This window comes from Hermetia illucens, chromosome 1 (assembly GCF_905115235.1).
Source record: "Hermetia illucens chromosome 1, iHerIll2.2.curated.20191125, whole genome shotgun sequence".
Taxonomy (NCBI): domain Eukaryota; kingdom Metazoa; phylum Arthropoda; class Insecta; order Diptera; family Stratiomyidae; genus Hermetia; species Hermetia illucens.
The window spans coordinates 10,929,013-11,067,153 of record NC_051849.1 but is presented as its reverse complement, the minus strand read 5'-3'; the positions used below and the strand labels follow the sequence as shown (position 1 = coordinate 11,067,153).

General features: G+C 47.8%; 5 protein-coding genes across 8 annotated transcripts; 2 read left to right on the top strand and 3 right to left on the bottom strand.

The window, feature by feature from the left end:
- The first annotated feature begins 7,530 nt into the window (after positions 1–7,530).
- On the top strand, positions 7,531–36,922 carry LOC119657824. The gene is made up of 3 exons (XM_038064942.1): positions 7,531–8,432; positions 17,531–18,463; positions 36,752–36,922. The coding sequence occupies exons 1-3, from the start codon at positions 7,677–7,679 to the stop codon at positions 36,854–36,856; spliced, it is 1,794 nt and encodes a 597-aa protein (XP_037920870.1). The 5' UTR covers positions 7,531–7,676; the 3' UTR covers positions 36,857–36,922.
- A 10,851-nt stretch (positions 36,923–47,773) lies between these two features.
- Positions 47,774–62,916, bottom strand: LOC119661528. Its single transcript, XM_038070906.1, has 4 exons — positions 62,749–62,916; positions 62,577–62,686; positions 62,156–62,505; positions 47,774–48,250 (listed from the first exon to the last, which is right to left on the bottom strand). Exons 1-4 carry the CDS (start codon positions 62,899–62,901, stop codon positions 47,913–47,915), a joined length of 951 nt encoding a protein of 316 aa, XP_037926834.1. The 5' UTR covers positions 62,902–62,916; the 3' UTR covers positions 47,774–47,912.
- A 20,133-nt stretch (positions 62,917–83,049) lies between these two features.
- Positions 83,050–92,838, top strand: LOC119661458. 2 transcript variants are annotated; one of them, XM_038070816.1, is made up of 5 exons: positions 83,050–83,235; positions 83,302–83,411; positions 83,554–83,693; positions 83,761–83,939; positions 92,412–92,838. In XM_038070816.1, the coding sequence occupies exons 1-5, from the start codon at positions 83,143–83,145 to the stop codon at positions 92,424–92,426; spliced, it is 537 nt and encodes a 178-aa protein (XP_037926744.1). In that variant the 5' UTR covers positions 83,050–83,142; the 3' UTR covers positions 92,427–92,838. The 2 variants fall into 2 exon arrangements, with proteins under 2 accessions (XP_037926744.1, XP_037926743.1); XM_038070815.1 differs by having other exon boundaries at positions 83,054–83,235; positions 83,554–83,939.
- A 5,594-nt stretch (positions 92,839–98,432) lies between these two features.
- Positions 98,433–125,592, bottom strand: LOC119646433. Of its 3 annotated transcripts, none has more exons than XM_038046883.1 (2): positions 125,435–125,520; positions 98,433–100,177 (listed from the first exon to the last, which is right to left on the bottom strand). In XM_038046883.1, exons 1-2 carry the CDS (start codon positions 125,482–125,484, stop codon positions 99,022–99,024), a joined length of 1,206 nt encoding a protein of 401 aa, XP_037902811.1. In that variant the 5' UTR covers positions 125,485–125,520; the 3' UTR covers positions 98,433–99,021. The 3 variants fall into 3 exon arrangements, with proteins under 3 accessions (XP_037902811.1, XP_037902809.1, XP_037902810.1); XM_038046881.1 differs by lacking the exon at positions 125,435–125,520 and adding an exon at positions 112,693–112,854; XM_038046882.1 differs by lacking the exon at positions 98,433–100,177 and adding an exon at positions 119,666–121,400 and having other exon boundaries at positions 125,435–125,592.
- A 6,772-nt stretch (positions 125,593–132,364) lies between these two features.
- LOC119656771 lies at positions 132,365–137,737 on the bottom strand. Its single transcript, XM_038063355.1, has 2 exons — positions 137,577–137,737; positions 132,365–134,099 (listed from the first exon to the last, which is right to left on the bottom strand). The coding sequence occupies exons 1-2, from the start codon at positions 137,624–137,626 to the stop codon at positions 132,950–132,952; spliced, it is 1,200 nt and encodes a 399-aa protein (XP_037919283.1). The 5' UTR covers positions 137,627–137,737; the 3' UTR covers positions 132,365–132,949.
- Between the last annotated feature and the right edge of the window lie 404 nt (positions 137,738–138,141).

Genomic DNA, 138,141 nt, shown 5'->3' with positions numbered 1-138,141 from the left:
CAGCCACGAGTTTTGCTTTTATTTATAGCGCTGCGGGGTCTTCTTTTTGCTGATCTATACTGTGTCTTTATGGCGAGTGCCCCCTCCTTGGCGTGTAAACGCTGTGCCAAACAGCGGAGCTTATGACACTCCCTCCGTATGTGGGCAATTTCTGCCGTCCACCAGTGTATAAAAGACTTGTCGCAGCTGGGTCCCCTCCGGGATATGACAACCTCACGTGCCGTCGTTATCAGGTTCATTACTGAATTCACGACGGTGTCAGCTGCGACGCTACCACCCCCGGAGCACCATCCAGCACCGCTCTACTTGCTCCGAGAGCTTCGATGAACTTCACGATGTTCACCCTTGGGACATTCCACACGCAGGGAGAGTGTCGCATTGGTGCTCGCCAGCAAGTACCGTCAACCATTTCGAACGCGATATACTGGTGATTACTAGGACTCGTCACCCGATTCCGATGCAAAAGTGATGTCGGGAATACTTCCTTCAAAGCATGGGCGCCGAAACATTGGCGTGGATCCAGTGTTTAAAACTACGAGCCCAGTTCTCCCGGCCATTTCCAGAATCGATTTCCCCTCTGGAGTCTAACCGAGGCAATGCCCCATTCAAGCGCCCTGGCATTAAAATCACCGCCTATCAGAATTCGTCCCTCCGTGCCCGAAACGGTGTCCTCCAGAGTATCAAGTCGGCGCTGAAATTCCAGCATCGTCTCGTTCAGCGTCCCTAAACACCGGATCCGGACAAACCCATTTCCCCTGCCTTCGGCCAGAACACGAAGTCGAATGTTGTCCCGAACATAGTTGGCAACGGTGCCCGATAAGTCGAGATGTTATGAGGCCGGGTCCCTGTTTCGGTATTGCTCGCTGATCAGCACTAGATCTGCATTTACTTCCGCAGTGAATTGTGCTAGCAACTGTTGAGCGGTTGCACTCCGGTGCATGTTAATTTGTAAAATACGAATCAGCCCATTCACACACACCGTCCTGAGCCCGCAGTGTGTGCGACACTCTCACCTGATGCGTCACGATCTCTGCAGCGCGCGCGGCTTTCACTTTCATTACAGGTCTTCGCTTGATGACCTACTTGGCCGCATTTCCGGCATGCTGTCCTTCTGTCCGGTCCTTTACAAATTGCTAACGTGTGTCCATAGTCCAGACACCTGTAACACTTGGTGGGGACTGGCTCTGTTCTTGGTTGTAGTTCGGCGGGTACAGTTGGTGTCTCGCTGGCGACTGTCAAGAGCGGAATCTACTCGCATGGCCGCGGGCCTTAGATGGCAAAGGCTTACAACTTGTGCCAAATCAAGGAGGATTTGGCCTGCTTATAACATAGCCAGATCACGAGAGCTTCTGTGCCAGACGCCTGCAAATGTATAAAAGATTACTGCGGTCTGCACGGGGCATGGACCCATAGGGGACCATGCCGCATGCCCGGCATACCACACATTTCGCATTACCGAAGCTGCGGGGAAGGGGGGAGAGATTTCTAGCTGCAACTGCTTTCCTTCGTGAGGCGGCCTGGTCTGATTATGCTTCAGGTTAAAGTTGCATAATTAGGCAAGTCCTCACACGACCTCCGCGTGGTGGCCGCTGGAAACCGTCTTCGGGCGGGCCAAGAGTGTGTAGGGCCGGGCTGGGAGTAGGCTCATCCAACTGACGAGGATCTGCTTGTCTGCTGGTCATGTGTTAGGGGCAAGTAGATCTGGCGGGGGGATGGACTGAAGCAACAGCCCGGGGATCGTCCTCCCTGCACCGGAGAAGGTGCTAATAGGACCCCAAGCCAAGGTGGAACAGCATACGCCGAGGGCTGCGTGGCCAATGGGGAGCTTGGTCTTTAGTATGCGAACTCTGAATACCTTGGGCACCTTCAGTTTCAAATAAGACCCTTACCCTGGTGGCCGGGCCAGCCAGGGTGGACATTCTTCCCGGACTACTCGTGGGACCAAGACATGGACTCAATTAATAAAAAAACCAAAACGACGATAGAAGAGGAGGCGATGATGCCAGGCGCATCATCGGAAGACGAGCTGCTGGCCTCCAGCCAGGAGACAGTGGCCGTCGAGAGCAGTATACTCGGTGCCAGCCGTAGCACTGTTATGCTGAAACCAACCGCAGGGACCTCCCGGAGCGAGGCGTCAGACGGACTAGTGGCTTCTAGCCTGGAACCCACTGCCGTCAAGCTGGGTGTAGCGAGTACCAGACATAGTACTCCTGACCCGAAGCCCTCAGCGTTGGGGGATCCCTCGAAAGCGAAAACCGACAAGAATCGCCGGAAACCGGCTAAGAAGCGAAGGTCCACGGGTGTCCTGCTCAAGAGTCAGTACCAGAAGGCCATGCATATTCTCGGCAAGATTGCCAAGAATAAGGAGGCCGGTACTGTCGACGAGCGGGATGAAAAAGACTTCGCTAAATACCAGGCGATTGTTGATGAATACAACAGCAAACGCTGGGCTGACGAGCAGAAGGCGAAGCCCATCGCTCTAAAACGCAACCAATCTCAAGACGAGGTCGAACAAGATAAAAAGCGGAGTAGAGTGAGCAAGAGCGCAGACGCCAAGCAACATACGAAGGAAATTGTACAGCAACCGTCAGCCGGCGGGCCACGTACTGCGAAGACCTTCAGCGATGTGGCCAGGAGTCACTTATGGGTGGCGCTGGCGGATGGCAATTCTGCTAGCGACAAACTAACGCTGGAGGTGTGGACCAGTGTTGAGGCTAGGCTGTCGGGCATGGTCTATGAACATCTCGTGGAAACCGGAGGCAAACACCCGGGACTCACTCCCCACTTTGATTCATCTCATGTGGTCTGTGGGTTCCACGTAATAGCTTGCATGGACCAGTTCTCTAAGGAAATTTCTCGGCTCGTGCGTCGCCAAGATCAGCGACGCTTGGGAGGGCGTCAAGCTCAAGACTATCCCTTACGACGAGATTCCCAGGAGACCGGTCGCTCGCATTTGGTTGCCGAAGATCCGCATGGAGAAGGACAAGCTGGTCCATTTCCTGCGCCTTCACAACCCCGGGATTCCCATAAACGACTGGGTTGTTATAAAGGAGGAGGAACCTCAGATAAACAGCCAGCCCGTACTACTCCGCATAAACGAGGAGTGCCTGGAGGCACTGAAAAAGGCCGACTACAAAGTGTGGTTCGGAGTCAGGAATGCCAAAGTAAAAGTGTTCCGCTCTGCAAAACCGGACGACGACCTTGACCCAATCGACGCCGCCAACGAGCTGTTGGAGGAGATGACGATCGACGGTCCGACGGGAACTGACGAACCCCCCACGCAAGCAGATCATACTGAGGGTAACGCAGATAAATCTGCAGCACTCGAAGTGTGCCTCGGCTAATCTGCTCGTCTTCCTCTTAGAGGAAGACATCGACATCGCATTAATACAGGAGCCCTGGGTCGGAACCGACCGAACCATCAAAGGGCTCCAAAGCAAATATTTTAATTTATTCCACAGCACAGGAGACGCTGATCAGGCTAAACCTAGAGCATGTATTCTTGCGAGGAAGAGTCTGCACGCTTTCCTGTGCCCGGACCTGAGTTCCAGTGACCTAGTTGTAGTCAAGCTGGAGCAGGTGGGGGCAGAGAACGTGTATATTTCCTCGGCGTACATGGCTCATGACCGATCAGCTCCGCCACAAGAACTACAACATCTGACGAACACCATAACACCAAAGAAAGCCAACCTGCTGATAGGCTGGGACGCAAATGCAAGGCATACGCTTTGGGGCAGCTCCGAAATCAACGAAAGAGGTGAGTCATTCTTTGATTTTATTATTACTTCAAATCTATCGGTGTGTAACAGGGGCAGTACACCAACCTTTCATTTCCCCTGCTCGGAGAACTGTGACGGTTGGGAGGAGGTCCTTGATATCACCCTAATAACCGACAACGGGATTCTTAGGGTGGAGGACTGGAGAGTGTCTAACCAGAGATCCTTCTCTGACCACAGTTGGATACTCTTCAGTCTAGATCTCGCCGCAGAGGTCTCCAAGCCCTTTAGAGACCCCAGGAGGATCGACTGGAGAAGGTTTGGTCAGATAATTAAGAACAAACTCTCCGGTGCGCAAATTGGTAGGATTGGCACGACAGACGAACTGGAGTCAAAGGTCGGGGCTCTGGAGAAGGCTTTTGATACCGCCTTCAAAGTCTCGTGCCCTGCTAAGTACAGCAAAAAGACCCTGCCACCGTGGTGGAACGAAGATCTCTCTAGTCTCAGGAAGTTGACCAGAGAAATCTTCAACATCTGCTACAGGCAAAAATACTGGCAGCCATACAAGGACTGCCTAAAGAAGTACAAGTCGGCCATCAGGATCGGCAAGAGGCGGTCTTGGCTAGACTATTGTCAGAACATTGAAAGCACTAGTGAATCCGCGAGGCTCAATAAGATTCTGTCCAAGGAACATAAGAGTCCATCCTTCCTTAAAAAGTCGGAAGGCTCCTGGACGGAATCTACTAGTGAAACCTTGGAGCTGCTGGTGCAAACGCACTTTCCCTCCAGCGAGGAGGACTGTGAGTCAGAACCTCGCTTGGAGGGTTTGCGGCAACCCCAGCTGTGCGAGACTATCAAATCGGTAATTACCGGGGATAGGATCGGCTGGGCTATAAACAGCTTCTCCGCATACAAATCTCCAGGCCCAGACGGCATAATGCCAGTCATGCTACAGAAGCAGCAGGAAAGGGTTGTGCCGTGGCTTGTTGAGATTTACCGGAGCTGTATCACTTTAGGATACGTACCGCAGTCCTGGAGGCGCGCACGGGTGGTTTTCACACCGAAAGCGGGCAGGCGCGGTCATGAGTCCGCGAAGGACTTTCAGCCAATCAGCCTGACCTCTTTCGTGCTGAAGACCCTAGAACGTGTCCTGGATATTCACTTAAGGACGATTATGGAGAGAACGCTTTTCTCTAAGTCCCAGCATGCCTACCTCAAAGGAAAATCCACAGAAACCGCCCTCCATGAGGTAATTGGCACGGTTGAGCGGTCGCTGCAGTACAAGCAGTATACCCTTGCTGCCTTCTTGGATATAGAAGGAGCTTTCAACAACGTCAGTACCAACGCCATCAAGGAAGCCTTGACCGGTATTGGATTGGAGGGGTATCTCACGCATTGGATTATATCCATGCTGAGTACCAGGATAATCCAATCCGATCTGGGAGGCAACCACTTGACCAGAGCTGTGAACAGAGGCACGCCTCAGGGTGGTGCTATCTCACCGGTGCTCTGGTTAATAGTAATGGACAAAATTTTACGTACATTAGACAGCAGCGGGGTGAAGGTGGTGGCGTATGCCGACGACTTGATGATACTAGTATCTGGGATGTTTCTGTCCATTATGAGCGACATCATGGAAGGAGCGTTGCGAAAGGTGTGCCTGTGGGCCGCAAGATGCGGACTCAGCATAAACCCAACCAAAACGCAACTGATGCTATTCACCACCAAGACAAGGATACCTGAATTCCATCTACCACAGCTGAATGAACAAAGACTGGTTCTTTCCTCTAATGTGAAGTATCTGGGTGTAATCCTGGATCCTAAGCTAAATTGGAGGTTGAACATAGAACTGAGGGTTAAGAAGGTCTGTATAGCCTTCTATGCCTGTAAGAGAACCTTTGCCAAGAAATGGGGTCTTCGGCCGAGGATGGTTCTCTGGATGTACACCGCTGTGGTGCGTCCGATCCTGACGTATGGCTCTATTGTATGGTGGCAGGCTTTGAAGAAGAAATACAATAGAACGAAGCTTAATAGGATTCAAAGAACCGCGTGTGCAGGTGCTACGGGGGCTCTGCAGTCTTGCCCGGCAGATGCTCTCAATGTACTCCTGCATCTCCTCCCCCTTGACCTCCACATCAAATATGTTGCAGCGTGCAGTGCCGTCAGACTACGTGAGTCCGGATGCTGGACAGCGAAGTCCTACGGCCACAGCAACATTCTAGATGAAATACCTCGAGAAATCGGGGCATCCCCACGGACTATGTCACACGCAAGCTGAACTTCACGAGAAACTTTGCTGTGGACCTTCCAACCAGGGCAAAGTGGAAGACCGGCGGCGTGTTGCAAGACTATGACACGGTATTCTTTACGGACGGATCAAAGATGGCCTATGGAGTCGGCGCGGGGGTTTTCTCGAATACACACGGTGTATCCAAGTCGTATGGTCTCCCAGGTTTCACCAGTGTATTCCAGGCGGAAGTACTGGCGATATTGGAAGTCTGTCGATGGCTGGAGCGTGATTCGAGCCCCAAGCGTAACATAGCCATTCTGACCGACAGCCAAGCGACCATCAAGGCCTTGTACTCAACGACGACATCTTCCCGGTTGGTGGGGCAGTGCAGAGACACGCTCAACCATCTGGGCGGCACGCTCAAGATCACTCTCCTCTGGGTTCCCGGGCATAGGAACATAGAAGGGAATGAGCGGGCTGACGGATTGGCCAGGCAAGGCTCTGCTCTTGGCAGTCCCTCGGGGAACACAGTCGGTGTTTCGCTGGCGGCTGTCGGGGGCCGAGTCTACTCGCACTACCTAGCAGCCGCGGGCCTGAGATGGCGAAGGCTTACAAGCTGTGCCAAATCAAGGAGAATTTGGCCTGCTTATAACATAGCCCGATCACGAGAGCTCCTGTGCCAGACGCGCGCAAATGCATTCAAGATTACGGCGGTCTGCACGGGGCACTGGCCCATAGGGGACCATGCCGCTAGGCTCGGCTTACCCTACAACTCGCATTGCCAAAGCTGCGGAGAAGGAAGGGAAACCCTCATGCACTTTCTCTGCGATTGCCCAGCTCTGGCTCGAGTCAGGCTGCGGACACTGGGTAAACCATTCTTTGGGGACCTCAGTGAGATTTCTAGCTGCAGGGTCGGAGAGCTGCTTTCCTTCGTGAATGCTACGGGCTGGCTTTGAAGAACCGAGCCAGCTGGACTCTGCTTCCCTGTTCCTATAACAACAGTCACGGTCTTAGGAGTTTGTGGCATCAAAACGGCGCACCAAAGCGCTAATTGGGCTCCTCGGAGTGGCCACTGATACCTACCTACCTACCTACCTTCCTTCGTGAATGCTTCGGATTGGCTTTGACGATTTGAGCTGGCTGGACTCTACCATCCTGCTCTTATGACCGCAGTTACGGTCTTAGGACTGGCATCAAAACGGAGCACCACAGGGCTAATTGGCCTCCTCGGAGCGGTAGGGTCGGAATTTTTCTTTGATTTTTTCACCGCAAGACCTAACTATGAGTGGTCATCCATTCACTTAGCCATAATCTAAGCAGACCATCATAAGAAGCGTTCCAGAGAGAACGATTTGTAGGCCCTACGATGGATCCCTGCCATTATCTGTTTTTGTCCGGGTGAAAAATGGGCGATTTCGTTAGTATCAGGCTATAGTAGCCCAATAAAATTTGGTGGCTTAATTTTTATCTTTGCGACACTACTGACAGCAAAGCGAGCTTTAAACACTTTGAATATTTGGAACTACATTCCTTCGATGAGCTCTAGTAGCCTGATTTTGGCAGGATTCGGCGATTATTGGAATAATCGTCATTTTTGTTTTGGAAATCGGGATTCACCGACGTACCTAAGTTCCAGTTTTTTTAAAAAAGCTTTTAGAGTTAGTAGATTTTATCATTTCTTGAAAATTCATTTTCATCAAGGAGAAAGCAAAGCTCGTTTAAAGGATAAAATGGCACAATCCGATACCAACGAGGAGAGTTCTTCCGCAAATTTTGAACAGGAGCCTGCATCTATCCCAGACAAATTCGCTCATCTTATCCAAGATTCAGAAGATAATCATGACTCGGGGAAGTCTTATCGGAAAGATGATGGAATTTGTTCGGAGAATAGCTTAAGGAAACGAAAACTTTTTGACGACGTCTTGTGTGTGCTTCTTCAAATTCGAGCACAATTGACTGAAATGTTAAATCCTTCGGAGGGTGATTGGCATCTACGCGGTGGGGGTGGGAATGACCGCAAGTTGAAGCAGTCGAATTCGGAGGAAGTGGAAAACGATGATGATCGCTTGAAAAAATTGATGAAAAAAATTGACAGAATTGAGAATAAATTAAAATATTTAATTGCAAAATTACCTCCAGGAACAAGTCAGGATTCTAGCAAGAAGGAGTCTGCTGCAAAGCTTCGGGAAGAAATAGAGAATTTTCAAAAAAAACTTAGCAGATGCGAAGAGAAAAGGAGAAGATACGATGACTATTATGTACCGTCAAAGAGTGGCCTGCAGACTGCCTCTGATTCTTACTCGAAGAAAACTAGTGCCGATGAAGGGAGGTCACATCCCTTACGACCTAATGCCGCCGAGTTGATGAAGAAAGAGAGACCGGAGACGAAATCCGGCAAGCAAAAAAAGAAGGGACAACGCTACGATTCAGAAGAAACTTTAAGTGAAGCAACTAAAGGAAGGAGGCAACGTTATGATTTAACCAAGGTAATTGATTTGATTTGCAGAATTCCGGTCTCTTAGTTTGTGTCTGCCCTCGCTGGCAGATGCTGGAGAGATTTCAATGATGGGAGGGATTCCAAAGTTGGGATTGGAACTTGTTAACCGTGTAGAAGACTACTCTACCTTGGGACCAAGAAGTCGGTTTTGGGATAGGAGGGTAAGGAGCATTTGAGGGAGCAAATGGGTTTCCAGAAGGTTCTCTTCAACGATCTTGATCTGCATAACCTGGGTAAAGAGTTAGTTGGGATGAAATTTGCTTCGGAAATATTTTCGGCATTATAGCCAGTCGAGTGCTCTTTACCGCATTTATATAGCTAATGGCGTGTCTCCTGGCTCATATCTTTAACTCTGACCTACCCGGTATTTCCAATTTCGTAGGTTCAGGTTTGTTTTTTTTTTGGGCTGCCGTACCATCTCTCCATGTATTACGGGAAGGACAAGCTTACTCCCTGAGGCGACCGGTATCAATAAGACTCCCTTGGAATAAATCGATTGCCTCTAACTGGAAACTATCCAATGGGAACGGTTCACCCTGGATTGTGGGAGATGTTTTTCGACTCCTCAGTCTATATCTGTAGCATCTTCTTAATGATAGGGTCACTGAAGGCGCTGCACACCCTTAATGTCACTAAGCGGTAAGTCTAATTTACCCTCCTCCGATTGTTCTTATATGCTAGTCTTTCTCCCAGACTGGTGCCGCGTATAATAGGGTTGAGCGAACCATTCCGGCCGTTGGTAATCTGTGGCTATATCTTGCACCTCTAGTATTAGGCATCATCCGTGCTAACGATACGCTGGTATTTGGCGCTACGTCACAGGCATGGTCCAGGTGTCCCTTGAAATTTTAGTGTCAATCATCAATATTTAATAAGTCGTTGAAGTGATCATGTGCCCAGCAACACGACTACAAATCGTATTCTTCTGCCTACGATTACTTATCAAGACTGCCTTTATCTTTTGTTCTGCAAGGTCAAGCTGAACCGTCTCCTGCCATGCTTCTAAGGCGTCTCATTCGCATACAGTTGACAAGTCTTCAGGTTGTTTCGCGACGACAACCACAGCTAGATGGTCTGCGAAATCGATTACCGAGGCCTCGTTTGGAAGAGCAAGGACCCCATTGTATCATATATCACGCTTCACAGCATAGCCCTGAGCTCTGTGGTACTCCGGCTGTGAAAGTGTACTGATTAGGCCGACGGAAAGTGCGAATATTTCCTGTATTCACAAGTACCAAGTCTAGCTTTGCGAAAGCTTCGAACAGGATATGACACCTGGTGTTCGTAGTGCGACTGCCCCAATCTACAGCCCACGCATTTAAATCACCGGCTATTATCTTTGGATTTCGACTTTTAGCATTCCTTGGAATTTGGCTATCATCGTGCTTGGGGGGGAGCATAGCAACTATATATGTAGATGCTCGCTATTTTTGCCCTGACGTAACCACCTACTGGAAACTGCATCGCTTCTTAAATGACTTGCCAGTTACATTTGGAGTCCAGGCACCGCTCTTATTATTGCGATAAGGCTCGCTGATTATGGCAGCTTCGATTCCCTTCTCATATATGGTCAGCGAGAGAAGGTCTCGCGCTGCCTCGCAGTGGTTGAGGTTGATTTGTATCAACCTCATTTCTTTACTGCATTCAAAGCTCTCCTAAACACTGGGCAACGTGTCGACAGTTGACGCCCTTTTTCTCCTTGCAAAGCATACATTCAGGCTCATCCTTGCACTCCCTGAACATATGACCTTATCCTTCACATTTTTTGCAACTTTTTGACTTGTCACAATCACCGGTGCATTTCGTCGCTATGTGGTCAAATTGAAGGCATCTAAAGCAGTGCTTGAGGGTTACCTACTCCCTAAGTCGGCAAACGACCCAACCTATTTTTACTTTACCAGCCACCAACAGTTTGTACGCTGCTTTAGCTGGTTAGCTTATAGTTGCCGTTTGCGTGCCTCAGTATGCCTTCCTGAGTACCCTGATTGCGGAATCTTGCAAGCCAAGTGGCCCGAACTGCTTTTCTAAGGCGTCCCGCTTGTTGTTTGTTGTTGTGATTTCATCAATGTTCTTACACTGTATAACCTGCTGCTGCTCCTGTTTTCTGGCCCGTACTTGTGCTTCTTCTCTTAAGGACTTCTCCACTTTGCCAAGGAAATTTTCTACCGTTTTACCCGGAGACTTCTTCAGCTCCAGCATCAAAACCCCTTTTTGGGAGCGTCTGATTCGGTTGACACTTTCTCTAAAGTCAATCGCCTCAGTATCTGCTTTGACCTTCCGGAGGATATCGGTATAAGTCATACCAACTTTTTTCGAGATGATAATCAATTCGGGCCGTAATCTTCCTTTATGGGTCGCAAATTGTTTCGCCAACCTTGGTCCATGCTCTTTTGGCTCCTTTTTGGGGCTTTACCTCCCTTATATCGATCGGGGCCGACGCCGTTGTTTCCACGATTATGGTCACTTTGTTTGCCTTCCACTTTGCCGGTGAGAGGCCTTTTTGCCTTTTCGCGTCCTGCGAGGATGCAAAAGAATCGTTCGCGCCCTCTCTTCTCCTCTTTTCAAGCTTATCACCCTTTGGATTCTGACGGGGTGTCACTTGTGTTGCTTTAGTGACGCTTGTTTTTTTCGAAGCATTTTCTTTTCGTCCTTGGCACCATGGTACAGTGCACGAATGGCTCGGACCATGTTTTTGATGGCCTGGTGAACATTGTGTTTGTCCTTTATGAATTCGGACAACTTATCTTCCAAGTAGGGCAATTATGATTCGTCTGTATTAACACCGCTCCTCCTCCGCTCCAAGTAATCCACCGCCGAGGTGTACTGCAATCAAGGGATATTGACGGCAGGAGCCTGCGTGCCCACTCCCAAAAGTCGCAGATACTGGGGTTTCGAATCCCTACACCGTAAATTTTTCTCTCGTTTCTTCTTCCATATTGGGGACTTGTCCTGGGTATCCTTCCCATATCCATTTTTGTCCACAGGCGGGTATTTTTCTCCAACGCCATGCCCATGCAAACACACCTCCAAATGCGTACAAGTGCATATTCCTACTCATCCACCGAGCATTGCCTTATCCGCACGAAGAGACGCGCCTGGTGAGAGTACTGGCAGCTCGGCACAGATACCCCACTGTCTCTGTCCCACTGTTTTTTTTTTTTGAGGAGGTGGAAATCTTCAATAGACATTGGTCTGAGCACACCAGTGTGTGGGATTTTGACCCACTAAAAAGACTCCTGACTCCCTCCCTGCCCCACGGAACCACCATAAGATAATACATCACGGGTTACAATTAGTTCCCTCTTGCTCAGCCACCTTCTATACGCAGCATACGTTTCGCGCATTTTTTCCTCTCCTCTGTCTTTTGCAGTTTGTTTTGGATAGATAGGATGATTGAGTTCAATCCTCTTGATGTGCTACCATTTTCGGCACCAGATTTTCAGGTACCAGCACCTCTCCTAGAGTCCCCTCTAGATTCCTCCTTTCTTCCACAAATCTTGGACAGTGAAATAACACATGCTCTGGGCCCCCTGGGACTCTATCGCAATTTCGACAGTCGGGTGAGGTCTGCAATTTAAACCTGTGCAGGTATTGGCGATATCCTCCGTGATTATAATTAATCTCACCATGTCATCTGTCCAACCACTCTTTGATGGCAGGCATGAGCCTGTGAGTTCACCGACCCTTTCCCGAGCGTTCCCACCGCTCTTGCCATCTATCTATGGATCTCTCGCTCCCAGCGTTCTTCGTCTGCGATAAGGAAGAGATTGGCTTCGCATTGTATATGTTCGCATCTCATCTGCCAAGATGTCAATGGGCATCATTCCAGAGATGACGAATGCTGCATCATCTGAGACAGTCCAGAAGTCAGAGCATACCCTCAGGGCTGTCTTCCTGTAGACTGCACTCAGTTTGTTAACGTTGGCTGACGTCCGCAACCCCTCCCTCCAAACTGGGGGGGCATAGAGCATGATTGAGGTCACCACCCTGGCTATAAGCAACCAAGAAATATAACGTGGTCATCCCACTTTCGGCATTATCCTTGCCAGGGCGATGCTTGCAGATGGTGATTTGTCGCAAACATACTGCACGTGTTGCCTAGAACTGAACTTCCTGTCTATCACCAGCCTATCATCAGTATTTGATGGCTGGCTTGGAAGTGATATGATTTCCGACTCTAAACAGGCATAATTTCTTTTCCGGCCCTTCCTTTTTTTCCTCCGCAAGTGTCAGACCAAAGCTCTCTAGCCAACTTCTAACAGCACTGATTGCCTTGAGTATAACTCAGCATCTTTGAGATGCTTTGCGACAGCAACCAGCGCTATGTTGTCAGCGTAACTCGCCACCGCGGCTTCCCCCGGAAGGGGAAGGTTAAGTACATCGTTTTACATGATGTTCCACAGCAGTGGGCCCAATACGGAGCCCTGCAGGACACTCACGGAAACAACGTACTTCTGGAGTCGTCATCGCTGTCATACCAGAGCCTACCAGCTAAATAATTGTTGAAAATAGCAGCGAGATAGGTGGGAATGCCAAACTTCGCTAGGGATTTGCGTATTAGATTCCAATTGGCGGAATTGAATGCATTTTTCACGTCCTCGGTTACTACCACGCAATATTTGCTGGTGCTACCCTTTCCGTGAATTGCATCTTCGGCCAAGCAGTAACCAAATTGACGGCATCAATGGCTGATCTGGCTTTATGGAACCCATACTGCCGATCTGAAAGGCCTCCGTGGCTCTCAACAACCAATCCTTTTCGGCTATTGGAATCTGTTATAGATTACTCGTTCGAATAGTTTGCCAGTATTATTTGGAAGTTATATCGGCCTTTAGGATGAAGCTTCCCCCAAAGGTTTGTTTGGCTTGGGGGCTTGGGGGCTTGGGGGCTAGTATTAATTTCAAATTTTTCCATTATGTAGAAAATGCTCCTTCTTCAAGGCATGTAGTGTACGCCGCGGCACACATATTTGAAGCTATTTTCACTGCCGCCTTGAGAGCTTTATTGGGGGTGCTATCCAATCCAGGTGCTTTATTTCCAACAATTTTCTCCGCACCTTCGAGGACCTCCTTTTCACGTACCATGGGAGATTCGGTGGTGTCTATCTCGACAGTGGGAAGATTAGCGGTGCTCACATTCTATGGGGAAAGATCCGTTACTATTCCATTAAGGCAGAGTAGGACAAGAAATTGGTGGGGAGCGTTTGCCTTTGACTTTCGATATTATTGTCTTATAGACGCCACCCCAGGGGTTCTGACAGCTTCCTTACCCAGTCGCTTAAAGTGTTCGCTCTCTCTGCCTCTTCTTTTCCGACCACAGTTAGATACTAGACAGCTACCACACTTCCCCTTGCCCCTCAAGGGGGGAAATCAGTGCGAGTACGCACGATTTCAAATTTTGTCCTTGAGCATGAGCGAGATATAACAAAAATCCGATCAGCTGTGTTTGACATATCGCCCGGACTTGCCAATGTATTGGTGAGATCGGCAAGTTTTTGTTTATGTGTAAGTGAATACGTGAAACAACTTTTTGCTATATGGGTGAGAACGCCGTAGTACCAGAATAGCAAAAGCTCACCGATCTCTCTCTTACCAATACGATTTGACGAAGATTATGCCTTTTCCTTGTTTAGCGTCTCTGATGTGTACAGATAAGCTTCTGCAGCACATACGCAAGTGGGGTCATTTTATTGTGGGTACTGCCTATGGTAGATCTACTGTGTTTCCGACCGCGAGATCATCTCTGTCTTCTTTCCCGACCGCGAGGTCATCTCTGTCTGATGCTTGGACACTTCGCGAAGGCATGCACTAGCGGCATCGATCGGTCCGATCGATGTTGAAGATGTTGGGAAAAAGGACATATTGCCAAGGAGTGCAATAGAGACCCCAAATGCATTTTGTGCGAAGAAAAGGAGGGAAGGGATAACCGGCATATTGCCGGAAGTAGGAAATGCCCAGAATTTAGGAAGGCGTCAACTGCAGTGAAAAAATGAGGTTAATACAAATAAACTTTAATCATTGCAGGGTCGCACAAGATTTGCTTGCGCAGACCACTTACGAATCCGCAATGGAGATTGCTATCATTAGTGAACCGTACAGAAATCTTGACGGTGCTGTATGGGTCACAGATTCGACTGGTGGAGCGGCGATATGGGCGTGCGGTGGTCAAGCCATACAATATAGCATGGGTCAGGCGGCTAGAGGCTTTGTGTGGGCAAAAATAAGCGGTATATTCATATATAGCTGTTACGCCCCACCGAGCCTCACACTGCCCGAGTTTGCAGAACTGTTAGACGATCTTGTTCACGATGCAAAGGGACGGAGTCCAAAGGTGATAGCCGGTGACTTTAATGCGTGGGCTGTCGAGTGGGGCAGCAAAGAGACTAACGCAAAGGGGCGGTGCTTATTAGAAGGATTCGCCCAGTTGGATGTGGTTCTGGCGAACGAAGGCGATATAAACACTTATCGGAAAGGGGGAACTGGGTCAATTGTAGATCTGACTTTTATCAGCCCTGCGTTAGCACGTGACATGTCCTGGCAAGTTAGTGAGGACTTCACGTACAGCGACCACCAGGTAATCACCTTTGAACTAAGGATGGAGCCATAAGGCAGGAGACCCGCACCCCGGAAGCCGAAATCCAGAGGAACATCAGGATGGTCTGCCAAAGCGATGGATGAGCAGACATTCATGGAGGTGTGGCTAGACTTGCCTAGCAAAGCAGGCACCTCAACGGATAGGGCTCTCCATGTCACACAGAGCATCTCTAAACCATGTGACGCGTCGATGCCTAGGAGGTGTTCATTCCCCACTAGAAGACCCAATTATTGGTGGAATAGTGAACTTGCCAATCTTCGATCGATTTGCCACAGAGCCAGACGAACGGCTCAGAGGGCAATAGGTAGGATCGATCAGGGGCAAAAGGAGCATGCCTATAGGGAAGCTCGCAAGAACCTCAAGCTCGCCATCCAGCGGAATAAGAAGGAATGTTTTAAGGGGCTCTGTTCGGAAGCGGACATAAATCCGTGGGGTAGTGCCTATAAAATCGTGACAGGACGATTCAGAGGCCGATCGTCTCCGCAGATCACGTGCCCTATGCTCTTGTTGAAAATAATCCAGGGGTTATTTCCCCAGCAAGAGGGGGGTGCTGACACCTTCCAGCGCCCCCTGAATGTGACGCCGATTCCACCAGTCACCAGGGACGAGCTGCTAGAGATCTGCAGTCGAATAGGCGACAGTAAAGCCCCGGGTCTTGACGGCATACTGAATAAGGTTCTCAACCTTGCCATCAAAAGTAGACCGGATATGTTCGCGGAGCTGTTTGAAACGTGCATGTCCGAGGGTATTTTTCCTGCACCATGGAAGCGGCAGAAGCTGGTACTGTTGCCTAAGGCTGGCAAACCTCCAGGTGAACCGTCCTCCTATAGACCCATATGTCTTCTAGACACTATGGGGAAAATGTTGGAGCGGGCCATTTATAATAGATTACTTCCAGTTGTCGGAGCCAAGGGGGCCTTTTAGATAGGCAGTATGGGTTCCGGAAAGCCAGATCAATCATCGATGCCATTAAAATGGTTACTGGCTTGGCCGAAAATGCAATTCACGGAAGGGGTTGTACCAGCAAATATTGTGTGGTGGTCACCCTGGATGTGAGGAATGCATTCAACTCGGCCAATTGGAACCTTATACGAAAGTCTCTGGCGACGATTGGTGTTCCCACCTACCTCGCCGCTATTATCGATAGCTACTTGAAAGAGCGGACACTCTGGTATGATACCGATGACGGATCCAAAGAGTACGTTGTCGCCGCGGGTGTCCCACAGGGCTCTGTACTGGGCCCACTACTGTGGAACATCATGTATAATGATGTGCTCAAACTTCCGGTTCCGGAGGAGGCTACGGTGGTGGGTTACGCCGATGATATAGCACTGGTTGTGGTTGCAAAGCATCTCGAGGATGCTGAGTTGTACTCAAGCGAAGCAATCAGTGTTATTAAGGCTTGGTTAGAGAGTGCTGGACTGGCACTCGCGGAGGAAAAGACGGAAGCGGTCCTCATCACTAAGCGCCGCAAAAGAGGTTACGCCTGCATTAGAATCGGGAATCGTATCATCACTTCCAAGCCGGCCATCAAATACTTGGGGGTGATGATAGACGGAGGACTTAATTTTAAGCAGCACATAGAGCATACTTGTAAACGAGCATCCACCACGGGTATTTCTCTGACAAGGATGATGCCGTACGTAGGAGGCCCGCGGCATACTTGCAGGCTGCTCATAGCCAGGGTGGTGAGCTCTATCATGCTGTATGCAGTCCCAGTTTGGGGAAAAGCACTGCAGGTTTTAGGCAATACACATAAACTGAGTGCGGTCTACAGAAGAACATCCCTAAGGGTGTGTTCTGCCTTCAGGGCCGTCTCAGACGATGCAGCGTTCGTCATCTCGGGAATGATGCCGATTGATATCCTGGCAACCGAAATGATGAACACGTTTTCTTTCAGTGTCCTAGGTTCGTGGAAGAAAGGAGGAACCTGGAGGAAACTCTAGGTGTAGTGCTATCACCGGAAAATTTTGTCTGAAGAATGGTAGCCTGTCAGGAAGACTGGGATGCGATCAATTCCATGATCGCTGTAATCCAGGAAAAACTGCGAAAAACTGAAGAAGTGAGGAAGACGCGGTTACGAGCCCCGCGGATAGACGGAAGGAGACCTAGCTAAAGTAAGCTAACTCCACCCCGTGATGTAATACCTAAAGGTGGTCCCACGGGGTAGGGGGGAGTCGGGGGTGGTTTTAGTGGGTAAAAATCCCACACTCTGGCGTGCCCAGGCCAGAGTCTTTAGAAGATTTCTACTTCCTCAAAAAAAAAAAGGTCATCTCTGTCTCTTCTTTTCCGACGTGGTCTCTGTCTCTCTCTCTGTCTCTTCTTTCCCAACTTGGTGTCTCTCTCGCTCTGTCTCTTCTTTCCCAACTTGGTCTCTCGCTCGCTCTGTCTCTTCTTTCCCGACTTGGTCTCTCCCTCTATCTCTACTTTTCCGACTTGTTCGGTCTCTTATTTTCCCAGTTGATTTATTAATTTTATTTTATTTCGAATTAGGCTTCCCAGAAAAGGAGGAACTTTCACGATGATTCAAGAACTCAGTCGAAAGAAGTGGTGCGAAATGTTCATAACTTTCATACCGGAGATGATATAACTGAAGACCAAATGTGCATGAAAATGCATAACGCTGCATTTAAAAAATTCGGGCTGCAGAATATGGGGTTTATATACAATAGATACCTGACAGCCAGATATTATCAGTCAGGAGTTCTAGACTATATTCTAATTGAAGAGGATGGTAGAAAAAAGATTCATACTAGATTGAATTACCCGAAAGGACCATACCACAGAGATGACGTAGAAGTACGCTTCAAGCGGATGGAACCCTATCAATGGTGTCATATGGTGTATTATTCCTACCGTACAGGCCAACAGCTTGTTGATCGTATTGCCAACGAAACATGGAAAGAATGGTATCCGAAGCGCTTCTATATGCCATTTGATTATTTTGAAGACAGAAATAGCGAAAAAACAGTTTCTTACGTACCCTTTTCACGCACTGACCCACCATATGAAGACGGCAAAGCATCAGCAAATTTATATTTCTACCACGCGCACATTCTTAGTCCGAGATGCATTCCAATACCAAAAGGAGTCAAGCTCAAAATCAAATTGTCAGCCCAAGGGGATTGGATTGCCCACGGTCCAACAGGTTTCCACTACGTTGACTACTACCATTGTCTGGCTCGATATAATTTTGGCAGCCAAACAATTTACCACTTTAACCAACCTAGAAAATTCCTTAACCATCTGTGGAATGATGTTTTCCTTTTTAAAACTCCCATCGTTAGACGAAGGGCCATGGTTCTTGCCCCTTTAGTTGGAGAGGTCGCTCGCTCGAGAGATAAACGTGTTCGCAGACATCCCCAGGGCGGGTGGTCAGGTGATTTAGTTCAAGGATTCAATGTGAAACAGTTCGATAATCTTATGGTACGTATGAACAAAATGCTTCCAAGTTTCAATTTAAAATGTAATTGGATTTCTGCCAAATTGTATTTGATGCTATAATTTCAGCGATTTGTCTTGCTCTTTTGAATGGTGTCGCACCTGTGAGCATGGTTGCCATAGGCGTCTATGACATAGCCTGCAAAAACAAAAAGCCCTGAATATGTAAACTGCCTTTTAATGCAAGTAGGAAGAGTGCTACGACTACTTAGGCTGACAGCAGATATCATTACCGTAGTCAATACCCCAACATCAAGTAGGCAATGTTCCATGTGTCAATGTTCTGTAGTGATCACGGGAAACCGGGAACTTGACGCTTCAGGAATAAAAGGTATGTGGAGTCACAATCCAACATCAATAGAGCCCCCCTTCTTTCTTCCATTAACATTAACACCAGCACTAATAATAAGTAGGCTCCACTCGTGGTTGTTGAGCCACTCAATAAATTCAAACAATCAAAGATACCATTTCTCGTACCCTTCCTAACAATCAGGTAATTCTCATCAAATTTTGACTAAAACGCCTGAGGACTACTCTACGGTTAAGTTCTTCACCTACACCCTTCCCTCCGAAAAAACTACAAGCCTCATCCTCAGAGGCCTTGACGCTTCTTTCTCACCTGCTTAGATTGTCGAAGAATTGAAGGCGCAAGGAGCCTCCAGCGTGATCAGTGTCAAGCCTTTCGTCACAACTTGGGCGAAGACCATGAATATCCAGTAAGATTTATGGCTGGTCACCTTTGACTCCTCGTTCCTAGCATCAAGGCCATTCAGCACACCTTGGTGCGCTTGGAGACTATCAGAAACAAGCAGGTGTTGCAGTGTAAAAACTGCCAACGAGTGGGTCACGCAGCAACAAACTGCCATCTTTCTTACGGTTGCTTGAAGTATGACCAGGTTCATGGTCCGGGCGAATGCTCCAAAACACCTGAGGAAGCGACAAAGTGCATGAACTGCGGGGGCAATGATCACCCCGTAAATAACCACAATTGTCCGATGTTTGTCCGAGTTGTGGCGAGGAGGAATGCTCAAAAACCCCTTCCTAGTCCTATTCCCAGAACAATCATAAATCCCGCTTTCACACGGCCATCTGTGTCGTTCACAAATGCTGTGCGGAGCAAAAACCCGTCTCTCCCAATATCCCAACTCGCAACTCGCAAATCCTCCGAACATCTCCAACCCCGATTTTCTCGAGTTCGCCAAAAAACCGCAGGAATTCCTGCAAATGTTCAATGCAATGGTCGGTATTCTAACGTCCAATAATGGACGTTAAGATCATTGAGTTGAACATTGACTCGATCAACGGCCGTACCCGCAGACAAGAACTATTTCTTGGCGAGCATAATCTCCATATAGCAGAGGCCCATTTTCCCGAATTTCAACCTTTTCAAAACTGACCGTCCTCAGTCCAATCCTCAAGGCTGAGACACCTGTAGTATGATAGAACGGCAATCCTTATTTCCGACAAACTCCTTGCCAAATAATTGTCCCCTCCACCCAATAGCTTCAAATCTATTGATGTTACCCTTATTTCCTTAGAAATCCAATCTTCCTTGATACCAATGACATCCGTTGTATCAATGTAAGGTCGAACAAGAAACTCCAATATCAACCTCTCCCACTTCAGCCCTGCCGTCCCCTCCCTTCATTTTTTTTTTTTTGTGCGTACACGGAGGTGGGAAATCTTAGAAAGACACGTCCGCCGCAGCTCCGCCGCCCGAACGGCGGAACAACAGCGGGCGCGTGTGGGATTCAGACCCACTAAAAACCACCCCCGGTCTCTCCAGCCCCAGCCCCGCGGGACCACCATTGAGGTATTACTTCGCGGGGTAGGTTTGCTCTTAGGCACTCATCCATCTCCTATTTGCAGCTTTCCTCCTTCTTTGTTCCTTCAGCAATTCCTCCTGCATTTGGATGATTGCGGAGCCAACCGCAAGCCACTTCTCCTCGGACTCTAGCATCTAACCAAGCTCCCCGGGGTCCCGCTCCTGCCCAGCACCTGGTTTAAGCTCGTTCTCTCCATCGCAAATCGTGGGCAGTGAAACATCACATGCTTTGGATCCTCCGGTATGCCATCGCATCTGGGACAGTTCGGAAAATCATCCAACCCAAAGCGGTGCAGATACTGCCTGTAGCAACCACCGTGTCCCGTGAGGAACTGGGTAATGTGGTAGTTGGTCTCCCCATGTTTTCGCTCAAGCCACACCCTAATGTTGGGAATGAGCCTGTGCGTCCACCGAGCTTTCGTAGACTCGTCCCATCTGCGTTGCCAGAGATCAAGCGACTCTGACCTTGCCGCATTTGTACGCTGTGCATGCCCCTCCATATGTCTTGCATTGTACAGGACACTCATTTCTTTGGCCAGAATGTCAACCGGGATCATGCCTGCCACCACCAATACTGCCTCATCTGATGTGGTTCTAAAAGCACTGCAAACCGTCAAAGCCATCCGCCGGTAAACCGAGTTCACCTGCTTCCGTCTCTGAGAGTTTGCAAGCGCCTCTGCCCACACAGGCGACGAGTAGAGCAGGATGGAGCGCACCACTCCGGCTAGCACCAACCTCCAGCAATGTTTCGGCCCACCAATATTTGGCAACATTTTTGCAAGTGCCGTGGTGGCACTGGCTGCCTTTTGGCATGCATACTCTAGGTGCTCCCTAAAACTCAATTTGGTGTCAATTATTACCCCCAGGTATTTGACAGCCGGCTTTGATACGACCGTATGTCCACCGACCTCCACTTTTACAGTATTATTTTTCCTGCGTTTCGTTATCAAGACCGCTTCCGTTTTCGCGTCCGCCAAGGTCAGCCCGGCCTTTTCTAGCCAGGACTTTACCGCTCTCACTATTTCCGTTGCGTAAACCTCCACATCTTCTGGGTGTTTTGCTGCAACAACCACAGCTAGGTCATCAGCAAAGCCGACAATCGTAGTCCCCTCTGGGACGGGAAGAGCAAGCATCCCATTATACATGATATTCCACAACAAGGGACCAAGTACCGATCCCTGTGGTACCCCGGCTGTGACAATGTACTCTTTGGGGCCCTCATCCGTCCCGTACCAGAGGGTCCTCTCTGAGAGGTAGTTTTCCACCAAATTCGCTAAGTATCCGGGGACACCTATGTCAGCCAACGCCCGTTTAATTCTATTCCAGTTGGCCGAGTTGAATGCGTTTTTGACATCCAACGCCACCACGGCACAGCAGCCGCCAGAAATCAGTGCACCTTTTGCCAGGTTTACCACCATGCCAATTGCGTCCACCGTAGAGTGGGCACGTCGGAAACCAAACTGGCGTTCCGACAAACCATTGCTGACTTCGACGATAGGCAGGAGTCTGTTGTAGATGACTCTCTCCATCATCTTCCCCATTGTATCCAACAGCCAGATAGGACGATCCGACGCTGAGTTTCCAGGTTGCTTGCCAGGCTTCGGAAGCAACACCAACTTTTGCTTTTTCCACTGGGCAGGGAATATTCCTTCTTTTAGGCACGCCTCAAAGGTGTTGGCGAAAAGGTCGGGCCTAGTCTTCACTGCCAGTTTCAAAGCTCGGTTGGGGATGCCATCCAAACCTGGGGCCTTGTTATCACCGAACCTACCACATATTTCCCGCAGCTCCTCCACAGTTACAGGCGGTATAATGCCGTCATTTGGCTGGACAAAAACTTGCCTTCCCCTATTTTCGTGGTGAGGGAACAGAGTGGTAACAATCTGTTTCAGGAGGCGCGGACAGGTCACCTGGGGTGATTTCCACAGCCCTTTCATCACCACTCTGTAAGCCTCGCCCCAAGCGTTTATGTCTCCTCTCGACCGTCGCCACCGGGTTTTCCCCTGAGCCTCTGACAAAGCCTCCTTGCCCGAAAACATGCGGCTCGCAAACTTGCGATTTCGTTGTTCCACCAGTAGTTGGGCTGCCTACTGGGGAGCAATCGCCTTCTGGGCATAGTAGCATCGCATGCTTCCGTCACCCATCGAGTGATCTGGGTGGCTTTCTCTCCAGCCGTACCATTCAGGGATATGTCGGATTTGAGCACCGCGGAAAACGTGTCCCCCTCGAACGCTTTCACTGTCCAGCCAAGCATACCGCCCGGCATTTTGCGAAAACTCTTTTTCGAACTCGATCCGCCCTTGATGTCTATGCAGATTGCCTGGTGGTCGCTGTGAGTATAGTCCTCACTGACATGCCAAGCGATTCTACTGGCTAAAGTGGCACTCACGTATGTCAGGTCCACTATAGACCCCAGGCCCCTTCCCCGGAAAGTGTACGAAGACCCAACATTCGCCAGTACCACGTCCAGCTTCGCGAATGCCTCGAGGAGAACACGTCCCCTCACATTAGTTATCCGGCTGCCCCATTCAAGAGTCTACGCATTGAAATTGCCTGCTATTATGATCGGCCAACGTCCTCTTGCATCCAAAACAAGAGCAGCAATCATCCGCTCATACTCGACGAGTGTAGCGCTGGGTGGAGCATAGCAGCTGTAGATGTGGATGCCCGTCACCTTCGCTCTGATGAAGCCCTCCTCCGGGTGCTCCATTATTTCCTGGAAGGCTTGTTCTCCACAAGTCCACAGCGCTGCTTGGCCCGTTTGGTCTTTGACCCAAACGCTACCACCGCGGTTTCGGTATGGTTCACTTAGTATGGCCACATCGACGTTTTTCTCGCGGATGGTTTGCGCGAGTAGATCCTGCGCCGCCTCGCAGTGGTTGAGGTAGATTTGTATTAACCTCAACTGCGATTTGTGCTAAGGGCTCTCCTGTATTCCAGGCACCTGCTGCTGCCTGCAATGTGCCGATGGTCCACACCCTCCTTTCCTTTGCACAGTAGACAATTTGGGTCAGTTCCGCAGTCCTTGCTGATATGGCCTTCCACTCCGCATCTCCTGCATTGCTTTGACCTATCATTTGGGTTAGTGCATGACTTCGCAATGTGACCAAAGCCAAGGCATCTAAAGCACCGTTTTAACGCCACCTGTTCCCTAAGGCGACACATCACCCAGCCTATTCTCACTCTCCCTGCTGCTAACAGTTTGAGAGCGTTCTCCACTGGTAGGCTGATGATGGCGGTTTGTGTTCCCCCATAGGCTTTCCTTAGCGTTTTCACCGCTGACTCTTGTAGTCCGGCAAGATCGAACTGTTTCTCCAACGCTTTGCGAACCTCCTCCTTCGTCGTGATTTCATCTATATCTTTGCAGATTATAGTGATCTCCGGCCTGCTAGCTCTTATGTCGGCTTCCTGCCCTAAAGTCTTCCCGATTTGGCTCAAGAATTTGTCCGCGGTTACATCCTTGGATTTCTTAAGTTTCAACATAAGATCTCCCTTCTACGACCGTCTAATGCGGCTGACGTTGTCTCCCAAATTGGTGAGTTCGGGGTCTGCCTTCACTTTCCTGAGAATGTCGGCGTATGACCCTTCGCCCCGTTTGGAAATGAAAATCACCTCCGGTCTAATCTTCCTCCGATAACTTTTTTTCCGCGGTTCTACCTTCCTCCAAACTTCCGCATCCGCCTTTGAAGGTTCGAACCCTTTTCTCGAGGTAGCCACTCCAGTATTTGCCCTGGTAGCTTCAGACGTACTTTTCATGAACTCCGCCTTTTTGGGAATTGAGTCCTTTTTTCTTTTCGGGGTTTGCTGGCCTGTTGAGTCATTCAGCTTCTCCCGCAGCCTCTTCCTCGGTTTCTCCCCTTTTGTGTTTTGAACCGGCGTTACTTGAGTTGCCTGGTTCACTTTTCCAATCGGCGACTTCCCTACTCGTTCATCCTGGGCCTTGGTGAATGTTCCTGCGCTCCTTTATAAACTCACACAGCTCCATGATCTTTTTACCGAGGGCAGTAAAGGCAGCTCCAGACTGATAATTGCCCAAAACATCGCTCGGGTGAATCGGCGTCAGCGATTCTTCCTCATCGAAGACTCCCGCTATACGCTTCCCACTGGTGGTAGCGATCGTGAGGGCTTGTGCCCACGTGGGAGGGGATCTGCGAAAAATCGAGCTCCTTCTGAACGGATCCATCACTGGAGCCAATTCAAGTTCCTCCCGTACGTTTGTAACATTAGATGCCACAGTAGCCAAGGTTCCCACTACTGAGGCACTGCGGTCGTTGGATATCGACGGCCGGGAGCCCGCTTGCTCACTCCCAAAAACCGCCGACACTGGGTTTCCGAAGCCCTGCACCGTAACTTTATTCTTCTTCTGCTCCTCCATGTTTGGTTTTATTTCTGGGTATCCTTCCCATAGCCAATTTTTATCCACGGGTGGGCGTTTACTTCCCACCTACCCGGCCTGCGCATAAACATGCCCATACACGCACATCTCCGGATGCGTGCATGTGCATGGCCATGACACATTCGCCGAGCATTCTCTTATCCGCACGATGGGACGCGCCTGATGGGAGATTTGGCAACTCCACACAACTCCCTTCATTTAATAAAGGTTATTACCATTCCTACCTCGATCACTTCCTAGTCAGTAGCAGTCTAACTCTCAAACCCAATCCCAATACTTATCCCTTCCTAGAAACAGGCCCCGGTGTCAGTGACCACGATGACGTGGTCTTAGATGTTTCACTGCCACTGCTCTCCAACTTTAGTCCCTGACTTCCAGAAGGCGAACTTGAAACTCATTAACCATACACTTAAATCCAAACTTGAACCTCTCTTCCTCTCTTCCAACGAAAAAGTTTCCAACGATACTATAGATGGGACAGTTCGTCAATACACAGAAGTAATTCAGCAAGTATGTGCGAACTGATATCTTCTCGTTCCCTTAACTACCACAACCTAATTTCTCTCCTAAATGATATCCTTGATGATATCAAATACAGACGGCGGAGGCGGAGGCTATTTAGAAATAGATACTCTCCGCAATCATCTCCTCTCCTTCACGAAATCCTTTTCCTTGACAGGTCAATCCGCGATAGAATTTTAACTCTTTACACCAAGCATCTCCACAAACGCCTCTCCAATATTGAACTGAACCCTGATACCTTCTCGTCTAGGCAAATCCACCCAACGAATCACTATCCTTCCGCAAAATATTTCTACTCTCGAAAAGGTGAACATCCTAACCAACCAGTTCCTTCAGGCACACCATTGCACCCTTCACATTCGTGATAAACACTTCAAAAGTGTTGTAAGCGAATACGTAGAACAACTCCAATCCTCACCAATTTTCTACCGCCCTAGTCCCAACCTGAACCCTTTCTCTCAACCCCTTATCCATCCCGATGAACATGGTGATGGCTCTAGAATCCACTTTGTCAGCCCAAGTTCAGTGGAAGCTGTAATTGCAGCCTTCAAACAGAAAAAATCAGTCGGTCTTGACAAAATCCCTTTCATAGGTTCGAAAAAGTGCGCTCCCAACATTTCTACCACACTTTCCTCTATATTTAACCACCGCCTCCTCAACGCCCACTTCCACACCGATTGAAAAATTGCTCGAATTGTACCCATCCCAAAAAGAACCTTAATCCACTTAATCCTGATTGCTATAGGCCTATCTCTATTCTATCTTCGTCATAGACGAGCACTGTATTTCCAACGACACTGTTCCTGAGTTCCAATTCGCCAAACGAACTAAACACTCGGCTGAGCACATACATCTTGTCGTCAAGACTGATATCCTTCTAGATATCAATCGAAAAACACCCGCCATAGCCCTGTCTCTTTGACCTAAGGACAGCTTTCGACTCCATATGGCAATACGGACTCGCGTATAAGGAGTTGACTCCTCACCCGTGTCCTATCCGAATCCTTCAACACGCGGCCGACCTAACCCTCTATACCGCCACCAAAGACATCTCCCGCGGTGAAGCTCGTCTGAATTCTTATTTAGACGCGCTTTACCATTACTTCACCTGTTGGAAACTCTCCTTGAATCCCGACAAATGCGAGACCATTGTCTTCCATGGGAACATGAGAATGACGCTGAAAATGTGGAGTGACATTAGATCTTTGTCACTCACAATCTACGACGATCCCATCCCTACTGTAAAAGAAGTCACATACCTCGGGGTGACAATGAATTCCCACCTCTCCTACGTCTCGTATATAACGAAGGTAGTAGGCCGTGCAACTTGCATCCTATCCTTAAATACAATATCCCTACTACGAAATGGATTAAGCTGTTTTGTGATAAGCAGGTTATCCGACCACTCCTCATTTTCGGCTTCATTTTCTGGTCTGATTGCTCCCCATCCCAAATGGAATGACTCCGCCTTAAAGAGCGCATGATCTTTCGCCACTGCGCCAACATTTTTAAAAACGAAGATCGTTCCAAGTACATTTCCAACCTGATCCTCTACGCCCCTACTTTTTTCTGCTTAACCCCACGTATAGATGCGTCAATGCCATCGCAATCCTCTTGTCTCCAAAGCCATGCACATCGAAATTGTTGAAGATATCCTTCTTCGTACTCATCTGTTTCCCCAGATCCTCTTATCCCTCCAATCACAGAAAACGTCTTTTTGATCCCCAAGGTAGAGTAATCTTCTACGATTCCCAATTTTTTAAACCTACCCATCATTAGCGCCCCTCCTAGCTTTTAATTCCCATCCCTCTGCACATGTCACCCATCCTCCCATTCCCACCCTGTTTTTAAATATGCTGAACGCTCAGGCCTACGCCATCGTACCATCTCAGGCAGGATCTGCCTCGTCTTCTTTTTCTATCATAGATATTGTCCTTATAGATTTGGGCTGGATCCTCCTCATCCATACGGATTAAGTAGCCCGCCCATTGCAACTTATTCAGCGGGATTCCAGCTACAACTTGACGGTCATGGTATCACTCATAGATTTCGTCGTTATGTAAGATACGGAATTGTCCATCCCAACTACGCCCGATTTTTCGGCAATCGCCGAGGCATAGAAGGATGACGCAGTGCTTCAGAACCTCAGGGACAACTCCTAATAAAAATTTCGGGAGTTTCCCCCACTTCGGCTTAATATCCGAAATACTCTGCAAGACCTGTGAAAAGGAACCTAGGCCATATATTCCGGCCGGTTTTCGCAAGAAAGTAGCTGGTGGTTCATCCCGTCATTCTGCAATAGAGGCTAACACCCCCAAGGACCTGGACGTCTGTACACACGTGAATGCTTCCCGGAAGTCCTTACAACAACCAAATGAGGGCCCTTATGAAGTGTTGAACAGGGGGGGTGGGGGAACACTTCTTTAGGCTTCACGTCGACGGCAGGTCACAGAACATCTGTGTCCAGGCTAAAGCCTTTTGTCCCCGGGGCTGAGGTCTCGGAGAAGAAGGGTGAATGGCGCATGAGATCTGCGCCCCTAAAATTGGCGAGCCAGGAGTCTGGTTTTATCGCGGTGTAGCGTGGAGCCGCTTAAAGGAGATTCGTCCAAGCTACACACCAGGTTGGCGAAACTCACTCGCCTAAGTGGCTCGCCTACCTGTTGACGGCAGGTTGGCAGTCGCGAGGCCGGCGGAGCAACCAATTAGAATAGTCTGCTTGGGTCTGTCAGGCATTTATTTTTGCTTCATGTCAGTCCCTGGGCACGCTGGTGACATTTTTCGCATGGTTGACGGGTGGCGGTGGTTTGGTCCGGCTCGCACGTCGAGAACTCGCTGCGGATTCTCAGGATCTCCTTGCGTGCAGGGGCTTGCAGCAAACTCTTCCCGGCTGACTGTCCTTAGGCCAAGTAGGATGAGAGGCAGGACTTGCGTCGGGCCATTATAGTGGCCCTTAGCGCCCTGTGCCGTCTTTCGAGCATCTCGTTGGGCTGAGAGTGGTAGGCAGTTGACCGGTGGCGTTTGAAACCTAGAAGTTTGCCAAACTCCGAAAAAATGGTTTCAAACTGCATTCTCTGGTTAGTGATGATAATCGCAGGAGTCCATTTTCGAAAAATGGCCTTTTAGGGGAATCAGGCCACCGCGTGAACCTATCGATGATTGTGAGGCAACTTGTCAACCTGAAACTATACGAGTCTCGCAATGGGCCAATGATTTCGAAGTGGATATTGTGGAAGCACTTGGTGGATCTGAGATACACACCCTTTTTCTTTTCTCACATGCTTCGAAGTTGTGCATTTCTGATATGCGATGCACAGTCTGGTCCATAAGAATTGATGTCCTTGTTCATGGACGGCCAGAAATATTTCGCAGTGATTAACCGGTTCATTGCCAGATCGTGAACGGCGTTAAATACGCACTTGCGGAAAGCGGTTGTAATGTATAGCATTGGTCCCTTTCCTGAGGTCTCTCAGTGTAATGTAGAGGTCGAGCCGAAAGTGGGCAACTCCCTGAAAGCGTACTTGAAGTTAGTCCTCAAGCCCTGAAAAACTGCGTCGTCTTTCTGCGTCTCCGCGCGACTGTGGCGGGGATCTTGAGATCTTTTCCAGACACGTGTTAAATGCCAGAGGTAAACAGGCATATGAAACTCAGCTGACGAGAAGATGCTTTATTGGGTTTGTCTTAGGCTTCTGGTCCGCGAGCACTGTGCCTGCCTTCTAAGGGATAGCAAAAGTATTTTATTGTGAGGTATGCGGCTAACAACTCATGATCGTAGGTGCTGTAGTTCCGTTGAGCGGGGTTCAACCGTTTTGAAAAGAAGCTTAACGGCAATGTCTGAGGCATCGACAAAAGTGGTTAGGACCGCATTTTCTTGGGGGTAGTGCCAGGAGCGTGGTGTCCACCAGCTGTTGCTTGGTTGGCTCAAATGCCTGGATAACCGCTGTGGATTACCCAGTCAGTCGAGTGTCTTTGGTTTTCGGCCCGGACAGATGGTTGTTGAGGCTCGATTAATGGTGGGCGGCCTTGGTCAGGAAACAATGTTAGAAGTTTAGCATGCCCAAGAACCTTCTTAGATCCTTGAAGAGTTTTCGCAAGCGAGAGCTTCGAGATTGCTTGCACCTTGTCCACGTCCGCTTGAACGCCATCAGGGGATCAATATTTTGGCCGAGAAGTCTCACCTGCGGTTGGAGTCCCGTATTGTACAGTCCAAAAGTCATCCCGGTGAACTCGAAGGGTTCGAAAAGTTTCTGAATTCGGAATGTCTTCAGGACCTAACAGGGATTTGGTGGTAGGCCTGGACTATATCCAAGGTAGAAAAAATACGGTTACCAGCAAAAGAATGCGCAAAGGTCATAGATGAGCGGTGTGGGATGGAATAGTCTGAGGGTTTAGACGTCTATAGTCGCCACAAGGTCTCCATTCGCCATTTGATTTAGGGACCATGTGGATTGGCGAAGACCAACAGCTATCTGGCGTTCTGACTATACCCTGCTTGAGGAGCTTTTCAAACTTTTTCCGCGCAACAGCGTGCTTCTGCGGTGGTAGTGAAAGAAAGATAGAAGAACCGGTGGTGCTGATGTGGTGCTGAACATCATGTTTTACTCGCTCGGAGAGGTTATGCTTGGTTGCTATGCTGCGGTACTTTTGAAGGAATGGGCGGACGTGTGGGTCGGCAACGTCTTCAAAAATGATGAATAGAGTGTCGGATGGGCAGGTGGAGATCATTCCTGATGACGTAAGGTTGGTTGTAGGTTCAATGAGGACCTGGGTTGCAGATCCACTAACAACCATAGTGGCACGGGAAGTATACGTCCAAAATGGCAGTGCTAACGTCTGCTATAATGAAACGCTACGAATACGTGTGTCGAAGTTCAAAACTCAGGCCTACTTAAATGTTGCCATAAGTGCGAAACGACGATGAATTTGCTGTCGCCAATTTCAAGCTTAATCGATGGTACTTGAATACAGGGAGAACCGAAACCTCAGCGCCTGTGTCAATCAAAAAGTTGCGTCTGCTCAAGGGGGCGTAAACGGAAAGGCGACGTGGGTGTAGTATTGTTGCAGAGGCGGAAAGGCTGGTACACTTTGTGACTTTTTTTCGCGAACACTCGATGGTGTCAGCATATCCCGGTACCTGTTGAGTGTCCTGGCAACCGATTACCCGAGCGCCTATTTCAAGGAGCGGGTCTCGACATGTTTCGCGAGTTTCGTCCCGAATGGAAAGTAGCAACGAAGTACCAATGCGGTCATCGAATGTTGTAGTGGCGCATTGCTCTCGACACCTCACTAACCATGAATGCACTTTAAGAAAAAAACGGTCTGCACTCCGTGACGGCTGGTTTTTAAAAGGGGCAGACTAGTGGTCAGATTTGGCGGTCCTGCCTCACCGCTATTATTATTCTGTTAAGGGAAAGTCGCACCGCGTCCTTGAAGAACTATTGTGCCCCTTTTACTGGTTATAGTGTACCTGTTGATCATAGTATCTCAAGCAGGCCAGTAACCGTTAGGAACTTTAGTATGTTCCCCACTTCCAGAAGTTTCAGCTTTGCATCTGGTATTAAGTGTTCTCCCAGATGTATCGACCTACTTTGCACAAGTGCCGGACACTGTCCCAGGACGTACATAGAGGTTTCGTCCCCCTCCTCACAGAACCTGCAGGCAGTGTCCGTAGATATCCCTAGCTTCCCTAGGTGACAGTTCAGCCGACAATGACCAGTAAGAATTCCCACTATGATTCGGAGGTTCTTTTTGGTGAGGTTTAAGCAATCCTTTGTGCGCATGGGTTCGTATCCCCCAATAAGCACCCTGGACTGCTCCATCCCTGGTAGGCCCGCCTAATATACGAGTAGTTCCCTCAACCGTTTCTCTTCGTTTCTTAGATTCATAGCCATGAAACCGTTTCCGATTCCACAGAAGGGTTCTGGCCCGTGTAAAGGCGTCCCTGCTCCCTTCTTCGCTAGTTCATCCGCTGCCTCATTGCCTTCCAGCCCAGCATGGCCTGGAACCCAAAGTATCCAGACCTTGTTGGACGAGCCGAGTGTATTCAGTCTCTCAAGGCATTCCTATACCAGTTTAGAGTTCACCTGGTTGGACCTAAGTGCCTTGATCGCTGCTTGGCTATCGGTGAGAATAGCTATGTTCTGCCCCCTGTAGTTCCTTTGCAGATTAAAGGAGGCACATTTGTCTATGGCGTAAATTTCCGCCTGGAATATGCTAGTGTACCTGCCCATTGGCTCAAAGTACCAATGACACCGGCACCCGCTCCCTCTGCTGTGAGGGATCCGTCAGTGTACCAAGTAATCAGTTGCTGGTTTAAGCCGTATGTTGCAGCCACGCTCTCCCAGTTTGCCTTGTTACTCCAACGTGTTTCAAACTTCTTATCGAAGTGAAACCTCGTTGTCATGTTGTCCCTCGGTATCAGTAATTCGGGATACCGCCTAGAAAGGATATCAATCTTCCTTTGATTTAGGCAGCTCCCCGCCTCACTCATACTACCGGCCATTCTGAATATTCATCTCCTTGCCTGCATCTGTATGTGCAGATGGAGAGGGGTTAATCCCAGAAGGACCTCCAGAGATGCCGTTGGGCATGTCCTCATGCCCCACTGATACACACGCAAGCCAGCCTTTGGAGCTTATGTAATTCCCCAAGTATTTGACCTCTGTTTCTCGTTTCACCTCCATATCATGTAATGTTATGGCTTTCAGGTGATCCAGCTTACGCCTCCTAGTGAATGGTACTATGGTGGTTTTGGTTGGCTTGATCCGCAGTCCCACCTTCCTGCACCAGGCACTAGTAACCCTTAATCCAGTTTGGATTCTATCACATAGGGTATCTTCATATTTGCCCCTACAGATTAGAACAATGTCGTCCGCCTACCCTGGACTTGTATTCCAGTATTAGTTAACACGTCCAGGAGTTCATCCACTACCATACTCCACATCAGCGGCGATAGTACTCCGCCCTGTGGACAGCCTTGAGTGGTGTTCATGATAATAGAATTTGTACCTGTTTGTACCTCTATTTGTCTGCTTTCTAGCATTTTGCCCATCCCCGAGTGCCAGGGTGTTTCCCACTCCTTTGCGGCTCAGGGCATCCTGTATCTCTGTGTGCGATGTGTTGTCGAATGCTCCTTCGATATCCAAAAACACGCACAATGCAATTTCTTTTGTTTCTATGGCGTCCCGTAGTACCTCTGTCAGCTGATACAGAGCAGTTTCAGTTGACTGTCCTCCCCGGTAAGCGTGTTGACAGTGATGTAGGGGATTACGCTTTAGAACGTTAGTTCTAATATAGTTGTCTATGACCTTCTCCACCGTTTTGAGTACGAACGATGTTAGGCAGATTGGTCTGAAAGATTTAGGGTGAAAAGGATCCTTTTTACCCGCCTCCGGAATAAAGACCACTTTTGCCCGTCTCCATGCCCTTGGTATGTAACCCAGTGCTATGCTCCCCCTTACCACCCTCAGAAGAGACTCTAAGATAATTCCTAGGCCTCTCTGGATAAGTGCTGGGAAAATGCCATCTGCTCCGGGAGATTTCATTGGTTGAAAGGTTCCCACTGCCCATCCTAGCCTAGCTTCTGAGATACCTCTTTTGCTAGTTTCCAGCTCTCTTTCCTTCCCCTTTTTATTCGTTGTTGGGGTGTCAGGCAAATTATTGTCGCCTGCCGCCGAGGGGTAGGACCCCGGGAAATGAGTTCTGAGAAGCAGGTGTACCCTGTCCTCCTCATTCTCGGTGAATGTCCCATCTTCTTTTTTCAAGCAGACAGAGGATATTCCCCTGTCTTTGGCTATAGCCTTGTACAGCCTGGTTGCTTCTGTGATCTGTTCAATCCCTTCACAGAATTCCCTAAAGCTGTTCCGTTTCGCTTCCCTGATGGCGTTGCTATACGCAGTCAGTGCATTTTTATACATCCGCCAGTCCCCGGTTCGTTTTGCCCGGTTAAAGAGTTTTCGTACCTCCGTTCTCATTCTGGCTAAGTTCCTGTTCCACCATGGTACATCCCTTGATGACTTGACTGTCTTGGCCGGACAGCTGGCCTCATATGCGTCAATGACGATTGTGTTGAGGTCTTCCACCACCGTTTCTAATTCTAATTCGCTCCTGATGTCACCGCTCCCTTGAAGGTGGGCAATGTTGTTGCTCAGGTGCATTGTGTAGGATTCCCAATCCGTTCTCTTGGGATTCCTTATTATTCTTTTTATTTCGGAGTTACCCTCAATGTCGAATCTGATTATCCTGTGATCAGACATTGAGGGTTCATCTGACACCCTCCAATTCCTGACCATCTCGTTCATTAGGGTATTTCCTAGAGTTATATCTAGTACCTCTTGTCTGGTGCTGGTCACAAATGTTGGAGTGTTCCCTACGTTGTATATTTCTAACTTATTACTAAGAATAAATTCGAGAAGGTACTCACCTCTACGATTTAGTGTCGCTGCTTCCCCATACTTCGTGGTGGGCGTTGGCATCGCAGCCGAGAAGAAGTGGTAACGCCCTCTCCTCGCAATACTCCGTCAGCTTTGCGACTTGTTCCGGTGGAGCCCGGCTCTCGTCTCCTGGGAAGTATCCCGATGCTACCACTACTTTTCGAGTGCTCCTCCCGGCTTCCAATGAGACTTGGATAGCCACAAGGTCCCCGGTTAAGAACTCTGAAAGACATATGTATTTTAGATTACTTTTGAGAATTATGCAAGCTCTTGGTTTTTCACAAGAGGAGTCCCAAATTACCTGCATGTCTCCTCCTTGCAGACCGCGAATCTGCCCCCGGTACACCCAGGGCTCCTGAGCCAGCACTATTCCAATGTTCTCCTTGGAATTTGCCCTTGCAATCACTGCAGATGCTGCTCTCGCATGGTGGAGGTTTATCTGGGCTATCCTAGTGCTGGCCATTGGCTCCGTTATTGTTTGGAGCTCTTCTCCACTGTCGGAGTGTCACCCTCCTCCTCCGACATGGCGCTTTCCTGCGCGTCGCTGTCCACCCCGAGCCCTAGGAGTCCTAGGTCTAGGTCGTCCAGCTTCTGCTCTTCACTGGGCAGCAGGTCTATTTCCCTGGTTGATCCCGTTCTTTCCGCCTCTATGGCTTCCGCGACTTCTTCAGGGACCTCGGTAAGTTTTCCACCCGATGCCTCCTCCGAGGTCTTTTTCCTTGGCTTTTCCTTGTGCACATGCACGGGTATGTTGCCAAATCGGTAGTTGATATGACAACTCCGACGTTTAATTGCCTCTAGGGATCGGTCATCTACCCCGATCGTGAGGAGTTTACCCTTTCCCTCCACCTTGCTTCTGAAGACTCTCCATAGTCGAGCATGGAGATCTTCATTCTGAGCAATTAGGAGTCTCATAAGGTCTTCTGTTACTATTGCCGCGGCCTTTGGGAGAAAAACTGTCACCATGTGGGCTCCTGGTATATCATCTCCAGCACATGTTGACAGTTCCACCCCTTCCCAGCCTGGCAATCTAGGAATTATGGTTCTGACCCATTCTGCGGTACCTTCCGTCGCGCAGTCCACCAGTATAAGGCCTGGTCGAAAGCGTGTCCCGGTGAACACCAGTTTCGACGTCCAACCCTTGATCATCTGCTTGACGACAAGTTCTTCAATGATTTCCTGTTCCTCCCGAGTGAGTATTTGCTCGGGAAACCTTTTTGGCAGTATGGCCAGTCGAATACCCTTGACCGCACTAGCATAGCTAATGCCGGGCTTCTTGGGTCCTGCCTTCACTCCTGACCTGCCCGGGTTTTCTCCTCCCGTGGGTCCAGGTCTGGGTTTTTTGGGAGCATTCCCTTCATGCGGACTGATCTCTGCTGCTCCCCGCTTTCTCGGCTCCGGTAGAGATGGCTTAGGTCTGTCCTGAGCCTTCTTAAGGGCCTCTTCTGGTTTCAGGCCTTCCTTCAGATAGTGCAGGTACCATTTAACCCCGGCGCCACTGAGACCTGTCTCCTTCCTGACGTCTGTTATATTTATCTCAGACGTGTTTTTGCTGGTCCCTGCTCTTTGAGCAGTGGTGTTCGTTGGCTGTAGTCCACGCAGTATACCAATGCTCACCTTGGATCCACTGCTTGACGTCCCAACTTCTCCCTTCTTGGGTGTAGTCACCTGGCTTTCAGTAATTCGGAGACGTGCCTCCACCTGATTAACCAGTTTTGGTGCGGTACGGGGCCCCGCTTTTTTGGTTTTTGTTTTTTTTTTCCAATTTAGTACTCATTTGATTCCCACGAGTATGGGGGTTAAGAGGTCCGCCGTGCCATAGCCCCCCGTAGCACGGTAAGATCTAACTTACTCACTGAGGCGACCAGGTATCAGTGAGGCTCCGTTCGAATACAGTCAGTTACCCCCGACTGCAAACTATCCAATGGGCACGGTTCGCATGACACCCTGGATTGGGGGAGGTGTTTTTCGACTCCCCAGTCTAGATCCGTAGCGTTTTGTTAATAGTAGGGTCACCTCGTACAGGGTGCGGCTATCACCACTCACTAACGGTCTTGGTAGACGAGAGGCTTGGCCCCTGAAAAGGCACACACCGTCCCAGAGGAGAGACAACTCATCCTTAGAAAAAGATAGGTTGGCCTCAGGGAGCTGTGTTCCGCATCAGTCTATCCTGCAGTACACTGCTTGACCCCTGCTTGACGCCTCACCGCTAGATCTAACGAACTTTTCTCATATAAGTTGAAAAATGGGAACTAGGTTTTTTTCCTTATCCTGTAAATATTTTTATTTTTGCCCGCATACGATCGTTTCGGAGACTACGTGCCTCCTTCCTCAATGCTAGTACTAGCGTATGCGAGGAAAAATAAAAATATTTACAGGATAAGGAAAAAAACCTAGTTCTCTTTTTTCAACTTATATACCAACTGTAAAAAAAAACATGGACACTAATTTCAACTTAGTATGAACTTTTTTCGCCGGGGGCGTCGCTCCAGTACTCCACTGGAGGCAAACTCACGCAACGGCATATTTGATTACAGCGGCGGTCTCCAGAATTCTGTGTTGCTATGGGAAAATATTCATAACCATAATTGACCATAACTGTTACTCTAAAGCTCCAAGCTTTCATCAACTTATGTCTCAGAGTGAAATTATTTGCAATTTGCAATTTGTTTGCACTGATGAAGGGAACAAGTGGTTCCCGAAATATCGGTATTTGCAAGAATAAATACCCACACCAACGAAAAAGAAACAACAAGTTTTATTATTTCAACTTATGTCTATGTATCAAACAAAAAACTTCGTTGACGTACGAGTCAAATACCTTTGCCAGTGTTGATTAAAAGGCGAAAATGGCAATGTACATATAGGTGACGTCTTGAAAAATGGCGGAAAACTTTTATGCCGGCTATGTCATACAATGGAATCTACTATCTCAAAGTGTCTGACGAGTGAGTCGAATCAAATTAAATTTGAACAGAAATCTAGTAATGGTTCGATATGTTGACGACTTTGATTTAGAGCGGTCTTAATTGTTCATTCATAGGATTAGAAAATTTGACCGTATTGAAAAATAGTTTATCAACTTCTTGTTTAATCATTTACAGGCGACTGATACTGAATTTTCAGAGCTCTATACGAAATGGGGAAAGATACATGCAGACTGGGACATACCAAACAAAAGGAGATCGGATGCGGAAGCACAACATTAAAGTGAAACACTGTGTGTACATATATTGTGTAATTCTGGTTTTTAGGCATAAACACTTCTAAACGAATGAATGTCTTCTTTGTTAATATCCAATAAAGGTGGAAAGTAGGAAGATATGGCGCTATTTTGGAGTAGTCCAAATATTTTATTGATATCGTCAACAAATTGATGAGTAAATATCGATGCAGCAAGAATTGAAATAAAGAGAGGCAATGGGCATGCGCTGATGTCTTCCTGCGTGAAAACCCAATTGCACACACTTTTTCATGGATGAAAGGTTTTGCAGATGTTGGTGGCATGAAATATGATACATACAAGGATGAATTTTAGGGAGGGCTTTACAGAAAATAGGATGATCAAACAATCATCCTAAGTGGCCGAAGACGACCTAGAGGGAAGAGCTATCCCAAAACCCAAAAGATATTGGCTAAGTCACCATGAAGGTCTGTCCACAAATACTGAAGCTCCATCAAAGCGCTCGGTTGAAACGTTCTTGCACGCCTCTGTGCTAGCCAGGCCAGGGAATGTGGGAGGTTCTTTGAGCGCTTCAATCCCTCACGTGTCATTTTTACAAAATCAACGTGCCCGGGTCCGCACCGCATCTAAAAATAACCAAACGAAAAAGGGAATTCGCGATGGCCTAACAAAGTAAACCAGAACGCGAGCTAAACCCGGCAAATAAAAAAAATCGCTCGACTGTGCGCGTGTGGAGCCATGAGTCTCCGGACCAGATTGCTACCATCGAGTGGGGCGGGGGGATGGAAAAATCCGCCAATTCTTAAAAGGGGAGTCACATAAAGAAATGAGAGCTTAAAAATGAACCACCATAGCCGGTCCCAAGCCCGGTTGTGAAAGAAGTAGAGATGCAGTCCCGTAAATTACTCACTGAGGAAGCTATCACAATACCTGGCAGTTACGTATAAAATACAAATCCATCTATGAGAAGAAGAAATTTAAGGTCCGGTACGGATAACTACCAGGAGCGTTGCTCCGCCTGCTGCATCTGTTTCGCCACAATCTGTGGCGACCACTTCAGCAGGTTCGCGTATGAAGTGGGTTGAAGAAATAAACCTCCCCACCATCCGCTCCTACTACGAAATAACGGCGGGGGCGGATACAACGCCTTACCGCCCCTTATTGCACCAGAGATTCGTCGAGTGGTTCTCGCAATTCGTGCACTTGACTGTGCAGCGAGTCGCAAACCGCTTTATTACACGCAGCAACACAATCCCGGCCCTCATCAGGGAATGTGTTCGGCTTGAGGTGACCGAGAGTCGATGGAAGCAGATGCGACGGAATCAACAACACCACGCCACCTTGCAAGCAATAGTTACAGTGCTCGCCGAAGCACTCTTCTTCACCGTCCAGCTGAAGTGAGACGAATTCCAAAGAGTATGTATAGAATCCTCGGAAATGGATTCTTTGCATAGACCAGATATTCGCAAGCTCTATGCATCCCCAGCAACTCCGACATTTCTATCTTAAATCAATGGTGAGATTGCATCTCGAATGTGTGCTGATATGTAACTGCTGCAACTACAATCACTTCTGTATTGTGGTGCAGCTATGGCTGTCAGATTGCACGATCAGGGGATTCGCTTTCGCGTTATTGGTTTGTGTGACCGAAGAGATGCATCATGGAAAACTCGTCTGGAACGTCGGCGGGATTGATTTAGGCAGGACATTGTTAGACATCAGATCAGCACTGACAATGCAGGAATGTTTACAGGAACTATGTCTCGGTTACGACGGTATAGCGAAAGTCACTCCAGACATGTTCAGAATGCAACATGTCCGAGGAACCAACGGGGCTTTTTCAGATCTCTCGACGAATCCCAACAGAGCGTCCAGACAGTGCAGTTTTCGGTAACGGAAGCGAAAGAATACTGGGGTGATTACGTAACGTCCATCATTAGTGGAACGGTCAATGCGCTCGAGATCAACAACATTCTGTCCGAGGAGCAGAAGGGCTGCCGAGTTGGGTCAAGGGGTTGCGAAGAGCAACTCATTATCGACTCGGTAGTTGCCGACAAGCCACTACAGGCCAAAGAAACCCCTTTAGTTGCTATATCGATTGCGCCAAGGGTTTTCATAGCGTCCCGCATACCTGGCTAATCGATGTGCTATCTCTGTACCGCACTGATCCGAAACTAATAAAGTTTTGGCGACAGTCATGGAAGGGGTGGCATACGAACTTATCAGTGCATTCATCTGCGGGTGCCAATACCTCGGAGCCTATCCATATATGGAGAGGCATCCTACGTTTTGCATGGCACTGAACCCTCTTTTATCACTACTAAGTGGTACTAGAGGGCATCGCTTCGCCATCAAATATGGCTTACGTGCTGACGCACTTGATGTACTTCGATGACATCAAGTTGTATGCTGGTACTGACGACCACCCGAGTTCTGTTTCGAATAGTATATATGTTCAATCATGATATTCGAATGGAATTCGGATTAGTTAGGTTGCTCTATAAAAGGTCGCGGATGAGCCCTTGGCTATCGTAGGGAAAAATCTCATTAGTGAGAGAATCCGTCGAGAATTCCCCGGAACATCAAACACTTCTGGAGAATGATGTATTTTCTCATGGTTTGAACCAGGCTGTGTGAGCGTCCCAGGACATCAAGGCAAGCTGTGAGGGGTTTCGGTACAATACTTGTAGCTTACAATATTATAGGAATTACAACCACCCGCTCGAGACGCCAGATGTCTTCTCGTAGTTCATAGTTCACCTTCGTCTCCACGTATTTCCGTTTAGTATTGCTATTATGAGAGATAGCAGCATCAATAATATACGCGGATCGAGCCATCTAGTCAACTAACAATACGTCAGGCTTGTTATGTAGAGTATGGCGATCAGTGAGAACTTGCCGGTCCCAAAACATGCAGTAAGCAGAACTATCAAGTACTGCTTGCGGCACGTGTCGGTAAACTAGACATATTCTCGTGATCAGCCCACGCTTGTGTGCAAGGTTTTGGTGAATCACCTGACATACGGTATTGTGCCTTTTCGTGTATTGCACTGAAGCTATTAAAGTGCAGCCAGCAACAAGATGATCCTACGTCTCTAGCGTCGAACCACTCATCCTCCACTGGTCGTTCTCCCCCCGCTCTTTCATTATGAGCTTTTTATAAGCTCGGGTGGCGACAACGCCGTCTTGGTCCAACTTCACCCCTCTCAGAGGATTGAAAGATTCATCGTTCAAGTTAAGTGCAGTCAATCCATAGTCTGCCTTACAGACAGCTGCATGGAAGGAACTCGCCACGTCAACCGCGGCCCTACCTCCGATATCACGGCAGAGTTTAGATGATGCATTCGGAATTTGGACATAGTAGCCCGTATCCACCGCTGGACGTTTACCAGATCGATTTTCGACCATGGAAATATTCCGAATGCATAAGCCAGTGAAGGGATAGCAAATAAAATAAGCGCATTGAGCTTATTTTATTCTTCCTCGAAAGATGTGATTTCAGTACCAGCTTTACATGTCGTAGGAATTCAGACAGCAGAGCATCGTTCAGATTACGACGGCAATTTATTTTTTCGATTTGTTCTTACCGATCCTTTTTACCCCGATTAACTTTATGTGACTGCCTGCGCTGATGGTCTAGTCGAGACTGTCAATCTTGACATTTTTTTCCAGCAAGCCGTTAGTAGATTCCACGTCCGTTCAATGCATTGGCAGAGACTAATTCTCCATGGCGTTCAGAGTTCGTACCTCCGATGTGCCGCCACATCACTTCGCCCCCAGCTGAAACCGAGCGGGTTCAGCGGAGCGAACTCACTACGTGATCTCGCCAATGGGTTCACCGAGTGAATCTGTTGCATTCGGTGGTACATTTAATCGCTTGAGCTCCGTATTTACGATAATACCAGCAAATCGTCGAGGCCGATGAAGGTCTGTGCCGGCGGCCGCTTCAGAAAAGCCCTCGCGTAGCGTCATTTTCGTTCGATGAGCCCATTGGTGGGATCACGTGATCGGTCTGCTACGCTGAACCCCACGAAATGGCGTCCTCCAAAGTGCCCCGCTGGCAAGTCCGTCATCGTCTCATTCGGCGTCAGGCAAACGCTAAAAAACGTTATCCCCAAACACTGAATGCAGACATTCTCTCGGTATCGACTGCGCTAGCAGCTGATGAGCGGTTGCACTCCGGTGCATGTTAATTTGTAGGATGCGGATTCTAGTTCCGTTCTAAAGATTGAACACCGTCCTGAACCTGCATTGTGTGCTCTGCTCTGACGAGAGGCACCACGATCCCTGCAGAGAACGCAACTTTCACTTTCATTGCAGGTCTTCTCTTGGTGACCTTCTTGATCGCATCTTCGGTATGCAATCCTCCTGTCGAGTCCTTTGAAAGTTATGTCCATAATCGAATACCTGAAGCACTTGATGGGGATTGCAAAGCACCCATCCATTTTGATTTTTCGGCTGCTAAGGAGTTTCCTTAAATATTGCTCCGGGACTTCCACAACAGCGAATTTTTGGCCTCATGCATTTACAGAGGTGATACCTATCCGGGCATTGGTTACCTCTGCACATTCACGCTTTATGGCCTTGTCCACTTGGACTTTTTATGTGAGGCAGTGAAGATCTCAAATTTCTTAAGAGAACATGGGCTTTTGACTAGAAACGAGAGCTTTCTCCCCCAATAACCCCTTGAAGGCTTCGCAGAGCGTAACCTTGATAGTCGTCATTGGGCCTAATTCGGGGAGGACTCCTCTTTGTTTTCCGCATGGAAGACACTTCTACTCCGTTGTCTTCGGATTTCATTTTATAGCGAATTTCATTAAGGATTTCCACAAACATCTTGCCTTCCGTCAATTTAATGAGCAGAGCCGACGATCTGGTTCTTCTTCATTTCCCCCGTCTGTTGTTACTAACTTTTGCTTTGCAGCCTCCTTGTATTTTGACAGACGAGTCTCTGGCAGCGTAGCCAGTTGTTCCCTTTAATCAGTCTTTTCCTTCTTTTTTTGGGCCCTGGAAACTACTTGGATAAACTCCTCCAAGCGTGTCTTCCTCTTTCCGCTTTTTCCCCAGTTCACTTTGCAGTGGGCTATCTGCGATCCGTTTTGCAGTTGCACTTCCACTCGGTTCGTATTCGAATCCAACTGCTCAGAGCTTGCAATTCTGACTGGGCTTTTTCGGGAACAGGGACACTACAGGGTATTGGAGAGTTCACCAGCGTATCGTCTGCAAGGGAGTTGACCGCAACAGCCAGGAATGAATGTACCCTTGGGGACAAAGCCCCTAACCCAGTTCCTTGAGGCCTAACCCACATTTAGCTAATCCCAGAACTCAGACCGATCAGCGCTCGCTTGGAGCAAGGCAGTCTACTAACACCGGTTCAATGCACACTACCCGACCAGGTGTCTCCTAGTGTGTCCCAACATGTACCGGCCATTCGCGATTCGCTCTCAACCGAGAGGCTTTCTCATGGCTACTACCTAGAATGTAGGTATACTGCCAGCTGCGGGCTTTTTTTTTTTTTTTGGGGTAAGGTAGGTGAATGCACACAGTGTCGGACTCCCGATTCGGTACGTCATCGGACTACCAACTAAACACCTCCCCATTGTCAGAGAGCTAGCCTGGAACCGTTTGTCACATTACTTCGGGCCAGCCCCCGAACTCTCCCGCTTTGCGGAGCCTTCAAATCAGGGAATTCCTTTCACCAACGGGAGGGGAGAGGAGGAAGGGAACTGTCAGTTCAAGGAACCCCCTGCCATCCGGCTTCTCCACCGGTCGAGTTCTATCTTCTTAACAAAGAGAAGGGCCCGAACGTAATGGGCAACACGGTTCCAGCTATCAGCAGTCCTCAACATCTCTTCCACAATGTTGTCTGGAGAGAGATCCCCTGTGTTTAAATAGAGCTGCTGATGAACCCCATCCCACTTTCCACAAGAAAAAAAATGGTGGTGGGCATCGTCCACAACTCCATTGCAAAACACACAATCCGGAGAACGCGCCTTTCCTATCTTGTGCAGGTAAGACTGAAAATTTCCATGCCCACTTAAAAATTGGGTAAGGAAATAGTCAGTCTCACCATGCTTCCGATTCAGCCACGCACCTAAGTTGCCGATGAGCCGCGCAGTCCATCTGCCTCTAGTTTCATTTTGCCAAGAGAGCTGCCACTCGTCTAGAGTGTGTTGCCGTTCTTCGCGAGCAACCACCTCCCTTGGCTCAGCTCCCTTGCGCTTGTATATGGCCTGACGCTCCCTCGCAAGAAGGGCAACGGGGATAACTCCCGCGATCACCATCACGGCCGGTTCAGAGACGGTGCGGTACGCAGACGCCACCCGTAAAGCTCCCCGCCTCTGTACTTGCGCGAGGCGTCTACGATATACCTCCTTGTTAAGAGCGCCAGTCCATACCTCTGCGCTGTAGAGCAGGGCAGACTGCGTTGAGCTCATCAGGAGACGTCGCCTACTAGACGTAGGACCCAAAGTTTGCCATTAGCCTACTTATCGCCGAAACTCCAGCCGCAGCCTTGTTCGCTGTTTGGATTTGCTCAGAAAAACTCATCTTTGAGTCAAGAGTCAACCCGAGGTACTTTACCGCCGATTTTGACTCGATTATCGACTCGCCGAACGATATGGGACGCAGGGTCGGAATTCTCTTCTTAGTCAGGATGACTACTTCGGTTTTTTCCAGTGCAAGGTTAAAACCATGAGTAGTCATCCATCCGCTTACCCGTCGCATCAATATGCCGAGTCTGCTTTGCGCCTGTTCGACAGTGCGTCCAGCAACAAGCGCTGCGACATCATCTGCGTAGCCGACCAGGCGCGACTCTTCTGGCATGTCGAGTTTAAGCAGACTGTCATAGGTAGCGGTCCAGAGGTCCGGCCCTAGGATGGATCCCTGTGCTACCCCCGATGTGACCGCCATCCACCTTTGACCCTCTAGTGTTTCATAGAGCAGGGAGCGGTTCCTCAGATAGTCCCTCAAAATCCGTAAGAGATAGTTCGGCACGTTGAAGGTATTCTCTAGTGTGCCTAGAATGTCTTTCCATCTTACGGAATTGAAGGCGTTTCTGACGTCAAGCGTTACGAGGAGCACCACCCGTCGAACGGCGTCCACGACCTGCATGACAGCATCAATTGTCGATTTCCCTGCCCTAAAACCAAACTGCCGGGGAGATAAATCTCCGGCAGCCCGTATCGCTTCAGCGAGTCTACTTCTGATGAGCTTTTCGAGCACTTTCCCAGCATTATCAAGCATACACAGTGGGCGATATGAAGACGGCAGTTCGGGATCGCCTTTCCCTTTAGGGATCAGCGCAAGCCTCGCAACTTTCCAACGAGCAGGGAAAATGCCCTCTTTCAGACAAGCGTTGAATGCGCCGAGCAATAGTTCTGGCCGGTGTTGGAATACCAGTTTGTACACCTCTGCTGGAATACCATCGGGTCCTGGCGCCTTCTTGTTTTTCATAGAGAGGACTGCCTGTTCCAACTCTTTTACAGAGAAAAGTGGACAGTCCTCTGCGCTCTCCGCGCCGACGTCACCATCCCATACGGGGTGTGCAGGGAAGAGTGCCCTCACAATGCGGTCCATCTGCTCGGCCTTAAGTGAACAGGGTTTCCGCAGAGCCCCGATTTTTCGGGTTACAAGTTTGTAACCGAGTCCTCACGGATCCCCATTCACCTCGTCGATCAGGTCTTGCCAGCAGCGAGCTTTGCTCTTGTTTATTGCGCTGCGGAGTCTCCTTTTGGCTGATTTGTACTCCATCATTATGATACATGCCTCCTCCCGGTCGCCTAGACGTTGTGTTAAGCGGCGGAGCCTGTGACATTCCTTCCGGAGCTCTGCGATTTCCACTGTCCACCAATACATGGAAGGTTTGCCGCGCCTCGATGTCTTCCTGGGCATGGAGGCTCCGCAGACCGTAGTTATCAGGTTCATAACTGAATTTACGACAGTGTCAGCAGCGGCGCTACCACCCCCAGGAGTACCCTTCAGCGTGGCCCCACCTGTTCCCAGAGTTTCGACAAAATTCCCAGTGTTCACTTTCGCGACGTTCCATACACAGAAAGATCGCTGGGGTGGCGCACACCGAGGGTTTGCGTCCACCACTTCGAAAGCAATGTATTGGTGGTCACTTGCCGAAAAGTCTTCCAGAACTCGCCACCCGTCCACCAGCGACACCAGTGATTCCGATGCGAAGGTTACGTCTGGAATGCTTTCTTCGCAGCCCGGGCGCCGGAATGTTGGGGTGGATCCGGTGTTTAGAACTACCAGTCCTGTTCTCGCCGCCATTTCCAGAATTCGTTTCCCTCTGGAATCTGTGTGAGGCATGCCCTATTCAAGTGCTCTAGCATTGAAGTTACCTCCGACCAGGATCCGCCCATCCGTGCTTAAGATAGCGTCCTCCAAAGCCTCAATCCTGCGACGAAAGTCCGGCATCGTCTCATTCGACGTAAGATAGACACTAAAAAACGTTATCCCTGAACACCGAATCCAGACAAAGCCGTCCCCTCGGCCTTGGGCAAGAACCCCCAGGAGGGTGCCGTCCCGAACCCAGATGGCAGCGGTACCTGATATGTCTGGGTGCCATGAAACTGGGCCCTTGAATTGGTACTGCTCACTGATGAGTACTAAATCAGCTTTGGTCTCCGCAGCGAACTGCGCTAGCAACTCGTGAGCGGTTGCACTCCGGTGCATATTGATTTGGAGGATGCGAATCATGTTGACCGTATCCTAGCTCTTTCCAGTTCTGCTCTGAAAACTGGACACCGCCCCGATCCCGCAGTGTGCGCAATGCTCTCATCAGTCGCGCCGCGGTCCCTGCATAGGACGCAGCTTTCCTTTTCATTGCAGCTGTTCGCTTTATGGCCATCCTGACCGCATTTACGACATGTTGCCCTTCTGTCAGGTCCCCGAGAGTTTGCAGATGTGTGCCCATAGTCCAAACATCTGTAACATTTGGTTGGGGCGGCCCGAATTCGTATCCTACACACTACCCAACCAATTCTTATTTTCCCGCTGTTTAGAAGCTTCCTCGTGTATTGCTCGGCAACTTCCACCACAGCGAGTTTTTGGCCTCGGGAGTTTGCGGGGGTGATACCAATCCGGACATTGGTTACCTCCGGGCATTCGCGTTTGATGGCCTCTTCTACCTCGTTCTTTTCCGTGAGACAGTCAAGGTCTCGGGTTTCTAAAGCACACATGGGTTCCAGGCTAGAAACCAAAGCTTTTTCTCCTAGAAGCCCCTTGACTGCTTCACAGAACGTGACTTTATTTATAGTCTTCGGGCCTAGTTCGACTAAGACTCCACCACCCTTCATTTTACGTATGGAAGACACCTCCGCTCCGTTGTCTTCGGGTTTGATTTTGTAACGGATTTCATTGAGGACTTCCGCAAAAGTCTTGCCTCCCGTCGGCTTAATAAGCAAAGCTGGCGGTCTAGTCCTCCTTCGTCTCCCCACCTTTTCTTTTGGCACTCCGTCCTTCGTGTCCGCCTTAGTTTTAGGCAAATGTTTTTCTGATGGCGCGACGTGTTGTTGTCTTTTGATCCTCTTCGCCTTCTTCTTTTCAGCCCTGGAGAGTACCTGAGTGAAGTCTCCTTCAGATGTCCCTTCTTTCTTTCGTTTTTTACCAAGTTCGCTCTGCAATGGGCTGTCAGCGATCCGTTTGGTACTCGTGGTGTTCTCCTCGGGAAGCGCGGTTGTTTCTGCTTCCTGCGGATTTTGTCTTACTTTCCATGTTCGCCTATAGTATGAAATCCTGTCCAGGAGCTCTTCCAATTCCATTAGCCCGTTTTTCACCCCCTTACCGACGTTTTTCTGAAGGAACGTCGAAGATCGCATGTGCTTCACAACTGCCGCGCATTTTTTAATAAGTCTTTCCTCTTCCGCTTGTGCCAGAGTAATCGACAGTCCTCCCACTCGGCTTATATTCGAAACCATTTTATTAGTTTCGGCAGTTTCCACTGTGCCTCTTTCCCCAATTACAGCACTGTGCTGTATGGTCTGGGTTCCTCTTATCTGTGTTGCAGGTGCTGCATCACTTTCCGAGTCTTTCTCTCCGTCTGCGCGTCCCGATGTCTCGTCGGGTATTTCAGCCCTTGTTGCGTCCTTCGCTGGGCGCTGGGGCGAACGGCGCATTTTCGTGCTGCGAATAAACGCAGCCAGCTCCTTCTCCATTTCCACTATCTCCTCGTTTTGTTCGTTTTTATTCTCCATTTGAGTTGTTTACCAGCGCATCGTGTGCAAGGGAGCGGGCCGCAATAGTCAGGAACGGGTATACCCTCGGGGACACAGCCCCTACCCCAGTTCCCTGAGGCCTGACCTACGCTTAGCTGATCCCGGAATTCACGGACGGATCAGCGCTCGCTCGGGGCAACGCGGTCTACTAACACCGATTCAATGCACACTACACGACCAGAGTCCCGAAGGGGCTGGCTCCTGATACACGCCACAACTACCACCTTGGCAGAGCTAGGCTCACATCACCCCATCGACGTCGACAGGGAGTTGTCGACGACTCCGGGGACTCCCAGTGTGTCCCAGCGTGTATCGGTCATTAGCAGTTCGCTCTTCACCGAGAAACTTTCTCGAGGCTACTACCTAGGACGCAAGTATTATGCCAGCTAGGGGGTCAGAACTACTTGCTCGGGTACCTCGGGGACGCCGCTCCCCGTATCGTAAACGACCCATGAAGGATCGTTGACGATCCCTGAGGGGGCCAGCTGCGGGCTTAGAACTATTTACTCGGGCACCTCGTTGACATCACCACCCGTATCGTAAGCGGCCCTTTAAAGATTGCTGACAAATCCTGAGGTGGCTTCAAGGGCACTTGGCGCCGAACAGTACAGAAGAAGTGCGAACATCTCAGCCGGTCCTTTCGGCAACCATTTATAGCCTACACGCATCCTGAAATTAAAAAATTTAATTTTGCACAATATTTGATAAAAATTTATTAATTTAATTTTTATCAAGGACTGGGACAATTACGGTGGCTACCTTTCTGAGCAACGTGCAAATAAACAGTTGGGCGACAAGGCACCCTAAGATCAATATATTTGGTATTATAGAAAATACACGTTTAGATATTCCCTTTCAGAAAAAAGCAAATGCAATTAGGAAATATAAATTCACACACAAATATGATTTTCGGATGAGAGTTGCGCCAGGTCTTGGTGTACCGGTGTTATTTTGGCCAAAGTGTCGTCTATTGAAATCAGCCACGACATCCAATATGTATTTTTCTGGATCCTCAATGAATTCCTTGTGAAATGATAGTCTTGTAAATATGGCGGTCCGCACCATGTTTCGACATCGATAATTGAAGGACAATATAGCGTACAACTCGTATAAATACCTATAACCGTGGGAGATAAGCGGGGCTCCAGCATAATATCTCTCTTGATGCAAATGTACTCCAAACTCCGGAACGGCTGTGAAATTATTAAACGGCATTAATAGTGAATATCAAAAAAATTGTGAAAATAATTATTGATCGATACGAAGTCCTGGCAATGGGCTCTGTAAAAATGGGGCAGATATCAATCCTTAAATTGATATCTAGTAAACAATCCTAAAATTGTTGATGGCTGCCGGGATAGGTGCAATAATCCTCAAATTATTGTACGCTGGAGGAAGCAAGAAGAAACTACTGGTTTCACTTTACTTTGGCTTGTCCTTGGGTTTATTGCTATCACTTCGTTTTTATAAAAGAAATCTTATAACTAAGCAATTTACAATTTACACATTTTGTTTACATGACCATTTAGCAATTTACAATTGGCACATTTCTGTTTACATGACCTATTGATTCGTTTCTGGCACAAGCGCATGTTCAGCATTTTTCTTTGAACTGCTATTATGTTGACGTAATTACTAATGGCTTGTGCGAAAGTAGACCAATGTGTCGATGCACTTATTAATTTTAGCTGAACTGCTATTATGTTATTTTGTATGATTCGAACAGGCTCCGTGGGAACTTCACGTTCCATACCTTCGTTCCACACAGCTGACTAGATGAAAGTGTGCGTGAAACGTACATTCGATAAACAAATATCCAATCAATATATCGGCCAAAGTTTGAATGTTGACGTCGGCAAAAATTATGTATTTAAACGGCATAGGGAATTGAAAAAACCTATTTTTACCTTTTGCAAAACGAAGACTCATTTTCTGCAATGGCGTAATCATTCGCCTTAAATGGGAAATGGAGTGGATAGAGTCACTTCCCAGCTATAGGAGTCATAATCCCTCTTCTTTGTTTTACCAACAGGGATCCCTTGAAGCCTTTCTGGCGTCCAGGTGATTTTTGACGGCCACTTTGATTTCCACGATTTTGCCACTTACGTCTTTCAAAACGGAGGTTATTCCACTGTTCGCCTATTAGCGACGAAGTTGAAAAGACCAATGTTTCTAAGCTTGTGAGGATTAAGGATATACCGGAAATTCCGTGGCTGGGTAATCTCGAAAAGCTGAACGGTCGTCCTATCGTCAGTACTTCACTTTTGTCCTGCCGCTATCTACTGTGAAAGGTAGAGTCTCAACGCATTTGGATATATTAGCGATACACAAAGTAATAGCCACAGTCCATAAGGGTCTAGGGATGTTGCATGAACCTCATCCCACGTAGTTATATCGACATATTCTACAGAAAAACCACTGCTCACCCGCTTTGACCCCATTGCTCAGCTTTATCTAAGGCCGATGAACGAAGGCTAGGCTAGTCCCTTGAACACCTTAAATAGATACGAATATACATGGGATGAAAATTGATACTTTTTATGGATTTTAAAGGTCAGAGTTAAGGTTCGAAATGCAATATTTTGTTATGAAATATTCGGCACACCGAGTCTTCTTCGTTTTCTTCAGCCTTTGTCCCGTTCACAAGCGGGGTCGGCTCGTCGTGATCGGCTTCGCCATTTGGCTCTATCGAATGCCTGATCTGGGTGAAATCTCGAGGCTTTCAAATCCCCATCTAGCGTATCAAGCCACCATTGTTTAGGTCTGCCTTTTGGTCGTTTACCATCGACTTCGATGCTCAAACCAATCTTTGCAAGTGAATTCTCGTTTGCACGAATTGCGTGACCATACCACCGAAGACACCTCTCTCGCAACTTTTCCACGATCGGTGCAACCCCATAACGATCGTGGATATCCTCATTTCGGATGTGATCTAGACGTGTGACGCCACTAGTCGGCCAACACTCAGAACCATAAAGAGCGACTGGACGGACGACATTGCGGTAAATTTTAGATTTGAGACGTTCGTTGATACGTCGATCACAAAGAACTCCAGTTGTGGAACGCCACATCATCCAGGTTGCGTTAATGCGTGAAGCAATTTCATATCGCAGTTCTCCATTGGCTGAGAGCGTTGACCCGAGGTATTTAAATCGCTCAGATCTGGGCAGATCACTGCCGCTGACAGTGATTGTGCCTGTTTCATGGGGATCGGTCGTCAAAAATTCAGTTTTGTTTAAATTCAAGCTGAGACCGTGTTGCATGAGGCGATCATTCCATTTTTGAACAAGTTGCTCGAGATCATTCTTGCTGTCAGATGCTAGGAAAACATCATCTGCATAAAGCAGTGTGTAGGGCGCTGGACTTTGGATATCCCGTGTGACGGTGTCCATAACAACAACAAAAAGGAGTGGTGAGAGGGCGCTTCCTTGATGAACACCAACAGAGACACGAAGCGGTTTTGATACACCCGTCATACTTCGAACTTTATTTTTCGGATCGTGGTAGAGCAATTGAACCCAGCGCACGAGTTCTTCTGGCACGAAGTGTTGTCGTAAAGCATACCAGATGAGTTCGTGTGGTACACGGTCAAACGCTTTCTCTAGATCCAGAAATGCAATGTAAAGAGGGCGATGCTTCTCACGGTGTTTCTCCATGACTAACCGCGCAGCGTGTATTGCGTCAGTAGTTCCGCAGTTCTGGACAAATCCGGCTTGATTCACGGTTATTTCAACGATGTCGCGAATACGATGGCCAAGAATGCGTTCAAAAATCTTCATGGTATGGGAAAGTAACCGGATCGGACGATAATTTGAACATTCTGCTGGGCTACCTTTCTTTTTCCATATTGGAACAGTGGTACTTTCTTGCCAGTCAGATGGTGTTCTTCCTTCCTGAATAACCCGGTTAAAGAATTCACTGAGCCACAGTGTTGGGTCCCAGCTCTTCGCTTTCCAGAGTTCAGATGCGATGTCGTCAGGTCCTGTTTCTTTCCCAGATTTCATTTGTTTTATTGCCTCCTCGACTTCAGTTGCGCTGACAGTGAAGCCCATAGTGTTTTACGTAGGCACCTGTCGTGAGACTTAATCCTACGGTTCTCTTAAGACACGGATTGATTTTGTGACCACAATCAGAGACCCGCTGAGACAAGCAACAACGGCACCAGTCTATACCAAGTGCATGGCTTAGCATTCATACTGGTGGATGCAAGAATTACCTAAATCTCTACCGAACTATGGAGTACGGCACCCGTGTTGATACGCAAATCCACGTGAGGCCCGAAGGTCTCTTCTCGCTTGAGCATAACCACAACCACCATGAAACTCCCACTAGGGGGGCCAACCGCAAATAACCGAGCTGTCCTCACATACAACAGGAGTTCACCCGAAGTATGTGAGTCCAGGGGCTTTCCCGGTTCACATGGTACCAGTAAGGTTTCGTGACCAATTTGCCACTTCAGATGAGTCCCCGTGCAGACTCGGGTCTGATCGCCCTGATTAGGCCTTTGGAGCCGGCAAACCAAAGTGATTACAGCGTCTCCCGGTGCCACCACTATGGAGGTTCTCCTCGGCCACTTGGTTTTGGTTTGGCCGATAGGGTTGCCGCCCCATCTTCCTCCCCGCCACCTCTGAGCACCAGTTGCGCTGACAGGTGGAACTGCTCCAAATGTCGGCAATGATTGGGGAAGTGGAGGATGAGCAAATTCTTCAGTTGAAATCTGCTCGAAGTATTCTCGCCATCTATACGTCGCGGCTCGACGATCGATAAGCAAAGTACCGTTCTTGTCATTAACGCAACAGAAGTGTTCGATATCCTGTGTGCGTTCATCACGGCTTTTAGGCAAGTCGATACAGATCTCTCTCGACATCCCGAGTGTCCAGTTTATCGTAAAGATTTTTGTAATGGTTCGCTCGGGTGATAGCGACCGCTTTCTTTGCTTCCCGACTAGCATTCTTATAAATTTGCCAATTAGCAGGCGTTTTATCGTCGAGAAATTTGTAGTAGAGGCGTTTCTTTTCAGTGCGTTCCTCACGCTGTTTTATCGGTGGCTTAATTCGCAAGACGGCAATCAACGGCCGATGTTGTGTTGCGATGGTCTCATAGGGAACGACTTTGCAATCAGTGACAGTGGTAAAATGTTGGCGTCTTATGAGAATATAGTCGGTTTGCGTTTTGTTGTTCCCACTAGAAAATGTGGGAAGAAGAGACAATCGTTTGATGAACCATGTATTCATAAGTACAAGGTCATGGGTGTCCGCAAAATCAATTATACGCTCGCCACCCTCATTGCGCGCTCCGAACCCCTTTCCCCCATGGCACCTGTTACCGTCTGCCTTTTCACCCACATGACCATTAAGGTCGCCGGCAATGATTATATAATCGTCAGCAAGCACGTGACAAGTCTTTTCATCAAGAAGTTGCCAGAAGGCATCTTTCTCGGCATCAGGTCGACCTGTCTGTGATGCGTACGCGGTGAAGAAGTGAATAGTGCGATCAGCTGATATAATGGTGAGCTTCATCAGTCGATCATCAAATCGTTCGACTTCTTTAATGCCATCACGGAAACCCTCTGAAACGGCAATGCCAACACCATATTGAGTGTGTGGGTTACCAAAATAGAGAAGTTTGTAGCCATTTTTACCACGTTCGCGTTCAATGTCGCAGCTTTTGGCACCAGACCATCGGGTTTCTTGCAGAGCGCAGATATCAAAGCGCCTTTTCCGAAGGGCTCTTGCGAGTTCCTCGGTCTTTCCAGTTAGGGTACCAACATTTAGCGTACCGACACGTATTTGTTTTGTTCGTTGTGTGCGGACTAACTTGCTTACGTCCTGACGCCGTCCATGCGTCAAGAACCCTTGCCCATTTCTCGACAGGATCGGGGCCCGTCCTGCCGCGTCGACTGAGGTGGACACCTTAGCATTTCTCCGAGGCTTGTGACTCAATCCGATTATCATGTTTGTAACGAGATTGTATGCATTTTCTTGGTCGACAGGTCAGGACAAACCGTGTGTTTGTTAGACGATGGCAAGTTTAAACGAGGCCTGGTCATGGTAATGCTTTCGGACACGTGAACGATGCCAGACAAAACAACATTCGAAGGACATTCATTCTATACCAAAACTGCTCCATTACGTACAACTCCTCCTTCCACTGGATGCCTCCCTCTAGGCACGTTTCCCTCATCAAACGTACTTGTCCGTATATTCTATGGTTGTATGCTTCCCGTGTACACCCGGCAAGCACTGATGTATCTCTTAGTCCACATGTTTCACTCGCGACAATGCCACATTCAAGGAGTAGAAAAATTGGTTTCCGACAGCTCGTTCGTGTGAGAGAGGAGCATGGCCGTGATTCCGGGTTGCGTGTTTAGTTATGTCTTCCTGATTCACCTTTTCCGCTCGCGTCTCCTCACCCTCGTCTCGCGATTTTCCTTTAATGCAGTCATCCTTCGATTTGAATAGTAGGCAAGTTTTTCTTAGGAAAAACGTTCCTGTTCTCATTCGATCCTCTTTCCAGTTGCCATGAGACGAGTCGAAGGGGAGCAGTAGACCAGCCCCGACAGACACCAAACGGAGGGCAATTACTCTTGCAGAGTACCGAGCCCGTCTTCAAATACAGTCCCTAGTAACGGAAGTATGCGCAACAGTTCCGCGACAGCCAAGAGGAAGACGGGAAGTCACGAGGCACTCTTCCTAGTTCAAGTATACAAGCGAAAGCCCAAATGCGGACATCCCTTTTCATGCCAATCCACCCGAATTTTTTTGAGTTGGTTTTGCACGTCGGACAGCCGTAAATGGCCGGTAGATGGAAGACGTCGAATATTTTCTTGCATAACGATGCGGTGACCAAGGGGTGCAAACATTCAAGAGACACATCGCAGACCATCTTCTTGTCTGAACCGCAGCGTTTGCGTATCAGCTTCAGGGATGTGGTGTTGTCATGAAGCAGATTCCGTAGCTCCGTGTACGGGGATTGCTCATGGGACAGCTCATCTTCGCTGATGAAGGCAGCCATTTCGATGGTTTCGATATGGGAGAGAGCATCTGTTACTTCATTGCTTGAGTCAGGAATGAAACGAAAGTCCATTGTAAGCTAAGATATGTAGCTGAGGTGTCGCTGCGAGGGTATGTCAGCGGCTAATGGTCTGTTAACCCAACCAACCAAGCCCTTTCATTTGATATCCCACATGACCATTTTCAGTACCGGCGACTTAGGGAGTGGGCAAGCAAATAGTCTAGGAAAGGAAGCATTTAAAATGAGTACATCACTCCGAAGAACTCCTGCTCCAAAGGCGCTGAATGATCCTTCACAGGCTGGGCATTCGTCAGCTGATAGTGAGGCCTTTATACCTGGTCGGAAGATGTCGCAATAAGTAGTGCTTGATCCATTGAGGAGACGTTCGTCGATCCTGCGATCACCACCAAAGTCAGTGTCATGTCGCTGAGAAATGGAAATCATGGAAGCTCCCGGAAAACTAATATATGCGAAAGTGCACTGGGGGAGCACCACACAGAGAAATAGTGTCTGAATACGGACTAATCATCGTTCGGCCTACTCGAAGCGAAAAAAATATGGATGTCCGAATCCAAAAAAGGGACAAACACAATGTGGACGAGGCCATCAAAAGCCATTCGTGTTCCGTGTAACAGTCCCAAAGACGAAAAAATGTCTCGCCTTCCCAAAATCCAAAGGATAGTAAATCCTCACCAATAAGCGTTCAAACTATTGATGGAAATCGCGGAGTTGTGGGCTGGATGGTTCCGTGCAAGGAGGATCTGTCAATGATCTACAAGAAGACCAGACTTCGTCGGACTTTCGAGGTAGGTTTACGCAGGCTATACGAACCAGCAAGCAAGAATGCTTCAAGGAACAACAACTGACATGCCCGCCTCTTTTTCTTGATATAGTCAGCTGGTTTTTTTTCAGCTCAAACATGAGGTCACCCTTTTGGGTCCTTCGAATCTTGCTGACATTTCCGCCTAGATCTTTTAGCTCGGGGTCAGTTTTGACCTTTTTCAGTATCTCCGCGTAAGATAAAATTCCATTGCTGAAGATTACAATCGCTTCTGGGCGAATTCACACTTTTGCCTTTTTCTTAACTACCTTGGTCCATCCATCTTTTTCATTCCCCTTGGATTTTGTCGAGTCGATTGCCGGAGCTCGCGCCTGGGGGACCTGCTTTCTCTCTTCGGTGCCTTTAGTTCCGTTTTTCGGAACTATTTGTATGGCTTGCTGAGTTCCCAGAGGATCCACATCTCTTTCCTGCACTCTCTTGATTAGGTGTCACTTGGGTCGCCTGTGACACCGTTGGGGCAACAGATTTCGACTTGCCCTTGGAATTTCGTTCCTCCTGCTACGATTTCTTGTAGAGCACTCTAATTGCTCTCATCATATTTTTTATGGCTTGGTGGACGTTGTACTTGTCCTTGATAAACTCAGACAGCTCCACTATTTTTGCACCAAGCTGTATGAAGGGTAATTCCTCTGCTTCAGGGCTCTGCTCTTCATGATTCCTAACCAGATTACTACTTTTAAATAGTCCTTCACATTTGGCATTCGTTGACCTTCCCTCCGTTTTGTCTTTTTGATGTTCGGCATTGGCGGAGATCTCAAAGTTGACGAACTTCTTCTTTTTCCTGGTCCTGGAGTATCTCCTGTTGCTGCTCCTCTTGAATATGTGCGGTCGATGTTGTTGCTGTTTTTGTTGTCCAGCGATCTGCTTTCAATTCATCCTTCTTCGGTTTTGTTTACTAGTGTCCTTGGTAGAGTGGTACTTCGCTTGAACACTTCCTTTTCCAAATCTAAAACACTTGTAGCATTAGATACCACGGTGGCCAAGTTGTCCACCATCGAGGCACTGCGCAGTCGAGGGATATCGACGACCGGGACCCCGCTTGCTCACTCCCAAAAGCCGCCGGTACTAGGGTTCCGAGCCCCTGCACCGTAAGTTTTCTCCTTCTCACGTCTTCCATAGTGGTTTTATGTTCTGGGTATCCTTCCCATGGCCATTTTGGTCTGCACACCAAAGATGAGCAAACACTAGCCAATGCACAGTCAGAAAAAAAAGTGCATGAACACATATTTACACATCAATAGGTATGACCCAATCCGCCAGCTGGGACCGCGCCTGATGGGAGATCTGGCCGCTCCTCACAGGTCCGTCTGTCTGCCTGTCTGTCTGTCCGTCGCACGCATTTTTCTCGGAGACTGTAGCAGCGATTGACACCAAATCACACACCCATACATGCAAAAGGGGGTGTAATTTTTTTTTTCATCAAATATAGTCATGCGGGGTATCAAATGAAAGGTCTCGGTTAGTACTTTTCAAAACTGGGCTAAGTTTTGACATTTGTTGGGAAGGCGGGGAGTTCGGGGGGTCGAAAGTGATCATTTATTGAAGAGGGCCATTTTCAGAAACTGCCAAATCGAAAAATCTGAAAAAAAATCAAAAGGCTGCCACTATATGGTGGCTGGGCTCCGAAATACCTTCAATACCGATATTCGTTCAAATAAAGTTAATAATAGTATATTACTATAATTTTCAGTAATTGGATACAGCCTGTGCGGAGTTGCCAAATCTCCCATCAGGCGCGTCCCTTCGTGCGGATAAGGGAATGCTCGGCGAATGTGCCGGCGGTTTTTGGGAGTGAGCAAGCGGGCTCCCGGCCGTCGATATCCAACGACCGCAGTGCCTCAGTAGTGGGAAACTTGGCTACTGTGGCATCTAATGCTACAAGAGATAATGGTGGAGTGGAAATTAGGTCCACACCGGATCCCTTTAGGAGGAGTTCGAAGCCTGGGAGATCACCACCGAGAACAATGGTTCTTTTTGGTAGTCGAGATTCGTCGCGGGACTCTGAAAGAAATACGAATAGTCCCTTAATCGAGATCATTCCTTGTGGCGAGAGGCGCGAAAGCAAACGGGAACATACCGGAATGGCGTTCGTTACACTCGGGGAACGAATAAATAAACTGTGCGAGTTCATCAAGGAGAGGCGGAATATCCACCAAAATATTCGAGCCTTGATAAGAGGCATTAAACTGTCTTATATCAGGGCACTCGAAGAAAAGAATTCCCAAGCGTCAGTTGGCAAGGTCACAAGGGAAACGCAGGTGACGCCTCCCCGTGATAAAGCAGGCGGGAAGACAGGAAAACGGGCTAGAGACGGTACCAGCGAGCCTCTTGGACCACAGCAAGTCCCGAAGAAGAAAAAAGCCTCTTCACCAAAGAGCCGGCGAGAGTACCCGCGAAAGTCGGTAATCTTACGATTCCAGCCACAACACCTACAAAAGTGGAAAAAACCAACGCCCGGAGGCCCGAACAATGGACTAAGGTGAGCAACAAGAGGAAAAAGGACAAAAAGAAGCTCCGCCCGGAAATAATAATTATTTCCAAGAAGGGAAATATGTCCTATGCCGACATCCTCCGAAAGGTGAAGTCAGACCCGGAATTGAAGGATTTGGGGGATAGTGTGAGCCGTATCAGGCGAACACAGAGAGGGGATCTGATGCTGGAGTTAAGTAAATCCGCCGACAAGTCGGCCGATAACTTCCGCGGGAAGGTGGAAAGTGTACTTGGAGAGGAAGCTGAGGTAAGAGCTCGGAAACAGGAGATAGGTTGAATGCAAGGACCTAGATGAAGTCACCTCACGGGAGGACATCTGTGCTGCGCTAAAGCAGCAGTTCAACCTTGGCGATATAGACCAGAGTGCCATAAAAAGGATGAAGAAGCCATATGGTGGCACACAGACCGCTATTATTAGTTTGCCGGCGGAATCAGCTATTAAGTTAATTACCGCGGGCAAGGTAAGAGTAGTTTGGGTCGTGTGCAGGCTCAGGGAGCAAATCTCTCTAAAGAGATGCTTCAGATGCCTCGATTTCGGCCATTTTGCGGGGGCATGCACTAGCCATTATGATAGGTCGAGGAGTTGCAGGAAGTGTGGGGAAGAGAGCCACCTCATCAAAGATTGCACCGGAGATCCACGGTGTATGTTATGTAGTGGGAAAGAGGGCGTGGACGGCCGCAATATGCGGGAAGCAGCAGATGTCCGGTATATAGGAGGGAGCTGAACCGCACAGGCAAATGAGATTGATACAAATCAATCTCAATCACTGTGAGGCAGCTCAGGACCTGCTCTCGCAAACCATTCGAGAGTCGAATGTCGATGTCGCGGTTATTTGCGAGCCGTACAGAAACGAGCTCTTGGGCGGTGGATGCATCTGGCAACGCGGCAATCTGGGCGTGCGGAAGACAGGCCATTCAGGAAGTCATGGCCCCCTCCGGCAGCCGGTTTTATAAGGACGAAGGTCAACGGTGTCCATATTTACAGCTGCTACGCTCCTCCTAGTGCAACCTTAGCACAATATGAGGAGATGTTAGACAGTCTGGTGTTGGATGCTAGAGACCGCAGCCCTAAAATCATTGCGGGCGATTTCAACGCGTGGGCCCTGGAGTGGGGAAGCCGATCGACGAACACCAGAGGTCAAATTCTGTTTGAGTCATTTGCGGAGCTGGACACCGTGCTGGCCAACGTTGGATGCGTGCCCACCTTTCGAGGAAGAGGGTCGGGTTCGATCGTTGACCTGACATTTGTTACCACTTCACTGGTGAGGGAGATGGCTTGGCAAGTGATCTTCCTCCACATTGGGAACCGGGGAAGCAGTCAACGACGCTCTGGCGGTTGGCTGGTCTATCGGAGCTTTCGACGAGGAGACATTCCTGGCCGCATTGGAGGGAGCCCATGATCCGGATGGAACAGCGGTGGAAAGGGTCACACAGCTGTCTCAGCGTGTAACCGAAGCATGCGACGCTACGATGCCACGACGACGTTTGCACCACGGCAAGAGGCCACACTACTGGTGGAACACGGCGATCGCTGCCTTGAGATCCTCTTGTCTCTGAGCGAGGAGACTTTCCCACAGGACAAGGGGAAGGCCGGAGCACCAGGAGCGTAAGGAGGAATACAGGGATATGCGAAGCAACCTTAAGAAGGCCATTCGGAGAAGCAAGCGGGAATGCTACCAGAAGCTCTGCATGGAGGCTAATACGAATCCGTGGGGTACAGCCTACCAAGTTGTAATGAAGAAGATCCGCGGGCGAAAATCACCTCAGGTGACATGCTCACGGCTCTTGTTGCAAATAATTGCAACTCTTTTCCCGCAGCAGGAGCAGGACGAAAGAGAACCCCAACTGGCAGCTCAGCAGGACGTCTTCTCGATCCCTGATGTTACCGAAGAGGAACTTTGGGAAATCTGCAGACGTATTGGGGACAGCAAGGCTCCGGGATTGGACGGAATTCCGAACAGGGCTCTGAAGGTGGCGGTCAAGGCCAGACCAAGGTGGTTCGCAAGCACATTCGAATCGTGCATGGCGGAAGGAGTGTTTCCCGCCCAGTGGAAGAGGCAGAAGCTGGTCTTGCTACCGAAGCCTCGAAAACCACCTGGCGTGCCTTCTTCATATCGTCCTATTTGTCTCTTAGACACCATGGGGAAGATGTTGGAGAGGGTGATATACAACAGGCTGGTCCCGTTCATCGAGCTTGCGGGTGGTCTTTCAGAGTGGCAATATGGGTTTCGGCGAGCCCTTTCTACGGTCGATGCAGTAGCATAGGTCGTGGAATTGGCTCGAAATGCAATGGCCATAGGCAAATGCTGTGCTCTGGTAACGCTGGACGTCAAAAATGCTTTTAACTCAGCCAACTGGGGCTGGATTAAGGGCGCCATGGCCAAACTGGGTGTTCCTAGCTACTTGGCTCGGCTCATCGAGAGTTACTTTTCGGACAGACTTCTCTGGTACGAGACGGACGACGGGCCGAAGGAGTACATTGTGACAGCAGGTGTGCCTCAAGGTTCTGTATTGGGACCGCTGCTGTGGAACATAATGTACGACGGAGTGCTTGGCCTTCGCGTGCCGGAGGAGACAACGCTGATTGGTTTTGCGGACGACTTGGCGGTAGTTGCAATTGCAAAGCATCCCGAGGACGTGGAGCTTTATGCAAATGAAGCCATTCATACCATCAAGTCATGGTTACGAATGGCCAAGCTGGACCTGGCGGACGAAAAGACGGAGGCGGTCCTCATTACCAACCGTAGGAAGAACAACACTGTTACCATCCGGGTTGGTAATCGTGAGGTCGTCTCAAAATCGGTTGTCAAATACCTGGGGGTGATGATCGATGCCAAGCTGAGTTTCAAGGGACACTTGGATTATGCGCGAGAGAATGCAGCAAATGCCAGCTCATCCCTTGCAAGGATGATGCCTAACGTGGGAGGGCCGAAGTATAGTCGCGGGAGTGGTGAGGTCGATCCTGCTTTACGCGGCCCCTGTCTGGGCGGGAGCGTTGAACCACGCTGTCAACCGGAGGAAGATATATTCGGCATACCGGCCAATTGCGCTAAGGGTGTGCAGCGCATTTAGGACGGCGTCGACGGAGGCAGTGTGTGTTATCGCAGGAATGATCCCTATAGATCTTCTAGCGAGCGAGGCACACTGGCTCCACGAAAAACGGAAGGAAAATCCAGCCAAGGTGAATGCGGATTTCCGAAAAGCCATCAGGAGAGAGTTGTGTGGCAAGTGGCAACAACGATGGGATAACTCCGACAAGGGCAGGTGGACCCATACATTGATCCCGTGTATCGAGAAATGGGTCAACCGAAAGCACGGAGAATTGAATTACCACCTGACACAGTTCCTTACGGGACACGGTGGCTATAGGAAGTACTTGGATCGCTTCGAATTGGACGAGTCTCCCAACTGTCCTGAATGCGGTGCTACACTCGAGGACCCGGAGCACGTTATGTTCCATTGTCTCAGATTTCTGCAGCAGAAAAGGAGGTTGAACAACATCTTAGGGGCGGACATCGAGCCCTCGAACCTGGTGGAAGAGATGTTGAAGTCGGAGGAAAACTGGATGGCGGTTAATGAGGCAGTAGCCGTGGTGCAGACAACTCCTGGAGTTGGATCGAGCTCGGAAGGCGGCGCGACGGAGACGTGAAATGGACGAGCTGGTATAGCGAACCAGAGCCTCCCCCGCGAAGTAATACTTCACGGTGGTCCCGCGGGGAGGGGCGGAAGAGTGGGGGTGGTTTTAGTGGGTGTGAATCCCACACACTGCTGCAACCTGGCGCAGCAGCGTCTTTCTAGCATTTCCACCTCCATCCATACAAAAAAAAAAAAAAGTAATTGGCTACAGAACCCCCCCTCCTTAAATTCATCCTAGCACCACGATGTTTGCAGCTATGTAGGCTATATTATAGCTTGATTCTGCCAAATTTGGTGGAAATCGCGCTATTACTAACAAAGTTATAATAGGTCAAATTTCAAGATTTTGAATGTCAATATCACTCGAAAGTGAATATTTTCACAAAATATATGCGTATATTACGTGTTTCGTACTATTTGAAATGAAGTGTTGATTTTTATAAGTGTCTTTCATTCCACGACACTTTACTGTAAATGTGCTACAGCGCAAAGACAAACAGAAGATACGAAATTACAAACTTTCAATCGATAGTGAAGATAAATATCGCCTGTAATTGTGTTTAGTTACTGATGAATTAAATTTAAATAAATTCCTACTCTAAACTTATTTTTTGGTGTTGTTTAAACATAAACAGATAAATCAATATGTTTACGGACAATAACTTCTGAAAATTAGTTAAAATAGTACTAGATAAATTGAACATTTGAAGATCAATCAGGCATGCACGGCAACTCTCAGGCGGAAGAACGAGACGGACGAAAGGAAACAGAACGAGTCAGAGCCTCAGCATGAGTGTCTACTTTGAGAGCTGTTGCAACACTTGCTCACAAAGGTGCAATCAAGAATTAGAACCGATCTCAATAAAGAAGCATTCAATTACAATAAGGACACTTTTTGTACCATATTCAGAAATAAAATTCATGCTTTCAAATGGGATGGTTTAGAGCGGAATTTGGTAAAATGTGGTGATTTAAAATCCACAATTCAAATGAAAGGACAAGTGTATCATCGGATTGATCCACGCAGTACTGAAAGAAAATTTGTCGTTTTTGCAAGTCTATTATAAAACGGAAATAATAGTGGTTTAGGCACACTACGGTCAACATTTCTACTTACTCACGCATAGATTATCATATCGCAAACGCATAGCAAGCGGGAACATTTGACGGTAACAAAATCGATCTCGATCAACGATATCAGCTTCAAAAATGGAGGGAAATGCCTGGGTATCAACATTTTTTGTAAAAATGAAAGTATCATTCGGCTCTACTTCGTGCTCAGGAATAACTGGAATTAACCGAAATATATCTTCATAGTCATTTTCCGTTAAATTTGACTTGAACATCGCCACATTGTTCTGTGTATTTGAAGCCCAAAAATTTGGGTGTAAATATATTTGCACCACTGCTGCAGTCACGAATTGCGTTTTGATTAAATAAGATTGTGGAGCACCCAAGAAATTACCCCTGAAATAATTAACAATGATAATCCAGAAAAAAACAACATCCTCCGTACTATGTACCAGCTCACTACTTACCATTCGTCGTAAAGACATGTCCCTGCGCCCAAAAACCAACCATCCCTTCTCACTATAGTAATGAAACACTGAACTTTAGGTCCACCTTCATCCAGATATAGCAAGAAGCCCTATATCGTCAAATAAAGGATATACACAAACCAGTGGGCATAGTCTTAATCGAAACACTCACAGATATCATATCCAAATTTTCCAGAGCATGTTCAGGAGCAAAAGAAACGTGAAGATTTCCAAATCCTACAAGAAAAAGGATTATTACTGTGGACAGTTCCATTTTCAAGACTATAAGGACGATGGATCCGATGAAAAAAGCATTGACATTCATTGGTGAATATATCGCAGCTTACTAGTGAAGTCTCATAATTTGCACCTTAATTGAAATTACAGTGGAATCTCTGGAACCTAGCCACCAAGGGATCGAAGCAGCAACGGATTTGGGAGATACATGGATACATGGAATGTTAAAGGAAAACGACTCTGCTTCATAAGTACCCTGTGATCAAAACGAACCGGAAATTTTAAATTCAAGCGAACCCTGCATGGCAAAACCGGTTATTTTTAAGGTTTTGTGTAAACACAAAACCTTATTAAAATCGGTTTACTGTCTGTCTGTCTGTATTTTTTTTTTTTTTTTTTTTATGGATGGAGGTGGAAATCTTAGAAAGACACTGCCGCGCCAGGTTGCAGCAGCGTGTGGGATTCTCACCCACTAAAACCACCCCCACTTTTCCCTTTTTCCTTCCCCGCGGGACCGCCGCAAAGCATTACTTCGCGGGGTGGACTGCGCTTTACGCGACCACGCCTTCCGTTCTTCGCGTCCTCCTTGCGCGCTCCGCTCTTGCCAGTTCCTCTTGTATTCGTTTGATGGCGGTGTTCACCGCACACCAGTTTCCCTCCGATTTCAACATTTCCCCGACGATGTTTTGCGGGCTTAGAGTGGTTTTCAGGGAGTCTTCCAGACTCCTCCTTTCTGAGAGAAATCGTGGACAGTGGAACATAACATGCTCCGGGTCCTCAGGTGTGCAACCACATTCAGGACACAAGGGAGAATCGTCCAGCCTGAATTGGTGCAGGTACTTCCTGTAACCGCCATGTCCTGACAGGAATTGCGTCAGATGGTAGTTAATCTCACCGTGTCGTCGCTGGATCCACTCTTCAATACGGGGAATCAAAGTGTGGGTCCAGCGACCCCTCTGCGAGTTATCCCACCGTTTCTGCCACTTCTCCAGCGACTCCCGCCTTGCCGCCTTTCGGCATTCTGCATCCTTTTCAAGAGGATTCATCTTCCTTGTCTCGTACAGGCAGCGTGTCTCACTTGCCAGAATGTCTATCGGGATCATTCCCGCAATAACACACGCTGCCTCGCCTGATATTGTTCTGAAGGCGCTGCACACCCTTAGCGCCACTAAGCGGTAAGTCATATTCACTCTACTACGATTACTCTCACACGCTAATGCTTCCTCCCAAACTGGTGCCGCGTATAATAGTGTGGAGCGAACCACTCCGGCTACAAGTAATCTGCGACTGTACCTTGGACCTCCAATGTTAGGCATTATCCGCGCTAATGATACGCTGGTATTTGCCGCTTTCTCACAGGCATAGTCCAGATGTCCCTTGAAATTGATTTTAGCGTCAATCATCACCCCTAGGTATTTGATAACCGGCTTCGAAGTGGTGACGTGACCACCAACGCCAATATTAATCGTATTCCTCTTCCTACGATTGGTAATCAAGACCGCCTCCGTCTTTTGTTCCGCAAGGTCAAGCTGAACCATCTCCAGCCGCGCTTTTATGGCGCTAATGGTTTCGTTAGCGTACATTTCCACGTCTTCAGGTTCTTTCGCGACGACAACCACAGCTAGATCATCTGCGAAACCGATTATCGTGGCCTCCTTTGGCACGGAAAGGACAAGGACCCCATTGTACATGACGTTCCACAGGAGAGGACCCAACACTGAGCCCTGTGGTACTCCTGCGGTGACGGTGTACTGCTTGGATCCCTCATCCGTGTCGTACCACAGTGTCCTCTCCGAAAGGTAACTGTTGAGGAGCTTAGTCAAGTAACTAGGGACACCCGTTTTAGCCAGTGAACTTTTTATCCACTCCCAGCTTGCGGAATTGAACGCATTTTTGATGTCCAACGTCACTACGGCACAGCATTTTTTAGACGACATTGCGTCTCGAGCCAGCTTCAAAACAACGTCTACGGCGTCGATCGTTGAGTGGGCTTGACGAAATCCAAATTGTCGCTCCGATAGTCCATCCTTGTATTCGATGATAGGGAGCAGTCTGTTGTAGATGACCCCTTCGAGCATCTTTCCTGCCGTGTCGATAAGGCAAATCGGTCGATATGATGATGGGTGTCCTGGGTGTTTATTCGGCTTTGGGAGCAAAACTAGTTTTTGCCTCTTCCACCGGTCGGGGAAAACTCCTCCTATCATGCATGTTTCAAACACGCTGATAGACCAGTCGGGTCTGGTCTTAACAGCGAGTTTAAGGGCGCTATTGGGAACAGCATCCAGACCGGGTGCTTTGTTATCACCAATTCTCCGGCAAATTTGCGTAAGTTCCTCCTCAGTTACCGCAGGTATGGTGTAGACGTCGAGTGCTCGCTTGTGTTGTTTGCGCTCCCCTTTATCCGGGGGGAAGAGCGCCGTCACGATATCGAGCAGAAGATGCGGACAGGTCAATTGTGGTGTTCGCCCTCTCATCTTCTTCATAACTATCCTGTACGCTGTTCCCCAGGGGCTTTGGTCTGCCTCTGTGCAAAGCTCCTTGAAGCATTCTCGCTTGCTGGTCCGTATAGCCTGCTTAAGCTTACCTCGAAGGTTCACATATGCTAGCCGTTTCTCGTCGAAGTCTGGTGTTGCTCTAGATCGTTGGCAGATCCTTCTAGCACGAAAACATGCATTCCGTAACACCGCGATCTCTTCATTCCACCAATAGTTTGAGCGCCTTTTTGCGAGAACTCGTCGCCTCGGCATAGCAGCGTCGCATGCTCTTGTTATGCGTCCCATCATTTGCTCTACCTTTTCCGTAGCCGCACCACCGGGACTTTGGCCTCCCAATAGCATCTCTATGAATGCATCCTCCTCAAGCCCTTTCACGGACCAGCCCCGGTTTCCAGCCTCACGGGAACACGTATCGATGCATGGCCCATATTCGATCTGGAGGAAAATCGCCTGGTGGTCGCTGTGAGTATAATGCTCACTGACAAAGCATGTCATTCTCCTCGCCAATGTGGTACTTACAAATGTCAGATCGAATATTGAGCCCGACCCTGTCCCACGAAAAGTGGAAACGTTTCCCGTGTTGGCAAGCACCAAATCTAGCTCCGCGAAAGCCTCGAGCAGGATACGGCCCCTGGCGTTCGTAGTGCGACTGCCCCAATCAACGGCCCACGCGTTGAAATCACCAGCTATGATCTTGGGGTTTCGACTTCTTGCATCCGAGACTAGCATACCTAGCATTCCTTCGAATTCTGTTATCGTCGCGCTTGGTGGAGCATAGCAACTATATATATATAGATACCAGCTATTTTTGCCCTGACGAATCCAACTTCTGGAAACTCCATCACTGATTTCCACATGCCCATATTGCCGCCTTGCCAGTTTCATCTGCAGTCCAGGCACCGCTCTTATTGTTGCGATAGGGCTCGCTGATTATGGCAGCTTCGATTCCCTTCTCATAGATGGTCTGCGAGAGAAGGTCTTGCGCTGCCTCGCAGTGGTTGAGGTTGATTTGTATCAACCTCATTTTTTTACTGCATTCAAGGCTCGCCTAAACACTGGGCATCTGCTGCTGCCTGCAACGTGCCGACAGTCGACGCCCTTTTTTTCCTTGCAGAACATGCATTCAGACTCAGCCTTGCATTCCCTGAACATATGGCTTTCTCCCCCACATTTTCTGCAATTTTTTGACCTGTCACAGTCACCGGTGCATTTCGCCGCTATGTGGCCGAATTCCAGGCATCTAAAGCAGCGCTTAAGAGATACCTGCTCCCTGAGTCGGCAAACGACCCAACCTATTTTTACTTTCCCAGCCGCCAGCAGTTTGAACGCTGCTTCAGTTGGTAAGCTTATGGTTGCCGTTTGCGTGCCTCCGTATGCCTTCCTCAGTCCACTGATTGCGGAATCTTGCAAGCCAAGTGGTCCGAACTGCTTTTCTAAGGCGTCACGGATATCCTCCTTGGTCGTGATTTCGTCAATGTCCTTACATTCTATGACAAGCTCCTGCTTTCTGGCCCGTACTTGAGCTTCTTCTCCTAAGGACTTCTCCACCTTGTCGAGGAAATTTTCCACCGTTTTGCCCGGAGACTTCTTCAGCTCCAGCATCAAGTCTCCTTTCTGGGAGCGTCTGATTCGGCTGACGTTTTCTCCAAGGTCCATCAGCTCAGGATCGGATTTGACCTTCCTAAGGATATCGGCGTAAGTCATATCCCCTTTTTTGGAGATGATGATTAATTCGGGCCGTAATCTTCTTTTCTGCGTCGTATTTTTCCTTCCGCTAACCTTGGTCCATGCTTCCTTGGTCCCTTTTGAAGGCTTTGCCTCCCTTGGGTCAATTGGAGCCGGTGCCGCAGTTTCCACGATGTTGGTAACTTTGTTTCCCTTGCCTTTTTGCCTTTTCGCGTGTGTGTGAGGATCCGAAAGAATCGTTCGCGCACTCTCTACTCCTCTTTTCAAGTTTACCGTCCTTTGGATTTTGAGGGGGTGTCACTTGTGTTGCCTGGGTGACGCTTGATTTCTTTGAGGCGTTTTTTTCTTCCTTGGCACCATTGTATAGTACCCGAATGGTACGCACCATGTTTTTGATGGCCTGGTGCACGTTGTGTTTGTCCTTAATAAATTCAGACAACTCTACTATTTTACCTCCGAGTAGGGCAAACGATGATTCTTCCGGACTCTGACATAGCTCCTCCGCTTGGTTTCACATTGGGCGCTTACGTACTTATTAGCCTTCCGAGAGCTTCCCTGATTTCCTTCCTTCATCAAGGTTGATTTCGGAGGAGATCGCACTATCGTCGAGCTTCTCTTAAATGGATCAACCACTAAGTCCTGCGACATGTTTCGACCAGGTGTAGTTACCCCGCTATGGGCTAATAACTGACTTGGGTTTTGAACAGGCGTTCTCGGGAGTGATGTACGCCTTTTAAATGCCTCTTTCTCCAGGCTACTTGTAGTATTTGATGCAACGGTGGCCAAGCAATCCACCACCGAGGCACTGCAGTCGAGGGATATCGACGGCCGGGAGCCTGCTTGCCCACTCCCAAAAGCCGCCGGTACTGGGTTTCCGAAGCCCTGCACCGTAATTTTATTCTCCTTCTGTTCCTCCATGTTTGGTTTTATTTCTGGGTATCCTTCCCATAGCCAATTTTTATCCACGGGCGGGCATTTACTTCCCACCTACCTGGCCTGCGCATAAGCATGCCCATACACGCACACCTCCAAATGCGTATATGTATGTACATATTCCTACGCATCCGCCGAGCATTCCCTTATCCGCACGAAGGGACGCGCCTGATGGGAGATTTGGCAACTCCGCACAGGTCTGTCTGTCTGTCCGTCACACGCATTTTTCTCGGAGACGGTTATAGCGATTGGCACCAAATTTGGTAGAAAGGTGGGAACTGTGAACGCTCACGCATACGGTGAATTACATCCTTTTACGTTGAATTTACATGCAAAACGGGGGTGTAAAATTTTTTTTCATCAAATATAGTCATGTGGGGTATCAAATTAAAGGTCTCAGTTAGTACTTTTCAAATCCGATCTTAGTTTTGACATTCATTGGAAGGGTGGGGAGCGCGGGGGGTTGAAAGTGATCACTTCTTTAAGGGGGCCATTCTCAGAAACTACTAAACCGAAAAATCTGAAAAAAATCAGGAGGCTGCCACTATATAGTGCCTGGGCTCCGAAATACCTTCCATGCCGATATCTGTTTAAATAAAGTTAATAACCGTATATTACTACAATTTTTTGTAATTGGTTAGAAACCCCCCTTAAGTTCATCCTAGTACCATGAAATTTTGCAGTGATATAGGCTATAATATAGAGCATGATCTTATCAAGTTTGGTGGAAATCGCACTATTACTAACAAAGTTATAATACTTCAAATTTGTTGCTTCTTTGAAAATTGAAGACTATGAATGTCAATATCACCCGAAAGTGGATACTCTCACATAATATATGGATATATTACGTGCTACATACTAAAAAATACACAAAACCTTTCGTATCTGAAGCGTCCAGCTTCCGGTTTCTCGACTTGTTTAAATTTGTGCCACCTTCACTGACATACATGTCAATATTTTAGCGCAAAACCATTCTTACAGTGCAGCCCCCGCCCTCACCCTCCCTCTTTTCTTAATGTCCTCAGATATCCCACAGTGTCTCTACCTTTAACTTTAGAAGAGCTTATTGTTGTTTTGCTTAAGGGGGTCATCCCGTGTGAAGGCCGTTTTTTTTGCCTTTCTTTGAAAAATTATTTTGGAGGACTCCATTGCAGAGTTTGAAAAGAGTACACATATCAAGGAAGATACGGCGTTGCTGTAGGGAGGGGAGATTGAGGGTGCGGAGTCGTGACGGATAATCAACCCGTGGAAGGTTCTTTTTGTAAAAGAGGGTCCGGGTGAATTTGCGTTGTACAGCTTCAAGAGCGCGGCCGTCACGGATGCGGTAGGGGGACCAGACTACAGAGCAGTATTCAAGGATGTTTTTGACAAGGGAATTGAAGAGTGTTAAGGAGGGCTGGATTGAGGTAAAGTCGGACGAGGAACGTAGGATAAAACCAGACATTTTGGAAGCTCTATTGATGATGTCAACGAAGTTTATCGTCGAATATTACACCCAGGTCTTTGAAGGAGGTCAGTAGTGAAAGGGGTTGACCACTGAGAGGATAGGAAAAGGATGATGCGGAGGGTTTCAGGGAATAGCGCATCCAGTGGCATTTGTTGACATTCAGTGTTAGCTTGTTGATCGAACACCAACGGGCTAAATTATCAAGGTTGGATTGTAAGAGAGCACAGTCCAATAGAGACGAAACAGAGGCAAACAATTTAAGGTCGTCTGCGTAAAGCAAATACGGACAGGTGAGGATGGAGGCGAGGTCATTGATAAAAAACAGGAAGAGTAGGGGGCCAAGTGTAGAGCCTTGGGAAACACCAGAGGAAGGAGAGAAGGAACGAGATGAGTGACCATGAAAAGAAACTTTGCAGGAACGGTATGAGAGATAGGAGGAAAGCCAGGAGATGACTGAGGGAGGGAAGTCTAGCGAAGAAAGTTTAGAGAGGAGAATGTTATGGTCAATGGTGTCAAAGGCTTTGGAGAAATCAGTATAAACAGCATGTACCTCCTGTCGTGAATTCAAGCGTTTAGCAACAAAGTTGGTAAAGACCAGAAGATTTGAAGCCGTTGATCTATGTTTCATGAAACCATGCTGCTCTTTGACAATGAGGTGACCGAAGTGCGCGGTCAACCAGTCGTTGACGTATCTTTCTAGGATTTTGGAGCAAGAGGAGAGAAGGGAAATGGGGCGGTAGTTCACAGCAAGGGAAGGGTCTCCGCTCTTGAAGATAGGAATGATAAGGGTCTCTTTCCAGAGACGGGGAAAGTAGCATTCGTCTAGACTTTTGTTGTAGATTATACACAGGGGGAGGGAAATGTGTTTTCTACAGTTAAGGAGGAAGAGATTAGGAAGCCCATCGGGGCCAGGTCCGACATTGGGGTCAAAGTTACCAATGAGGAACTCAACCAAGGAAGGCATAAGGAGAGGAATGGCTAGTGATTCGGAGGAGTCTGTGGTTATGAAAGGTGTAGAGGGTGAAGGGCTCGATGGAAAAAACACTGAAGAGAAGTAGGTGCAGAGAAGGTCGCAGGATTGTTGTGGGGAGTTGGCAGTGGAGTCTGGGAAGCTGATAGAAGAAGGGATTGGGTTGGATTACGAGAGTTGCGAGCGTGAGACCAAAAGGGTTTTAAGTTACCGCGGGCAAGGGCGGCTTCAACAATGGTCTACGACAAGGGGATGCGCTATCATGCGTCCGCTTTAACCTGGCCCTCGAGAAAGTGATCCGTGATGCTGAGGTGAATGCAAGAGGTACGATCCTCTTCAAGTCCACCCAACTACTGGCCTATGCTGACGATATCGACATCATGGGAAGAACCACTCGAGACGTACAAACTGCCTTCATCCAGATCGAGCAGGCGGTAATCGGCGCGAGATCTTGGGCTGCACATCAATGAAGGCAAGACAAAATATATGGTGACAACGTCAGCACCGAAGACGAATCAACCAACAACATCAAACCGCACTGGTCAAACACAAAGAAGAATAAAGATAGGAGAATACAACTTTGAGACCGTTGACAATTTCTCCTATCTAGAGTCGAAAATCACAACCGATAACAACTACGATGATGAAATCCGCGCACAGTTGTTGTCAGCCAACAGAGCCTATTTCAGCTTACAAAGACTGTTCCGCTCGAAACGTCTCACCATAGGGTCAAAGCTCTTACTGTACAAGACAATTATCTTGCCAGTCCTCATGTATTCCTCCGAGATTTGGGTTCTTAGCAAGAAGAATTGCGAACTCTTGGCCGCGTTCGAGAGAAGAATCCTCCGAAGAATTTTTGGCCCCATACATGAGAATGGACGATTCCGTAGCCTACACAATGACGAAATCTATGAGCGATACCATGATCGTCAGGCTGTGGATAAAATCCGACTCAATAGGTTACGGTGGGCGGGTCACTTAATCCGTATGGATGAAGATGATCCCACCCGGAAAGTCTATAAGGGCAATATCTATGGTAGGAAAAGAAGACGAGGCAGACCCTGCCTAAGATGGAGCGATGGCGTGGGTCAGGACGCCAGACAGCTTTTAGGGATATCGAATTGGTGGACCTCCGCGCAAAACCGGGATGTCTGGAGTTCTTTATTAAGGCAGGCCTAGACCGGATACCGGTTGTTGCGCCGTTGATGATGATGAAGGGCGATTTCGACGCTTAATAGGTACCTTTCACGCGCTTTTCTGACCATTGATTTCACAGTAGATCGTATAGCCTTAAAATGAGCAAGGTCGGCGTCATTTTTAGAAGCCCGAAACTTCTTCCTCAGTGTATGTTTCAAGCGAATGTTAATATGAAGTTCCGTTGTGAACCAAGTTGGGAAAGAACGTAGGCAGGGAGGGGAAGAAGGGACATAACAGGAGAGGAGATCAGAGAGGATATTGTAGAAGGTGTTAAGAGCTTGATCACACGATGAATTACTTAATATATGTACCCAGTTGAAAGACGCTAAAGCTGAGTTAAGACCGTCAAAATTGGCTTTGAGGAAGTTGAACTTAGTGGGTTTACGCTTGGTTTTGGGTTTTGAACGAGGGAGCTCCGCTTCAAATTCAACCGCGTGATGGTGAGCGTCGGTTTTTACATACGCGGATGTGCCAGGAAATAAAGAGAGGTGGCGCTCGGGGAGGTTGGAAAGGAAGAGATCGAGAGTGCGGCCCAGGGAGTTTTTGGTGGTATTGAAATTCAGGGCAGAGCAAGTATACATAAAGGAAGAAAGTGGGAGGGAAGAATGGGAGAGGTTGTTGGAAGGAATTGGAAGACTAGGATGATTAGGCCAGTTGAGCATGGGAAGGTTGAAATCTCCACAAAGGAAGAAAGGGAGGGAAGGGAATCTGACGGTAAGGAGTTCAGACAAACTGTCAAACAATTCTTCATACAGATGAGAAGGGCTAGCACAGGGGACATATACACAAGAAACAATGAACGAGAGGAAGTTGAGCGGGGAGACACGAAGAGCAACACAATCAAAAGGAAAGCCAGAGGAGGAGAAGACCAGTTCAGCGGGGAGTGAATCTGATATCTCTAGTATATGTGATAAATTTTTCAGTTTGATATCGTAGCTAATTTTCGGAATACGTGTTAATTTATGCACCCATCTCCAAAAAGAAGGTGTTTTTCTGCTGCCACGCTGGAGGGCGCTGTGTTCATCTGAGGAAAAAAAACTAAACGGCATTTTAATGTGGACAATATTCCACGGTCCGCAAACTAGGATAATTAGAAAATATTAAAAGGTAAATTTTTGGTGGGATTTTAAACTTAATTTTTTGGATTTTGGTGTTTTTTTGCGGCTTTTTTTATGAATAAAAAAAAACTACCCGTCCGATTGCATTTATCCTAGTTTATGGACCGTAGAAATATGTACTAAAGAGACCGTGAAAATTTCAAAGAATTTGGTTGGATAGATTTTGAGCTATGGTGGCAGCCGATTTTCAAGATGCAGTTTCGAGAAAAACACATTTGAAAATTTAAATGTGATTATCAACAGTAAAATTTTAACTCACCATTAATCTGCTACACCTAGTTCATAGAGAGTACCCTCCGTTTCTTCAAAAAAGTCTTGTAAGGCCGATTGTTGCTCTCTGGTTTCAATTTTGGCTCTTTTAGCGAGGTCAGTCGATCGTCGTTCGGACCGCCAAATTTGCGCTTCATTACGGCGATCGGCATAAACCTGACATATGAGACCAACTTGACATCCCATTGTCACTAGGGTTTTAAGAATGCCATTGAATCCTTCATTGAAAATAATTACAGCCAGAAAAATGGCTATTTCTACGACCTTGGCCCCAGAACGAAGGTGTTTAGCAGCGAAATTTCAGATCAATGCATTTAACGACTCATTATTATTCTGGGTCTCTGCTCCTAAACATCTGTTCAAGATATCATCTCGTGACAAATCTTCGTAGATTGGTTTGATGACTGTTCGAACTTCTTCAGTCAAAGGTGCCTTCTCGTGGTGAAAACTATCCAGTTCTCCTTTAGCTTCCGCTTTGCGCCATTTGCACCAACTGTCCTCGCCTACTGGACAATTTTGATGCTGAGGATTTTCGTCTGTAGAACATTTATGGAAGAAAGTTGCCCAAATTTCTTGCTTCATTCCTCCTATCGAATTTGCGTGTCGACGAATAGCCAGCCCAAAAAATATAGTGAGGTCCTTATCAGTAAGTTTTCCAGCCCCTTTTCCACCAATGCCTTTGCGATTCTTCTTTGCAATTCTAAGCTGTGTTCCCATTCTTTTCTCGACATGTCCTACGCATTCCTTTTTTACTACTACGTATATTTTATTATTTGCAGAAATTTGCAGAAATACCGAAGAAAACTCCAGCAAAATCCAATATTCAATATACAAAACTTGTCACAATTGGAACATCCATGTTCATGCTTGCTAAAAGTTTCTTTGCTGATGTTGATGCGAAGTCCTTTTTCTGCTCTGACAACTATCGATTCCCATGAAATACTCGTTTTTTAGTGCGAGCATGACGTTGAACGTTAAAGTGATCTCCCTTCGTACGATCCATTTAAAAAATCACTGAACACACAACCAGCACAATACTTACAACAAAATATAACTGAGTATAGCTTGAAAGCCTTTCAGTGCTCACTCTAGACTGGATTTATCCTTTTTATTCGAAACAGCAAATAAGTTTAGACAATTGATTGGTTTTCCATCTTTTTATATTTATACTTGTGTTCGAATTTATAAGGCTCAGGTAAAAAAACTAACAGATAAAAAAAGATTCGATGCTCTTTCTCATCGAGTATTCTAGCCGCGGCTGCAAACTCCTTACCTGTTTAATCCTGTAATTTCTGAAGGACTCGGAATATCGGAAAATCCCTTTGCCCACATATTCTCCACTATATATAGATACAATTCATATAAAAAAAAATCGATTTCTCCAACCCGACACACGGGATGACCCCCTTAAACACAAGTGAACATCTGCCCCTGATGTTGACAACATCACTTATCAATATGAAGCCCTCTCGGCTCTGCTACAGGAGTTTGACCTCCTGTGGTGAAATTTGATCTCACCTGAGAATTGGTCCATTATTCGGGTGGTACCTATCCCTCTCTTAACGACCTTATCGAACTCAGCTCTTAACGACCTTATCGAACTCATTAACTTGTGGAGTAAAAAAGTAGAAGGGGAGAGGTTGTTGAAAGGAATTGGAAGGCTAGAATGATTAGGTCAATGGAGCATGGGAAAGTTAAAATATCCGCAAGGAAGAAAGTGAGGGAAGGGAATGTGATAGTATGAAGTTCAGAGAAATTGTCAAATATCATAATTCTTCATACAGGAGAGAAGGGCAAGTACAGGGGACGTATACACAAGATACAATGAACGGGAGGAAATTGGGCGGGGAGACGCGTAAAGCAACACAGTCAAAAAGAAAATCAGACGACGGGAAGACGAGTTCGGCGGGGAGTGTATCTTTTATTGCAGTTTGGACCCCATCGCCGATGGGCTAACGAGATGCATTTCAGTCCCTGTCACAGCGCAAAGTGGAGTACCCTTTGAAGAGCTCGGAGTTTAATATGGCATCGTCCAGCCAGTTGGACAGAGATGGAGGAGATACAGATGTCATGGTGTTGCTGACCCCGGTTTTAAGTCATTGAAATTCAAAAAACTATTATCTGTCACGCATCGCAAAAGTTAAATTTTCTGAACTTTTTTGCGTGCTGCATTGCACACTGGACTTGTTGTATATTGCCTCATACTAGTTGGTGTAATAAACTTCATTTGACAGCTTTCTCGCTCCGCACGCACGCAGCCGTTCCGGTGTTGTCGAGCGGTTTTTTTTTATTTTCCAGGTTTAGTTCGCGTTCTGGTTTATCTCGTTAGGCTGTCGCGAATTCCTTTGTTCGTTGAGATATTTTAAGATCCGGTGCGGACCCACGTATCGGCATAGACACGTTGATTTTGTAAAAATGTCATGTGAGGGATCCAAGCGCTCAAAGGATCGTTTGATCATCCTATTTTCCATAAGACTCATTACAGGATCCTTGCGGCACTCCAAAAGATACCGGCAAGAGATCGGGAATCTCATTTCCAACACTGACGTAAAAGTGTTTATCCTCAAAGAAACTGATGGCAAGTCTGATCATCGAGATTGGGAATTCGTACTTAATTAGTTTATAGATTAGTCCGTTTACCCACACGGAGTCAAAGGCCTTTTCTAAGTCCAAAGCACATGCTACCGTATGTTTATTGTCGACGTTAAGTCTGCTCGCGACAGTATCGTGGAAGTAGTTCAGGGCGTGCTGTGTTCCGTGTTTGGCACGGAATCCGAACTGTTGGTCTGGAATTATGTTATTGAGATTGCAATACTGGACTAACCCGACTGTCCATGCTCTCTCAAAAAGTTTCCCTAAGTTTGATAAAAGTGAAACGGGTCTGCAGTTCCCAGGTTCCTTGGAGGCACCTCTTTTTCGAATGGCTATAATTTTGGCTATTTTCAAGTTAATGGAAAATAGCCATTATTAATGCTGTTGTTAAAAACTGAAAGTAGGAATTTAATGGAAGCTACCAGAAGGTTTTTAAGACGAAATTCGTAACTCCATGTGGCACTGCTGACTTTTTACCCCTAAGGTTATGAGTAAGAAATTTGCCCGAATCAGTAGGCTTGTTGGAAGGGTTCTTGGCTGAAAATGACGTAAGTCGGTAGCAGTTCCTGGAAATGAATTCTCTGACTGTTAAATCAACATTCGAAGTAAGAACCGTTCTGTTTCGCGCTTAACCTCTGTGCACCCCTACCAGATAAGCAGTGTCGAAGAGAGAGACAATGGCGGGTTTTAATGCAGAGCTCACAATTTGGCAAGGCCTTAAGAATGTGGCCAATGGCGTGGAGTAACCCTCCAGATAAAGTTGCCTCATGAGTGGATTGGGGTGATTCTCCGTTCTTTCGAAGAATCTTTCTAACAGGTTAAGAGCGAACTCTCGAAGAGGTTTAACTTTTGCTCGCCTGTACACTTCGGCGTTGCGGCCGCACTTCTTGGTTTTCCAATTGTACGACACGTCGACGCAGTGTCTCAAAATTTTGCGCTAGAAGGACTCGCACTTCTTCATAGCTTTGATCGAGCAAGAGATCTATGTAGGGGCTCCGTAGCAAAGAATCGGTCTTATGAGGACTTTGTGTATTGTCAGTTTAGATTTAGTGCCAAGTTCTACTCTTTTACGAAGAATAGAGTAGATTTTACTCAATGCACCGCGTGCTCTGCTGAGAGCAAGATTAAGGTGGGGGTCGAATCGTAGGTGTTCATGAAATAGCATTCCCAAGTATTTCATTTGTTGTGAACTGTTTACTACGGTATTCCCGATGCGTAGCTTTAAGCGCTTGGCTTTTCTGTGGATAGATCTAGATCCCAAGTATCTGGATTTTCTCCGAAGAGTAATAACCTGTGTTTTAGCCTCGTTGATTTTTATCCCCCAGGTCTGGTAGTACTTGCAGAGATCTGTTAAGTATTTCTCTATAGCATTAGCTGCCTTACCAGATCGGAAGCTCGACGAGAAGATAAGCGCGTTGTCAGCGAACTGTAATAGTTCTGTGTCGCTCTCTGGGATTGGAGCGTCGGCCGTGAAAATGTTGCAGAGTGTAGGTCCTGAAATGGATCCCTGCGGTATTCCAGAAGTGACCGGTAAGAGATCGGAAGAATAATTTCTCACGCTGACGTAAAAATGCCTATCTTCGAAGAAACTTATTATAAGTCTGATCACCGGGATAGGGAAATCAAGACTGATTAATTTGAAGATGAGTCCGTTGACCCACACGCAATCAAATGCCTTTTCAAGGTCTAATGCACACACTACTGTGGGCGTGTTATTGACGTTAAGTCTGCTACTCACTGAATCGTGAAGGTAGCTTAGTGCGTGTTGGGTCCCGTGCTTTGTCCGGAACCCGAATTGATGGTTCAGAATAATGTTTTTCCGATCGCAATGTTGGTCTAATCCCACTGTCCATGCTTTCCCGAAGAGCTTGCCCAAGTTGGAGAGGACAGAGACGAGCCTGAAGTTTTGTGGTTCCTGGGAGCCGCATTTTTTTTTTAATGGCGAATATCTTTGCTACTTTCCAAGTAGTGGGAAAGTAACCTTTATTGATGCAGTTGTTGAAGACTGCAAGAAGGAACTTCATTGATGCCATCTGGTCCGGTATTGGTGATGGTATTGTTGGAGGTGGAGGTCCACTTAGGCCAGAGGCTTTTTCGTGGCTTAGGTATAAGAAACGCCTGGTTTAGACAAACTTTGAGACAGTTGCGTTACTTCCTGTTTAGTCTGTTGTGTCTAGTTAATTTCCCGAGCCTTGAACCCATCTTTTCGGGCTAGCATATCTTTGTATGTCGTAACTTCAAACCATTGACGGATTTTTGAAGTTTCTGGAAATGCGGTTCCAGTCACTTGAAGCGTTAGGGGTGAAGGCCAAGAATTTCAACGAAAAACAGAGACCGTTAAAAGCTACTCGAGCATTGATATTTGTAGTGTCATCAGCATGTGTTCTTTGCGAGGAAGATTTTTCAGCAGACTCCTTCCGAGAGGATACTTATTGTCCGAAACAATCATCTGTGTATTCATTATTATCAACGGCGCAACAACCGGTATCCGGTCTAGGTCTGCCTTAATAAGGAACTCCAGATATCCCGGTTTTGCGCCGAGGTCCACCAATTCGATATCCCTAAAAGCTGTTTGTCATCCTGGCCTACGCTATCGCTCCACCTTAGGCAGGGTCTGCCTCGTCTTCTTTTTCTACCATACATATTGCCCTTATAGACTTTTCGGGCTGGATCATCCTCATCCATACGGATTAAGTGACTCGCTCACCGTAACCTATTGAGCCGGATTTTATCCACAGCCTGACGATCATGGTATCGCTCATAGATTTCATCGTCATGTAGGCTACGGAATCGTCCATCCTCATGTAGGGGACCAAAAATTCTTCGGAGGATTCTTCTCTCGAACGCGGCCAAGAGTTCACAATTCTTCTTGATAAGAACCCAAGAACCCAAGTCTCCGAGGAATACATGAGGACTGGCAAGATCATTGTCTTGTATAGTGAGAGCTTTGACCCTATGGTGAGACGTTTCGAGCGGAACAGTTTTTGTGAGCTGAAATAGGCTCTGTTGGCTGACAACAACCGTGCGCGGATTTCATTATCGTACCTGTTATCGGTTGTGATTTTCGACCCTAGATAGGAGAAATTGTCAACGATCTCAAAGTTGTATTCTCCAATCTTTATTCTTCCCGTTTGGCCAGTGCGGTTTGATGTTGTTGGTTGGTTGGTTTTCGGTGCTGACGTTGCCACCATATACTTTGTCTTGCCTTCATTGATGTGCAGCCCAAGATCTCACACCAATTACCGCCTGCTCGATCTGGATGAAGGCAGTTTGCACGTCTCGGGTGGTTCTTCCCATGATGTCGATATCGTCAGCATAGGCCAGTAGTTGTGTGGACTTAAAGAGGACTACCTACCTCTTGCATTCACCTCAGCATCACGGATCACTTTCTCTAGGGTCAGGTTAAAGAGGACATATTATAGGGCATCCTCTTGTCGTAGACCGTTGTTGATGTCGAATGGTCTTGAGAGTGATCCTGCTGCTTTTATCTGGCCTCGCACATTGTTCACGGTCAGCCTAGCCAGTCTTAATAATTTCGTCGGGATACCGAATTCTCTCATGGCCGTGTACAGTTTTACCCTGGCTATGCCATCATAGGCGGCCTTAAAGTCGATGAAAAGATGTGCAACTGATGTCCATGTTTCAACAGTTTTTCCATCACTTGCCGCAGAGAGAAAATGTGACCTGTTGCTGATTTTCCCGGAGTGAAGCCTCTTTGGCACAGGCCAATGATGTTCTCGTTGTCAGCTGTCAGGCATTGATTGACTGTCCCACAACTTGAGTATAAGTTTATGAACCTTCTTCTTTTTCTTCAGCCTTTGTCCCGTTCACAAGCGGGGTCGGCTCGTCGTGATCGGCTTCGCCATTTGGCTCTATCGAATGCCTAATCTGGATGCAATCTCGAGGCTTTCAAATCCCCATCCAGCGTATCAAGCCACCGTTGCTTAAGTCTGCCTTTTGGTCGCTTACCATCGACTTCGATGTTCAGACCAATCTTTGCAAGTGAATTCTCGTTTGCACGAATTGCGTGACCATACCATCGAAGACGCCTCTCTCGCAACTTTTCCACGATCGGTGCAATCCCATACCGATCGCGGATATCCTCATTTCGGATGTGATCTAAACGTGTGACGCCACTAGTCCAACGTAGCATCTTCGTCTCCATTACCGCGAGACGCCGTTCATTGTCTTTTATGGTCGGCCAACACTCAGAACCATAGAGAGCGACTGGACGGACAACATTGCGGTAAATTTTAGATTTGAGACGTTCGTTGATACGTCGATCACAAAGGACACCAGTTGTAGAACGCCACTTTATCCAGGTTGCGTTTATGCGTGAAGCAATTTCATAACGTAGCTCTCCATTGGCTGATAGCGTTGACCCGAGGTATTTAAATCGCTCAGATCTGGGCAGATCACTGCCGCTGACAGTGATTGTGCCCGTTTCATGGGGATCGGTCGTCGAAAATTCAGTTTTGTTTAAATTCAATCTGAGACCGTGTTGCATGACGCGATCATTCTATTTTTGAACAAGTTGCTCGAGATCATTTTTGCTATCAGATGCTAGGAAAACATCATCTGCATAAAGCAGTGTGTAGGGCGCTGGACGTTGGATATCCCGTGTGACGGTGTCCATAACAAGGACAAAGAGGAGTGGTGAGAGGGCACTTCCTTGATGAACTCCAACAGATACTCGAAGCGGTTTTGATACACCCGCCATACTTCGAACTTTACTTTTCGGATCGTGGTAGAGCAATTGAACCCAGCGCACGAGTTCTTCTGGCACGAAGTGTTGTCGTAAAGCATACCAGATGAGTTCGTGTGGTACACGGTCAAACGCTTTCTCGAGATCCAGAAAGGCAATGTAAAGAGGGCGATGCTTCTCACGGTGTTTCTCCATGAGTAACCGCGCAGCGTGTATTACGTCAGTAGTTCCGCAGTTCTTGACAAATCCGGCTTGATTCATGGTTATTTCAACGATTTCGCGAATACGGTTGTCAAGAATGCGTTCAAAAATCTTCATGGTATGGGAAAGTAACCGGATCGGACGGTAATTTGAACATTCTGCTGGACTACCTTTCTTTTTCCATATTGGAACAGTGGTACTTTCTTGCCAGTCAGATGGTGTTCTTCCTTCCTGAATAACCCGGTTAAAGAATTCACTGAGCCACAGTGTTGGGTCCCAGCTCTTCGCTTTCCAGAGCTCAGATGCGATGTCGTCAGGTCCTGTTGCTTTCCCCGATTTCATTTGTTTTATTGCCTCCTCGACTTCAATTGCGCTGACTGGTGGAACTGCTCCAAATGTCGGTAATGATTGTGGAAGTGGAGGATGAGCAAATTCTTCAGTTGAAATCTGCTCGAAGTATTTTCGCCTTCTATCCGTTGCGGCTCGACGGTTGGTAAGCAAAGTACCGTTCTTGTCATTAACACAACAGAAGTGTTCGATATCCTGTGTGCGTTCATCACGGCTTTTAGCAAGTCGATACAGGTCTCTCTCGCCATCCCGAGTGTCCAGTTTATCGTAAAGATTTTTGAAATGGTTTGCTCGGGTGACAGCGACCGTTTTCTTTGCTTCCCGGTTGGCATTCTTATAAATTTGCCAATTAGCTGGCGTTTTATCGTCGATAATTTTTTTTTTTTTTTATTTTGTAGAGGCGTTGAGGCGTTTCTTTTCACAGACCTTCATTTCAACATCATCATTCCAAAGCCAAGTATCTCGGTTGATGTACCGCTTACCCGGCTTGGTGAAACCGAGGGTTGCAGAGGCCGCTTTGTGGATCGTGTCTTTCATTTGGTTCCATGATTCTTCCACATTCGTAATGGTTGGCAATCGTATGAGTGAGACCGTTTCTTCGTTCTTCTCACCAAATCGCCACCATTTAATGCGCGGCGGGCCAGTGCGTTCCTCACGCCGTTTTATCGGTGGCTTAATTCGCAGGACAGCAATCAACGGCCGATGTTAAGGTGCGATGGTCTCATAGGGAACGACTTTGCAATCAGTGACAGTGGTAAAATGTTGGCGTCTTATGAGAATATAGTCGATTTGCGTTTTATTGTTCCCACTATAAAATGTGCGAAGATGAGACAATCGTTTGATGAACCATGTATTCATAAGTACAAGGTCATGGGTGTCCGCAAAATCGACTATACGCTCGCCACCTTCGTTGCGCGCTCCGAACCCCTTTCTCCCATGGCACCTGTTACCGTCTGCCTTTTCACCCGCATGACCATTAAGGTCGCCGGCAATGATTATGTAATCATCAGCAGGCACGTGACAAGTCTTTTCATCGAGAAGTTGCCAGAAGGCATCTTTCTCGGCATCAGGTCGGCCTGTCTGTGGTGCATACGCGGTGAAGAAGTGAATAGTGCGATCAGCTGATATAATGGTGAGCTTCATCAGCCGATCATCAAATCGTTCGACTTCTTTAATGGCATCACGGAAACCCTCTGAGATGGCAATGCCAACACCATATTGAGTGTGTGGGTTACCAAAATAGAGAAGTTTGTGGCTATTTTTACCGCGTTCGCGTTCAATGTCGCAGCTTTTGGAACCAGACCATCGGGTTTCTTGCAGAGCGCAGATGTCAATGCACCTTTTCCGAAGGGCTCTTGCGAGTTCCTCCGTCTTTCCAGTTAGGGTATCAACATTTAGCGTGCAGACACGTATTTGTTTTGTTCGTTGTGTGCGGACTAACTTGCTTACGTCCTGACGCCGTCCATGCGTCAAGAACCCTTGCCCATTTCTCGACAGGACCGGGGCCCATCCTGCCGCGTCGACTGTTTATGAACCACTTATTGTAATTGGTCGCCCCCATATTTAACAAATTCGGCTGTAATTCCATCGGATCTTGGTGACTTGTAAACCGATGAATTGCATGGACTGTTTCTTCCATACTTGTCCGTCGTCTTCAGTTGACGGGACCTTCAACTCGCCGATTTTATAGTTGTTCAATAGTTCATCAAAATACTCAACTCATCGCTCCAATATGCCCATTCTGTCGGAAATTAGATTTCCCTCTTTGTCTCGGCAGGATGAGCATCCATGTCTGTAAGGCTTCATCCTGCTGACTTGTTGGTAAAACTTGCGCGCCTGGTGCGGTTGCTCCCTGTACTTTTCGAGTTCACAGACTTGTTGGTTCTCCCAGGCTTTCTTTTTCCATCTGTGAAGTCGCTTCTCCGTTCGCTAGAGTTCGTGATAAGTCTCCGCGGGTGTCCGCGTCCTTTGAGAATGCAACATTATTCGGTATGCAGCATTTTCTCGATCCGTTATTGCTCCGTTGTTCCGTTTGCTTCTTCTACTGCTAGCTCCGAAATGCCACGTCTGTTCGTGACCGCTGTCCCGACTGAACTGGTCAATGATCACAGGGCTAAGAGTGGGGACAAACCACAAAATTGAATTCAGACGACGTCTCACAGACGTCCCGTCTGTAGTTACGGGATAAACTTGGGCCTAAAGTAAGCGAATTCCTGTTCAAATTTAACTTATTCGAGTTTCTTAGCTATCGCAGGAGCTGAGTGATCAAGTTTTCAATGTGACTTTTCCTTAATATCCCGAAGCTTTCAATTATTTATTATATTTTAAATTTACCGCCCAAACGTTGTGCTTTTAGCTTTCAAAATGAATTTGTCTTTTGGAATAATTATTTTCTTCATTGCATACGGAAATATGGAGTATACTAAGGTTCATATTGAGGACTTTTTCGAGCTGATAGTGAGTATCCGATTTCGAATGAAGAAACTTTTATTACTTCAAGAAAACTACGTGGCATCATTATAGGGAATGATGACATATAAGAGCGCGTGCGGGAATATAACCCAATGTTTCATTACGGCTATAAATAATAGAGGATTATTCGTAAGCGCAGCGTCATGCGTGTATGACCAGTGGTAAGCATTGGCAACCAGGTATGCTTATTGTGCCAGCTCGACTGGTCGCGTCGTCGTCCTTATTGTGCTGCAGGACTACAATACTGAGAATCATACTTGTGGTCTTCGAATACCAGCAGGACCCTAATATATCTTTTTTTAGGGGAAATTACCTGCACTCTCCAGATTCTTTCTTCGTAAAAACAGAAATTGATAATGAAGCAGAAAAAGAGCCGTTGCCGTATACATACTACAGGATAGCGATTTTGGCAGTCTATCCGCATCCGAACTATTCGTATTTAAGTGAGCACGACAACGTGGCGGCAATCATATCGAACTATTCACAAGGCGATTTCGAGCATAATTACAGATGCATCCCAGGAATTCCTAAGGAAGACTTTACGCCGAAGGATCCTTTTATTTTTACGATGGATGTTAACACCGAAGATTCTCCATTGTTGTCTAAAGCTTTCGTTCTGGACAAATCACAGTGCTGCTATCCATCTGGCCCAACTGATCTGCGCCCCGAGGATAAGCCATTATGTATTAGTAAGTGCTTGTTTATATGTTACTTCCGAGTTATCACAATCTCGGCAGATGCCGGATATTACCTAATACTAGCAAGCATTTAGGCTCGGACGATCCTACCTACTTCAAAACTAAAAGGACGCTGGGGGTAGTGGCCGGTGGTCAGGCTTGTTGTGTAGAGTATGGCGATCAGTCAGAACTTCCCGGTCCCAATACATGCTGTAAGCAGAACTATCAGGTACTGCAAAAAGCAATGCTCTATTACCACACGAAAACCCTTTTTATCCATTTTCTTCAAATGTTGATTCACTCTATATGCTCTATCCCACAAACTAATAGTTTGACAGCTGTCAATTTTGTGGATGTGTCTTCTGAAGGTTAGACCTAACTATAAAAATCATGCGGATTATGGGTACTTTTTTTTTTTCTTTTGAGGAGGTGGAAATCTTCAAAAGACAGACCACCAGCATGTGGGATTTTTTTTACCTACTAAAACCACCCCCGACTCCCTCCCTGCCCCGCGGAACCACCATAAGGTATTACATCACGGGGCGGAGTCAGCTCACTCTAGCTTAATCCCATTTCTTCTATACGCGGCGCACGTGACCGCGTTTTTCTCCTTTCCTCTGCCTTTCGCAATTTATCTTGAATTGATGCGATCATGGAGTTGACCGCATCCCAATTCTCTTGATGTGCTAGCATTTTCGGTACCAGATTTTCTGGTACCAGCACCTCTCCTAGAGTCTCCTCTAGGTTCCTCCTTTCTTCCACAAATCTCGGACAGTGGAAGAATACATGCTCTGGGTCCTCTGGGACTCCATCGCAATTTGGACAGTCGGGTGAGGTCTCCAATTTAAACCTGTGAAGGTATTGGAGATATCCTCCATGTCCCGTGAGAAACTGCGTGAGATTATAATTAATCTCACCGTGTCGTCTCTCCAACCACTCCTTGATGGCAGGAATGAGCCTGTGAGTCCACCGACCCTTTCCCGAGCGTTCCCACCGCTCTTGCCATCTATTTATGGATCTCTCCTTCTCAGCGTTCTTCGTCTGGCTTCGCATGGTATATATTCGCCATCTCATCTGCCAAGATGTCAATCGGCATCATTCCACAGATGACGAATACTGCATCATCTGAGACAGTCCTGAAGGCAGAGCATACCCTCAGAGCTGTCCTCCTATAGACTGCATTCAGTTTGCTAGTGTTAACTGACATCTGCAACGCCTCGCTCCAAACTGGGGTCGCATAGAGCATGATTGAGGTCACCACCCTGGCTATAAGCAACCTAGAGGTATGCCGTGGCCCTCCCACGTTCGGCATCATCCTCGCCAGGGCCATACTAGCTTTGGATGATTTATCACAAACATACTGTACGTGTTGCTTATAGCTGAGCTTTCTGTCTATCACCACCCCCAAGTATTTGATGGTCGGCTTGGAAGTGATGATATGATTCCCGACTCTAACACAGGCGTAATTTCTCTTCCTTCGCTTCGTGATGAGGACCGCTTCTGTTTTTTCCTCCGCAAGCGTCAGACCAGAGCTCTCTAACCAGCATTTGACAGCACTGATTGCCTCGCTTGAGTATAACTCAGCATCTTCGAGATGCTTTGCGACAACAACCAGTGCAATGTCGTCAGCGTAACCCACCACTGTGGCTTCCTCCGGAAGGGGAAGATTAAGTACATCGTTGTACATGATGTTCCACAGTAGTGGGCCCAATACGGAGCCCTGCGGGACACCCGCGGAAACGAGGTACTCCTGCGGTCCGTCATCAGTGTCGTACCAGAGCCTCCTTTCAGTTAAATAACTATCGACAATTGCGGCGAGATAGGCGGGAATACCAACCTTCGCTAGGGATTTCCGGATTAGATTCCAATTGGCCGAATTGAATGCATTTTTCACGGCCAGGGTTACTACCACGCAATATTTGCTGGTACTGCCCTTTCCGTGGATTGCATCTTCGGCCAAGCCAGTAACCAATTTGATGGCATCAATGGTTGATCTGGCTTTGCGGAACCCATACTGCCGATCTGAAAGGCCGCCTTGGCTCTCAACTACCGGGAGTAATCTATTATAGATTACCCGCTCTAGCATTTTCCCAACCGTATCCTCAAAAGACATATGGGTCGGTATGAGGATGGTTCACCTGGATGTTTACCAGGCTCAGGCAGAAGCACCAACTTCTGCCGCTTCCATACCGCTGGAAATATTCCCTCGGACATGCACGCTTCGAACAACTCAGCAAACATGTCCGGCCTGGATTTCACGGCAAGCTTAAGGGCCTTATTCGATACTCCGTCCAGACCCGGTGCTTTATTGTCTCCTATTCTGCCGCAGATCTCCAGGAGCTCGTCTCTGGTGACTGGCGGGATTGCCGTCACATTCAGAGGTGGTTGGAATGTGTCGGTGTTCTCCTCTTGCTGGGGGAATAACCCCTGGATGATTTTCAACAAGAGGGTGGGGCACGTGATCTGCGGAGACGAACGGCCTCTAAATCGTCCCATCACGATTCCATAAGCTCTCCCCCACGGATTTACGTCCGCTTCTGAGCAGAGCTCCCTAAAGCATTTCCTCTTGCTTCGCTGGATGGCGAGCTTGAGGGTTTTACGGGCTGCCTTGTAGGCGCACTCTTTCTGCCCTTGATCGACTCTACCTACCGTCCTCTGAGCCGCTCTTCTGGCTCGGTGGCAGGCTGATCGAAGGCCGGTCAGTTCATCATTCCACCAGTAGTTTGGTCTTCTACGGGGGAATGCGCACCTCCTAGGCATGGACGCGTCACATGCTTTGGCGATGCATTGAGCCAGATGGACAGCTCTTTCCGTAGAGGTGCCTGCTATATCAGGTTGATCTAACCACACCTCTAAGAAGCTCTGCTCATCCAAAGATTTTGCAGACCAGCCTGAAATCTTTTTCGGTTTCGGGCATGATAGCTCTTTGCCCTGAGGTTCGATACATGTCTCAAAGAAAACTGCCTGGTGATCGCTGTGGGTGTAGCGTTCGCTGACGCACCAGGACATACCACGCGCCAGCGAAGGGCTGACAAAAGTCAGGTCTACAATCGAGCCTGACCCCCCTTTCTGGAAGGTGTTTACAGCACCTTCGTTAGCCAAAACCATGTCCATCTGCGCGAAAGCTTCTATTAAACTGCGCTCCCTAACATTTGATTCTCTGCTACCCCACTCTAGGGCCCAAGCATTGAAATCACCAGCAATCACCTTTGGACTTCGTCCCCTTGCGTCGAGAACAAGATTATCAAGCATTTGCTCGAATTCAGACAGTGTCAAACTTGGTGGGGCGTAGCAGCTGTATACATATACACCACTTATTTTCGCCCACACAAAGCCACTGGCTGCCTGACTTGCAGTACATTGTATGGTCTGTCGACCGCAAGCCCATATCGCCGCTCCACCAGTCGAATCTGTGACCCATACGCCACCGTGACGGCTTCTGTACGGCTCACTTATGATGGCGATTTCCATCTCTGATTCGAAGGTGGTCTGCTCAAGGAAATCCTGAGCGACCCTGCAATGATTGAGGTTTATCTGAATAAACCTCATTTTCTTATTGCAGTGAGCGCCTTCCTAAATTCCATACATTTGGCACTTCCGGCAATGTGCCGATTATCCTTCCCTCTTTGGCTACGCACAATAGGCATTTGGGGTCTCTATTGCACTCTCTGGCAAGATGGCCTTTCTCCCCACACCTTCTGCATAGATCGGACCGATCAATGTTGCTGGTGCATGCCTTGGCGAAGTGCCCAAACATGAGGCATTTAAAGCACCTCTTTAGTGAAGTTTGCTCCCTTAAACGGCAAACAACCCATCCAATCCGAACCCTTCCGGCAGCTAACAACATCTGCGCTGCCTCCGCTGGCACTCGTATGGTGGCCGTTTGAGTGCCACCATAGGCTTTCCGTAGACCGACAACAGACTCCTCTGTAAGTTCTTTCAACTTGAACTGCTCCTTCAGAGCAGTACAAATTTCTCCTTTCGATGTAACTTCATCGAGATCCTTACATTGTATATAGATCTCATGTTTTTGGGCACGCACTGCGGCATTCTCCCCAAGTGAGTCCTTCACCCGAGTGCGAAAGTCAACAGCCTTGCCCACGCTGGATCTTTTCAGCTCGAACATGAGATCCCCTTTCTGGGTCCTTCGGATTCTGTTCACATTTCCGCTCAGATCTTTTAGGTCGGGATCAGCTTTGACCTTTTTGAGTATCTCCGCGTAGGACAGATTGCCCTTACTGGAGATAACAATTACATCTGGACGGGTTCGCAATGCTTTTTCTTTCGCTTTTTTGCTCGTAACCTTAGTCCATCCATCGTTTTCGTTCGTCTTGGGCTTCGCACCGCTGGTCGACTTTTCTACATTCGCTGTACGCTTTCCTCCTTCAGAGCTATTAGTGCTGGTTTTCAGAGTTTCCTGTCCGCCTTTTTTTCTCTTAGGTGCCTGCTGATTATTTGAAGGATCCCCCTCTTTTCCCGTACTTGTTTATTTCGCCGTGTTTCGATGGTAGTACGGTTAGGTGTCACTTGGGTCGCTTGTGACACTGTTGGTGCAGCGGGGTTTGGCGTATCCTTAGTATTCTTTTCCTCCATCTGCGATCTATTATAGAGGACTCTAATGGCCATCACCATATTCTTTATGGCTTGGTGCACGTTGTGTTTGTCCTTGATGAACTCGGACAGCTCAACTATTTTTGCCCCAAGCTGGATAAATGGTAATTCCTCCGGATCGGGACTTCGCTCCTTATAAGCCCCGACAGGGTTACTCCTTTTATACGCTGTTTCACTTTTGCCAGTTATTGATCTTGCCTGTGCTTTTTCCTTCATCACCTTTAGCATTGGTGGAGATCTCAAAGTTGATGAGCTTCTTTTGAATGGATCCTTATCTTGTTCCTGGAGCACCTCTTGCTGTCGCGCATCTTGAACATATGCTGTGGGTGTTGCTACAGTTTTTGTCGTCCAACGATCCATCTTCAGTTCATTCTTGGTTGTTCTTGCTACTGGTGTTCTCGGTGAGGTCGTACTTCGCTTGAACACTTCCTTCTCCAGATCCAAATCACTTGTAACATTATATGCCAAGGTGGCCAAGTTGGGGTCACGCCTGATGGGAGATCTGACAACTCCTCACAGGTGGATTGTGGGTACTTGGATTCCCATTAAATTAAAACACTGGCTTCGTACGCTGTGTGAGGAGTGGAAACGCGACACGATAGTCATGACAAGAGTCCATGTGTCTTCTGTCAGAAATAATCCTTGTATGGATCGGCATGACTTCCCCTGCAGTTAGATGTTGTGGGGATCGCTGCCGCGTTCCCACAGTAGCCCCCCACTCCGGATGCGCGCAAGAGCTACCTCTGAGTCAGTGTAAGCCACGAATCTAATGGGGATATCCCCCAGGCTCCGTTTCACGTTCCGATATAGCTCCGTCAGTAACATCACACTTTCTAGCTCTAGCTTTGGAATGGTACTTATCCCAGACTGCCCGATCCTAGCCTTTAATGGGGTGACTCGTCCCTTGGCTGCCAGTAACCGCACGACTTATTCCTCGCCGACCTTCACCCGACTGTAAATTACTGCAGCATGCCCCAGAAGCATCACTGAATCCCACCAGCTCCGTGATGTTGTCTAGATTTCCACACCCATATCCAGTCTACCTTTGGACCCGCATTTGATTGAGATAATCCAGGCAAGAAAACGACTTCTCGAACTGTACCTGCGCACTCTCCACGATCTTCAATCCGCAATTTCATGTCGACAGGGAGCAGCCATCCGATGGGATCTTATAGAGAAGCCGCTATGCTCAAAATTTGCCTCTTTGTAACTGCCGATTTTCTGTCCATTTTTATGGTGTACTGAAAACCATCCTCCCGGCGGTCAAAATCCAGGCCCAAAATCTTTAGCTCATTTCCCGCCTTCTCCAGGTCGACGTATGCATCCACCTGCCGTGCCACCTCCACATTTTCCAGTACCTCTTTACAATTAGCAGCCCATTTAGTCAAGGGTAGCTTACCTTTTTCTAATGTTTCCGATACCTTCCTAATAATATCCCTGTGGTGTCTTCTACAATAGAGGCACCATAGAGAAGATCGTCCATATAAAGCGCGTTTTTAATGACTCATTTCGTGTCTTCGTCATCCGTGGCCACATGGTGAAATGTTCTAATCGTTTGCCATGGGGCACAGTCCACTCTATAAGTGATGGTCTTCAAAGAGTATTCTTTTATAGGCCCCTTGGGATGATCCCTCCATAAAATGCGCAGCTTCAGCCGCTCCTCTGGAAGCAGCTGAATTTGCCGAATCATCTTGGTTATGTCACCAGAAAACACATACTCAAACTTTCAAATGTGGGTGACGATATCGATGGAGCTTCGGACCAGAAAAAATGATCTGGTTAAGGCTGATACCGTCGGAACTTAGACTCGAGGGATTGAACACGTTCCTGAGTTTCCTCGTAGATGCATCTTTACGGATGATACTCAGGTAAGGGATATAGTACACCTCTCCACTAGTGTCTTCGGAACATCTTCCATGTGGTCCAAGTCTCGATATTCCTTCATAAGCTCGTAAGATTTTTCCTTGAGGTTGGGGTCTTTAAGCCACCGCCTTTACTGCCCACAAAAATGTCGAACCGCTTTATGGAAAGAGTTCCCCACTTCGATTTTTTCTGGACGCCAAGCAGTGGGTACGACATAGCGACCATCTTTTTCCACCCACGTGATTTCCACATTCGTGCTTTGCCTGCGGAGCCGCAACTTCTGGACCAGATCCTCCGCTACATAGCAGCTATGGCTCCTTTGATCTACCAAACAGCGGACTGTGACAGCGCGTCCATCCTTTGCCCTGATCTTTACCATCGCTGTTGGAAGAACTGTACTGGAGTAAGCCATAGCAGACGAATTCTCGGCGTAATGTGATGTGCTTTCTTCTGCAGAAGCTTTCTCCCGCTGATTCTTGTCTGGGTGCAGCACTGTTCCGTGTTGTCCATGACAAATTTCGCATTTGAGATGCTTCAGCTTGGGGCAACCATCCTCCCTCCAGTACTTGTGGGACGCACAAAGGATTCATAGCCGGTAGTGGTGTAACATCTCAATTTTGTTTTGACTGTCCATAAACTCCGGGCATCGAAGAAAACGATGTTTCCCCACGCAAATGAAGCTGCTTCTTCCTATCGTCGCTCACCTTTACAACCAGGATAATTTCCCGATGTGACTTCTTTTTACTGAAGTTATGCTCCGTTTTTCCAGGACTGACACCCTCGGAGAGAGAGGACATAATTATGAACCGGTTCTTCAAAAACTGATCCAACTCATCTAAAGTTAGGGGCAGTTTAGGATCCCTTAGGGACGAGTCGAACTCGTTTCGGGTTGGGATATATTCATTTTCCTGGTCAGGAGGAAAGGAATAAAAGGAGCGCCTTCCTCGCAGTTGAATCCGGCTTTCTTCAGATTCTGGGTTTTCGATCTCATTCTATCCAGACCTTCCCCGATGGTGCTGCTATACTTTTTGGAAGCTAGGGGAAGATCCCTAAGGGTCCCAAGCCCTTTCATAAATTTCCCCATACACTCCCAGATGCTCTACAACCCGCTTCGCATCACCCTTCAACTTACTTTGCAACATCATCCATCTCTCTGCCTTTCCAATTTCGGACCCGAAGTATTTCTGGCACTGGTGGGCTGGACCGAGGGCGACACCACTGATTCTAAGATGGCCATCTCTCACCTGGGTGCCTTTCCAAATCATAATCACCACGAGGTGGCTGGTACTCACTTGTGTCCCGGCGGGCGCAACCGCGTCCATCCCGGTGGTCTGTACTTCCTTGTAATCTAGGTTCGAACTCAGAGACCCCTCGCACTTCCTCACTCGGAGCCGATTTTGCCTGAGTACTACGCCCGGTCTTTCCTTGGTCAGGACTTATCCTCGAGCTGCCTGCTTTTTGACAGTGCACGTCGGCAGGGTAGAGGCTGCTCCCTTTTGACGATGATGTCATCATACACTCGAGATGTTGTTGTTTGGCTTTCGCGAAGGCCTCAATCATTAGAGACTGGTTGCTCTCCCGAAAGTGCACTAATTCATGGGGAGCATGCTCCCTGAAGAGGAGATGGTGGTCCTCAAAGAAATCCTGATACGTCTCTCGGATTTCCTTCCACATAGATTCGAATCAGTCCCGCGTTCTCTTCTCTTGCCTGAGTTTCACTGAAGATTCCCTCAAGGCTTCCACTTTATTAATTCGTTCTTGTTGGGTGTTGATGATGGCTTGGAAATCTATTCTAATTTTGTTAATGCACGGAGTGGGGGTGATGGGGGGAGGTACATACAATATATATTTTTTAAAACTATATCAGATGGAGAGCTGAACTTGATCTCCCAAAAACAAGTCCACACAAAATCAAACACTGAACGCGGAATTGACCTCTCGAAAACACCAAGTCGTCAGGCATTGATTTCCAAAATCAGTACCTAAAAATGGAATTTCATTATTTCACAGCCGTTCCTGACATAGAAAGCAAGCTGTATCGAGACCGACGTTATGCCGGAGTCCCGCTTTTATCTCAAAGACCATATTCTAACATTTCGTACTACATCTATGGCCTATTGTCCTTCCATCATGCTTGTGGAAAGCGCACTTTCTTATTTACAAAACTAAAATTATATGAGGACTTCTTGAATAATCCGAGAGAATATATCAAACGGTGGAAACGCAGAGCTAGTGAAGCAACGTGGCGGAATGCTTTTGTTTTGAAAGAATTTTTTATTCTTGGAGCGCATATTATAAACCGGATCCTGCTGTCGAAAAGGTTCTAATGTTTATTTCGTACTAATTTAAGCCAGTATATGCTCTGGGACAAATTTTATATTATATTTATGTTGCACACATTTTGGCGATAATAAATTAATTTTATTTGTTTATTTAAGTTGCCTCGTTTTCTATTCTTCTTTATATTCTAGCCCTGCCTCACAATCTGTAAAGGGGCCGTTCCTCTTCCACTAGACTCCTTCACTCTGGAGTTATCGCAATAACGATGGTTATTTATCAAACAAATTTATTAGAACAGAATTATATTGACAAAAACGATACAAGCGTTTTCTTTATCGGTATGTATAGTTGAATCGCGCCAAGGTTGTGAAGCGGTTCGACTGTGGGAATTCATATCAATGGCAGCGCTACAAGGATGCGATAGTTAAACTTAAAAAGTCTTCATTGGGGTTGATGTCCCATAGTGTTATGGCGACCAGCGTCATCTGTCATCGCAACTGAATTCCGCACCACACATAAACATTTTCCGAACCTTCCCTTTTCCAGTGGTCCCATAACCGTCATCGGGTAACCCTCAAAGCTTTCTTTGACCTACGATGCCACCCACGAACCCTTCTCGTTTAAATAATCATCGGCGATAGCCACGCGACGACTACCATAGATTGCTACTCGTAAGTGAAAGTTATAAATCACATTAAATATACACTGCTAAATGTAAAACTGCATACTCCGTTCCCGAAGCTTGGGTTCCTGGCTTTTACCTTGTTGTTTTTTCTTGAACTTGGCCAGGTATCCGTCTGCACCAAATTGTAATGAAACGGGCGACACAACGAACCAAAAGTATTGACCTTTCTTCCTGTCTGAATGGTTAAACAGGCGTAAGAGCCTAACAAATGCCCAAGTACCTAAAAATCCGTTTAAGTCTCACCTAATCAAAATGTTTTGTTACACTTTGGTGCGACAATTGGAGGGGAAACGGCGTTCTCTCTACCATCGTATGGATAATTGATAAATAATCCTGGAGCACATCAAAGAACATCTCGAGAAATTGGCCGGCAGAGAGCAGGCTGGTTTCCGCTCTGGAACCTTTTCCATTGACCACATCAATACCTTACGACAAATGATAGCGCAAAATGTCAAATGCTGCACCGAGGTAAAATCTCAGTAAAATGTTGGGTCCAAACCAGAGTTCGCCAGGTTTGCATCTTCTCCCCGATATTATTTCTTATGATCGGTGACTTTTTTCAAGCTGCCCTCCCCGAAGAACGCCAAAAAGTTCAATGAATCATGACATCTTTCCTCAAACACCTTGACTACGCTGATGACAAATGTTTGCTCTCTCATCAGGCCACGAACCTTGGTCAAATGGCTATGGATCTAGCAAAAGATGCAAATAAAGCCAAACCGAAGATAAGCACCAACAAAACTAAGTTCTCATTCAGACTGGTCACCCCACCCTTAGGATTGGTTTGTCCAAAATTTGGATTTGCAGCTCATCGCATTGAGATTGTTTTGTGCTAGTATTCTTTCAGTATTGCGAGAGGGGGGGGATAAAAAACCATTGATGGACATATTATGTCATTTGCCTTCCATTTCTATCGTGAGAAAGCATATTCTCTTGAAGAAAGTATTTGCTGTGTTGTTACATGGGAGGTGGCCGCCATTTTTTTTCGGAAATTCTAAACTTTCATCAATCTCTGTTGTCATGTCATTCTGATTTGAGTCAATAATAAGTGAATAACTACCCCAACGAATATGGAAGATACTCGGGCAAAGGCAGAAGTGCCAATAGACCACACATTGAGGAAGGCAACAACTTAATTTCCGGTTATGCCATGTAATGGAACCCATTATTCCAAAGATCACCTACTATTAGGACGTCCTGGGACTACTTGGCAAAGAACAATGAGGGGGGGGGAGTGGAGTGGAAACACATTGTTAGAAACAGCCAACGATGGTGTATAGTACTGGTTGACACAACATGCCCCAAGTATTTTTTTTTATTCGTTAGGTGAATGCTTTTACGCACAGAGTGTTGAGCTCCCGGGACAGTACGCCATCGGACTACCAACTAACCATCAACTTGTCATCAGAGAACTAGCCTGGAACCGTTTCACACATTAATTCGGGCCAGCCGGTTAATGCTCTCCCGGTTACTGGAGTTTCAAGTCAGAGAATCCCTTTCACCAACGGGAGGGGAGAAAGAGAGTTGTTAGTTCAGGAAACCCCCATGTCATTTGGTCCCTTCGACGGTCGAGTTCAATCTTCTGCGCAATAAGAAGAACCCGAACACAATGCGCGACACGACCCCAACTACCAGCCCTCCTCAGCTCCCCTGACAATGTTGTCTGAAGAGGGCTCCCCTGTGTCTCCATAAAGCGGCTGACAAAAGTCATCCCACCTTTCACAAAAGAAAAAGGTGTGTTCAGCGTAGGAAGCAACACTGAAAACCTTCATACCCAGCTGCAGCCCAATACCCTGCTGCTTTGATTTCCTCGAAAAAGTTCATCTTCGAGTCGAGCATTAAACCATTGACTTTATAGTCAACTCGCCGAACGATGTGGGACGCAGGGTCGGGGTTTTCTTTCTGGTCAAGATGACTACTTCGGTTTTCTCCAGCGCAAGGCTGAAACCATCCGTTCGCTTAGCCATCGCATTAATATGCCAAGTCTACTTTGCGCCTGTTCAACAGAGCGTCCAGCAATAAGTGTCACAACGTCGCCTGCATGACCGACCAGGCGCGATCCTTCGAACGTATCCAATTTCAGCAGGCTATTGTTGGAAACGTTCCAGAGGTCTGACCCTAGGATCCCTGTGGTACTCATGACTTGATTTCCATCTGCCTCAGGCCCTGTAGTCTTTCAGATAATCGGAGATATAGCTTTGCACATGGAATGAGTTTTCCAGTGTGCCTAGAATATCTGTTCATCTTATGGAATTGAAGGCATTTCTGACACCAGGCGTTATGAGGAGCACTATCCGTCGTGACCGGCGGCTGTGTGCCTCGGCTCGATGAGCCGCACCCAAAACCTCCATGAGGACATCCACCGTGAATGTCCCTTCTCTGTACCCGAACTGAATTGGCAATAAATCCCCGGCAGCGCGAATCGCTTCAGCGAGTCTACTCCAGATGAGCTTTTCGACCACTTTCCCGGCCATGTGAAACATACACAGCGGTCGGTATGCAGACGGAAGTTCCGGGTCTCCTTTCCCTTGCTGATCAGCGCGAGTCTCGCTACTTTCCAGCGAGAAGGAAAAAGGCCCTCTTTCAAGCAAGCGTTGAACACCCCGAGCAGCAAGTCTTGACGTTGTCGGAGCTCCAGTGTTTGGACTTCCGCCGGGATACCATCAGGACCTTGTTTTTCATGGTGAGAACCGGTTCTTCGAATTCTCTCATTGTAAAAAGGGAGCAATCCTCGACCCTTTCCGCGCAATTGACATCAACTCGCATGGGATGCCTGGGAAATAATGCACGTAAAATGGTCGTCCATCTGTTCGGTATTTAGTATGCAGGGCTTCTGCAGAGTCCCAATTTTCCAGTTAACAAGCTTATAGTCAAGTTTTTTTTTTATTTGTCGCCCCTCGCATGGGAGCCTCACACACTATCTTTATCAAGTTCATCGCTGAGTTTACGACAGTGGCAGCTGCAACGCTACCACCACCCCTCGAAGCGTCCTCAAACGTGACTCTCCCTGTTCCCAGACATTCGACGATTTCCCCGATGTTCACTCTCGTGACATTCCACACGCGAGGGGCGCCGGACTGATACACGCCGGCAAGTAACGTCAACTACTTCGAAGACGATTCACTGGGATCATTTGCTGAGACGTCTTCCAGGACTCGCCACCGATGAAATCAGAGATTCCGATGCAAAAGTGATGTCAGGGATGCTTACTTCGCAGCCTGGGGGCGAAATGTTAGTGACGAGCCCTGTTCTCGCCGCCATTTCCATGATCCATTTCCCTCGGCAATCTGACTGAGGCAAGCTCCATTCAAGGGCCCTGGCATTAAAATCACAGCTTACCAGGATTCGCCCCTCCGTGCCCGAAACTACGCTCTCCCGAGCATCAAGCCGTCGCCGAAAGTCCGGCATCGTCTCATTATCCCTAAATACCGAATCCAAACAAACCCATCCCCTCGGCCTTGGGCAGGAACACCAAGTGGAATGACACCTAAACCCAGATGGCAACAGTACCCATGAAGTTGAGATGCCATGGAGATTATATTACTCGCTGATTAGCACGTGATCCGCTTTTACCTCTGCAGCGAACTGCGCTAGCAGCTTGTGAGCGGTTGCACTCCGATAAATTTTAATTTGTAGAATGCGGATCATGCTATTCGCGCCCTAGCCCTTTCTAGTTCCGCCTTAAAAATCCGATATCGTCCTGAGCCCACAATGGGTGCAACGCTCTCACAAAACACGCCCCAATCTCTGCAGAGAACGCAACTTTCGCTTTTATTGCATCTCCAGCATGCTGTTCTCCTGTCGGGTCCTTTGCAAGTTGCCGACGTGTATCCATAGTCCAGACACCTGTAGCACTTGATGGGAATTATCCGCATTCGTACCCAGTTTTGATTTTCCGATTGCTAAGAAGTTTCCCTGCATATTGCTCGGGAACTTCCACCACAGCGAGTTTTTACCATCGAGCATTTAAAGAGGTGATACCTATCCGGCCATTCACGCTTTTCGACCTCCTCCACTTCAACGTTTTCTGTGAGGCAGCCACGATCTCGGATTTCAAGAGCACAAATTCTAGGCTATAAAAAAGAGCCTTCTCCCCCAGTAACCCCTTGACCTCTTCACAGAACGTACTCTTTCTAGTCGTATTTAGGCCTAGTAAGACGGGGACTCTGCCACCCTTTGTTTCCGCATGAAAGACACTTCTACTCCATTATCTTCGGATTTCATTTTGTAGCGGGTTTTACTACGGATTTCCGCAAACGTCTTGCCTTCCGTCAGCTTAATGAGCAGAGCCGACGGTCTAGTCCTTCTTCGTTTCCTCGTGTTTTCTGCTACTAGCGTTTGGTTTGTAGCCTCCCTATCTTTGAACAGACGAAGCTCTGGCGGTGTAGTCAGTTCCTTACTTTTATCCTTACTTTTATCCTTCTTTGCCTTCTTTTTTTGGGGCCCTTGAAACTACTTTGATGGAGTTTCCTTCAGGCACGTCGTCCTCTTTCTGCTTTTTCCCCAGTCCGCTTTGCAGTGGGCTATCTGTGATCCGTTTGGCAGTGTTCTTAACGGGAAATGCGACTGTTTCTACTTTCCACGTGTCTTCCGCTGATGTCCACGTTCGCCTGTAAAAGGAGATGCGGTCGAGTAGTTCCACCAGTTCTATCAGCTCCTTTTTGACGCCTTTGCTGACATTCCTCGTTGACGGCCGTACACGCGCTTCACCTTGGCCACTGCCGCGCATTTCCTGATGAGCCCTTCCTCTTCGGCTCTTGTTAAGACGGCCGACTGCAGTTCTAATCAGTTCGTGTCCGAATCCGCTTGCTGGATCTCACGGATGGATCAGCGCTCCCCGGGGGCAACGCGGTCTACTAACACCGGTTCAATACACACTACCCGACCAGGGTCTCGAAGGGGCTGCCACCTTGGTAGAGTCAGGCTCACATCGACGTTGACAGAGAGCGGGGCGTGTACCAGTCGTTCGTGGTTCGCTCTTCACTGAGAGGTTTTCTCAAGGCTGCTGGTACACTGTCAGCTAGGAGGGCCAGAACTACTTAATAAAAAAAAATGAAAGCAGAAAGTAACTAAAACTTTACAGATAATTTCATTCCATGAAACCAAGACATTAACTCCCATTAACAATCAATATTGGTTAGTAAAGCTTTTAAGTTCTACTCATGCTTGCCAGCATGTAGCGTGTTCAGCACGTAGCGTGATCAGTGCATAGCGTATCAGGCAAAAAAGTATTCTGTCATTCATATTTACAAGCAGTCAGCGTAGCGTATCCGCACAGAGACTGCACAGCACATGTCAGAATTTTCAGAGAAAATATTTCTGCTGTGCAGATTACACTATCTGCTGTAAACGTTTAGTGTCTGTAAGTATGAACACATTTCCTCGACATGTCTAGATCAATGTTTTTTCGTGAGCCTGGTGAATGTTTGTGGCGGTCAAGTAATTCGAATAATAACGTTCAGTTTTCAGATTGAAAATGGACAACGAAGCAAGCATTGATTTAATTGATTTAATTGATTTTTGGGTTACTCTTTTTATACGACGACTATACTCGTACGAATACTTTTGTCTGAATGCTTTTGTCTATAATATGTCTGATACGCTACGTGCCGTGTACGTTGTGTGCTGGTAAGTATGAATATTGCTCAATATGTATCAGTTTTCTTCCATTCTGCAAATCACCTTCATCTGATTGATGAGGCTCTGTAGAGTCTGCTGCGCCGACCGATCGGCGCGATTTTGCATGTTGGTCAACGGAGGGAGACGACCACTGACCTCCTTGATATGAAAGAAGTTTCCTTGGGTGTTAATCCGGCGAATGTTTGCTTGGACGTCTTGTTGTTCTGGTCTTATGACGAGACCACCTTCAGCGTACTTCGTGCAAAGTATTTTCAGAGTTTCTCCACACTCCTTGCTAAGCAATTCAAGGTATGATACCCGGCTCGAGTACTTATTCGCGGCTGCATTTAACGATTGTTCCAACGCCGTGTTATATTTCCCACAAGCTGCAATCTTTTTCTTCGCCATGTTGCCTCGACTCTCAACGCACTTCTTCAGATCATCCAACGTTTCTGTCAGATCCGTCCTAGCCATGTCTAATAATGGAATGAGCAGAGCAACATCGCCGACTACCACATCGACAGGTGCAGGAGGGGGCGGCGGCGGTGGTAGTGGTTTATTTGGGTCATCTGGAACCGCGTGTTGATCGTCAGGTGGATAAGGAACTACTGGTGCTGGTAGATTTGGTGGTGTCTTGTCCGGCGACCAGACCCAATCATTCTCCTGCACATGCCAATCTGGAGTTATCCCGTTTTTTATGCTATATTGTTCTATGCCTCTCACCATAAAGAAATGCTGCAGGTGCGTTCGATACAACCAGCCAAAATCACTTCCAATATATGTCCTGCCGATATGTCTCACATATGGATGGTAATGCGGCGTTGACTGCATGTAACTCGCTTCAAATCTGCTATCGTTCCACTGTTCATCGGTTTCAAGCTCTTTTGCTTTCAATTTATCGAGAGTGATGGTAGGCCCCATGGCTTCATAATTATACCACTCGCATTTATTCATAGCGTTAAAAACAACATCAATACGATAACATTTATCTAAATCAAACGACCACCAGGTTTTGTCATGGTCAGAGCTGGCTAGATGGCGTCTTCGGTGACCTCTCCCTATTCCTTTATCATTGTCTTCCGCGCTGCCATAGTCCCGTATATACATCCTATCGTTATAGCCGCCTTTCCATCGACTAGCCCCGGTTGATTTTTTACACCACCACTTCTCGCCGTATCTTTTTAAGTCATTTCTGAAAAGAGAAACAATATCATCAGTGCGGCTTGACCTACAGATAAGCGTTAGTCAAACAGCTAAAGTCTAATGTGTCTTAAGGCAACCCTGTCGGCCGAGTCACCACTAAGAAGAACCTCAAAGTGATGACACCGGCAAACGCTATATTCACGTTGACTTGCTGGTCATGATGCAGTAGGCGAATGCTACAAGACCTTGGGCGATCAGATCTGAATGTGCACGGCGACTAATCTGAAGTGGCTTCAGCCTCACCACAGGGAACCGAGATAACCCTCCGAGTTCATTTGTCTCAGGAGAATTCATTGGGGTTGTGGTTATTGTCAACATCGCGGACTGAGTTACTTCTGGTCTCAAGCACTCCTGAATTCAGTAGTCAGAATCCCGACCCTGTGTTCCATATCGATCGGCGAGTTGACAATAGAGTCAAAACCAGCGGTTAAATACCTGTCGCCCTGTCTCAGAACCAGCAGTGATGGTGATCGCGGTAATGATCCCCCCTTGCCAAGGAGAGTAAAGTAATCTACAGGTGGAAGGGCGAAAACTTAAGAGAGGTGGTTGTCCAACTCTCTTGGCAAAAGGAGCTAAGAAGCAGATGGACAGCGTGGCTCATCGACAATTTAGACCCGTGGCTCAACCGGACGTACGGTGAGATTGATTACATCCTTACCCAACAACAAGGCGACAGGTCTTGATCCTGATGATGGTATCCCGCGGAAGTTTACAAACTGGTGTTACGCCAACGGCCAGATTACCTGCTCGGGGCGTTTGACGCCTGCCCGAAGGGAGGCATTTTTCCTTGTCGCTGGTAAGTGGCGAAACTAACGCTAATCGACTACATTAACTTTTTTGCCAAAGTCACGACAGGAAATACATATTTTTTACACTGGCTTTGCTAAAGCCTTCGACACTGTAAATTACAAGATAATTCTGGCCATACCCACCTCTCTCAGCGTTCCCACATCACTTGTATCATGACTTGCCTCTTACCTTTTGAATCGATCCTGTCGCGTTTCTTGTCATGGTTGCAAAAACCATTCCTTCACGCCCTCCTCTGTCGTCCCGCAGCCGCCTCCTATTCCGACTACCTTAAGTTGTTTTCCGCTTTCATTCCATCCATTCCTTACCATATCAGAAGTCCACTCAAGACCTCAGAATCATCTTCGACAATCAGCTCCACTTCCACATTCATTGCCTCGAACTCGCCAATCGAGTAACAAAATTGTCAGGATTTACACTTCGCTCCTCCTCTGATTTTGAGTCCATCCAACCCCCCTAACTCTTTTCAACTCCCTCGTGAGAAGCACCCTCGAATATTGCACGTGATCTGGCGACCCTCTCGTAACTGCGATTATCTTGTCCTTGAAAACGTGCAACGTAAATTCATCAGTTCCCTCTGCCTCCTTCCCATAACAGCGTAGAACCTAACTTGGGTGGATGGACTATTCAGCCTCTAACGACATCACGTGGGGTTCTGCATCTTACAACTCGCACCGCAGGCATTTTCAACGTGCCTATCGTGGAACTCGAAATCTATTTCCATTGACTATTGCAGCCCGCTCCCTTGCACACGATTCGCTGAATAAATCTAAACCAACAAAAAAAAATCAATCCAACGAAATAGCAGGGAAGGAGGAAGAGCTGAGTGCGTTTGGGCGCAGCACAAAAATGCGGCATTCGCCGCAGCGATCAACGAAAGACCCAACGAGGGCTGACATACCCCATTGTGACACCGAGACGCCCAAATAAAGAGGAAGCCTTACCAAATGGCACAACTGACAAGGCAGGGATGGTAACTCCAATACCCTGTAGTGGTGCCCCAGTTCCGAAAAAGCCCATTCAGAATCACCAGTCCTGAGCAGGTGGATTCGGACCCGAACCGAGCAGAAGTGCAATCGACCGTTCAAGCTAGAGCCGAAGAGGAAAGGCTCAACAGGAAATGAGCAGCAGCGGTGAAGCGTATGCGGTCCGCAACAATTCTCCAGAGGAACGTCAACAAAGGCATCAAAAAAAGTGGCTGATGAGACTGGAGGAATTGTTGGACCGCATCTCCTTCTACAGGCGAACGTGGAGAGCAGTGGAAGACGATTCGAAAGCAGAAGCAGCCACACTCCCCGCTCAGAACACTGCTAGCGCCAAACGGACCGCATATAGCCCACTGCAAAGCGAACTGGGGAGAAAGAAGAAAGAGGAGGACGTGCCTGAAGGAGATTTCATCAAAGTAATATCCAGGGCCCAAAAGGAGAAGGAGAAGGCGAAGGAGGATAAAAGGGAGCAACTGACGAAGTCGGATACCAATCGACTCAGCTGTGAATGAGTACCTGAGTTAAATCAGGGTAATAATCTCGGGCGAACGCAATGCTGACCACATTGCCTCCTACAGTCTATTATAGTGTACCGTTACGGTCTTGCATGAAGTGTGGATTGGATTGGATTGGATATGGATTGTTGTGCCAACGATTATTATTATTATTATTAACTGACTACGCCGCCAGAAATCCGTCCGTCCAAAAACAAAGAGGCTGCAAACCAAAAACCAGTAGCAGAAAAGACGAGGAAACAGAGAAGAACTAGACATTGAACCGACGGAAGGCAAGACATTTGGCGAAATCCTTAGTGAAATCCGCTACGGAACGAAACCCGAAGACAATGGAGCAGAGGTGTCTCCCATATGGAAAACGAAGGGTGCCAGAGTCCTTGTCGAGCTGGGCCCGAAGACGATTAGCAAAAGTATGTTCTGCGAAGCGGTCAAGGGGTTATTAGGGGAGAAGGCTCTTGTTTCTAGCCTACAGCCAATGTGCTCTCTAGAAATCCGAGATCTTGACTGCCTCACAGAAAAGATCAAAGTAGAGGAGACCATAGAGCGTGAATGTCGCGAGGTAACCAATGCCCGGATAGGAACCAGCTCTGTAAATGCCTTCGGGCAAAACACAACACCAGGATGCCACTCTTGAAAGGAAAGGATCGCCCAGGGCATCAACGGCTAAGGACAGACCAAAGCGTTATCGGTCTACTGACGATCCCAATTCTTCCGTTCAAATGGCTGCAAAGAGGGCTCGGCCAACAACGGTCAAGTTTTCGTTCGCAGCTAACGTTATCGAGACTAATGGATGGATTTTGCATGACGACACTAATACATTCGGTGACGATGCCGAGCAGTGCGAGCAGCTTAGGAGGAACCTCTTTCTAGTTGTAAGAACTGCAGCCTCGCAAGGGACTAAGCTTCGCTTTGAGTCGGTAGGTATAGACCGTAAAATGTTACGGATGTACTTTTCAGACGAAAGCACGAACGAAACAGTACTGCTCCTCTTTCAACAATGTGTGGGAGAGTGCGTGACCCTGAAGAGAGTTTCCGAGCTGCCATCGTGTAAAAAGTGCTTTCTCTGGCTTCCAGAAGAGGAGCCCAATACACGTAAGACAGATTGGACGATGTACAAAAGAAAGCTTCCAGAAGAGGAGCGCAATTCAAGTAAGGCAGATGAAGTGACGTACAAAACAGAACTGACTGCTCGGAGACGCATCAAATTCACTACTGGAATTGAAAAAAACGACCCAGATGATCACAATTAGCACGAGAGAAGCTTTCAAAACGAGCTGTCCACTCAAGACGCCAAAAAGGAGTAAGGCACTATGATGGAATTCATACTCGACTATGGAGAGTCTTCAGAAGCAAGGTGGAGGGAAAGGGTAAACTCCTCACGATCGGGGTAGACGACCGATCCCTGGAGGCAATTAAAGGTCGGAGTTGTCATATCAACTACCGATTTGACAACATACCCGTGCACGTGCACAAGGAAAAGCCAAGGAAAGAGACCTCGGAGGAGGCATCGGATGGAAAACTTACCGAGGTCCCTGAAGAAGTCGCGGAAGCCATAGAGGCGGATAGAACTGGATCAACCAGGGAAATAGACCTGCTGCCCAGTGAAGAGTAGAAGCTGGACGACCTAGACCTAGGACTCCTAGGGCTCGGAGTGGACAGCGACGCGCAGGAAAGCGCCATGTCAGAGGAGGAGGGTGACACTCCGACAGTGGAGAAGAGCTCCAAACAATAACGGAGCCAATGGCCAGCACTAGGATAGCCCAGATAAACCTCCACCATGCGAGAGCTGCATCTGCAGTGGTTGCAAGGGCAAATTCCAAGGAGAACATTGGAATAGTGCTGGCTCAGGAGCTCTGGGTGTACCGGGGGCAGATTCGCGGTCTGCAAGGAGGAAACATGCAGGTAATTTGGGACTCCTCTTGTGAAAAACCAAAAGCTTGCATAATTCTCAAACGTAATTTAAAATACATATGTCTTTCAGAGTTCTTAACCGGGGACCTTGTGGCTATCCAAGTCTCATTGGAAGGCGGGAGGAGCACTCGAGGGGCAGTTGTAGCATCGGGATACTTCCCAGGAACGAGAGTCGGGCTCCACCGGAACAAGTTGCAAAGCTGACGGAGTATTGCGAGGAGAGGGCGTTACCACTACTTCTCGGCTGCGATTCCAACGCCCACCACGAAGTGTGGGGAAGCAGCGACACTAATCGTAGAGGTGGGTACCTTCTCGAATTTATTCTTAGTAATAAGTTAGAAATATACAACGTACGGAACACTCCAACATTTGTGACCAGCACAGACAAGGGAATCCTACGCAACGCACCTGAGCAACAACATTGCCCACCTTCAAGGGGGCGGTGACATCAGGAGCGAATTGGAATAAGAAACGGTGGTGGAAGACCTCAACACAATCGTCATTGACGCATATGAGGCCAGCTGTCCGGCCAAGATAGTCAAGTTATCAAGGGATGTACCATGGTGGAACAGGAACTTAGCCAGAATGAGAACGAAGGTACGAAAACTCTTTAATCGGGCAAAACGAACAGCTTTAGGGAATTCTGTGAAGGGATTGAACAGATTACAGAAGCAACCAGGCTGTACAAGGCTGTAAGCAAAGACGGGGGAATATCCTGTCTGCTTGAAAAAGGAAGATGGAACATTCACCGAGAATGAGGAGGACAGGGTACACCTGCTTCTCAGAACTCATTTTCCGGGGTCCTACCCCTCGGCAGCAGGCGACAACAATCTGCCTGACACCCCAACAACGAATAAAAGGGGAAGGAAAGAGAGCTGGAAACTAGCAAAAGAGGTATGCTCAGAAGCTAGGCTAAGATGGGCAGTGGGAACTTTTCAACCAATGAAATCTCCCGGAGCAGATGGCATTTTCCCCAGCACTTATTCAGAGAGGCCTAAGAATTATCTTAGAGTCTCTTCTGAGGGTGGTAAGGAGGAGCATAGCACTGGGTTACATACCAAGGGCATGGAGACGGGCAAAAGTGGTCTTTATTCCGAAGGCGGGTAAAAAGGATCCTTTTCACCCTACATCTTTCAGACCAATCTGCCTAACATCGTTCGTACTCAAAACGGTGGAGAAGGTCATAGACAACTATATTAGAACTAACGTTCTAAAGCGTAATTCCCTACATCACTGTCAACACGCTTACCGGGCAGGACGGTCAACTGAAACTGCTCTTTATCAGCTGAGAGAGGTACCACGGGACGCCATAGAAACAAAAGAAATTGCACTGTGCGCATTTTTGGATATCGAAGGAGCATTCGACAACACATCGCACACAGAGATACAGGATGCCCTGAGCCGCAAAGGAGTGGGAAACACCCTGGCACTCTGGATGGGCAAAATGCTAGAAAGCAGGCAAATAGAGGTACAAACAGGTACAAACTCTATTATCATGAACACCACTCAAGGCTGTCCACAGGGCGGAGTACTATCGCCGCTGATGTGGAGTATGGTAGTGGATGAACTCCTGGACGTGTTAACTAATACTGGAATATAAGTCCAGGGCTACGCGTACGACATTGTTCTAATCTGTAGGGGCAAATATGAAGATACCCTATGTGATAGAATCCAAACTGGATTAAGGGTTACTAGTGCCTGGTGCAGGAAGGTGGGACTGCGGATCAACCCAACCAAAACCACCATAGTACCATTCACTAGGAGGCGTAAGCTGGATCACCTGAAAGCCATAACATTACATAATATGAAGGTGAAACGAGAAACAGAGGTCAAATATTTGGGAATCACGCTAGACCAAAAATTACTCTGGAAGACACATGTCGGAAGCACTTGTCGGAAAGCCACGAGGGCTCTGATGACTTGCAGATCCATACCAGGAAAAAAATGGGGTTGCAGCCCGAAGATACTACTTTGGATATATACTGCAATAGTAAGGCCAATGATTACCTATGGAGCGGTAATCTGGGCAGAAAGAACCCAACTCAGCACACAAGCCAGGGAATTACATAAGCTCCAAAGGCTGGCTTGCGTGTGTATCAGTGGGGCAATGAGGACATGCCCAACGGCATCCCTGGAGGTCCTTCTGGGATTAACCCCTCTCCATCTGCACATACAGATGTAGGCAAGGAGATCAATATTCAGGATGGCCGGTAGTATGAGTGAGGCGGGGAGCTGCCTAAATCGAAGGAAGATTGATATCCTTTCTAGGCGGTATCCCGAATTACTGATACCGAGGGACAACATGACAACGAGGTTTCACTTCGATAAGAAGTTTGAAACACGTTGGAGTAACAAGGCAAACTGGGAGAGCGTGGCTGCGACATACGGCTTAAACCAGCAACTGATTGCTTGGTACACTGACGGATCCCTCACAGCAGAGGGAGCGGGTGCCGGTGTCATTGGTCCAAGGGAAATGTACTTTGAGCCAATGGGCAAGTACGCTAGCATATTCGAGGCGGAAATATACGCCATAGACAAATGTGCCTCCTTTAATCTGCAAAGGAACTACAGGGGGCAGAACATAGCTATTCTCACCGATAGCCAAGCAGCAATCAAGGCACTTAGGTCCAACCAGGTGAACTCTAAACTGGTATGGGAATGCCTTGAGAGACTGAATACACTCGGCTCGTCCAACAAGGTCTGGATACTTTGGGTTCCAGGCCATGCTGGGTTGGAAGGCAATGAGGCAGCGGATGAGCTAGCCAAGAAGAGAGCAGGGATGCCTTTACACGGGCCAGAACCCTTCTGTGGAATCGGAAACGGTTTCATGGCTATGAATCTAAGAAACGAAGAGAAACGGTTGAAGGAACTATATTGGGCGGGCCTACCAGGAATGGAGCAGTCCAGGGTGCTTATTGGGGGATACGAACCCATGCGCACAAAGGATTGCTTAAACCTCACCAAAAAGAACCTCCGAATCATAGTGGGAATTCTCACTGGTCATTGTCAGCTGAACTATCACCTAGGGAAGCTAGGGATATCTACGGACATTGCCTGCAGGTTCTGTGAGGAGGAGGACGAAACCTCTATGCACGTCCTGGGACAGTGTCCGGCACTTGTGCAAAGTAGGTCGATATATCTGGGAGAACACTTAATACCATATGCAAAGCTGAAACTTCTGGAAGTGGGGAACATACTAAAGTTCCTAACGGTTACAGGCCTGCTTGAGATACTATGATCAACAGGTACACTATAACCAGTAAAAGGGGCACAATAGTTCTTCAAGGACGCGGTACGACTTTCCCTTAACAGAATAATAATAATAATGATGGAATTCAAGTTTGGCGAAACAGAGGAGAACGACATGGGTGATCCATAACCGAGCTCTAGAGTCAGCCGCTGGCAGGAATCGGTACAAAGAGGTGCAAAAAGTTCTAAAGAAGAGCAGAAGGTCGGCCAAACGATCATCATGGAAACTTTTAATTCTACGATTACAGATCGGAAGGTACACAGATAATCACTTGGATTCTTCACATGCTAGACTGGGGAAAGATCCACATGATCAGCCAGGCAAGATGTCTGAGTGATTGTCCACATGGAGGGGTTCTCTCTCTCCTATATTATGACTCCTGGTTATGAACACTTTGCCACGACGAATACACCACTGTATGTAATCCACAGCTGATGAATCCGTAATGAACTCTCGGTGAACGCTAGGGACACTGGATTAGTTATGTTCACCAGGAACCCACCTTAGCAAAGGCGGAAATCCAGCTGGTACAACTGGTTAATTGTTTAGGAGTACATTTCGACTCCAAGCTAACGTGAAAGCACTATATCCAGGAACAATACGTGACATCCTGCAGATTGCTCTGGTGCTGCAGGACTGCGATAGGTAAGCCCTGGGGACTTTCACCAAAACGGCTTCATTGGATGTATACATCCATAATAAAAACCCTTTTTGACATATGCGTGCATGGTCTGATAGCCGAGAGCAACAGGGAGCTGCTGACGCAGATTCAGAGGCTCGGTTTCCTAAGTATTGTTGGAGCAATGAGTAGCAGCTAATGACGCATATAGGCTTGATACTATTGGCGCCAATCATACGGTCATGCGTCCATCTTGAAATTTCTTGGCAAACATCAGGTGGATCTGGTGCCCGCTGATCATATGGCTTCCAGATTCGTTTTCGAGCAGGCACACTCTGTCATAATCACCAAAAGAGAAAAATGGTCGATAAATAGCCACAAGTCTTTTGGGATTACAGACTTAAAAATTGGGTCAGTCATGGAAAACGGATCTGGCGCAGGAGTGTTAGGCTCGACCTCTCGGAAAAATGACGACCATATTTATTTATTGGAGACAGAAGAATGTTTGCGGCAAAAATAAGGGAGGGGAATCAATCGAATCTGTTCCGACAGACGGGCAGCATTATCAGCACTAAACAGCAACGATATATCGAGCTAGTTGTTGTGGAATTGTCATCAGGTGCTACTGAAACTTGGCCGACTGAACGAAACATTCCTAATGTGGGTGACAGGACACTCAAACATCGCGGGTTCTGCATCCGCAATGGTGGAACCAGAGCCAAATTTTGGTATCCGGCCCTCTACTGTCATGGCTGCTCTGAAGGGAAAAGAGAAATTTTATTAGTAGGGCTTTTAACGAGACACTGCCCCCTTCAACTACCACATGAAAAAATTCAGAGTGCCGGAGTCTCGGCCATATTCAGCCAATGTGAAGAGGAGGAATAGAGGGCCCGGCACTTCGTATGCATTTTCCGGCCTCCTCACACTTCAGACGAAGATACTTTGGAAAGGTTTTCTTCAACGAAGAGTTTGCGCATTCTCTGTCTCTGGAGAATGATCTCAGATTCGAACATCGAAGGCGAGAGGTCGGTTAAAGGACAATATCCGGGGATAGTACAATGGGCCTAACAAAGTTCTGAAAGCTTGGAGCTGCGCCTCACCCCACTAAACTAAACTGACTAAATATCCGGGAGTCTGGCCGAAAATTATCTTTCAGAGAAAACTTGCTGGTACGGAATCGATGATGACCCCAAAGAGTACATCGTCACAGCGAGGCTTGCTTCTGGATTTCCTGCGAGTGAATATTATATATAATGGTCGGAACATGCTGCGTTTGAGCCATTTAAGAGGAGCTCGACGATCCTGCGATCTGCTCCGAAATAACGTCGACGAAGGAAGGAAACCAGGGAAGCTCCCGGAAGGCTAATAAATACAGATGTGCCCAGTGGGAAAACCAAACAGAGGAGCAGCGTCAGAATCCGGACGAATCGACGTTTGCCCTACTCGGAGGTAAAATAGTGGAGTTGTCTGAATTTATAAAGGACAAACACAATGTGCACTAGGTCATCAAAATCATGGTCCGTATCATTCGTGTACTGTATAATAGTGCCAAGGAGGAAAAAAATGCCTCGAAGAATTCAAACGTCACCCAGGCAACACAAGTGACACCCCGTCGAAATCCAAAAGGCGGTAAGATTGAAAGGAGGAGTAGTGGGGGCGCGAACGATTCTTTCAGACCCTCACAGGACGCGAAAAGGCAAAAAGGCCTCTCGTCGGCAAAGGGGAAGGCAAACAAAGTTACCAAAATCGTGGAAACTGCGGCGCCGGCTCCAATCGACCCAAGGGAGGTAAACCCCCAAAAAGGAACCAAGGAAGCATGGACCAAGAAGAAGATTATGGCCCGAATTAATTATCATCTGCAAAAAAGGTGATATAACTTACGCCGATATCCTTAGGAAATCCGATCCTGAAATTACGGGCCTTGGAGAAAACGGCAGCCGAATCAGACGCACCCAAAAAGGAGATTTGATGCTGGTACTGAAGAAGTCTCCGGGCAAAACGGTAGAAAATTTCCTCGGCAAGGTGGAGAAGTCCTTAGGAAAAGAAGAGCAAGTACGGGGCCAAAAAGCAAGAGATCGTTATACAATGTAAGGACATTGATGAAATCACGACCAAGGAGGATATCCACGACGCATTAGAAGAGTAGTTCGAACCACTTGGCTTGCAAGATTCCGCAATCAGGGGACTGAGGAAGGCATACTGAGGCATGCAAACGGCAACTATAAACTTACCAACTGAAGCAACGTGCAAAACTGCTGGCGGCTGCTAAAGTTAAAATAGGTTGGGTTGTTTGCCGACTCAGGGAGCAGGTGTCCCTCAAGCGTTTTTTTAGATGCCTGCGGCGATGTGCGTTCCTGCGGAGCTGAAAACCAGGGCTGGTCCGTGAAAAAGTTTGAAGAGGATTTACTCATAGAGGTGCTACGTGGTAGTGCGGCTACAAAAAAGGTAGAGCAAATGATGGGACGCATAACGAGAACATGCGACGCTGCTATGCCCAGGCGGTTAGTCATCGCAAAAAGGCCCTCAAACTATTGGTTGAATGAAGAGATGGCAGAGTTACGGGATGCATATTTACGAGCTAGAAGGATTTAGCAACGATCTAGAGGAAGAGCGGACTTCGACGAGAAATGGCAAGTATATGTGAACCTTCGAGGTAGGCTTAAGCAGGATATACACACCAACAAGCGGGAATGCTTGAAGGAACTTTGCGCAGAGGCAGATCAAAGCCCCTGGGGAACAGCGTACAGGATGGTTATGAAGAAGACTTGCCCGCATTTCTTCTGCTCGATATCGTGATGGCGTTCTTCCCGCGCAAACAACACAAGCAAGCATTGGACGCCTACATCATACCTGCGGTAACTGAGGAAGAACTGGCGCGAATTTGCCGGAGGATTGATGATAACAAAGCACCCGGTCTGGATGCTGTTCCCAATAGAGCTCTTAAACTTGCTGTCAACACCAGGCCCGACTGGTTTATCAGCGTTTTTAAAACAAGCACAGTAGAAGGAGTTTTCCCCGACCGGTGGAAGAGGCAAAAACTTGTTTTGCTCGGAAGCCGAATAAGCACCCAGGACACCCATCATCATACTGATCGATTTGCCTCATCGACACGGTAGGAAAGATGCTCGAAAGGGTCATCTACAATAGACTGCTCCCTATCATTGAATATAAGGATGGAGTATTGACTAAAACGGGTCTCCCTAGTTATTTGACTAAGCTCCTCGGCAGTTACCTTTCGAAGAGGACACTTTGTTACGACACGGATGAGGGATAATATGAGGGATCCAAGCAGTACACCGTCACCGCAGGAGTACCACAGGGCTCAGTGTTGGGTCTTCTCCTGTGGAACGTCATGTACAATGGGGTCCTTGTCCTTCCCGTGCCAAAGGAGGCCACGATAATCGGTTTCGCAGATGATCTAGCTGTGGTCGTCGTCGCGAAACAACCCGAAGACGTTGAAGTGTACGCTAACGAAATTATTAGCGCCATAAAAGCGTGGCTGGAGATGATTCAGCTTGACCTTGCGGAACAAAAGACGAAGGTGATCTTGATTACCAACCGTCGGAAGAGGAATCAGGTTAATATTCGTGTTGGTGGTCACATCATCGCTTCGAACCCGGTTATCAAATACCTAGGGATCAAATCAATTTCAAGGGACACCAGGACTATGCATGTGAGAAAGCGGCAAATACCAGCTTATGATTAGCGCGGATGATGCCTAACATGGGAGACCCAAGATACAGTCGCAGATTACTTGTGGCCGAGGTGGCTCGCTCCACACTATTATACGCGGCACCAGTTTGGGAGGAAGCATTAGCGTGCGAGAGCAATCGGAGGAGGGTAAATATGACTTACTGCTTAGTGGTGCTAAGGGTGCGCAGCGCCTTCAGAACAATATCAGGCGAGGCAGCGTGTGTTATTGCGGGAATGATCCCGATAGACATTCTGACAAGTGAGACACGCTGCCTGTACGAGACAAGGAGAATGAATCCTCCTGAAAAGGATGCAGAATACCGAAAGGCGGCAAGACGAGAGTTTCTGGAGAAGTGGTAGCAATGGTGGAATGACTCGCAGAGGGGTCGCTGGACCAACAATTTGATCCAGCGACGACACAGCGATATTAACTACCATCCGACGCAATTCCTGTCAGAACATGGTGATTAAAAGCAGTATCTGCACCAATTCAGGCTGGATGGTACTCCCTTTTGTCCTGAATGTGGTTGCATACCTGAGGACCCGAAGCATGTTATGTTCCACTGTCCACGATTTTTCTCAGAGAGGAGGGTTCGGAAAGACTCCCTAAAAACCAACCTATAGAAGGAACTTGAAAAAGCGGAGCATGCAAGGAGGATGCGAAGAACGGAAGGGTTGTTCGTTTAAAGCGCAGTTCAATTGCTTCACGAAATATATACTTACCCGTCTGGCATTTTGTAAGTCTCGAATGTACAGGCCATGATTCCAACCATTGTGCTGGGTTGTAATTTCTAAAAATACACAAATAAAACTAGAGAAGAAACTTTTCGCTAAAATTTGCCTATCAATATGCAGACTTCACTGTCATTGATTTTTTGTTTTAGTCAAAAGGAAAAGTAATTTAGGTAAATTGATTTAATAATCAATTCTAAAATAGATAAACGCAAAGTAAAAGTTGTCAAAGTTTTAGGTAAGGTGCCTACTCTGGCAAATCTTTGCATGTTGCCTCGAACATTTTCTAATTTGAATTAAAGATTGGGACTTTTCGAAATGATAATTTCCGAGATGTCACAATCTCGGCAGATGCCGGATTTTACCTAATACTAGCACTAAGTGCCAAGCATTTAAGCTCGGACGATCCCACCTAAAAAGAAGAAGAGATCCGCGCATAGTTGTTGTCAGCCAACAGAGTCTATTTCAGCTTACAAAAACTGTTCCGCTCGAAACGTCTCACCATAGGGTCAAAGCTCTTACTGTACAAGACAATGATCTTGCCAGTCCTCATGTATTCCTCGGGACCTTGGGTTCTTAGCAAGAAGAATTGCCAACTCTTGGCCGCGTTCGAGAGAAGAATCCTCCGAAGAATTTTCGGCCCCCTACATGAGGATGGGCGATTCCGTAGCCTACGCAATGACGAAATCTATGAGAAATACCATGACCGTCCGGTTGTGGATAAAATCCGTCTCAATAGGTTACGGTGGGCGGGTCACTTAATCCGTATGGATGAGGATGATCCCACCCGGAAAGTCTATAAGGGTAATATCTATGATTGAAAAAGAAGACGAGGCAGACCCTGCCTAAGATGGAGCGATGGCGTAGGTTAAGACGCCAGACAGCTTTTGGGGGTATCGAATTGGTAGACCTCCGCGCAAAACCGGGATGTCTGGAGTTCCTTATTAAGGCAAGTCTAGACCGGGTACCGGTTGTTGCGTCGTTGATGATGATGATCCTACCTACTTAAATTATAAAGGGGCGCTGGTGGTAGTGGCCGGTGTGTTACGTCAACATTATTTTCCTGGCCGCTTTCGAGGTTTGAATATTGAATGAATATTTAATATGCACTCGTTGGCGGTCTGGTCTGGTTATGCTTCAGGTTAAAGTTGCATAATTCGGCAAGTCCTCACACGAGCTCCTCGTGGTGGCCGCTGGAAACCATCTTCGGGCGGGCCGGGCCGGGCTGGGAGTAAGTTCGACCAACTGACGAGGATCTGCTTATCTGCTGGTAATGTCTTAGGGGCAAGTAGATCTGGCGGGGGGATGGGCCCAAGCAACAGCCCGGAGATCATCCTCCCTGCACCGGAGAAGGTGCTAATAGGACCCCAAGCCAAGGTGGAACAGCAAACGCCGTGGGCTGCATGGCCAATGGGGAGCTTGGTCTTTAGTATAAGAACTCTGAATACCTTGGGCACCTTCAGTTTCAAATAAGACCCTGGTAGCCGAGCCAGCCAGGGTGGACATTCTTCCCGGACTACTCGTGGGACCAAGACATAGACTCAATTCTCAAAAACCGAAAGTAAAAAACTACGATAGAAAAAGAGGGGGTGATGCCAGGCGCATCATCGGAGGACGAGCTGCTGGCCTCCAGTTAGGATACAGTAGCCATCGAGAGCAGCACACTCGGTGCCAGCCGTGGCACTGCTGTGCTGAAACCAACCGCAGGAACCTCCCGGAGCGAGGCGGCAGACGGACTAGTGGCTTCCCGCCTGGAATCCACTGCCGTCATGCTAGGTGTAGCGAGTACCAGGCATAGTACTTTTAACCCGAAACCCTCAGCGTCAGGGGATCCCTCGAAAGTGAAAACGGACAAGAATGTCGGTCGCCGGAAACCGGCTAAGAAACGAAGGTCCACTGATGTCCTGCTCAAGAGCCAGTATCAGAAGGCCATACATATTCTCAGCAAGTTTGCTAAGAATAAGGAGGCCGGTACTGTACAATAGCAAACGACTGGCTGACGAGCAGAAGGCGAAGCCCATCGCTCTGAAACCCAATCGATCTCAAGACGAGGTCGAGCAAGATAAGAAGCGAAGCAGAGTGGGCCAGAGCGCAGACGCTAAGTAACATCCGAAGGAAATTGCGCAGCAACCATCAGCTGCCGGGCCACGAACTGCGAAACTCTTCAGCGACGTGCTCAGGAGCCACTTACGTGTGGTACTGGTGGATGGTAATTCTGCTAGCGGCAAACTAGCCCCGGAGGTGTGGACCAGTGTTGGGGCCAAGCTGTCGGGCATGGTCTATGAGCATCTCCTGAACACCGAAGGCAAACACCCGGGACTCATCCCTCACTTTGATTCCTCTCGGCTGGTCCGTGGGTTCCACGTAATAGTTTCCATGGACCAGTTCTCTAAGGACTTTTTCGGTTCGTGTGTTGCTAAAATCAGCGACGCCTGGGAGGGCGTAAAGCTCAAGATCATCCCTTAGGACGAGATTCACAGGAGACCGGTCGTTCGCATTTTGCTGCCGAAGATCCGCATGGATAAGGACAAGCTCGCCCAATTCCTGCGCCTTCGCAACCCCGGGATTCCCATGGACGGCTGGGTTGTTATCAAGGAGGAGGCACCTCAGACAAACAGCCAGCCTGTACTACTCCACATAAACGAGGAATGCCTGGAGCCACTGAAAAAGCCCGACTATAAAGTGTGGTTCGGAGTCAGGAATGCAAAGGTAAAAGTGTTCCGCTCTGCAAAACCGGACGAGGACCTAGACCCAATCGACGCCGCCAACGAGCTGTTGGAGGAGATGACGATCGACGGTCCGACGGGGACTGACGAACCCCCCCATGCAAGTAGATCATACTGAGGGTAACGCAGATAAATTTGCAGCACTCGAAATGCGCCTCGGCTAATCTGCTTGTCTTCCCTCTCTACAGGAGACCTTGGTCGGAGGCGACCGAACCATCAAAGGGCTCTAATATTTTAATTTATTCCACAGCATAGGAGACGCTGATCAGGATAGACCTAGAGCATGTATTCTTGCGAGGAGGAGTCTGCACACTTTCCTGTGCCCGGACCTGAGTTCCAGTGACCTAGTTGTGGTCAAGCTGGAGCAGGTGGGGGCAGAGAACGTGTATATTTCCTCGGCTTACTTGGCTCATGACCGATCAGCTCCGCCAAAAGAACTACAACATGTGACGTACACCATAGAAACAAAGAAAGCCAACTTGCTGATAGGCTGCGACGCTAATGCAGGGGTAGCTCCGAAATCAACGAAAGAGGTGAGTCATTCCTTGATTTTATTATTACTTCAAATCTATCGGTGTGTAACAGGGGCAGTACACCAACCTTCCATTTCCCCTGCTCGGAGAACTGTGACGATTGGGAGGAGGTCCTTGATATAACCCTATTAACCGACAATGGGATTCTTAGGGTGGAGGACTGGAGTGTCTGACCAGGGATACTTCTCGGATCACAGTTGGATAATTCTCAGTCTAGATTTCACCACAGAGGTCTCCAAACCCTTCAGAGACCCCAGGAGGATCGACTGGAGAAAGTTTGGTCAGATAATTAAGAACAAAATCTCCGGTGCGCAAATTGGTAAGATTGGGACGACAGACGAACTGGAGTCAAAGGTTGGGGCTCTGAAAAATGCATTCGATACCGCCTTTAAAATCTCGTGCCCACTAAGTACAGCAAAAAGGCACTGCCACCGTGATGGAATGAAGATCTCTCTAGCCTCAGGAAACTGACCAGAGAAATCTTCAACATCTGCTACAGGCAAAAATACTGGCAACTATACAAGGACTGCCTGAAGAAGCACAAGTCGGCCATCAGGACCGCCAAGGGGCGGTCTTGGTTCGACTATTGTAAGAACATCGAAAGCACTAGTGAATCCGCGAGACTCAGCAGGATTCTGTCCAAGGAACATAAGAATCCATCCTTTCTTAAAAAGTTGGAAGACTCCTGGACGGAATCTTCTAGTGAAACCCTGGAGCTGCTGGTTCAAACACACTTTCCCTCCAGCGTGGAGGACTGTGAGTGAGAACCTTGCTTGGAGGGTTTGAGGCAACCCCAGCTGTGTGAGACTATCAAATCGATAATTACCGAGGATAGGATCGACTGGGCTATAAACAGCTTCTCCGCAAATAGATCTTCAGTCCCAGATGGCATAATGCCAGTCATGCTACAGAAGCAGCAGGAAAGGGTTGTGCCGTGGCTTGTTGAGATTTACCGGAGCTGCATCACTTTAGGATACGTACCGCAGTCCTGGCGGCGCGCAGGAGTGGTTTTCATACCGAAAGCGGGCAGGCGCGGCCATAAGTCCGCGAAGGACTTTCGTCCAATCAGCCTAACCTCTTTCGTGCTGAAGACCCTAGAACGCGTCCTGGACATTCACGTAAGGACGATTATAGAGAGAACGCCTTTCTCTAAGTCCCAGCATGCCTACCTCAAAGGAAAATCCACAGAAACCGCCCTCCACGAGGTAATTGGCACGGTTGAGCAGTCGCTGCAGAACAAGTAGTATACCCTCGCTGCCTTCTTGGATATAGAAGGAGCTTTCAACAACGTCAGTACCAACACAATCAAGGAAGCCTTGACCGGTATTGGATTCGAGGGGTATCTCACGCATCCATGTTGAGTACCAGGATAATCCAGTTCGATCTGGGAGGCAGCCACTTGACCAGAGCTGTGAGCAGAGACACGCCCCAGGGTGGTGCCATCTCACTGGTGCTCTGGTTAATAGTAATGGACAAAATTTTACGTACATTGGACAGCAGCGGGGTGAAGGTGGTGGCGTACGCCGACTAGTTAGTGATATTAGTATCAGGGATGTTTCTGTCCATTATGAGCGACATCATGGAAGGACCGTTGCGAAAGGTCTGCCTGTGGGTCGCAAGATGCGGACTCAGCATAAGGCCAACCAAAACGCAACTGATGCTATTCACCACCAAGCCAAGGATACCTGAATTCCATCTAACACGGCTGAATGAACAAAGATTGGTTCTTTCCTCTAATGTAAAGTATCTGGGTGTAATCCTGGATCCTAAGCTAAATTGGAGGTTGAACATAGAACTGAGGGTTAAGAAGTGCTTTATAGCCTTCTATGCCTGTAAGAGAACCTTTGCAAAGAAATGGAGTCTCCGACCGAGGATGGTTCTCTGGATGTACACCGCTGTGGTGCGTCCGATCCTGACGTACGGCTCTATTGCATGGTCGCAGGCTTCGAAGAAGAAATACAATAGAACGAGGTTTAATATGATTCAAAAAACCGTATGTGCAGGTGCTACGAGGGCTCTGCAGTCCTGTCCGGCAGATGCTCTCAATGTACTCCTGCATCTCCTCCCCCTTGACCTCCACATCAAATATGTTGCAGCGTGCAGTGCCGTCAGACTACGTGAGTCCGGATGCTGGGCAGCAAAGCCCTACGGCCACAGCAACATCCTAGATGAAATACCTCGAGAAATCGGGGCATCCGCCACGGACTATGTCACACGCAAGCTGAACTTCACGAGAAACTTTGCTCTGAACTTTCCAAACAGGGCAAAGTGGAAGACCGGCGGCGTGTTGCAAGACTATGACACGGTATTATTTACGGACGGATCAAAGATGGCCTATGGAGTCGGCGCGGGGGTTTTCTCGAATACACACGGTGTATCCAAGTCGTATGGTCTCCCAGGTTTCGCCAGTGTATTTCAGGCGGAAGTACTGGCGATATTGGAAGTCTGCGATGGCTGGAGCGTGATTCGAGCCCCAAGCGTAACATAGCCATTCTGACTGACAGCCAAGCGGCCATCAAGGCCTTATACTCAACGGCGACATCTTCCCGGCTGGTGGGGCAGTGCAGAGACGCGCTCAACCATCTGAGCGGCACGCTCAAGGTCACTCTCCGGATTGGCCAGGCAAGGTTCTGCTCTTGGCAGTCCCTCGGCGAATACAGTCGGTGTTCCGCTGGCGGCTGTCGGGGGCATAGTCTACTCGCACTACCTAGCAGCCGCCGGCCTGAGATGGCGAAGGCTTACAAGCTGTGCCAAGTCAAGGAGAATTCGGTCCGCTTATAGCATAGCCCGATCACGAGAGCTCCTGTGCCAGACGCGTGCAAATGCATTCAAGATTACGACGGTCTGCACGGGGCACTGGCCCATAGAGGACCATGCCGCCAGGCTCGGTATACCCTACAACTCGCATTGCCGAAGGTGCGGAGAAGGAAGGGAAACCCTCATGCACTTTCTCTGCGATTGCCTGGCTTTGGCTAGAGTCAAGCTACGGACACTGGGTAAACCATTCTTTGGGGACCTCAGAGAGTTTTCTGGCTGCAGGGTAGGAGAGCTGCTTTCTTTCATGAATGCTATGGGCTGGCTTTGAAGATCCGACCCAGCTAGCCTCTGTTTCTCTGCTCTCATAACAGCAGTACCGGTCTTAGGAGTTTGTGGCATCAAAACGGCGCACCAAAGCGCTAATTGGGCTCCTCGGAACGGCCACTGATACCTACCTACCGTACCCACTTGCTGGATCTCACAGACGGATCAGCGCTCCCTCGGGGCAACGCGGTCTACTAACACCGGTTCAATACACACTACCCGACCAGGGTCTCGAAGGGGCTGCCACCTTGGTAGAGTCAGGCTCACATCGACGTTGACAGAGAGCGGGACCCCCAGCGTGTCCTGAGGTGTACCGGTCGTTCGCGGTTCGCTCTTCACTGAGGTTTTCTCAAGGCTGCTGGTGCGCTGTCAGCTAGGAGGGCCAGAACTACTTACTCGGGCACCTCGGGCGGGTCACTCTTCATATCGTGAACGACTTGTTAAAGGTCGCTAACGACCCCTGAGGGACGAAGGGGTTTAAGGAAACCATATACAGCCCCAACGAACCGCTGGCAGTACATTTCTCCTCTACTGTAAAATTAAGTAGCAACAGACAATATACTGCAAAACCTTCCAATTTGCTGAAACTCAGACGTTCTAATAAAAAAAAATGAAAGCAGAAAGTAACTAAAACTTTACAGATAATTTCATTCCATAAAATCAAGACATTAACAATCAATATTGGTTAGTAAAGCTTATAAGTTCCACTCATGCTTGCCAGCATGTAGCGTGTTCAGCACGTAGCGTGATCAGTGCATAGCGTATCAGGCAAAAAAGTATTCTGTCATTCATATTTACAAGCAGTCAGCGTAGCGTATCCGCACAGAGACTGCACAGCACATGTCAGAATTTTCAGAGAAAATATTTCTGCTGTGCAGATTACACTATCTGCTGTAAACGTTTAGTGTCTGTAAGTATGAACACATTTCCTCGACATGTCTAGATCAATGTTTTTTCGTGCGCCTGGTGAATGTTTGTGGCGGTCAAGTAATTCGAATAATAACGTTCAGTTTTCAGATTGAAAATGGACAACGAAGCAAGCATTGATTTAATTGATTTAATTGATTTTTGGGTTACTCTTTTTATACGACGACTATACTCGTACGAATACTTTTGTCTGAATGCTTTTGTCTATAATATGTCTGATACGCTACGTGCCGTGTACGTTGTGTGTTGGTAAGTATGAATATTGCTCAATATGTATCAGTTTTCTTCCATTCTGCAAATCAACTTCATCTGATTGATGAGGCTCTGTAGAGTCTGCTGTGCCGACCGATCGGCGCGATTTTGCATGTTGGTCAACGGAGGGAGACGACCACTGACCTGCTTGATATGAAGCAAGTTTCCTTGGGCGCTTATCCGGCGAATGTTTGCTTGGACGTCTCGTTGTTGTGGTCTTATGACGAGACCACCTTCAGCGTACTTCGTGCAAAGTATTTTCAGAGTTTCTCCACACTCCTTGCTAAGCAATTCAAGGTATGATACCCGGCTCGAGTACTTACTCGCGGCTGCATTTAACGATTGTTCCAACGCCGTGTTATATTTCCCACAAGCTGCAATCTTTTTTCTCGCCATGTTACCTCGGTTCTCAACGCACTTCTTCAGATCATCCAACGTTTCTGTCAGATCCGTCCTAGCCATGTCTAATAATGGAATGAGCAGAGCAACATCGCCGACTACCACATCGACAGGTGCAGGAGGGGGCGGCGGCGGTGGTAGTGGTTTATTTGGGTCATCTGGTACCGCGTGTTGATCGTCAGGTGGATAAGGAACTACTGGTGCTGGTAGATTTGGTGGTGTCTTGTCCGGCGACCAGACCCAATCATTCTCCTGCACATGCCAATCCGGAGTTATCCCGTCTTTTATGCTATATTGTTCTATGCCTCTCACCATAAAGAAATGCTGCAGATGCGTTCGATACAACCAGCCAAAATCACTTCCAATATATGTCCTGCCGATATGTCTCACATATGGATGGTAATGCGGCGTTGTCTGCCGGTAAGTCTTTTCAAATCTTTTAGCGTTCCACTGTTCATCGGTTTCAAGCTCTTTTGCTTTCAATCTATTGAGAGTGATCGTAGGTCCCCTGGCTCCACCATTATACCACTCGCATCTATTCATAGCGTTAAAAACAACATCAATACGATAACATTTATCTAAATCAAACGACCACCAGGTTTTGTCGTGGTCAGAGCTGGCTAGATGGCGTCTTCGGTGACCTCTCCCTATTCCTTTATCATTGTCTTCCGCGCTGCCTTGGTCCTGTACATACATCCTATCGTTATAGCCGCCTTTCCAGCGACTAGCCCCGGTTGATTTTTTACACCACCACTTCTCGCCGTATCTTTTTAAGTCATTTCTGAAAAGAGAAACAATATCATCAGTGCGGCTTGACCTACAGATAAGCGTTAGTCAAACAGCTAAAGTCTAATGTGTCTTAAGGCAACCCTGTCGGCCGAGTCACCACTAAGAAGAACCTCAAAGTGATGACACCGGCAAACGCTATATTCACGTTGACTTGCTGGTCATGATGCAGTAGGCGAATGCTACAAGACCTTGGGCGATCAGATCTGAATGTCCACGGCGACTAATCTGAAGTGGCTTCAGCCTCATCACAGGGAACCGAGATAACCCTCCGAGTTCATTTGTCTCAGGAGAATTCATTGGGGTTGTGGTTATTGTCAACATCGCGGACTGAGTTACTTCTGGTCTCAAGTACTCCTGAAATCAGTGGTCAGAATCCCGACCCTGTGTTCCATATCGATCGGCGAGTTGACAATAGAGTCAAAACCAGCGGTTAAATACCTGTCGCTTTGTCTCAGAACCAGCAGTGATGGTGATCGCGGTAATGATCCTCCTTGCCAAGGAGAGTAAAGCAATCTACAGGTGGAATGGCGAAAACTTAAGAGATGTGGTGGTCCAACTCTCTTGGCAAAAGGAGCTAAGAAGCAGATGGACAGCGTGGCTCATCGACAATTTAGACCCGTGGCTCAACCGGACGTACGGTGAGATTGATTACATCCTTACCCAACAACAAGGCGACAGGTCTTGATCCTGATGATGGTATCCCGCGGAAGTTTACAAACTGGTGTTACGCCAACGGCCAGATTACCTGCTCGGGGCGTTTGACGCCTGCCCGAAGGGAGGCATTTTTCCTTGTCGCTGGTAGGTGGCGAAACTAACGCTAATCGACTACACTAACTTTTTTGCCAAAGTCACGACAGGAAATACATATTTTTTACACTGGCTTTGCTAAAGCCTTCGACACTGTAAATTACAAGATAATTCTGGCCATACCCACCTCTCTCAGCGTTCCCACATCACTTGTATCATGACTTGCCTCTTACCTTTTGAATCGATCCTGTCGCGTTTCTTGTCATGGTTGCAAAAACCATTCCTTCACGCCCTCCTCTGTCGTCCCGCAGCCGCCTCCTATTCCGACTACCTTAAGTTGTTTTCCGCTTTCATTCCATCCATTCCTTACCATATCAGAAGTCCACTCAAGTCCTCAGAATCACCTTCGGCAATCAGCTCCACTTCCACATTCATTGCCTCGAAGTCGCCAATCGAGTAACAAAATTGTCACGATTTACACTTCGCTCCTCCTCTGATTTTGAGTCCATCCAACCCCCCTAACTCTTTTCAACTCCCTCGTGAGAAGCACCCTCGAATATTGCACGTGATCTGGCGACCCTCTCGTAACTGCGATTGTCTTGTCCTTGAAAACGTGCAACGTAAATTCACCAGTTCCCTCTGCCTCCTTCCCACAACAGCGTAGAACCTAACTGGATTTATGCACATTTTCTAAACTTTCCTTCCCTCCGAAATAACGTCGACGAAGGAAGGAAATCAGGGAAGCTCCCGGAAGGCTAATAAATACAGATGTGCCCAGTCGGAAAACCAAACAGAGGAGCAGTGTCAGAATCCGGACGAATCGACGTTTGCCCTACTCGGAGGTAAAATAGTGGAGTTGTCTGAATTTATAAAGGACAAACACAATGTGCACTAGGCCATCAAAATCATGGTCCGTATCATTCGTGTACTGTATAATAGTGCCAAGGAGGAAAAAAATGCCTCGAAGAAATCAAACGTCACCCAGGCAACACAAGTGACACCCCGTCGAAATCCAAAGGGCGGTAAGATTGAAAGGAGGAGTAGTTGGGGGCGCGAACGATTCTTTCGGACCCTCACAGGACGCGAAAAGGCCTCTCGTCGGCAAAGGGGAAGGCAAACAAAGTTACCAAAATCGTGGAAACTGCGGCGCCGGCTCCAATCAACCCAAGGGAGGTAAACCCCCAAAAAGGAACCAAATCGGTCAAAAACTTGTTTTGCCACCCAGGACACCCATCATCATACCGACCGATTTGCCTCATCGACACGGTAGGAAAGATGCTCGAAAGGGTCATCTACAATAGACTGCTCCCTATCATTGAATATAAGGATGGAGTATTGACTAAAACGGGTGTCCCTAGTTATTTGACTAAGCTCCTCGGCAGTTACCTTTCGAAGAGGACACTTTGTTACGACACGGATGAGGGATAATATGAGGGATCCAAGCAGTACACCGTCACCGCAGGAGTACCACAGGGCTCAGTGTTGGGTCTTCTTCTGTGGAACGTCATGTACAATGGGGTCCTTGTCCTTCCCGGAATCGGTTTCGCAGATGATCTAGCTGTGGTCGTCGTCGCGAAACAACCCGAAGACGTTGAAGTGTACGCTAACGAAATTATTAGCGCCATAAAAGCGTGGCTGGAGATGATTCAGCTTGACCTTGCGGAACAAAAGACGAAGGTGATCTTGATTACCAACCGTCGGAAGAGGAATCAGGTTAATATTCGTGTTGGTGGTCACATCATCGCTTCGAACCCGGTTATCAAATACCTAGGGATCAAATCAATTTCAAGGGACACCAGGACTATGCATGTGAGAAAGCGGCAAATACCAGCTTATGATTAGCGCGGATGATGCCTAACATGGGAGACCCAAGATACAGTCGCAGATTACTTGTGGCCGAGGTGGCTCGCTCCACACTATTATACGCGGCACCAGTTTGGGAGGAAGCATTAGCGTGCGAGAGCAATCGGTGGAGGGTAAATATGACTTACCGCTTAGTGGCGCTAAGGGTGCGCAGCGCCTTCAGAACAATATCAGGCGAGGCAGCGTGTGTTATTGCGGGAATGATCCCGATGGACATTCTGGCAAATGAGACACGCTGCCTGTACGACACAAGGAAAATGAATCCTCCTGAAAAGGATGCAAAATACCGAAAGGCGGCAAGGCGAGAGTTTCTGGAGAAGTGGTAGTAATGGTGGAATGACTCGCAGAGGGGTCGCTGGACCAACAATTTGATCCAGCGACGACACAACGATATTAACTACCATCCGGCACAATTCCTGTCAGAACATGGTGATTAAAAGCAGTATCTGCAAAAATTCAGGCTGGATGGTACTCCCTTGAGGACCCGAAGGACCCGAAGCATGTTATGTTCCACTATCCACGATTTTTCTCAGAGAAGAGGGTTCGGGAAGATTCCCTAAAAACCAACCTAAGCCGCAGAACATCGTCGTGGAAATGTTGGAGTCGGAGGAAAACTAATTTACGGTGAACTCCGCAATCAAAAGAATGCAGGAGGAACTTGAAAAGGCGGAGCACGCAAGGAGGATGCGAAGAACGGAAGAGTTGTTCGTTTAAAGCGCAGTCCACCTCGCGAAGTAATGCTTTGCGTCGGTTTCACGGGGAGGGAAGAGGGAGAAAGTGGGCGTGCCTTTAGTGGGTGAGAATCTCCCCCCCCCGTCTTTGTAAGATTTCCACCTCTATCCATAAAAAAACGACAGACAAACAGACGGACAGACAGTAAACCGACTTTAATAAGGTTTTGTTTTAAATAAAACCTTAAAAATGATGGGTTGAAAGAAGATCGCTGGCTACATCTGCCGGAAAGGCACCACCGCAGAAGCTACTCCAAGCTATGGATTCCATCCATTCATGTGCAAATGACTTATCCATCCAAGGCTCAGAGAGAACAAGCCCTGATCCCTGCAGATAGGAGCAAAAACAATTGAGTCTCACAAGGCCAAATACAACGTGCATCAAATTGTCAAAGATATTCTCCAGGGAATCATCAGGCGCCTAAGAGAAAAAAAGACACACTAGTACTTCCGGAGAAGGAAACTAAAAGTTCGGAGTAAAGAAAGTCCTTGTCTAACCGCACAGGAATTGAAGACTTCCGGATCTGCAATAGATTCCTAGTAGAGCAAACACTTGTAGGGCATGACTGAATGAACCCGAGGCGCTCCGACTGCAAAGACTTCCCAGTAGCTTCAACTAAGGCCAACCCAACCACGATTGGCAATGCATCTGTTCTAACAACTGCTTCACGAAGTATATACTTACCCATCTGGGATTTTGTAAGAAGCGTACGTACACAACATAGCCCCAACCATTGTGCTGGGTTGTACTTTCTAAAAATACACAAAAAAAACTAGAGAAGAAACGTTTCGCTAAAATTTGCCTATCAATATGCAGACTTCACTGTCATTGTTTTTTTGTTTTAGTCAAAAGGAAAAGTAATTTAGGTAAATTGATTTAATAATCAATTCTAAAATAGATAAACGCAAAGTAAAAGTTGTCAAAGTTTTAGGTAAGGTGACTAGTCTGGCAAATCTTTGCATGTTGCCTCGAACATTTTCTAATTTGAATTAAAGATTGGGACTTTTCAAAATTATAATTTCCGAGATGTCACAATCTCGGCAGATGCCGGATTTTACCTAATACTAGCACTAAGTGCCAAGCATTTAAGCTCGGACGATCCCACCTAAAAAGAAGAAGAGATCCGCGCATAGTTGTTGTCAGCCAACAGAGTCTATTTCAGCTTACAAAAACTGTTCCGCTCGAAACGTCTCACCATAGGGTCAAAGCTCTTACTGTACAAGACAATGATCTTGCCAGTCCTCATGTATTCCTCGGGACCTTGGGTTCTTAGCAAGAAGAATTGCCAACTCTTGGCCGCGTTCGAGAGAAGAATCCTCCGAAGAATTTTCGGCCCCCTACATGAGGATGGGCGATTCCGTAGCCTACGCAATGACGAAATCTATGAGAAATACCATGACCGTCCGGTTGTGGATAAAATCCGTCTCAATAGGTTACGGTGGGCGGGTCACTTAATCCGTATGGATGAGGATGATCCCACCCGGAAAGTCTATAAGGGTAATATCTATGATTGAAAAAGAAGACGAGGCAGACCCTGCCTAAGATGGAGCGATGGCGTAGGTTAAGACGCCAGACAGCTTTTGGGGGTATCGAATTGGTAGACCTCCGCGCAAAACCGGGATGTCTGGAGTTCCTTATTAAGGCAAGCCTAGACCGGGTACCGGTTGTTGCGTCGTTGATGATGATGATCCTACCTACTTAAATTATAAAGGGGCGCTGGTGGTAGTGGCCGGTGTGTTACGTCAACATTATTTTCCTGGCCGCTTTCGAGGTTTGAATATTGAATGAATATTTAATATGCACTCGTTGGCGGTCTGGTCTGGTTATACTTCAGGTTAAAGTTGCATAATTCGGCAAGTCCTCACACGAGCTCCTCGTGGTGGCCGCTGGAAACCATCTTCGGGCGGGCCGGGCCGGGCTGGGAGTAAGTTCGACCAACTGACGAGGATCTGCTTATCTGCTGGTAATGTCTTAGGGGCAAGTAGATCTGGCGGGGGGATGGGCCCAAGCAACAGCCCGGAGATCATCCTCCCTGCACCGGAGAAGGTGCTAATAGGACCCCAAGCCAAGGTGGAACAGCAAACGCCGTGGGCTGCATGGCCAATGGGGAGCTTGGTCTTTAGTATAAGAACTCTGAATACCTTGGGCACCTTCAGTTTCAAATAAGACCCTGGTAGCCGAGCCAGCCAGGGTGGACATTCTTCCCGGACTACTCGTGGGACCAAGACATAGACTCAATACTCAAAAACCGAAAGTAAAAAACTACGATAGAAAAAGAGGGGGTGATGCCAGGCGCATCATCGGAGGACGAGCTGCTGGCCTCCAGTTAGGATACAGTAGCCATCGAGAGCAGCACACTCGGTGCCAGCCGTGGCACTGCTGTGCTGAAACCAACCGCAGGAACCTCCCGGAGCGAGGCGGCAGACGGACTAGTGGCTTCCCGCCTGGAATCCACTGCCGTCATGCTAGGTGTAGCGAGTACCAGGCATAGTACTTTTAACCCGAAACCCTCAGCGTCAGGGGATCCCTCGAAAGTGAAAACGGACAAGAATGTCGGTCGCCGGAAACCGGCTAAGAAGCGAAGGTCCACTGATGTCCTGCTCAAGAGCCAGTATCAGAAGGCCATACATATTCTCAGCAAGTTTACTAAGAATAAGGAGGCCGGTACTGTACAATAGCAAACGCCTGGCTGACGAGCAGAAGGCGAAGCCCATCGCTCTGAAACCCAATCGATCTCAAGACGAGGTCGAGCAAGATAAGAAGCGGAGCAGAGTGGGCCAGAGCGCAGACGCTAAGTAACATCCGAAGGAAATTGCGCAGCAACCATCAGCTGCCGGGCCACGAACTGCGAAACTCTTCAGCGACGTGCTCAGGAGCCACTTACGTGTGGTACTGGTGGATGGTAATTCTGCTAGCGGCAAACTAGCCCCGGAGGTGTGGACCAGTGCTGAGGCCAAGCTGTCGGGCATGGCCTATGAGCATCTCCTGGACACCGAAAGCAAACCCGCGGGACTCATCCCTTACTTTGATTCCTCTCAGCTGGTCCGTGGGTTCCACGTAATAGTTTCCATGGACCAGTTCTCTAAAGACTTTTTCGGTTCGTGTGTTGCTAAGATCAGCGACGCCTGGGAGGGCGTAAAACTCAAGATCATCCCTTAGGACGAGATTCACAGGAGACCGGTCGTTCGCATTTTGCTGCCGAAGATCCGCATGGATAAGCTCGTCCAATTCCTGCGCCTTCATAACCGCCGGATTCCCATGGACGACTGGGTTGTTATCAAGGAGGAGGCACCTCAGACAAACAGCCAGCCTGTACTACTCCACATAAACGAGGAATGCCTGGAGCCACTGAAAAAGCCCGACTATAAAGTTTGGTTCGGAGTCAGGAATGCAAAGGTAGAAGTGTTCCGCTCTGCAAAACCGGACGAGGACCTAGACCCAATCGACGCCGCCAACGAGCTGTTGGAGGAGATGACGATCGACGGTCCGACGGGGACTGACGAACCCCCCCATGCAAGTAGATCATACTGAGGGTAACGCAGATAAATTTGCAGCACTCGAAGTGCGCCTCGGCTAATCTGCTTGTCTTCCCTCTCTACAGGAGACCTTGGTCGGAGGCGACCGAACCATCAAAGGGCTCTAATATTTTAATTTATTCCACAGCATAGGAGACGCTGATCAGGATAGACCTAGAGCATGTATTCTTGCGAGGAGGAGTCTGAGTTGTGGTCAAGCTGGAGCAGGTGGGGGCAGAGAACGTGTATATTTCCTCAGCTTACTTGGCTCATGACCGATCAGCTCCGCCAAAAGAACTACAACATGTGACGTACACCATAGAAACAAAGAAAGCCAACTTGCTGATAGGCTGCGACGCTAATGCAGGGGTAGCTCCGAAATCAACGAAAGAGGTGAGTCATTCCTTGATTTTATTATTACTTCAAATCTATCGGTGTGTAACAGGGGCAGTACACCAACCTTCCATTTCCCCTGCTCGGAGAACTGTGACGATTGGGAGGAGGTCCTTGATATAACCCTATTAACCGACAATGGGATTCTTAGGGTGGAGGACTGGAGTGTCTGACCAGGGATACTTCTCGGATCACAGTTGGATAATTCTCAGTCTAGATTTCACCACAGAGGTCTCCAAACCCTTCAGAGACCCCAGGAGGATCGACTGGAGAAAGTTTGGTCAGATAATTAAGAACAAAATCTCCGGTGCGCAAATTGGAAAGATTGGCACGACAGACGAACTGGAGTCAAAGGTCGGGGCTCTGAAAAATGCATTCGATACCGCCTTTAAAATCTCGTGCCCCACTAAGTACAGCAAAAAGGCACTGCCACCGTGATCGAATGAAGATCTCTCTAGCCTCAGGAAACTGACCAGAGAAATCTTCAACATCTGCTACAGGCAAAAATACTGGCAACTATACAAGGACTGCCTGAAGAAGTACAAGTCGGCCATCAGGACCGCCAAGGGGCGGTCTTGGCTCGACTATTGTAAGAACATCGAAAGCACCAGTGAATCCGCGAGACTCAGCAGGATTCTGTCCAAGGAACATAAGAATCCATCCTTTCTTAAAAAGTCGGAAGACTCCTGGACGGAATCTTCTAGCGAAACCCTGGAGCTGCTGGTTCAAACACACTTTCCCTCCAGCGTGGAGGACTGTGAGTGAGAACCTTGCTTGGAGGGTTTGAGGCAACCCCAGCTGTGTGAGACTATCAAATCGATAATTACCGAGGATAGGATCGACTGGGCTATAAACAGCTTCTCCGCAAATAGATCTCCAGGCCCAGATGGCATAATGCCAGTCATGCTACAGAAGCAGCAGGAAAGGGTTGTGCCGTGGCTTGTTGAGATTTACCGGAGCTGCATCACTTTAGGATACGTACCGCAGGCCTGGCGGCGCGCAGGAGTGGTTTTCATACCGAAAGCGGGCAGGCGCGGCCATAAGTCCGCGAAGGACTTTCGTCCAATCAGCCTAACCTCTTTCGTGCTGAAGACCCTAGAACGCGTCCTGGACATTCACGTAAGGACGATTATAGAGAGAACGCTTTTCTCTAAGTCCCAGCATGCCTACCTCAAAGGAAAATCCACAGAAACCGCCCTCCACGAGGTAATTGGCACGGTTGAGCAGTCGCTGCAGTACAAGTAGTATACCCTCGCTGCCTTCTTGGATATAGAAGGAGCTTTCAACAAAGTCAGTACCAACACAATCAAGGAAGCCTTGACCGGTATTGGATTCGAGGGGTATCTCACGCATCCATGTTGAGTACCAGGATAATCCAGTTCGATCTGGGAGGCAACCACTTGACCAGAGCTGTGAGCAGAGACACGCCCCAGGGTGGTGCCATCTCACTGGTGCTCTGGTTAATAGTAATGGACAAAATTTTACGTACATTGGACAGCAGCGGGGTGAAGGTGGTGGCGTACGCCGACTAGTTAGTGATATTAGTATCAGGGATGTTTCTGTCCATTATGAGCGACATCATGGAAGGACCGTTGCGAAAGGTGTGCCTGTGGGTCGCAAGATGCGGACTCAGCATAAGGCCAACCAAAACGCAACTGATGCTATTCACCACCAAGCCAAGGATACCTGAATTCCATCTAACACGGCTGAATGAACAAAGATTGGTTCTTTCCTCTAATGTAAAGTATCTGGGTGTAATCCTGGATCCTAAGCTAAATTGGAGGTTGAACATAGAACTGAGGGTTAAGAAGGCCTGTATAGCCTTCTATGCCTGTAAGAGAACCTTTGCAAAGAAATGGGGTCTCCGGCCGAGGATGGTTCTCTGGATGTACACCACTGTGGTGCGTCCGATCCTGACGTACGGCTCTATTGCATGGTCGCAGGCTTCGAAGAAGAAATACAATAGAACGAGGTTTAATATGATTCAAAAAACCGTATGTGCAGGTGCTACGAGGGCTCTGCAGTCCTGCCCGACAGATGTTCTCAATGTACTCCTGCATCTCCTCCCCCTAGACCTCCACATCAAATATGTTGCAGCGTGCAGTGCCGTCAGACTACGTGAGTCCGGATGCTGGGCAGCAAAGCCCTACGGCCACAGCAACATCCTAGATGAAATACCTCGAGAAATCGGGGCATCCCCCACGGACTATGTCACACGCAAGCTGAACTTCACGAGAAACTTTGCTGCACTTTCCAACCAGGGCAAAGTGGAAGACCGGCTGCGTGTTGCAAGACTATGACACGGTATTATTTACGGACGGATTAAAGATGGCCTATGGAGTCGGCGCGGGGGTTTTCTCGAATACACACGGTGTATCCAAGTCGTATGGTCTCCCAGGTTTTGCCAGTGTATTTCAGGCGGAAGTACTGGCGATATTGGAAGTCTGTCGATGGCTGGAACGTGATTCGAGCCCCAAGCGTAACATAGCCATTCTGATTGACAGCCAAGCGGCCATCAAGGCCTTATACTCAACGACGACATCTTCCCGGCTGGTGGGGCAGTACAGAGACGTGCTCAACCATCTGGGCGGCACGCTCAAGGTCATTCTCCGGATTGGCCAGGCAAGGCTCTGCTCTTGGCAATCCCTCGGCGAATACAGTCGGTGTTCCGCTGGCGGCTGTCGGGGGCCGAGTCTACTCGCACTACCTAGCAGCCGCCGGCCTGAGATGGCGAAGGCTTACAAGCTGTGCCAAGTCAAGGAGAATGCGGTCCGCTTATAGCATAGCCTGATCACGAGAGCTCCTGTGCCAGACGCGTGCAAATGCATTCAAGATTACGACGGTCTGCACGGGGCACTGGCCCATAGGGGACCATGCCGCCAGGCTCGGTATACCCTACAACTCGCATTGCCGAAGGTGCGGAGAAGGAAGGGAAACCCTCATGCACTTTCTCTGCGATTGCCCGGCTTTGGCTAGAGTCAAGCTACGGACGCTGGGTAAACCATTCTTTGGGGACCTCACGAGAGATTTCTGGCTGCAGGGTAGGAGAGCTGCTTTCTTTCATGAATGCTACGGGCTGGCTTTGAAGATCCGACCCAGCTAGCCTCTGTTTCTCTGCTCTCATAACAGCAGTACCGGTCTTAGGAGTTTGTGGCATCAAAACGGCGCACCAAAGCGCTAATTGGGCTCCTCGGAACGGCCACTGATACCTACCTACCGTACCCACTTGCTGGATCTCACAGACGGATCAGCGCTCCCTCGGGGCAACGCGGTCTACTAACACCGGTTCAATACACATTACCCGACCAGGGTCTCGAAGGGGCTGCCACCTTGGTAGAGTCAGGCTCACATCGACGTTGACAGAGAGCGGGACCCCCAGCGTGTCCTGAGGTGTACCGGTCGTTCGCGGTTCGCTCTTCACTGAGGTTTTCTCAAGGCTGCTGGTGCACTGTCAGCTAGGAGGGCCAGAACTACTTACTCGGGCACCTCGGGCGGGTCACTCTTCATATCGTGAACGACTTGTTAAAGGTCGCTAACGACCCCTGAGGGACGAAGGGGTTTAAGGAAACCATATACAGCCCCAACGAACCGCTGGCAGTACATTTCTCCTCTACTGTAAAATTAAGTAGCAACAGACAATATACTGCAAAACCTTCCAATTTGCTGAAACTCAGACGTTCTAATAAAAAAAAATGAAAGCAGAAAGTAATTAAAACTTTACAGATAATTTCATTCCATAAAATCAAGACATTAACAATCAATATTGGTTAGTAAAGCTTATAAGTTCTACTCATGCTTGCCAGCATGTAGCGTGTTCAGCACGTAGCGTGATCAGTGCATAGCGTATCAGGCAAAAAAGTATTCTGTCATTCATATTTACAAGCAGTCAGCGTAGCGTATCCGCACAGAGACTGCACAGCACATGTCAGAATTTTCAGAGAAAATATTTCTGCTGTGCAGATTACACTATCTGCTGTAAACGTTTAGTGTCTGTAAGTATGAACACATTTCCTCGACATGTTTAGATCAATGTTTTTTCGTGCGCCTGGTGAATGTTTGTGGCGGTCAAGTAATTCGAATAATAACGTTCAGTTTTCAGATTGAAAATGGACAACGAAGCAAGCATTGATTTAATTGATTTAATTGATTTTTGGGTTACTCTTTTTATACGACGACTATACTCGTACGAATACTTTTGTCTGAATGCTTTTGTCTATAATATGTCTGATACGCTACGTGCCGTGTACGTTGTGTGCTGGTAAGTATGAATATTGCTCAATATGTATCAATTTTATTCCATTCTGCAAATCAACTTCATCTGATTGATGAGGCTCTGTAGAGTCTGCTGCGCCGACCGATCGGTGCGATTTTGCATGTTGGTCAACGGAGGGAGACGACCACTGACCTGCTTGATATGAAGCAAGTTTCCTTGGGCGCTTATCCGGCGAATGTTTGCTTGGACGTCTCGTTGTTGTGGTCTTATCACGAGACCACCTTCAGCGTACTTCGTGCAAAGTATTTTCAGAGTTTCTCCACACTCCTTGCTAAGCAATTCAAGGTATGATACCCGGCTCGAGTACTTATTCGCGGCTGCATTTAACGATTGTTCCAACGCCGTGTTATATTTCCCACAAGCTATAATCTTTTTTCTCGCCATGTTACCTCGGTTCTCAACGCACTTCTTCAGATCATCCAACGTTTCTGTCAGATCCGTCCTAGCCATGTCTAATAATGGAATGAGCAGAGCAACATCGCCGACTACCACATCGACAGGTGCAGGAGGGGGCGGCGGCGGTGGTAGTGGTTTATTTGGGTCATCTGGTACCGCGTGTTGATCGTCAGGTGGATAAGGAACTACTGGTGCTGGTAGATTTGGTGGTGTCTTGTCCGGCGACCAGACCCAATCATTCTCCTGCACATGCCAATCCGGAGTTATCCCGTCTTTTATGCTATATTGTTCTATGCCTCTCACCATAAAGAAATGCTGCAGATGCGTTCGATACAACCAGCCAAAATCACTTCCAATATATGTCCTGCCGATATGTCTCACATATGGATGGTAATGCGGCGTTGTCTGCCGGTAAGTCTTTTCAAATCTTTTAGCGTTCCACTGTTCATCGGTTTCAAGCTCTTTTGCTTTCAATCTATTGAGAGTGATCGTAGGTCCCCTGGCTCCACCATTATACCACTCGCATCTATTCATAGCGTTAAAAACAACATCAATACGATAACATTTATCTAAATCAAACGACCACCAGGTTTTGTCGTGGTCAGAGCTGGCTAGATGGCGTCTTCGGTGACCTCTCCCTATTCCTTTATCATTGTCTTCCGCGCTGCCTTGGTCCTGTACATACATCCTATCGTTATAGCCGCCTTTCCAGCGACTAGCCCCGGTTGATTTTTTACACCACCACTTCTCGCCGTATCTTTTTAAGTCATTTCTGAAAAGAGAAACAATATCATCAGTGCGGCTTGACCTACAGATAAGCGTTAGTCAAACAGCTAAAGTCTAATGTGTCTTAAGGCAACCCTGTCGGCCGAGTCACCACTAAGGAGAACCTCAAAGTGATGACACCGGCAAACGCTATATTCACATTGAATTGCAAGTCATGATGCAGTAGGCGAATGCTACAAGACCTTGGGCGATCAGATCTGAATGTGCACGGCGACTAATCTGAAGTGGCTTCAGCCTCACCACAGGGAACCGAGATAACCCTCCGAGTTCATTTGTCTCAGGAGAATTCATTGGGGTTGTGGTTATTGTCAACATCGCGGACTGAGTTACTTCTGGTCTCAAGTACTCCTGAAATCAGTGGTCAGAATCCCGACCCTGTGTTCCATATCGATCGGCGAGTTGACAATAGAGTCAAAACCAGAACCAGCAGTGATGGTGATCGCGGTAATGATCCCCCCTTGCCAAGGAGAGTAAAGCAATCTACAGGTGGAAGGGCGAAAACTTAAGAGAGGTGGTGGTCCAACTCTCTTGGCAAAAGGAGCTAAGAAGCAGATGGACAGCGTGGCTCAACCGGACGTACGGTGAGATTGATTACATCCTTACCCAACAACACTAACTTTTTCACCAAATGTCTAAAGTCACGACAGGAAATACATACTTTTTATTTACACTGACTTTGCTAAACCCTTCGACACTGTAAATTACAAGATAATTCTGGCCAAACTCACCTCTCTCAGCGTTCCCACATCACTTGTATCATGACTTGCCTCTTACCTTTCGAATCGATCCTGTCGCGTTTCTTGTCATGGTTGCAAAAACCGTTCCTTCACGCCCTCCTCTGTCGTCCCGCAGCCGCCCCCTATTCCGACTACCTTAAGTTGTTTTCCGCTTTCATTCCATCCATTCCTTACCATATCAGAAGTCCACTCAAGTCCTCAGAATCACCTTCGGCAATCAGCTCCACTTCCACATTCATTGCCTCGAACTCGCCAATCAAGTAACAAAATTGTCACGATTTACACTTCGCTCCTCCTCTGATTTTGAGTCCATCCAACCCCCCTAACTCTTTTCAACTCCCTCGTGAGAAGCACCCTCGAATATTGCACGTGATCTGGCGACCCTCTCTCGTAACTGCGATTGTCTTGTCCTTGAAAACGTGGAACGTAAATTCACCAGTTCCCTCTGCCTCCTTCCCACAACAGCGTAGAACCTAACTGGATTTATGCACATTTTCTAAACTTTCCTTCCCTCCGAAATAACGTCGACGAAGGAAGGAAATCAGGGAAGCTCCCGGAAGGCTAATAAATACAGATGTGCCCAGTCGGAAAACCAAACAGAGGAGCAGTGTCAGAATCCGGACGAATCGACGTTTGCCCTACTCGGAGGTAAAATAGTGGAGTTGTCTGAATTTATAAAGGACAAACACAATGTGCACTAGGCCATCAAAATCATGGTCCGTATCATTCGTGTACTGTATAATAGTGCCAAGGAGGAGAAAAATTCCTCGAAGAAATCAAACGTCACCCAGGCAACACAAGTGACATCCCGTCGAAATCCAAAGGGCGGTAAGATTGAAAGGAGGAGTAGTGGGGGCGCGAACGATTCTTTCGGACCCTCACAGGACGCGAAAAGGCCTCTCGTCGGCAAAGGGGAAGGTAAACAAAGTTACCAAAATCGTGGAAACTGCGGCGCCGGCTCCAATCAACCCAAGGGAGGTAAACCCCCAAAAAGAAACCAAATCGGTCAAAAACTTGTTTTGCCACCCAGGACACCCATCATCATACCCGATTTGCCTCATCGACACGGTAGGAAAGATGCTCGAAAGGGTCATCTACAATAGACTGCTCCCTATCATTGAATATAAGGATGGAGTATTGACTAAAACGGGTGTCCCTAGTTATTTAACTAAGCTCCTCGGCAGTTACCTTTCGAAGAGGACACTTTGTTACGACACGGATGAGGGATCCAAGCAGTACACCGTCATCGCAGGAGTACCACAGGGCTCAGTGTTGGGTCTTCTTCTGTGGAACGTCATGTACAATGGGGTCCTTGTCCTTCCCGTGCCAAAGGAGGCAACGATAATCGGTTTTGCAGAGGATCTAGCTGTGGTCGTCGTCGCGAAACAACCCGAAGACGTTGAAGTGTACGCTAACGAAATTATTAGCGCCATAAAAGCGTGGCTGGAGATGGTTCAGCTTGACCTTGCGGAACAAAAGACGGAGGCGGTCTTGATTACCAACCGTCGGAAGAGGAATACGGTTAATATTCGTGTTGGTGGTCACATCATCGCTTCGAACCCGGTTATCAAATACCGAGGGATGATGATTGACGCTAAAATCAATTTCAAGGGATACCAGAACTATGCTTGTGAGAAAGCGGCAAATACCAGCTTATGATTAGCGCGGGTGATGCCGAACATCAGAGACCCAAGATACAGTCGCAGATTACTTGTGGCCGAAGTGGCTCGCTCCACACTATTATGCGCGGCACCAGTTTGGGAGGAAGCATTAGCGTGCGAGAGTAATCGGTGGAGGGTAAATATGACTTACCGCTTAGTGGCGCTAAGGGTGCGCAGCGCCTTCAGAACAATATCAGGCGAAGCAGCGTGTGTTATTGCGGGAATGATCCCGATAGACATTCTGGCAAGTGAGACCCGCTGCCTGTACAACCAAGGAAAATGAATCCTCCTGAAAAGGATGCAGAATACCGAAAGGCGGCAAGACGAGAGTTTCTGGAGAAGTGGTAGCAATGGTGGAATGACTCGCAGAGGGGTCGCTGGACCAATAATTTGATCCAGCGACGACACAGCGATATTAACTACCATCCGACGCAATTCCTGTCAGAACATGGTGATTACAAGCAGTATCTGCACCAATTCAGGCTGGATGATACTCCCTTTTGTCCTGAATGTGGTTGCATACCTGAGGACCCGAAGCATGTTATGTCCGACTGTCCCACGATTTTTCGCAGAGAAGAGGGTTCGGGAATATTCCCTGAAAACCAACCTAAGCCCGCAGAACATCGTCGTGGAAATGTTGGAGTCGGAGGAAAACTGATTCACGGTGAACTCCGCAATCAAAAGAATACAGGAGGAACTTGAAAAGGCGGAGCACGCAAGGAAGATGCGAAGAACGGAAGAGTTGTTCGTTTAAAGCGCAGTCCACCTCGCGAAGTAATGCTTCGCGGCGGTTTCACGGGGAGGGAAGAGGGAGAAAGTGGGCGTGCCTTTAGTGGGTGAGAACTAAAAGTTCGGAGTGAAGAAAGTCCTTGTCCAACGGCACAGGATTTGAAGACTTCCGGATCTGCAATAGATTCCTAGTAGAGCAAACACTTGTAGGGCATGACTGAATAAACCCGAGGCGCTCCGACTGCAAAGACTTCCCAGTAGCTTCAACTAAAGCCAACCCAACCCCGATTGGCAATGCATCTGTTCTAACAACTGCTTCACGAAGTATATACTTACCCATCTGGGATTTTGTAAGAAGCGTACGTACACAACATAGCCCCAACCATTGTGCTGGGTTGTACTTTCTAAAAATACACAAATAAAACTAGAGAAGAAACTTTTCGCTAAAATTTGCCTATCAATATGCAGACTTCACTGTCATTGATTTTTTGTTTTAGTCAAAAGGAAAAGTAATTTAGGTAAATTGATTTAATAATCAATTCTAAAATAGATAAACGCAAAGTAAAAGTTGTCAAAGTTTTAGGTAAGGTGACTACTCTGGCAAATCTTTGCATGTTGCCTCGAACATTTTCTAATTTGAATTAAAGATTGGGACTTTTCAAAATTATAATTTCCGAGATGTCACAATCTCGGCAGATACCGGATTTTACCTAATACTAGCACTAAGTGCCAAGCATTTAAGCTCGGACGATCCCACCTAAAAAGAAGAAGAGATCCGCGCATGGTTGTTGTCAGCCAACAGAGCCTATGTCAGCTTACAAAAATTGTTCCGCTCGAAACGTCTCACCATAGGATCAAAGCTCTTACTGTACAAGACAATGATCTTGCCAGTCCTCATGAA

Excerpts from the sequence above, each read along its gene's own strand:
- LOC119657824 (XM_038064942.1), top strand. The coding sequence starts at position 7,677 with ATGGCACAATCCGATACCAACGAGGAGAGTTCTTCCGCAAATTTTGAA. Across the intron at positions 8,433-17,530 it reads AACGTTATGATTTAACCAAG|GCTTCCCAGAAAAGGAGGAA; the intron begins GTAATTGATTTG and ends ATTTCGAATTAG. Across the intron at positions 18,464-36,751 it reads AACAGTTCGATAATCTTATG|GCGACTGATACTGAATTTTC; the intron begins GTACGTATGAAC and ends AATCATTTACAG.
- LOC119661528 (XM_038070906.1), bottom strand. The coding sequence starts at position 62,901 with ATGAATGTCAATGCTTTTTTCATCGGATCCATCGTCCTTATAGTCTTG. Across the intron at positions 62,687-62,748 it reads AAAATTTGGATATGATATCT|GGCTTCTTGCTATATCTGGA; the intron begins GTGAGTGTTTCG and ends TTGACGATATAG. Across the intron at positions 48,251-62,155 it reads ATATGATAATCTATGCGTGA|CCGTTCCGGAGTTTGGAGTA; the intron begins GTAAGTAGAAAT and ends ATAATTTCACAG.
- LOC119661458 (XM_038070815.1), top strand. The coding sequence starts at position 83,143 with ATGAATTTGTCTTTTGGAATAATTATTTTCTTCATTGCATACGGAAAT. Across the intron at positions 83,236-83,301 it reads AGGACTTTTTCGAGCTGATA|GGAATGATGACATATAAGAG; the intron begins GTGAGTATCCGA and ends GCATCATTATAG. Across the intron at positions 83,412-83,553 it reads TCATGCGTGTATGACCAGTG|GGGAAATTACCTGCACTCTC; the intron begins GTAAGCATTGGC and ends ATCTTTTTTTAG.
- LOC119646433 (XM_038046882.1), bottom strand. The coding sequence starts at position 125,484 with ATGGTTGGGGCTATGTTGTGTACGTACGCTTCTTACAAAATCCCAGAT. Across the intron at positions 121,401-125,434 it reads TCTTACAAAATCCCAGATGG|AAATGACTTAAAAAGATACG; the intron begins GTAAGTATATAC and ends TTCTCTTTTCAG.
- LOC119656771 (XM_038063355.1), bottom strand. The coding sequence starts at position 137,626 with ATGGTTGGGGCTATGTTGTGTACGTACGCTTCTTACAAAATCCCAGAT. Across the intron at positions 134,100-137,576 it reads TCTTACAAAATCCCAGATGG|AAATGACTTAAAAAGATACG; the intron begins GTAAGTATATAC and ends TTCTCTTTTCAG.